At 37.5% G+C, this 121,896-nt stretch overlaps 1 protein-coding gene and 1 long non-coding RNA gene across 3 annotated transcripts; one reads left to right on the top strand and one right to left on the bottom strand.

Annotated features, from left to right (window-relative positions):
- Positions 1 to 235: 235 nt before the first annotated feature.
- Positions 236 to 75,228, top strand: CEP120 (centrosomal protein 120). 2 transcript variants are annotated; one of them, XM_028509269.2, is made up of 21 exons: positions 236 to 424; positions 691 to 768; positions 4,779 to 4,935; positions 6,514 to 6,628; positions 9,071 to 9,212; positions 15,186 to 15,334; positions 28,969 to 29,166; positions 31,009 to 31,236; positions 32,192 to 32,405; positions 34,216 to 34,393; positions 39,197 to 39,346; positions 40,093 to 40,275; positions 42,131 to 42,227; positions 42,330 to 42,482; positions 43,435 to 43,524; positions 43,655 to 43,747; positions 45,009 to 45,170; positions 48,411 to 48,533; positions 54,630 to 54,728; positions 66,134 to 66,279; positions 73,506 to 75,228. In XM_028509269.2, exons 2-21 carry the CDS (start codon positions 720 to 722, stop codon positions 73,738 to 73,740), a joined length of 2,961 nt encoding a protein of 986 aa, XP_028365070.1. In that variant the 5' UTR covers positions 236 to 424; positions 691 to 719; the 3' UTR covers positions 73,741 to 75,228. The 2 variants fall into 2 exon arrangements, with proteins under 2 accessions (XP_028365070.1, XP_028365079.1); XM_028509278.2 differs by having other exon boundaries at positions 688 to 768; positions 73,506 to 74,444.
- Positions 33,286 to 34,163, bottom strand: LOC118499526. The gene is made up of 2 exons (XR_004902022.1): positions 33,878 to 34,163; positions 33,286 to 33,676 (listed from the first exon to the last, which is right to left on the bottom strand). It is a non-coding gene; the product is annotated as an uncharacterized LOC118499526 (long non-coding RNA).
- Positions 75,229 to 121,896: the final 46,668 nt, after the last annotated feature.

The raw sequence follows: 121,896 nt of genomic DNA, 5'->3' as shown, positions 1-121,896 counted from the left end.
GCTAGATTCCTAAAAAATCTCTATTGATCTATTTCCCAGGTTTTGTACAGAGCATAATGCAGAGAATACACTACACTCACACTCTTCAAAAGGGAACTTCTGGTAGCCTTTACCGCAGTAATGCGCCTGCGCAGCTGTTCCCCGCAAATAGCCCGCTTTCCCTCGTCCGGCTAGCAGAGGGCGCTGTGAGGTATTGGTCTAGTCGTCTCTCTCGGGCTGTGGAACCAAGTGTAAAAGGGCAAGCGTCAAAGTGGGCCGAGGGGCGTTCTATCCTCACCTGCCCTGGTCTCTATCACCCTTTGTCCTCCGGCCTCTCCCGGGCACTGGGCCTGCGGGCCTGGTTGCTAGGCGGAAGCTGAGGGCGGCGGCAGCGGCCGCGGCGGCTGCCGGGGCGTTTGAAAAGCGGGTACACAGGCGGCAAAAGGTCCTTAGGCTGCGGGCTTGCCTCTGGTTGCAAACTGGCCGGGTCGGGTGGCGGAGCGGCATTTTTGCCTTGAATCCGGGCAGGGTTAGGAGCTGGGCTGGCGGCCCGGGGTCGGGGAGCCGGGAGCGCTGCGGGCTGCGGCACCCGGCCGCAGAGCTGGGTCCGGGCGTCCGGGGCCAGGAGCGGGCGGTGGGAGCCGTGCTGGCAGCCCCACCGGGGGTCGCAGGCTACCCGAAACTCAGCTGGGGCCCCCTTCCGTCCAGCAGACCCCGCCTGCCAGCCGCAGACCGCAGCCATGGTCTCCAAGTCCGACCCACTGCTCATCGTTGTGTCCATCGTAGAAGGTAAGCGACCCAGGACTGACTTATGCAACTGCTGCTTCCTGATTTTAACGCAGTGATGCGGGACCGAGGCTTTGTGAGCCCTAAGAACCTTGTCATCTTTGCTTTCGTGGTCCCCAAAGACTTGTTCGAAGTTGTACGTGGTGAGGTCTGCTAGGCAATTGATTTAAAAATCTCTCAAGGGAGTATGAACGCTATTAAGGGTAGGTGATATTTAGTGTGACTAGCCGCAGCCCCAGAGACTGTAGGAAAACGATTCCCAGAAGCAGCAGCATGTCGATGACTTTTATATACGAGCTGAGAGTGTGCCTGGAAAGCACGTTCTGTTCAGCGACCTCCTGGTAACAGCATTTCCAAGAATTTTCCTTTGATTCAAATACATGTTTCCTGAGGTTTCAGAGTGTTATGGAGGGCATGCGCTTTGCAAGTCTCGATGGAGGACTTAAAGGTTGTCAAGAGGCCCTAGTGCTACTATGCGTGTCCTGGAGTTTGGTTTATTGACATTTGTTTATTGGAGAGTCATCGAGTGTCAGGCACAGTGTTGGGAATGTCAGAATAAAACAATCCTGGTTCTAAAAATTAAGGATGTAGGATGGACAATGTGTCAACAAACAATTCATCAGGGCAAGAAAGAGGGAATGACCATTTGTAGGGAAGTTGCAAAAGGGGTTCCCCAGAAGAGGTGACACTTATTCGGGTCCTAAGGGATGGTTAGGAATTTGACAGGTGAAAAAAGTAAAGTCAAAGGGACGCAGACAAAGAGAAAGACAAAGAGCACTTAAGGTATGGAAAAGCAAGGCGTGTTCTGTGGTTGCTTAAATTCATTGTGGTTGGAGAGCAGACTGCAGGAGAGTGGAGGGCGTAGGAGTTGACAGGTAAATTGAGGACAGATTATAAAGAACATGCGAGAAGAAGTCATGTTGAGTGGGCCAGAGGCATGACTGGCCTTCCCCCCACCCCTCCGTGGGAGGTATTCTGTGGTGGCTTGGCACTTTTTGCAGGGTGAGGGGGAAGTAAATATTGTAAACCGAATGTTTGAGTTTTGGAACAGTAGAATGGCAAGTGGTAGTGCTTTGGGACAGTTTCAACTGTTAGGTTGCTAATTGTTTAAAAGACCTAGTACTCCTGACTGGTGTAGCTCAGTGGATTGAGTGTGGGTTGCGAACCAAAGGGTCGCCAGTTCGATTCCTAGTGAGGGCACATGCCTGGGTTGTGGGCCAGGTCCCCAGTAGGGGGCATGCAAGAGGCAACCACATATTGATATTTCTCTCCCTCTCTCTCCCCTTCCCCTCTCTCTGAAAATAGATAAAATCTTTTTTTTAAAGGAAAAAATCTAAAAATAAAAAATTTGTTTTAAAAAAATAAGGACATAAGACTAAAATCCCATTATCATGTTGTTAACAAAAGCTTTTGGACTTATCCCATGCTATGAAGAAATGGAAATAGGAGGCGCTTTCTTTCCCTTCAAAGATGTAGGTGTTTGTTTACTTGGGAATATCAAATTAATGTGCAGGACACAGCATGTTGGAATATACTGTATTAAAAATATGTGATGTGGACTATAAACACAGGTTTTGGGGGTGGGTGGGGATGATGGCTGAAGTGCTTAAAATGGTAAGTAAGCTTTAGATAGGGGGATAGAAGGACATCATTCCAGGCGATTGGACAACCCAGGACAATTTGGGCACGAGACGTGGAGAGGTCAGCAGGATGAGCAGGGTAGAGGAAGGTGAATATTTAGGAATATTGTGGTAAGAAATAAGCTTGTATACCTAGAGTGACCAGGCCTTATAGGCTCTTTAAAGAAAATAGTTTAATGTGCAAAATACTAAGGGGGTGGCATATATTCCCATGTAGGATAAAGTTTTTTGCAAGTTTAGTTTGGTAGCAGTGTGAAGGGAGGAGAACCTGGAGTCACGGATGTCAGTTAGGTGTTGTCACAAACGTGTCTAAAATTCTTTTGGCCCTCCCTCCAAATGGTTCCTCCTCTTGTGTTTGCATTTCTCTTCATATTAACCACGCTGTCACCTCAAGTCAAGAACCTGGGGGTCATCCCCTTCCTCTCCATCCCCAACTTCCAAATTATCACCAGGTGTTATTGATTTTATTTTAAAAATGCTAGTAGACACTTCATATAAACTTAAATAAATGAGCTTCCATTGTGAATGCCCTGCTTTGGGACCCTCACTATCCATTTAGTCTATTGTAATAATCTTTTCAGTAATCTTGTTTCATAAATGTTTTCTTCCTTTCTAGAAACTGTACTGTTCACATTACTGTCTGGGGATACTCTTTCTGAAATGCAAATCTCATTTTCTTAAAATCCTTTGGTGCCCTAAAGGATAATGTCTGTACTTCTTAGAATAGCATGTCCTTTCTGGTAGATCGCTTGCATTTCTTCCAGCCTCATCTCCCTTCCCACCACCTAGTTGTGTGTTCCCAGTCCTTCAACTGTACAGTATTGAGCGGCTTGCAATTTCTTGGCTATACTTCTAGAAGTGCCCTTTATGCAAAAGAAAATGATTGGGTTTCTACCATGAGCAGGATATGGGACATGTACTGAATAGTAAGGATAAAAAAAGATGGGATTTCTGTTCTCAAGGTATTCCTCATTTATTGCACTACATTGTAGCCTCTGTCCTCAGGCTTATTGGAGGTTATACTTAATGATAGTCTGAAAATATAGGGGTTTTTTTGACATATGTGAAATTCATTTGGGGAACCTACCGATCTTTTAAAACTGCTGAAAATGAGGTCCAGAGAGAAACCTCTGTGACTGCTAATTGGGAGAACCAGGCCATGTGTAGCAAGATTCCTACTAGGAGATTTCCGTGAGAGCCTCAGGTAAAAACCACAGGTTTGCAGTCAACGTTTTTCTCATCAGTTTAATTCCTAAGTAAGCTTATACCAGGGTGAGTAGCAGCAAAGATGAATGTACTTCACAGTGATTAAAACTCCCCTCACCAAGATCCACCTCTCCAGACCTATAAACAGGTTGACTGTAATATTCTCACTACTTCTGCCTTAGTTCTTTAGCTTTCTGTTTTCAGTGTTTTGTCTCTTTCCATTAGACCTTCATTCTTTGAGGGCAAGTACTCTGTTTTACTTTTTTGTGCACCCCATCATCTGACATAATACCTGTCTCTGACTGTGCCTTCAGTAAACAGTGAAGGAATGGGTAGATAGAATGCTTTAATATTTCTTGCAAATATGAACATTGTCCTTGAGAATAGAATGAATGAACACATGTATTTATTTTTCTTTGGCTAATTTGCAAAATTTTAACTGTGTTAAAAAGAAAATTAATATGCAGGTAAATTTGTTTTTGCTAATATATTTCGTAACTCTCCAGATGACTTTGTTTGTATTACGTGGTAATATCTAAAGTTGGTGTAATCACAGTTTTAACTCCTTATTTCTAAATGTTACTGAAATCATTGTTGCTCAAGGTGTGAACTGAGGATAATAGCATTGACATTACCTATGATCTTGTTAGAAATGTAGGCTCTCGGGCCCACCCTAGAACTACTGAGCCAGTATCTACAGTTTTACAGGGTTTCAGGTGATTCATATACACATTAATGTTTGAGAAGCACTAATTTATAAGTTATAGCTTTCAATTTAATTCATTTTTTTAAAAAATCCTCACCCGAGGATAGTTTATTGATTTTAGAGAGCGAGGAAGTGGAATGGGAGGAGAGAGATAGACAGAAACAGTGATGTGAGAGAAACATTGATCAGTTGCCTCCTGTACATGCCCTAACCAGGGATTGAACCTGCAACCTTTTGGTGTACAGGATGATGTTACAATCCAGCTGCCCAGCTACGGCCGATTCATGGTTTTTATGAACACTGAATTTGAGTGGGTATGTATGTGAACATGTGTTAGGGAGGTAGCTTATGAACTATATGATAAGTCAGCCACTCTTAACATATATCAATTCTTTATATGCTAAATGACATTTGATTTTTGTATACTTCTGTTTAACCTATATAGTCTTTTTTTTTTCCAGGTCGCCACTTCCCCAAGCGTCCAAAGCATGTGCTTGTAGTAGAAGCAAAATTTGATGGAGAACAGTTGGCTACTGATCCTGTGGACCATACTGACCAGCCACAATTTGCCACTGAGTTAGCCTGGGAAATTGACAGAAAAGCACTCCATCAGCACAGGTAACTGTATAGTGTCAATTTGCTCTGTGCTTTTTCAGGCTGTTATAAATACATTCATATATCTCATTAGATTATAGTAATAAAAAGTCATTTAACAAATATTAATGTGCCCAGAAATTTTGAAAGGGCATGGTAACAACAATTCATTTAAAAATCAGATCAACTCTATATAGTAGGTATTTCCCGCATGTTACAGATGAGAAAACTGAAGCCAAAGAGGTGAAATAACTTGTCCTGAGTAGTTAGCTGGACAGTACAGAGGCCAGCTGGATAGTGGTGGAGCTTGAGCAGTCTAGCACCAGAGCCTAAGCTTTTTGCCACTACACCTACCTCTTTTTTGTGGGGGAGCTAATGTATGAGAGACTGGGTATCTGGAAGTGCTGTAATGATGTGTACCCAATATTAAATATGCTTTGGAATTCATTGTGATTTCTATTCATTTATTGTATATTTTATTTGGCTGCCAAGGATATATAGATATGTATTAGAGTAATTATATAAAAGATCTTTGAAATTAATTTTATACTTGATTTTAGACATTTAAACACTTTATTATAAAGCAGACTATGATTCATAGCCTTATTTACTTCATGAACTCTGATGACCAGAAGCACGCAAGAACATTGATACTTTTTATTTTTAAAAGGATCGAGAAGATATTTCCTTCTGGGAAACATATAATCACTTTAGTACTTGCTCTTTCTTACTACTAAATCAAATAAAAATGCAAAGTGAAAAATGAAAGCAAGGAGAAACTTATTTTCTTCTTTTGCTAGATTAGTCCATGGGTTTATTTGTAAGGATATTAAATTTTTAGAGACTATCACAATTTTGTATTTCCTCCCAGTGACTTCCGGAATGTCTGCCTAGACAGAGTTCTAATGTGAGATGTTCATGACCATATTGGTAGTTGTCTGTACAGTTGTGTCACTGCCCAGTGGCACCGCTCTGAGTGTACGGGCTAAGGAAATGACACAGAGCAGTGGAATATGTAAATGATGATTTTGTGCCTTGTGCAGGTTTCGCAGCCCACTAAGTAAAGGCGGTGACAAAATTTAATCAGCTTACTGCAAGAGCTGGTATAGGGGTTCCAGATGCAAAAGAACTCATGGCATACCAGTCACAGCCATGCCTATGGAGCATTGTCATGCATTACGTTACACTGCTAGTTTTAATTGTTTATGATTTTATGGTGTTTAATGCCTTAGTTATTTTGGGCTTTAGGTACAAAAAGAGCTGTAAGTATATGCGTATATTTGCAGTTTTATTTGTGTGACAGAATAAGAAAAACAATTAAAAACAAACCTAAGGAGTAATGGTTGTTTTTACTTTAAAAGAGTTCTATAAATTATACAAGCTTGAAAAACATTGACCTTGATGACGGCATCTTAGAGGAGAGACTAAAATTTTTGACATGTTTCGTATATAAGTAAATAAAATTAATAGTTCTTGCCAGTTGAAGGGTTTTTCAGAAAATACAGAATCTTGATAGTAGTAGGTAGCTTTTTCAAGGGTAATAGAAAGTAAGTTTAATATTAAGCAAAAGCTATTTTACTTTTCACATAAATCATGTTACAGGCTACAACGTACTCCTATCAAACTCCAGTGTTTTGCCTTGGATCCTGTAACTGCAGCCAAGGAAACTATAGGTTACATTCTTCTAGACTTAAGAACTGCTCAAGAAACAAAGCAGGTACTGTACTTTCGATGTTTTTTACTGATTATGTTAAACAGTTTGTTTCTCAATATATAGCAGTCAGACTGATGGAAAGGGTGCGGAATACTAGACCTGATGCACTATGGCAGTTCTTGTGTTTTAGTTTGTGCATTTGATTTAGAACACCCTGACCTTCTAATCATGTCATTGACCTACAACCTGCCTTTCTCAAAGAAACTTCTCTATCATCTCAAACCTACGGTCAGGTTGCTGTTAATCTTGAGCTTAGCATCTGCAACTCCTCAGCTTTGCTTTAAAGGTGGTGTTCTTCCACTGTCCCTTACTTCAGTGAGTGGTCTCCACTCTCCTTCCAGTTTTGCAAGCTAGAAATATAGAAGTCTTTCTTGATACCTCCCTTTTTCTGCCTCTGTAGCCATTTTTTCCAGTTAGGTTTTTCCCTCCTGATCCATCTACTACTCTGCATTTTCCCTGCCACCATTGTTTTTTACCTTGGCTGTCATATTAGCCTTCTACTTGGTTTCCCTGCTCCTTGCTTCTTGCCTTCCATACGTAACAGAGTAAGTGAGCTTATGGAAACACACCTAACTCTATGTAAACAGCAGCCCCCCAACATGCCCCCACTGAGGAGGGGAGCAAGCTTGCAAGGGAGCAAGCTCTGGGTCCTGATTTCAGTGTTAGGGCTTTTTGTTATTGAAAATGTTTCTTGTGCCTTTTTTATTATCATTTAACCTCTTTGTACATTATTGACTTTTAGACATGTTTACATTTAGTTTTTCTTTGTCTTTGTTTTCTCACAGTTTTTAAAAGGAGTACAAATTCATTTTTTTATTTTAAACTTCTCTAGATTTGAATCATAAGTTAGGATTCTGTGAAGAAAAATTTATCTGTTACTAACATTTTTGCTGCTGATAACAATGATATTTGCAAATAAGCCAGTCAGCCTGGCCCAAATTTGGAATCGTTCAAAAGAAACTGAAATTTTAAAATGCTTTAAAAGAGGACTTGTTTATCCCCAGTCCTTGGGTACTCATCACCAGCCTGCCCCTAGGTCCGGAAAAAGGACCTGGGGCCATGCTTGTGTCCCTGATGTTTCCCTCACCCAGCTTCTCTGCTGCAGCTTCTAGTGTCTGGAAGATGCCTTTGCAGTTGCTTTGGTTACAAAGAAGGTAAATCCTCTTGGGAGGAGGATATCCGAGAGGACATCATGCCTCTGAATGCACTTGGCATTTCTTTTTTCCTTGTCTCGTGCTTTAGGGCAGTTTGTCATTGTATTTGTGATTAAAGTTAAGGAGAAATGTTTTAAAATTCCATTAGTTTAGGAAAACCAATTGTTCTGTTTGCCAGCAAAAATATATGAAGTTGGCCAGTAAAGTATTTGAAGTTAAAAGTAATTTGAATTTCTTTAAATAAATGTAAACATAGAAGAATTCAGATTTGCTTGTGACTTATGTCACAAAAAGATAGTTTGCAAGTAGATAAAAATATTTTTTTCAGGCTTGTACTTAAAATTAGAAAATATCTGTCACAAGACATAAAATAACAAATGAATTTTGTCTTAAGAAGTACAACATAAAAGTATCACAACAAGTTATGAAGTTTTAACCTTAAAACATAAACTTGGCTGTGAATTTTTTAAATCTATGGCCTAGTTTATCTTATTTTACTTATCAGACAGAGCTTATCAAACCAAAACAGCTGCTTTTGGTTTTGAACAGTCCAAGCACTGGACTGTGCCTTTGTAGAACAGTGGTCAGAGTAAGGGTGCTGCTCCCAGGTGTTGAAATGGTGCCCTGCCCACCAGTGGTTCCTGCACCGACGGCACCCATGGTCCTGGGCCATGAGACTGTGAAGGCTGGTTTGGGGGCTGGAATTTCTGATGCTACTCTGGGGGGAATATCTGGGTAATTTAGGGTACTTCATTCTGTGAGAAAGATTTTATAGATTAATATCAGTCAAACACTTAGTTCAGAACCCAGAGCTCAACCATTAGACCTTTACTTTAGTATTTTCTTACGGTTTTTATTAATATTAAACTTTTCTTTTCCTTATTTGATATAAGTAGAACAAAGCAGAAATATGCCAGGCAGAATAGGTATAACAGAAAAAGTGAAAAATTAGGGGTCGGGAAATGGAGAATTGGTAGTCTTTTTTTGTTTAAAGAATGAAGGGAGATTGGGGACATGAGCGTAAAGATGGAAAGAAATAAATTGTTTTCTTTAATATATTATCTGTTGAAGCATGGGAATAGCTGCAAGAAAGATACTCTAAACTTACACTTCAGGAGGAAATTCAGTAAGCTTCCTAAGCAGGATTAATTTCTTTTGAGGAAAATGTGGAAAAATTGTTGTAAGAGGAGAAAGTACTGAGAAATTACAGGAGATATATTTAGAACCTTATAGAACATCTCCCTCTACTATTTCCTGTTTACTATGAAGGTATTTTGTTGTTATTCTCTAGGCACCAAAATGGTACCAGTTGCTGAGTAATAAGTATACCAAGTTCAAGTCTGAGATACAGATAAGCATTGCTTTGGAAACAGATTCAAAGGCACCAGCGGACAGTTTTAAAGCAAAGGGAGCTCCTCCTCGAGATGGAAAAGGTTTGTGCATCATCTCCAAGGACATTCTTGGGGAAGTTGCATCTGTGGATCAGAACCTTAGGATGGGTGGTGGGGCATTACAGGAAGGTGTATATAAGTGCAGGAGTGTAAACTGATTTTGCTCTAGTGTATCAGACAAATGTTGTGACATTGTTATACTTGTTGCTCAGCTCTTGTTTACAAAGCTTAGGAAATTAGGAAAGATTTTCTTTTCTTATTTGATACATAGTAGAACAAAGCAGAATTTTGTGGTGTTTTTAAAAATTGCTACTTGGGAAATTTTCTTTCTAGGATGAGTACAGGAATGCCAGTAAATGGTTATGCTCTTCTCTATTAACTGTAGTTTAACAAAATCTTCGTTTATGTTTCTTTCCTTTTTAATAAATAAATTTTATCTTTCAGAGCAGTTTTAGGTCCCCAGAAAAACTGGAAAGTTTAGACTGTTTTCACATAACCCTGTCCTCACACAGATATACCTCCCGCATTGTCAACAATCCTTACCAGAGTGGTCCATTTGCTATAACTGATGGACTTCCATGAACACATTGTTATCACCTAAAGGTCATAGTTCCTGTTAGGGTTCATTCTTTGTGTTGTGCATTCCACAGGTTTTCACAAATGTGCAATGACATATCCATGACTATCATATCCTACAGTATAGTTTCACTGCCCTAAAAATCCTGTGTGCTCTGCTCATGCCTCCCTCCCTGTATAGTTTATTGTCTCCATAGATTTTCCCTTTCTAGAATGTCACATTGTTAATTATACTATATGTAGCCTTTTCAGATTGTCTTCTTTTACACAGTAATACTCACTTAAGGTTCTTCCATATCTTTCCATGCCTTGATAGCTCACTTCTTTTTAGCATTGAATAATATTACATTGTCTGGATGTATCACAGTTTATCCACTCAGAACATCTTGGTTGCTTTCAAGTTTTAACAATTAGGAATAAAGCTGTTATAAATATCCCTGTGCAGGTTTTTGTGTGGACATAACTTTTTATTTCATTTGGGTAAATACCAAGGAGTGTGATTACTGGATGGTTAGAGTATGTTTAGTTTTATGAGAAATTGCCAACCAAACTATTTTCCCAAGAGGATATGCCATTTTGCACTCCCGCCAGCAATGAATGAAAGAGTTCCTATTGCTATATATCCATGTCAGCATTTGGTACCGTCAGTGTTTTGGATATTGGCCGTTGTAATAGATGAGTAGTATCTTGTGCTAATAGCAATTCTGTAATGATATATGGCATTAACATCTTTTCATATGATTACTTGCCCTCTGTATATCTTTCTTGGTGGAGTGTCTGTTCAGGTCTTTTGCCCATTTTAATTGCTTGTTTTGTTATTGTTGAATTTTAAGAGGTTTTTACAATATATTTTGGATAACAGTCCTTTGTCATATGACTTGTCTTCTTCCCAGTATGACTTGTCTTCTCTTTACATTGTCTTCAGTAGAGAAGTTTTTAAAATTTTAATGAAGCCCAGCTCATCAATTCTTTTGTGGCTCATGCCTTTGATATTGTTTCTGAAAAGTCATCCCCATCACCAAAGTCATCTATGTCTATGTTTTTCCTATGTTTTATTTGAAGTCTTGAAGGTTTTTGTATTACACTTAGGTCTATGATCCATTTTAAGTTCATTTTTGTGAAGGCAATGAGGTTTGAGTCTAGATCCTTTTCTTTTTTTACCTGTGGATGTCCATTTGTTCCAGCACCATTTGTTGAAAAACTCTATCTTTGCCTTTTCTCCTTGGTCAAAGATCATTTGACTATCACAGTTTTGATTACCATAGCTTTATAGTACACCTTGAATTTGAGTATGTATCAGTCCAACTTTTGTTGTTCTCTTTCAGTATTAAGTTTGCTATTCTGGGTCTTTTGCTTCTCATATAAACTTAAGATCAGTTTATCAATGTCCACAAATAACTCACTGGGATTCTTACTGATCTTGCATTGACCCTATAGATCACTCTGGGAAGAACTGACATATTGACAATATTGAGTTGTCCTATTTATGAGCCTGGAATATCTCTCCATTTAGTTCTTTGTTGATTTTGTTCATCAGAGTTTTGTGGTTTTCCTTATATAAATCTTGTACATATTTTGTTAGATTTATTCCTAAATATTTGTTTTGGGTGCTGATGTAAATAGTGTTTTTTTTTCCTTAGTTTCAAATTCTACTTGTTCATTACTGATATATACAAAAGCATTTGGCTTTTATATGTTAATCTTGTATCCTGCAGCTTTATAATCACTTACTTTTGGCTCCAGGAGTTCTTTGTTGAGTCTTTCCATAGATGGGTATGTTGTATATAGTCATATCATCTGCACATGAAGACAGTTTTATGCCTTCCTTTCCAGTCTGTATGTCTTTTAGTTCCTTTGCATGTGTTAGTGCATTAGCGAGGATTTCCTGTGTGATATTGAAATTCAGTGGATGGAGGGATTGAGCAAAAAGGAAAAGGACTCATGGACATGGACAAGTGTGGTAATTGCTGAGGGGAGGGGGACATAAGGGGACTAAATGGTAATGGAAAAAATACAATAAAGATTGGGGGAATATACAATAAAGATTTTTTAAAAAGAAAGAAAAGCAGTAGTGAAAGGGGACTTCCTTCCTATTTCCGGATCTTAGTGGGAAAACTTCTCATCACTAAGTATGCTGTTAGCTGTAGATTTTTTGTAGATGTTCTTTGTCAGGTTGAGAAAGTCACTGTTTCTAGTTTGCTGGGAGTGTTTTATCATGAATGAATCTTGGATTTTGTCTCATACTTCTGCCTCTTTTGGTATGAGCATGTGGTTTTTCTTTAACCTGTTAACGCAGATTACATTAATAGGTTTGTGAAATCCCATGTGGTGGTGGTAGTGTATATTTCCTTTTTATACATCATTGTATTCAGTTGGCTAATATTTTGTTGAGGATTTTTACATTTATGTTTATGAGAGTATTAATCTGTTTTGTTTTTTTAGTAATGCCTTTGTCAGGTTTTGATATTATAGTAATGCTGGCCTCATAGAACAAGTTAGGAACTATTCCCTCTGCTTACATTTTTTGAAAAAGATTGTAGACGGTTGGTATATAGTTGACCCTTAAAGTGGTGAGTGGGGGACAGAAATGCTGAACCCCCAGCTGTTGAAAATCCATGTTTAACTTAAGTTGGTCCTCAGCATACTCAGAATCACAACTGTGTATCCAAAATATGGTTAATCCTTGAACAACAGTGATTTAAATCTGTATATAAGTGGTCCTACATAGTTCAAACCTGTGTTGTTCAAGGGTCCACTATAATTTCTTTCTTGAATGTTTGATATGATTCACCAATGAAACATCTGGGTCTGGTGCTTTCTGGTTTGTAAAATTACTGATTCAATTTAATTAAATGACTCAGCCTATTCAGATTGTCTGTTTATTCTTGTGTGAATTTTGGCAGATTGTATCTTACAGAGGAATTGGTGCATTTCACCTAGGTTATCAAGTTTGTGGGCATAGAGTTACTCATAGTATTTTTTGGTTATCCTTTTAATGCCCATGGGATCTGTGGTGTTGTTATCTCTTTCATTTCTGATATTAGTAATTCGTGTCTTCTCTCTTTTGCTCTAAAGCTGGCTAGAAGCTTATTGATTTTATTGATCTTTTCAGTGAACCAGCTTTTGGTTTGATTTTTCTCCATTGATTTCCTATTTTCAGGTTCATTGATTTCTGCTCTAGTTTTTATTATTTCTCTTTTTTGCTTACTTTGAATTTAATTTGTTCTTCTCTGTTTTCCTAAGATGAAAGCTTGGATGATGATGATTGTTTTTTAGCCTTTTAGTATACTTTGTAATATTTTTGTTGAAAGGTGGAAATGATACACTGCATAAAAGGAAAATAGCCCTTTAGTGATGTAGTGGTAATGTTTGGGGGGAGGGGAGACATTCTGTAGTCCCGTAATTAAGTCTCTTTGGGTGATCCTGTGTCCCTGTACTGTTTGTGTGTGTCTGATATTAGACTTAGGTTGTACACCTTTGGCAGGACTGTCACAGAAGTGGTGCTATATTTCTCTCATTGCCATCTTGTCAGGTGACACAGAATTTTGATTTGTTCCATTATTGATGATGGCCACTTTGATTACTTGATTAAGGTGTTGTGTGTCTGTGTTCTCAATTGTAAACTTGCTATTTTTCCTTTGTAATTAGTAAAGGTTTTATGGGTCAGAATTATAAAATTATAAAAATATTTCTTCTTCATTAAACCTTCTGTTTGTTTATATTGTACAAGTGTAGACTTACAGTTTTCTCATTTTATTTAGTGGGTTACAATTTTTACGTATCATATTTGTCCCAGATTTGCACAGTGGGAGCTTCTGTAAGCTTCTTCTGTTTCCTTTTGACTGTCTCCATAATTTTTTTAGTTTTTTCTTGTTTTCTGGCACAAGAAGACGGCCCAGGCTCATCTTATATGTTTCCTGTCTCAGCCCGGGATTCAACCATTTCTTCAAAGAGCACTGTTTCCTTTGAGTAAAGAATGCTATTTAGAAGTCAAGATTCAGGCTCTAGGAGTGCCAGTTGCTATTGGGATGTTGCTGCACTCAGGCCCTTTCAGTGGAAAAAGTTAGAGAATTTGTGCATGTACACACAGAGGAAGTATTACAACTGTACATGCAAACAACTGTAAACCTACTTTTGCTCCACACTACATATACACATGAGTATGTACCTTTGTATCTCTCTTATTTTTCTTTATTATCTCTACATTTATTGAGTAGCATACATTCACCTAGACACCTTCAATCCATCCAATCCTACACAACAAGATTTATCCTAGTTCTTCTCACCTTCCATACTTGTATCTCCCTTTCCTGACAGTGAGAGACCTGTCACAGTTATTTTGATTTCTAAGCTCCCTTGACCTTAAAATTAAATGGCTACCTTTATTCAAGTGCTTAATTGTCAGATACTAAATTAAACAACTTTTCGTTGTTTAATTTTATCTTCTCAACAACACAAAAAACTTTGCAGATAAAATGAGACTGAAGGAGATCGTAGTTTTCCTGTATAATTAGTGAATGGCAGAACTGGGGTTGGAAACTTGGTCTGTGTGACTCTAGTGTCTGTGTTCTGAACCATTATGCAGTTTTTAGTCATGGCTTTAGTGAGCTCATTGCTTTAGGATTAACTCCTGAAGGAGTCAGGAATGATTGCTTGTTGATAGAATATGCATGCATAAAATTTTGATAAGCCCTGAGTTAATACCCTTCAAAAGGTTATACACTAGTCTGTACCTACCAGCATGGAGAGTGTTCACTTTACTTCATTCTTCCTGGTACTGAATATTATCTATTATTTCAGTTGTGTGTGGTTTTGTTTTTTTTTCTTGATCAATTTGAAAAACCCTGTCCCTCTCCATTCTCTTCATATCGAAGCCTATTTGATTATATCAGTTCTCTTCTCAAAATTGTTTTATGGTGTTCTCCTATTCTTAGAAAACTATCCGTTTGTTGTAACATGGCATTGAAGAAGACTCTGGTATGGCCTATGCCTATCCCTCCAGGCTTAGCTCTTCTAGGTCAGTCCCCCCTCTCTGATTCGGCACATCAGTCTGCACGTGCTTTTTCTGCTGCTGAGTCTTTGAACATATTGTTTCTTCTGCCCAGAACACTTTTTACTCCCTCATTGTCTATTCAGTCACTTTTCTATTTTTAGCCAAATTTTGCTTATTTTTCAGTTCCCAGTTTATATTCACTTCCTTTAGAAAACCTGTGATGCCTTTTCTCTGTGGTTAATTAAATTGAAGTTTTAAAAATGTTAGCTTATTTCAAAATATGACTTCATGTACACATAGAAAATGGTGGTTATATATAAAAATCACTGGAAACCTCACTGAGATAGTAAATGTGTCCATGAAAACTGCAAACAAAAAAGTTTAACCAGCTTTCAAAATCTTTTAATGGCAAACTATAACATAGTTTATTTATTTTCTCCATAAAGTCCCTGCCAGCCTATCTGGACTTGACCCCAGGGACATTGTGGCGGTGCTGAATGAGGAAGGAGGCTACCATCAGATCGGACCGGCGGAGTGTTGCACTGACTTCTTCACTCTCTCAGTGACCATCGCGTTTGCCACCCAGCTGGAGCAGGTGAGACTTTCCCTCAGCCTAATGATTCATAAAGAACTTGAAAATTGAACTTTATTTTTTTAAGTCTGCTTTCAGGTTTTAAAAAGATTTGTGAATTGACTTTCTTGTTTTACTTTTTAAAAATGAGGTAGAAAACTATTTTCTTTCATCAGAAAGCATTTTTGCTTTAGGAAAAGAACAAATTGTGATGATCTTGGTAGTAAGAATAAATCCAGCCTCTCAGGATTTAGAAGAAAGACTATCCATAAACATTGTTTCCCATTGTACTGTGTGGCAGTGAGTGTAAGGACTGGTATGAAAGGATTTTTTCAAAGCGTTGAATAACTTCGTGTTGCAGAAATGTGCAGTGTTGGCAGCGCTTTGTCTCAGTCATAGCTTAATAGCTGTTGGGTCTGGTATTTACAAGCTAGCCAGTGAGCCTGCTACTGTTTCTTGCATGGGGACACAGAGGGTCACAGTGGGTTTGCATCACAGCGGAAGAACACAGAGCATGGGGAACACACCACATTTATTGTAAGCAGTCCCGGTCTTTGTTCCAAAGACATGTTACCTTAGCTCAAAGTTACCAGCTACATAGACAGCCCTAGGAAATGGCCTGGGTGAGAGTGGTCAGGGCCTCGCAGTCCTGGCACCGTCAGCAAAACTGTGCAGGGATGAGTGGGGCGCGTGGCAGATTGCCTCTTCCCCAAGATGGCTCATCAGCACAAAATTAGCTGTTGTTCCACCCATTGCCCTTCTGAGGATCAAGCCCAGTTTTTTTTTTTTAATTATGTTGTTCTGTAGCAACATAATTAAAATAAATTAATATTTTCAAAAATAGAGAATATAACTTATGACTAAAATTTTTATGATATTATTTACTTAGAGGTACAAAATTCCCACGTAGTCCAGAGATCACAAGTAAATTGAGTTAGTGAGCACATATTTATCTGACTTGTAAAATTTATCAGGTAAAGATTTTTCTCAGGAAATATGTTTAACTTTGTCACACAATTTATGCCCACTATAAAAGCACTTTTATAAGGACTGTTTTTTGAACTTTACTTTCTCCTAATTTAGTGTTGTCATTTTCTCATTGACATTTTATGTGCTTTTGTCTTTCCCCAAAAATAATTTTTTCCCCAAAAATAATTTTCTTATTTTTCTTCTCTGCTTGTGGATTGTCCCAGCATAATGTGCCACTCAGATTGTGGGGGAAGCCCTGTCCACTATGGTTTCATTAATCATATCAGAACACTAGAACACCAGAACATTACACAAGTCCAGTGCATTTTTATTGTGTTGTGAGGTATCTGCAAAGCATTTTAAATTGCCACTTTATTTTTAATGTTTTTCAACTCCCAAGGGAGGCATAATTGTTAAATATTAACAATCATTTACTGTGTGTTATGTTCTGTGAGGTAGGCATTGTGCCAACTACTTTGCATTTGCTGCCTTTAATCCTACTATGCCTTTAGGGAATTATTATTTTTCATTTTTAAGATGAGGAAACCAAGTCTTAGAAATGTTTTACACCAAATAAATAAATAGCCTACGTATTTCTGGCCAAGTGGTTACTTTTCACATTTTTTAAATTCCCTTATTATGCTCTCTTGCCTCTTATGGGGTTTGCAGTAAGGAGGATTTGAGTTGGAATCTCATTCTCACTCCTTACTGCTTTCTTTAGCTTAGGCAACCCACTTCACCTGTCTGAGGCTTGAATTTTCTGTTATATAGTGGTGATAAAGCCAGTTTGCAAATGTGTATGAGGAATGAGATAATGTAATAACTTAAAGTGCCTAGTATATAGTTTGTATCTATAAATCTATATTTGTGTGTAAAGGCTTGTTGGAGGTAATTGACCTATTGAATCCACACTGTAACTAATAGTTTTTGATAATGCAAGGTGACTTATTGGGACAGATCACTCTGGTTTTGTTTGTGTTTGGTTTTTTTGAAAGCAGATTTGTCTGACAAGCTGTTAACTATCTCTATTAAAAATTAAGGCAAGCCCTGATTAGTGTGGCTTAGTGGGTTGGGTGTCTTCCTAAAAACTGAAAGGTCAGGTTGCCAGTTCAATTCCTGGTCAGGGCACATGCCTGGGTTGCAGGCCAGGCCCCCAGTTGAGGGTGTTTGAGAAGCAGCTCATCCATGTTTGTTTCCCTCTCTTTCTCCCTCCTGTCCCCTCTCTCTGAAAATAAATAAATAAAATCTTTTTAAAAAAATTGAGCCAAATAGGTTCCTCAGAACATTAAACAAAATTATCATATGACCCAGCAGTTTCACTCCTAGGTATATATCAAAAGAATTAAAAACAGATATTTCAAATAAAAATTTGTACATAAATGTTCATAGCAACACCATTCACAATATCCAAAAGATAAAAACAATCCAGGTGTCCATCAATGGATGAATGGATAAACAAAATATACGTATATACAGTAGAATATTATTCAACTATAAAAGGAATTAAGTACTGATACTCGCTACAGCTTGGATAATTGTTGAAAATATGCTCAGTGAAATAAAGAAGCCAGACTTAAAAGGCTATATATTGTATAATTCCATTTATATAAATTATCCACAAAGGGCAAACTCATAGAGGAGAAAAATCAGAGTTGTAGTTTCCAGGGGCTGGGGGAGGGGGAATGGGGAATGGCTGCTTAACAGCTATGGTGTTTCTGCTTGGGGCGATGAAAAATTCCTGAACTAGACAGTGGTGATGGTTGTACAACATTTTGAATAACTGAATGTTAGTGAACTGTACACTTTTTAACAGTTAAAGTGCTAATGTTCTGTTATGTGTGCTTTACAATAATTTTTAAAAACAAAAAATTAACTCCAATAATTTATTCATCCCTGGGTACTGTTTAGTATTTATTTATTTTTTTTTAAAGAAAAAGACCACAGCTTTTTTATCCACTCATCTACTGATGGGTACTTGGGCTATTTCCAGAGCTTAGCTATTGTAAATAATGCTGCTATGAACATAAGGGTGCTGCATATATTCTTTCAAACTGGTGTTTTAGAATTTTTAGGATATAACCTCAGAAGTGGAATTTCTGGGTCAAAGGTAGTTCCATTTTTATTTATTTATTTTTTTTTAAATTTTTCTTTGTTTAGTGTTTAGAGACATGGGAAGGGAGGGAGAAAGAGGCAGAGAAACATCAATGTGAGAAACATTGCCTCTTTTTTTTTGTTTGAGTTTTCTTATGTTTTATTGATTATGCTATTACACTTGTCCCATTTCCCCCACTTTATTCCCCTCCGCCCAGCACACCCCCTCCCACCCTCATTCCCCCTCTTTAGTTCATGTCCATGAGTCATACATATAAGTTCTTTAGCTTGTGCATTTCCTATACTATTCTTAACCTCCCCCTGTCTATCTTCTACCTACCTACCTACCTACTTACCTGCAATAAGAACGCTACTTATTCTCTGCACCTTTTCCTCCTCTCTTCCCACCCACTCCTCCATTGATAATCCTCCATGTGATCCCATTTCCATGTGAACGATTTCTGAAATTCTTTACCTATTCTAGTTGTTTCCTCAGTTTGTTTTTGTTTTTTTAGAGTCAGTTGTTGATAGTTATGTTTGTTGTCATTTTACTGTTCATAGTTTTTATCTTCTTTTTCTTAGATAAGTCCCTTTAACATTTCATATAATAAGGGCTGGGTGATGATGAACTCCTTTAACTTGACCTTATGTGGGAAGCACTTTATCTGCCCTTTCATTCAAAATGATAGCTTTGCTGGATAGAGTAATCTTGAATATAGGTCCTTGCCTTTCATAACTTGGAACACTTCTTTCCAGCCCCTTCTTGCCTGTAAGGTTTCTTTTGAGAAATCAGCTGATAGTCTTATGGGCACTCCTTTGTAGGTAACTCTCTCCTTTTCTCTTGCTGCTTCTCAGATTCTCTCCTTAGTTTTAGTCTTGGGTAATGTAATTATGATGTGCCTTGGTGTGTTCCTCCTTGGGTCCAAGTTCTTTGAGACTCTCTGAGCTTCCTGGACTTCCTAGAAGTCTATTTCCTTCACTAGATTGGGGAAGTTCTCCCTCGTTATTTTTTTCAAATAAGTTTTCGATTTCTTGCTCTTCCTCTTCTCCTTCTGGCACCCCTATGATTCAGATGTTGGAACATTTAAAGTTGTCCCGGGGGTTCCTAAGCCTCTCCTTGTTTTTTTGAATTCTTGTTTCCTCATTCTGTTCTGGTTGAATGTTTATTTCTTCCTTCTGGTCCAAGTTGTTGATTTGAATCCCAGTTTCCTACCTGTTACTGTTGGTTCCCTGTATATTTTCTTTTATTTCCCTTTGTATAGCCTTCGCTTCTTCCTCTATTTTGCATCTGTACTCAACCATGTCTATGAGTATTCTGGTTACCAGTGTTTTCAACTGTGCATCTGATAGGTTGGCTTACTTTTCATCACTTAGTTCTATTTTTGGAGCATTGATCTGTTTCACTTGGGACATATTTTTTTGTCTTAGCACGCCTGTTACGTAGTTAAGGGTGGGGCCTTAGGTATTTGCCAGGGTGGGGCAACCTGCATTGCTGTGTTGTGGCTCTGCCTGTGGGAGAGGGGTCTGAGAGGGAAAAATGCCACTAGCTGGGTTCTCAGATGGCTTTCAGTCACTTCCCCTGCTATGCACAAGCAAATTGCACCCTTCTGGTACTGACTGATTCCCGGGTGGGTGGGTTTGTGTACATTCTAGGACCCTGTGGGTCTCTCCAGTGAACTTTCCTGTGAGTCTGGGACATTGTCCTGCTGCCTCAGCTCCCACAGGTGTTTTCGGTTAGAGGTTTTTGGCTTTGTTTCCCTGTGCTGGAACCCTGGGTTGCTGGGTCTGTCTCGCTTACCAGATGTTACTCCTGGTTTATCTGCACACAAATGTCGGACCACCTGGTCCTCTAGCCACCACCTTGCCTTGAGTCTTCTCTGTCCCTGCTGTCCATCTCCGCCCTTCCTACCAGTCTGGATGAATGTTTTTTGTTTAACTCCTTGGTTGTCAGACTTCTATACAGTTCTGTTTTGTGGTAGTTCTGGTTATTTTTTTGTTTTTAAATGTGTTGCTTTTCTTCTTTTGGTTGTGTGAGGAGGCAAATTGTATCTACTTATGACTCCATCTTGGCCAGAAGTCCCAGTGCTTTATTTTATTTTTTTTGATGTGAGTGCTCGTGCCACAGATTTGTTTACTTTGTGATGCATTGAGCTCTGACCTTACAGTTTATGCACTTTTCTGTGTCTAAATTTTTTAAATACTAATTTATTTTTATATTTCTTTAATTTTTGTTTTTAAATTACAGTTGACATGCAATATTAGATTAGTTTCAGGTATACAGCATGATTAGACATTTATATAACTACAAAATAGGTCTAGTACTCATCTGACACCTTCCATAGTTGTAGTGACTATACCTCCTATGCTATACTTTTCACCCCCGTGACTATTTTTATAACTGCGAATTTATACTTCTGAATCCCTTCACCATTTCACCCATCCCCCGGCCACCCCTCTCCTTTGGCAACCATCATTTTGTTCTGTATATCTATGAATTTGTTTCTGTTTGGCTTGTTTGTTTTTTATATTCCACATATAAGTGAAATCATATGGTGTTTGTCTTTCTTTGACTTATTTCTCTCAGATAATACCCTCTTGGTCTCTCTATGTTGTCGCAAATGGCAAGATTTCATTCTTTTTTTTTTTTTATGGCTGAGTAACATTTCATCATGTTTGTACTACATCTTTGTCCATTCATCTATTGATGGCCACTCAGATTGTTTCCATATCTTAGCTATTGTAAATAATAGCTAAGTGAATATGGGGTGTTTGTATGTTTTTGAATTAGTGTTTTACATTTCTTTGGATAAATACCTAGAAGTGGAATTGCTGGTTCATGTGGTAGTTCTATTTTTAATTTTTTGAGGAACCTCTATACTATTTTCCATAGTGGCTGCACCAATGTACAATCCCACCAGCAGTACACCAGGGTTCTCTTTTCTTCACATCCTTGCTACTCTCGTTTGTTGATTTATTGATGATAGCCATTCTGACAAATACAAGGTGACAACTTACTGTAGTTTTAATTTGCATTTCTGTGATAATTAGTGATGTTGAGCATCTTTTCGTAGGTCTTCTTGGCATCTGTATGTCCTCTTTGGAGAAGTGTCTGTTTAGGTCCTCTGCCCATTTTTTAATTGAATTGTTTGTTATTTTGCTGTTAAGTTGTATGAGTTTCTTATACATTTTAAATATTAAACCCTTATTAGATATATCATTGAAGAATGTGTTCTATTCAGTGGATTGTGTTTTTATTTTGTTGAGGTTTCCTTTGCTGTGTAAAAACTGTTTAGTTTGATGTAGTCCCACTTATTAATATTTTTTTTTGTTTTTCTTGCCCAAGGGACATATTAAAAAAAATATCACTAAGAGTGATGGTAAAGAGTTTACTGCTTATGTTTTCTTCTAGGAATTTTATGGTTTCAGGTATTACATTTAAGTCTTTAATTCATTTTGAGTTTATTCTTGCATATAAGAAAGTGGTCTTAGTTTCATTTTTTTTTTTTGCATGTACATGTCAGTTTTTCCAACACCATTTATTGAAGAGACTGTGTTTACACCATTGTATAGTCTTACCTTGTTTGTCATAGACTAATTGACCATACAGTTATTTCCGAGTTTATTTCTGGGCTCTCTGTTCTGTTCCATTGATCTATATGTCTTTTTTTTTTTTATGCCAGTACCATCCTGTTTTGATTACAGTATAGCCTTTGAGTACAGTTTGGTATCAGGTACCATGATACTTCCAACTTTGTTCTACTTTCTCAGTATTGCTTTGGCTATTAGGGTCTTTTGTGGTTCCATGTTGGTTTTAGGATTATTTGTTTTAGTTCTGTGTAAAATGCTGTTGGCATTTTGATAGAGATTGTGCTGAGTCTGTAGATTGCTTTGGGTAGTATGGACATTTTAACAATGTTAAGTCTTCCTATCCATGAACATAGTATATCCTACTCGTATCGTCAGTTTCTTCAGTGTCTTACAGTTTTCTAAGTATGGGTCGTTTACCTCCTTGGTTAGATTTATTCCCAGGTATTTCATTCTTTTTGAAGCAGTTGTAAATGGAATCATATTTTTTTATTTCTCTTTTTGATAGTTCTTTGTTGGTGCATAAAAATACAACTGATTTCTGAATATTAATTTTGTATACTGCTACTTTGCTCAATTCAATTACTCTAATAGTTTATGCTGGAATCTTAGGGTTCTTTCTAAATATAGTATGCCATCTACAAATAATGACAGTTTTCCTTCTTTTCAATTTGGATGCTTTTCTCTCCCTCCCTCCCTCTCCCTCCCTCCTCCCTCCCCCCCTCTCTCTCATCGCATTGTTATGGCTAGGACTTCTATACTATGTTGAATAAAAAGGGTAAAAATGGACATCCTTATGTTGTTCCTAATCTTAAAGAAAAAGCTTTTAGCTTTTCACCATTGAGTATGATGTTAGGTATGGGTTTGTAACACAGGGCCTTTATTATGTTGAAATATGTTTCCTTATCTTTATTTTGCTGAAAAGGTTTAATTATAAATGGACGATGAATTTTGTCAAATGCTTGTTATGTTCATGTGATTTTTTAGCCTTCATTTTGTGTATGTGATGTATCATATTAATTGATTTGCTGATATTGAACCAACCTTGCATCCTGGGAATAAATTCCACTTGATCATAGTGTATGTTTTTTTTATGGCTTTCTAATATTTTTTTGAGGATTTCTGCATCTGTGTTCACCAGGCTTATAATTTTTCTTTTCTTGTAGTGTTTTTGCCCAGTTTTGGTATAAGGGTAATGTCCTCATAAAATGAGTTTCAGAGTCTTTCCTGCTCTTCAGTTTTTTGCAATAGTTTGAGCAGTATAGGTATTAATTCTTCTTTAAATGTTTGGTAATATTCACCTGTGAAGACATCTGGTCCAGAACTCTTCTTTGTTGGGAGTCTTTTGATAACTGATTTGATTTCATTAGCAGTTACCAATCTGTTCAAATGTTCTATTTCCACATGACTCAGTTTTGGAAGATATGTATTTTTCTATAAATTTATCCATTTCTTCCAGGTTGTCCAATATTTTGGTATACTGTAGTATTTCCTTATAATCCTTTGTGTTTCTGTGCTGTTATTATTTCTTTTTCAGTTCTGATTTTGTAAAAAACTTCAAACGAGGAGATGTTTATTGATTTTAGAGAAGAAGGAGGGGAGGGAGAAACATCGATTGGTTGCCTCCTGTACCAGAGACTGAACCCACAACCTTCTGTTGTACAGAACAACACTCCAGACAACTGAACCATCCAGCTGGGGCCATTTCTGATTTTATTTACTTGGGCTGGCCCTCTCTCTTTTTTTCTGGATGAGTCTAGTGGAAGGTTTATCAATTTTGGTTATCTTTTCAAATAATCAGCTGTTGTTTCATTGATCATTTATGTTTTTAGACTCTGTTTCATTTACTTCTACTCTGATCTTTATTATTTCCTTCCTTGTACTCCTTTTGGATGGTGGCGGTGTTCTTTTTTAGTTTTCTTAAGTATAAGTTTAGGTTGTTTATTTGAGATGTTTCTTGTTTCTTTAGGTAGGCTTATATTGTGGTAAATTTCCCTGTTACACTGCTTTAGCTGTGTCCCATAGATTTTGGGGTCATTCTGTTTTCATTTTTATTCTTCTTGAGATATCTTTTGATTCTTCCTTGATTTCATTATTAACCCATTCAGTGTTTAGTTGCATATTATTTAGCCTATGCATTTGTTTCTCATTCATCTTCTTGTAATTGTTTTCTAGTTTTATGCTATTGTCATCAAAGAAGATGCTTGATAATGATTTTGATCTTCTTAAATTTATTGAGACTTGTTTTGTGGCCTGGCATGTAGTCTGTGCTAAAAAATGTTCCATGCGCACTTGAAAAGTCTGTATATTTTGCTTTTGGGTGAAATTACCTAAAAATACCATTTCAGTCATATGATGGAAGGTCATTTAAGGCCACAGTTTCCTTGTTGATTTTCTGTCTAGTTGATCTATTCATTGATGTCAGTGGGTCTTAAATGTCCCTTAATGTGACTGTATTACTGTTGATCTCTCCCCTTATATTGGCAATATTTGCTTTATATATTTAGGTGCTCCTGTGTTGAGTGTGTAGATATTTACAAGAATTATAGCCTCGTGTTGGAATGATCCATTTATCATTATGAAATACCCTTCTTCATTTCTTCTTACAGCCCTTGTTTTAAAGTGATTTTGTCTGATATAAGTATTGCTATCCCACCTTTTTTTGTTTGTTTCCATTTGCATGAAATATCTTTTCCATTTCTTTCCTGTGGTTCTGTTTTTCTTTCAGTCTGAAGTTGGTAGGCAGCATATATGATTTTATGATTTTATCCATTTGGCCACCCTGTGTCTTTTGATTGAACCCTTTGCTCCTTTTACATTTAATGTAATTATTGATAGGTATGTAATTATTGCCATTTTATTCATGGTTTTCTGACTGTTTTTGTAGTTCTCTGTTCCTTTCTTAGTCTCTTGTATGTTAGTAACTTTCTATAGTGTTGTGTTTGGATTCCTTTCTCTTCATTTTTTTTTTATTTCTGTTACAGATTTTTGGTTTGTGGTTACCATGTGCTTCATATATACTGAGCTATGTTTAACTGTTTGCTTTTATCAATGAAAATATTTTTCCAGTATTTTCTTATTCATGTTTTTGATCTTGTTTTTTCTTAAGTCCCTTTAACATTTCTTATAATAATGGTTTGGTAGCAATGAGCTCCTTTAGCTTTTTCTGGTTTTGGAAACTATTTATACTTTGATTCATAGGCTACTCTACCCTGAAAATCTTGGTTGTAGGGCCTTGTTTTTTATTACTTTGAACATTTATTACTTTGTGCCAATCTCTCTGGCCTGCAAAGTTTCTGTTGAGAACTCAGCTAACTATCTTTTGTATATAATAATTGCTTTTTTCTTGCTACTTCGAAGAAAATTCTCTCTTTGTCTGTAACCATTGGTATTTTAATTATGCGTGTCTTGAAGTGTGCCTATTTGCATTCATCTCATTTGGGACTTGCTGTGCTTCCTGGATTTGTATATCTTTTTCTATCACCAGGTTAGGGAAGTTTTCAATCATTGTTTCTTCAAATAGGTTTTTAAATTTGTTGCTCTTTTTTCTTGTACCCCTTTAATGCAAATGTTGGCTTGCTTGATGTTGTCTCCAAGGTCCCTTAAGCTATCCTAATGTTTTAAATTCTTTTTTCTTTTTGCTGTTCTGATTGGGTGTTTTCTACTACCTTATCTTCCAGAACACTGATTTGATCCTGTTTCACCTAATCTACTATTGATTCCCTCTAAGGTGTTTTTGCATTTTACTTATTGTATTCTTCACATCTGACTGGTTCTGTTTTGTATTCTATATCCATTTTTATGCTTTGTGTCTTTGTTGAAGTTCTCGCTGAGATCATTTAACATCTTTAGAAACAGTGTTTTGAACTCTCTATTTTGTCAATATGCTTGTCTTTATTTTGTTTAGTTCTTTTCCCAGAGTTTTGTTCTGCTTCTTCATTTGTGGTGTGTTTCTTTGTCTCCTCATTTTAGCTGGCTTCCTGTGTTTGTTTCTGTGTATTAGGTAGATATGCTATGTCTCCTAGTCAAGGCAGGGTGGTCTTATATAGTAGGTGTCCTGTGGGGCCCAGCAACGCAGTCTCTCTGGTCATCTGAGCCGGATGCTCCAGGGGTGTCCCTTGTGTGGATGGTGTGTACCTTCCTGTTGCAGTTGAGCCTTGATTGTGGTAGGCATGTCGGTAGATGCGATTGATCCTTATGCTGACTGGCTGTGGCAGTAGCAGATGAGCTGTTGTGCATAGTCTGACTCTTTGTAGCAGGATTTGCTTTAGTGGGACTCTGGTGCATATCAAGTCTGCCCTTTGGGTGTGGTGTTTGTGAAGGTGATTGGGTGGTACTCTGGTTTGCCCTGAAGCCAGCTAGTGGGTGTGTTGGCTCTGAGGCTTCTTATGAAGGGCTCTGGTGCAAGCCAAGTTCAACTTCAGCCTGTACCTGGCCTAAACCCACTTGGTAGGAGCTACAACTTCATCTGCAGTTGGTTACCACCTCTGTTGGGCTTCAAGGTTCCTGGGAGAGGTTATGCTATGAAGTGAGACTGGCTGCCCCTAGTGCTGGGCTTGGGGGCTGCTTAGTAACAGACACTTGTGGAGGTCAGCTGCTGCTTGTTTGGGATTTGTGGACCTTTGAGAGCTTTTAGGAAAGTGCTGTGTGAGCCAAGGCAAGCTGCTGGTGTGGAAAAGCTGTGGAAAGTGGTTTGGGTCAGGCCTGGGAGTAGGGTGGGGCATGGTCTCAGGGAATCACCAGGGAAGGGCAAACGCTGTTAGCCAGGTTGATGCAAAGATTAGATTCGGTATGTGCTGGCTGGGGCATCGGGGAGGGGAAGGCTCTGCAAAGGAACAGTGGTGTCCACCATCACTTAGGTCCTCGAGAGAGCTGCCTGTACCCTTGCCCTGTAGCCCTAGCCCTGAAGCTAGTCATTTTAGTTCCTCCCCACAGATCCCTTAGGATCTTTGAGCTACTGCCACTGTGCTGGAGCTCTAAGCAAGTGAGTTTCTAAGTGAGTTCATGCTTAGGCTTTTTAAAACTTGCAGCACCTAAGTTTTAAGCAACCCACTGTCTTTCTCAGACACAGTTCCCTCTTGTTTTCACTGCCAAGTGTTATGGAGACTTCTCTTCCCAGTACTGGTGTCCTGGGCTTGGGAGCCCAGTGTTAAGGCTGGGACCCCTTGCTCCTCAGTGGGGACTTCTGCAGCAGAGATATTCCTCCTGATTCTAAATTGCCACACTCTGGGTGTGGGACCTGCCTGTTCCACATGTCTGCCCCTCCCACCAGTCTCAACACAGCTTCTTTATATCCTTAGTTATAAGAATTCTGTTCAGTTAGTCTTTGTGTGGTTCTTAATGGTGTTATTCTATAATTTTATATGGTCATGGGAGGAAGTGAGCAAAGGTTTATCTATTCTGCTATCTTGACCACCTATTTTACTTTATACTTTACATAAAAAAATAACTATTGAATATTTACTATGTGCTCAGTACATGAATTAAATTCATTTTAATCTATCTTAATCTAAGTGGTTGTAGCAATTTTATATAAACTATACAAACTCTCTTACAACATTTTTACCTAACATTATATCTCAGATAACTTTCATGTCATTATATCATCATTTAGCAGAGACACTATATGATTACTTAATACGAGGTCTGTCCGGAAATTATCCAGCCACATGCTTTGAAAAATAGAGACATCTGCTGAAGAAGATACAAGAAACATTGCACAGAGGACAGTGGCATCTCAGTGTCCTTCAAAGTAGGCACCCTGGGGCCTCACACAGTTCTCCTAGTTGCCGTCAGCTGCCCAATAGTATTAGTTTGAAATCTCTTCCCTTTCAAAGGTGATTTTAGTTTGGGGAATTCCCTGAAGTGACAGGGCACTACTAAATCTGGGCTGTAAGGGGTCTGAATCACCTGGGTGATTTGATGTTTTCCCAAAAAACTCTGCATGAAACGTGATGCATGAGTTGGTACGTTGTTGTGATAAAGCTGCCAATCACCAGTTGCGCATGGCTGTGGCGTTCTGAATCATCCAAATAGTTTCTGTGGAGTAATGTTCAAGCTTAACACAAAATTTGATGGAGATTTGTTGTTCTACTCACTCAGTCATTTTGAGAACAACAGCCACACAGTACACATTCTCATTTAATGATGTCTATACCCCCACTGACTTTTACAGTGAAGTCGTCATTGTTCATGCATGCATACTCCAGTCCACTCTCATTGGCTGCCAGGTTACATCGATGTCTTACAAACCATTCTCGCTATATTAACCGTGGCTGGAATTTTTCTGGACAGACCTCATATATTTAAGCGATCTCCTGATGATGAACACATCAGTTGTTTATAGTTTATTGTTATTTTTTTAACAATTTTCTAGTAGACATTAAAGGTCTGTTAGAGGCTATTTTATATTTTATGGGACAGGAATCCTATGTGTATGTCATGTGGCCATGAATCCACCAACTTTAATATTACTCCTAGTACAGAAGGCATTCTTCAGCAATTGCTAATTTACAGGTCTCCAAATTTTGGTAGAGTGGATTAAACACTTTTTTATCAAAAGTCGGGACTAAGGTGTTATATTAAATAGCCTGGATTAAGATATGTTAACAACCTTCTCTCATTATGAAGAGGATGGCAGAGGAAGGAGAAGATTTTAGGGTATGTGGAAATAAGGAAAACTCAATTGTAAAACACTTGGCCATTTTCTTCTCGATGAACTTTCATGTATTCGTGGATCAGGTGAATGAAATGTAAACTTTAAATCTATAAAATTATTTTTGTCTCTGTGCTCTTCTCTGCTCCTCTAAGATAAACTTCTAAAAATTAATCAGACTAGCAATTTGAATGTACTTTGGTAGAGATTTAGACATTTTGAGTGATTTTTAAGACTTGAAATTAAAAAATTATTAACATTTTTGCAAATACTTTTGGAGTTCATCAGACATACTGAGCATGTTTAGTGGTTTACAAAGTAATATTCTTTTTTTTTTTCATTATTTTTAAATGTTTAGTTAATTCCGTGTACCATGAAACTTCCAGAAAGACAGCCTGAGTTTTTCTTTTACTATTCTTTGCTGGGAAATGATGTTACAAATGAACCCTTCAATGATTTGATCAACCCAAACTTTGAGCCAGAAAGAGCATCTGTTCGAATACGAAGCAGTGTAGAAATTCTTCGTGTCTACCTGGCTCTTCAGTCTAAACTACAGGTAAGTACTGCAGAAAAAAAAATTTTTTTATTAGAGATGATATTTTTAAGTGTTAGAAAGGTACCCAAACCATTTTACTAGTGGAGGTCATTTTTTTCTGCCACATCCTTTAATTTTTTAGGAATTATCCTGACTTGTAAAGTCATGGCATAATAGTTACTTCAGAATTTTAAGAGATTTACCTCCTTCCTAGTTAATTGTGAAAAGAGATATGTCAATTATCAGTCCTTTATAATAAAACATTATACTTGACACTTAAAGCTTTGAGCACAGGAAAGATTTCATTACTGTTGGTGGAGATAGCTATCAGCACAAAGATCCCACTTTAGAGTTCAGAATTTACACTCCTCGTTACTATTAAGGCAAGAGAGCCCTGACTGGTCAGGCTTAGTTGGTTGGGCATTGCCCACAAAGCAAAGGGTTGCTGGTTTGATTCCCAGTTAGGGTACATGCCTGGGTTGCGGGTTCAGTCCTCATGTCAGGGCACGTGCAAGTGACAACCAACCACTGGATGTTTCTCTTCCTTTCTTTCTCCCTCACTTCCCTGTCTCAAATAAATACATACATACATACATACATACATTTTTTTAAAAAAAGCAAAGAGATAACAACTTTCTAAAACCTGCCCTTGAATGGGAGTTTTTATAAACTAATTTCAAAGTGGACTCTAAAAGTGAACCTTACCTTGTAAAAATTACTGTTCTATTTTTATTACAGTTGCCTTAAATTAACCTAAAAGGGGATAGCCATCTATAGGATGTGATAGTCATTTACTTATAGTGAAGTGATCAGGCTTGTGTTTTGGGTAGGAGGTGAGAAGAGGCATTAAGGAATTTTAGTAGAACTAAATTTTAGAGGTGACTGTGCTAAGTCCAAGATATTTAGAAAGCTGAAGGCTATATGAAATGATAAAATGCAGAGAAAAGCCACATTTAATTTTATTCTATATTTGACATATCAGTTCTTACCTAAAGTACTGACTTGTTTGATGCTCAAGAACATTTAAGTCATAAAAATTCCTTTTCTCCAGCCCATTATAATCATCACACCTGATAACATTAAGACTAAGTTACAGATATTGCTGATGTTAGAACTAAAAATATTTTCATGTTGTGATTGCTTATTGTTTCTGTGAGTGCTAAGTTTGCCATGGCTTCAATACAGTAAGGGAAAAGAATAGTTATATAACATGTACGTACTTGGAATTTCCTTTTCATTTTTGTTGCAAAAGGTGGTAATGTCGAAGTTTTGCTTAGCCATCAGTGATGAACAGTACATTCCATCCCGGGGTATTCTCCTTTACCTTTTTCTGTTAAGCACTTTTTTATAAATAAAGTCTGAAAAGCAAGAAAAGAGAATAAAACACAATTATTTGAGGTTCTTTAATTTCCAAATAAAGCTACTGACTTACTTTTTTAGAGATGTGTTTAAGTTAGGATTGAACTGGAAATAGAAAAAAACTGTTCAAGTATTTGTTTTCTATTTAAATTCATGTATATGATATCATTTGCATATGTAAAATAGCATAGTAAAATATTAAAGTAACCGTAGCTCACCAAAGAGACAGGGAAAAAAAGGGTGTACCATATATTATACAGTACTGAAAGAAAAAATGAAAAAGAAGTGATAGCTTTATTATTGAGCTCTTGGTAAGCATTGTGCCTAAACAACCGTTTTAACAATTGTATCAGAATGTATTACTGAATCACTGCAGGTCAGTAAGATAACCTGCATTATACTTGCCTTCTGTGGAACACAAGTTTGTGTTAAGTTTTATAACTTTTAAAGTTTAGGAGAAAGAAGGAAATATAAAACCCTGTTTTGATTTCCCTTTCATATTAGATCCATCTCTGCTGTGGAGACCAGTCACTTGGAAGTACAGAAATACCCTTGACAGGATTACTGAAAAAGGGTAGTACAGAAATCAACCAGCACCCAGTCACAGTTGAGGGTGCTTTTACCCTTGACCCTCCGAACCGAGCCAAACAAAAGCTTGCACCCATTCCTGTGGAGCTGGCCCCAACTCTGGGAGTGTCTGTGGCTCTGCAGAGAGAAGGCATAGATGCACAGGCAAGTAGTGACCCTCTTTCCCCTACTGCCGCTTCTCCAGTTTCACTCATGATTCTTCACAGAAGTTGAACTTTGAAAGAGTTACCTAGCATGAGAAAGTGTTTATTATGTATTAGTCTTAATTAGTAGCCTACATTACATGATACCTCCTTTCTGAAAAGTGCTATGGCTTTCACTGCTACGGTTTTTAAGTGACTATCCAAAGCTTTTAGGTACAGTCTTCTCATGTGGTAGAAATCATTCCCCCACCCTCAACTCATAGTCAGTGACTGTGGCAGAAAAGGAGCTTCAGCAAAAGAGAACATTTTTTTAGACCTAGTTCCTGGGAATCTTCATGAATGGTTTTTTTGGGGAGTTAACTCAGCTGAGCTAAGATAAGGTTCTTGGTTTATTAGTGCTTTATAGTTCCCATGCTCTCTTTAGGCAACGGAGCTGAACGTACATGGTTTGTTATTCTATATACTATATCCCCAAATCAACTTCAGCATCCCGTTCTTTTAAAGAATTGGTCTTTATATAGCTTATGAATTAAAGATAGAAAAACTGAAGTGAGAGTTTTAGAGATAATATCTATATTTTTTGAGAGTAGGAGACCAGAGGAGTGGAAGAAAATCATACTAGACATTGGTATGTATATTTTTTTTGAGTAGTGTAGGCCTTGGTATGAATAACCATTCCCAGGGATACCTATACCTGACTTCTTTTATCCAATGTTTCCTCTAACCCATTAGGATGCATTTTGGTAGGTAGAGCTGGATATATTTCCTTCTTGTTCATCTTCCTTTTTCTGGTCCTAGATGCTATAAGAAAATTTGCAAATTATGAAGAAAAATAGACTAGGAATATCCAGACTGGGAAAGGAAGCTTATATTTTAAAAAGTCAACGCCAAGTTTTTTGCTTAATTGTGAAGGAAAGTTCTTTGCAAATTATACTTTATTTAAAAATTGTTTTTAGTCTTTAATTGAGTTAAAAACCCAGAATGAACATGAGCCACAGCATTCAAAGAAGAGAGTTTTAACCCCCATAAAGGAGAAACTCACTGAGCCAAAGTCACCAAGTGTGTCCCCTGTTACACCTCACGACCAGTCACCTCCAACCAAAGATGATGCAACAGAAAGCGAAGTGGAAAGCTTACAGTATGATAAGGACCCCAAACCAAATCCAAAGGGTAAGATTATGTTTTTAACAGATTTTTTAGGTACAGCCTTTGCAGCCATCTAATAAATGACTAGGAGTCTTTTCATGGGATCTAAGTAAAAATTGAGTTTTTTAAAGAACCAATAATGTGCAATAGTGTAAAAAAATCATTTTAAAGTAATTGTAATCCATTTAACTTCATTATAGAACTTGCAAAATGGTGAGAACATTTTTCTTTTTACTTTTGTACTAGAAACAGTAGCCTGTTCAAAAGAAATTAAAGAATATAGGAGAAAAAATACAATAAAGATTAAATTTTAAAAAAGAAGAATATACAAGGGTTCCTAGAACACTCACCTAGTGGAGGACAAAAAAAAAAAAACAAAAAAAACACAACGGGATTATCTTCTGGAGGATGGGCCCCTTGTAGTACAGGCTTCCCCACTCGGTGAGTGTTCTAGGAACCTATCTGTATCATTGTATGTACCAGCTGTTGTTGGGAGAGGCTACATTTGGCTTCAGTGAATTTTTTTTTTTTTAATCCTTTCAATGTGTTTGCCCATTTCATTGGGCAACTGCACCTGCCCATACTACACTGAGTGCCCAGTAGTTTTTGATCAAAAATAGCATGACCCTCATGCCCCACCCTCCTCATTCACCCATTCTCATCCTGAGCAACTGTTTTTTGTTTCCCTGGATGAAAAAGTCCTCAGAGAGAAATGTTTTGCTGATTTGGAAGAGGTGAAACAAAAAAATGGCAGAAGCGCTAAAAGGCATCAAAATCAATGAGTTCAAAAATTATTTTGGGCAGTAGAAAAAACATCTTGATTGATGTATTGCATTAAATGGAGAGTACTTTGAGGGTGACTGAAGTTTAAACATGTAAGAATAAATATACGATTTTTTAATAAATAAATCCTGGTTCAGATAGAGTTTTAACTAGTAAGTTCTTGAATATCTTGAATACATTGGAATTTTAAAGGCATTATTGTTTCTTATAGTAAACTCATACTAATCATTTTTTTATCCTAAAAAGAGTCTGTGAATGCATATTTATCTGGCTTTAGAAAGTTTTCCATCCATCACATAACTGGTCTACTGTTATGTTTAGTAGTATAAGTAACTGAAGTAGTGGTAGGTGAGGAGTTAGAAATGTGGGTGCGATTACAGCTTTGTCACTGAGCTGCTGTATGACTGAGACATCTGTGGTCTGTAGCAGGGTTGAACCAGCTGGCTCTGTTTTTTTCAAGTTTTAGCTTTTCATTAGACTATGTCATATGTACTTAAAGTAACCAAAACTACCTTTTTTTTAAAAGATTTTATTTATTTATTTTTAGAGAGGGAAGGGAGGGAGAGAGAGAGAGAGAAACATCAATGTGCGGTTGCTGGGGGTTATAGCCTGCAACCCAGGCATGTACCCTGGCTGGGAATTGAACCTGGGACACTTTGGTTCGCAGCCCACGCTCAATCCACTGAGCTATGCCAGCCAGGGCTCAAAACTACTTTTTAAAAAGTATTGTAATTATACTTGTGCTAAGTCTCAAATATAATCCTTAATGCTAAGTTCTGTTCAGCTGCTTTTTGGAGTCAGGCAGCTGTCACACATAACTGCATCGGTACTGTATGATTTCATTTTTGCAGTACATGCTAAGAGTAAGCTCTTCTTTATACACAGTTCTATAATGGGAATGAAAGCTTGCATAATTTGGGGTGAGTTACTTTTAAGGTGTTTATGCCTCAATTCATATGTTTATAAAACCAAATGGTGAAATTCCTTTGGATAACTTAAGAAAAACTTAGCAAATGAATTATTTAAAGAAACATTTTTACATTTATTTTAGCCATCACTTCTTCTGTACCTGCCTCACTGGCCCAGCCGGCAACTACATCCAATGCTCCAGAAACAGCCTCAGGACAGAAGATTGCTGTTCCAGCAACATCACATCATTTCTGCTTCTCGATAGACTTGAGGAGTGTCCACGACTTGGAAGTTGGGTTTCCAATCAACTGTATATTAAGGTGTGATGTTTTGTTTCAAAGTATTATTTTCTGAGGAGAAATGCCTTTACTCTTTTTGGGAAGTTGCAGAGAGAGATGTCACCAAAGAAGTTACAACACTTAACTGAATTAGTGTACTGAAGGAGGGTAAGGCTGTGGTCTAATGATTTCAAACTTAAGCCAGGCTGGCGTTGGTGAATGGGAGGTAACAGTCTTAACTGTTCCAGTGAAATAATTGTAAGTATTGATAATAATTTATTAGTGGTCCTATTTAAAACATGGCTCTTGAACTCAAAATGTGTTTCTGGAAATGGTGCCACAGGTCAGAATAATGGAAGGTATCTGATTTTTCTGTAAAAACTGTATTATAAGGGGAGGTTATATTCCCAAAACCTACATTTTATAGCTGTGACTCTAAAAACCAACCTTAATATACTGTAAGTGGAATGTGTCCACACTTTCCAATATAAAAAATTGAAATATGTACTTCATTCAGTTAAATGGTTTTATACACTAGTTTATTTTTAGTAATATTTTCATAGACTTTTGTGGTTGAGATAGAAATTAAATATAATACAATAATGTGTTTTAGTTTGGAGTATTTGGTTTCTTCTCATAAATTTCTTTGGAGCAAGCAGCAGCATTTGTACTAAGGTTCTTGGTCTTTATGTGATTGAAGGGAATGAATTTTTCTGTCACCTTGGATTGCCATTCCTGGGGGTGTCAGTGGCTGCACATTGCTTCCTGCTGTTAATTGAAGCATACTTACTTTTCAGATGCATAAATCAACTCACACTTAGGTCTACTTTTTCAATTCTTGGATTTTTTACAAAGTTGCTTCCAAAATCTCCCAAGCTTTAGTGTGAGTAATGGGCAGAATCGAAGGGACCCAGCACAGTGTGATTGTGAATTCACAGGATGGAAGTCTTTCCATCGTAGCTTAAGTCTGCATTTTACCTCATGTTGGGGCTGAGAGTCGTTGCTAAAATGTTTTTACTTGAACATTAAGGCTTATGAGAAAGTTTCCTCATACAACTATAGTTTTCCTTCAGGTTTGTGTAACATCTCTTCAAATTCTTTTTAGAAATAGAATTAGTATTCTTTATCTCAGGTTTTTTTTTTTTTGACGGGGAGTCTTTTCTCCCTCTATCTCTTTATTGAGGTCGCTCTTCTGTTGTTCTAGGGAATTTGATCTTAGAATATCTAAAGAGGATGGTGGCCAGAAGCATAGTAACAGGGATAATCTAAAATTAGATGCCATGAAGGGGAAGCCTTATACAAACCACTTGGAAAGCATTAATATTAGATTTTGTGTTTCCTTTTTGCCATAGAGGTTATTTGTTTAATCATGCAGTGCCTGCAGTATGCCAGAAGTATGCCTGGTATTAGGGGTACATGGGGTACATTAGGGGTACATACACTACACTGTGCGTATTATAAACAGTTCAACCTAGTGAAGGACAGATTCAGAAATAAGTATGTGAGAGAGGCTAGTAGTTCACTTGGCAAAGAAAAGGGGAAAGACTGAAATTTTTAAAAAAGGACTACTGGTTCTGTCTTAGGTTCATTTTAAGTTATTATTAAAAATGCTGGTCATAGCCCTGGCTGGAGTAGCTCAGTGGATTGAGCACGGGCTGGGAACCACAGTGTCCCAGGTTCGATTCCCAGCCAGGGTACATTCCTGGGTTGCAGGCCATAACCCCCAGCAACCGCACATTGATGTTTCTCTCTCTCTCTCTCCCTCTCCCTCCCTCCCTTCCCTCCCTAAAAATAAATAAATAAAATCTTTTAAAAAAAATAAAAGTAAGAAGTTAGTAAAAAAAAATGCTGGCCATTTAATGTTTTCTGTGTGTGTATGTTATCATGCCCTGCTTTGGTATGAAGTTGTGATTTATAAACTATGTGATGGGATTTGTGAGATAACACTGGTATTTTTAAAAGTGTGTGCGTGATTTTTTAATCTCAACAACCTGTAGTGGGGCAGTGAATTTCTAGGGCATGAACTCTGAGATTCCCTGATTTCAATGGGTGTATAAGTATATTGAAAATGAGTGAATGCATAGGATTCTTATGAGGAAAGCAACTTTTATTAGTGGCTTTAAATTTTAGTTTTCATAATGAATAGTAAGTTATAACATGAAATTTAAGTGAGAATTATAATATCTTTGTATTTGGCTTTAAATACAAAAAGAACTTGAAGTCAGACGTTCTTCCATTTTATCTGGTTTGGTTTTTGTGATGAAAGGAAGAAAAAGTGTTATGTCGCTCTTTGATTCACCTGTCATATATCTGAGTTGCTTTCATCCTTGATTCTCTGTTGAAAGACAGGGTACCATAAATGTACCCTTTTGGAGTTGACTAAGGTCTTTTTAGCTCATAAAAGATCAAGACATTATTGTATAAAGGAAGAGAGGTAGAAATTAAATTCAGCAAAATTTCCTTGAGTGTTTACTATGTGGCAGAAACTGCTTATTGGTCCCTGGGAGTTCAAAGATGAAAAAGAGAGGACTGGAACCCTCAAGGAACTGTTTAACAAATGGGAACTCAGTTTTTATTTAGTAAGTTATTTTCATTCCTAACTCTTTGTCTTATGTGGATTGCATCAAAATTACTATCTCTTTCTTATTTGGTATTATTGCCTTCAAGACCCCAGAATCCTCTTTCTTCTACAGAGAATAATTGAAGGATTACCTGTAAAGCAGCTTGGGAGGTAGTATTATACAAATGATGCATTTTCTGTATAATTTCTATAATTTTATATCAACAGAAAATATTTGTATATTTTAAAGTTGGTGAAAAGAGTAAAACCATAATGTATTTTTATCACTTATCTATTTAAAATTCTGTTTGCTCATAACATTCATATTGTACTTCTCTATTATGCTATTACGCTTGTCCCATTTTTTTCTCCCCTTTATTCCCCTCCACCCTGCAGAAAGACTTCCCCCCTCCCACCAGCATTCCCCCACCTTAGTTCTTGTCCATGGGACCTACATATAAGTTCTTTGTTTCCCATACTATTCTTAACCTCCCCCTGTCTATTTTGTACCTATCATTAATGCTCCTGATTCCCTGTACCTTTTCCCCCATTCTTCTCCCCACCCCGCTGATAACCCTCCATGTGATCTCCATTTCTATGATTCTGTTCTTGTTCTAGTTTGCTTAATTTTGGTTTTTGGTGTGTTTTTTGTTTGTTTGTTTGTTTTTAGGTTCAGTTGTTGATAGTTGCAAGTATGTTGTCATTTTACTGTTCATATTTTTGATCTGCTTTATCTTAGATAAGTCCCTTTAACATTTCATATAATAAGGGCTGGGTGACGATGAACTCCTTTAACTTGACCTTCTTTAGGAAGCACTTTATCTGCCCTTCCATTCTAAATGGAAGCTTTGCTGGGTAGAATAATCTTGAATATAGGTCCTTGCCTTTCATGACTTTGAATACTTCTTTCCAGCTCCTTCTTGCCTGCAAGGTCTCTTTTGAGAAATCAGCTGATAGTCTTATGGGCACTCCTTTGTAGGTAACTGCCTCCTTATTCTTAATCTTGGGTCATGTAATTATGATATGCCTTGGTGTGTTCCTCTTTGGGTCCAAGTTCTTTGGGACTCTCTGGGCTTTCCAGACTTCCTGGAAGTCGATTTCCTTCACCAGATTGGGGAAGTTCTCCCACATTATTTTTTCAAATAAGTTTTCAATTTCTTGCTCTACCTCTTCCCCTTCGGGCACTCCTATGACTTGGATGTTGGAATATTTAAAGTTGCCCCGGGGGTTCCTAAGCCTCTCCTCATTTTTTTGAATTCTTGTTTCTTCATTCTGTTCTGGTTGAATGTTTATTTCTTCCTTCTGGTCCAAACCATTGGTTTGAATCCCTGGTTCCTACCCATTACTGTTGGTTCCCTGTATATTTTCCTATATTCCCCTTTGCATAGCTTTCACTTCTTCCTCTGTTTTACATCTGTACCCAACCATTTCTGTGAGCATCCTGATCACCAGTGTTTTGAACTGTGCATCTGATAGGTTGGCTGTCTCTTCATCACTTAGTTCTGTTTTTGGAGCTTAGATCTGTTCTTTCATTTAGGCCATACTTTTTTTGTCTCAGCACATCTGTTTCATAGTAAGGGGTGGAGCCTTAGGTATTTGCCAGTGTCGGGGAAGCCCACATTTCTGCATTGTGGCTCTGTATGTGGGTGAGGGGCCTGAAAGGGAACAGTTCCACTTTCTGGGCTCTCGGTTAGCTTTCAGTCACTTCCCCTGCTACCTAGAAGCAAAATGGGCCCTTCTGGTACAGATTCCCAGGTGGGTGGGTTTGTGTACATTCTAGGATCCTGTGGGTCTCTCCAGCTTACTCTCCTGTGAGGCAGGGAGTTTCTCCTGCTGCCACAACCCCCACAGGTGTTTTCAGTCAGAGATTTTGAGGCTTTATTTCCCCATGCAGGAACCCTGGATTGCTTGGTATGTCATACTTCCTAGTAGTTTCTCCCAGTTTATCTGCACGCAAATCTGGGACCGCCCTGTCCTCCAGCTGCTGCCTTGCCTCAAGTCTTCTCTGCCCCAGCTGCCCATCTCTGTCCTTCCTACCAGTCTGGATGAATGTTTCTTTTTTAACTCCTTGGTTGTCGGACTTCCATACAGTGCTATTTTCTGGCAGTTTGGGTTGTTTTTTGTTTTTAAATTTGTCGTTGTCCTTCTTTTGGTTGTTCAAGGAGGCAAAGTGTTTCTACCCATGCCTCCATCTTGGCCAGAAGTCCCATGTTTTTCCATATTGTAATTTTTTAACAGACTGTAAACTCTGTAAATGCTAAGATTTTGTTTTTCTGAAATTCTAGGTACTCGTATCCATTCTTTGGAAGTGCAGCTCCTATTATGACTAATCCTCCTGTAGAAGTTCGGAAAAACATGGAAGTTTTTCTTCCCCAATCCTACTGTGCATTTGATTTTGCTACTATGCCTCATCAGCTGCAAGATACCTTCTTAAGGTAATGTATATGCTACACTGTGTATATGATACTGTTAATATCTTCTCAAGTCAACTCTTGGAAAGTTTGTCTTATAAAGAAGAGGGAGGGATTCCTGTAGGTTTAAATCCATAGCAGTTTACGCATTTGAGAATCTAGAAACAAATATACTAATAATGTCTGTTTCATGTATCCTTTTACTACAAAGTTTTATGTGGTTATGAAGGCTCTTTTCACATCTTCATATCTTATTTGCCTAAGTTCAGATATTAGAACTTTTTAAAACAGTCTATGAGTAGTAAAGGAACTTTGATAAGTAGTCTTGCCCTTTCCTAATATATGTGGAGATAAGTATGAACTATTTCATTTTTATTACTGATTCACTGAATGACTGTAGTATATTATTTTCTTTTTCCATTTTTATCTATGTAAAATGGAGGTGTTAATTCAGCTACCTTAAATAGATTTGTGAAGAAAAATGAGATCTGTGAAATGTCATTTTACTTTATCATAGTATCAAAATTCAAATTTTTATAATATTTTAAATATTATGAAATAATAGTGGGAATAATAGTGTTTGGAGGCTTTCCTTATTGCAAGGAAAGAGGTGTAGAAGATGTAATGGAATTTTCTGTTACCTATGGAATTGAGCTTTTACATTCCAGGTAACAAATACATCTTTGACTACATTAATGGAACCCAAAGATTTTAGTACAAAAAATTTAGTTCAGAGTTGATAGGTATGAATATGTTTCTCTCTTTCTCAGGATTCCATTGCTGATTGAATTATGGCACAAGGATAAAATGAGTAAAGATTTGCTTCTGGGAATTGCCAGAATCCAGCTTTCTAACATCTTGTCTTCAGAAAAAACTCGTTTTTTAGGTTCTAATGGTGAACAGTGTTGGCGTCAGACTCACAGTGAAAGTGTGCCTATTATCGCAGCACAAGGGTAATGCATTTTGCAAATGGCCTTTTCTTTTTATTCTGATTAACTAGCTACAGCCTTATCTTTTCATAACATTTTTTGTCTGATCTTTCTTTTTTGACCTGTGGGAACTATATCCTGGTTTGTTCTCTAGCTTTCTAGTACCCATTATACCCTCGCAAAGTGAAGAATTTATTCTTATATAATACTGTAATATTTATTCAGGCTGTTGAGTATTTCCCTCCTCTCTGTTTAGCCTGGCAATTTTAAATTCAGGATCTTTTTATTTAGTAATTCAAGGTCAAATTTATCCTGTATTCTTACATAATTTTGCATTGGGCATGACTGTTTTTCTTCTTAAAAAATATTTCAACTTTTACCTCATTGCTGAAGTCTGAGAATGTTACAAATGTTTGCCCTTTAAAAAAATTGTGTTTTGGAAATTCATTGCCAGAGTGAAAAGCTGGAGTTCACATATTTCAGACAAAATGATATATTTGTTGACTGATCTTTAAAACTTAACAGTAGAAATTTAAATTGTTTTGCATTATATATGACATGTCTTTATATTTAAGGCATAGTAAAAAAGTATAAGGAAACCGGACTCAGCAAAAAGCTGAGATCTACAGAGTTTTGTTGAAATTTCTTCCTTTACTCTTGCCCATCAGTAGCCACTTGCAGAGAGTGGTGAGTTAGTAAAACTTTCATTCACTTGGAAGATTGGGAACCAGGTGTTTTAAGAATCAGATACTCTGGGTAACTGAAAATTCTTTTAACTCCTGCTGTTGAAAATCGCTTAAAAATTAGCACTTTTATCATCATATGTAGAATACAATGAAAATAATCAAATCCTTACTATTTGAAGTTATTTTAATGCTGTTTGTTGTGAATATTAACTTTTATTGCCCTGCTGTATAGACTGAGAAGTTTTAGATTTACCTAAGTGAAAACTTCAGATGTGGTAGGGCTTCCGTATACTTTTCAAGTTTCTTCTAAAATCTATGAGATTAGAAGAAAATGTAAAAGTTGATTAAGTTCTAATTGTATGTGATACATTGACTGAAGTTTTGTCTAACCCAGGATTTATGGAATATATTTGATTTAGACTAAGCCATGTTTTTGTTCGTTTGTATTTGCTCAGGTTCTATTTTCCTCTAATATATGTAGTCTTGTTTTTATTTAATGATAAATGCTACATGCAGTTCTATGCTACAGAGAGATACTCATACTGATAAAAATAACATAGTTACTCTACTTCTGGAAATTATCCTGAGTCAGTGCTCATACCTAGCAGAAGATTTATGTACAAGTGTATTCAACCTCAGAAAAGTAAAATAGTAATAATAACAACTTAGAAAATCCTATGTATATTCAAGAATAAAGGAATTAAGTTTATTTACTACATAAATTATTTAGTATATGTTACAGGCATTGAAATTACATTTTAAAATTAATATGTATGACAAAAGAAGATGCTCTTGATATAAATAGGAAAAAAGGACAGAGCCGTAATATGTCTATGTACATACTACATATACCTATAGATAAAACAAAGAGAGGAAAGAAATTTTAGCAGTAATAACTTTGGGGCAGTAAGATTTAACATTTCTCCTGTATTTTATACTTTTTGTTTTTTCAAGTAACCTACAGTATGTCTTTTTTATAGTAAACAGAGGTCTGTACTTACAAGGTGTTTGTGATCAAATAAAGTCACGTATGTGGAAGTTTTTGAAGCTTATAGAAACTGCTGCGGTTTCAGCAGCAAGTGTCAGATGCAGGAAATGTTGTCTATTCAATGCTGTACGTAGCATTGGGAACATAATAGAAAAAATATAAAAATGTTTCCATGAATTTTAATATATTTTTATTTCATTTGTAGGTCAAATAACAGGATAATAAGTCTTTCTTACACAATGACTCTAGAAGATTATGGACTAGTGAAAACACGTGAGATTTTTGTCTCGGATTCATCTCAGGTACCTATCATTGGATGTTGTCAAATCTCTCTTTTAAATGGATCTGATGTGTTATGTGAGTGAGTGTATTTGTTCAATGTGCTTTTTTCATTCCCATGTTAGGGTTTAGCTGCCGTGCAGCAGAAGCCACCTTCTCTTCCTCCTGCACCTTGTCCTTCAGAAATCCAGACAGAGCCTCGGGAAACCCTAGAATACAAAGCAGCACTTGAGCTAGAAATGTGGAAAGAGATGCAAGAAGACATTTTTGAAAATCAGGTTACTTTTTAAATGTTACTTTAAAACTCTTACTTTCTCTGATTAGTAAAGCCTACATGATGAAGGAAAAATGGGCTATGTTCCATGGGTCCCCTGTCTAGTCCCTTTGTATGTCAAGAATACTTTACTCCTAAAGAAAAATTGAGGATAAAATATTCTAAATGTGACAGAGTGGCAGAAATCATTCAGAAGTTTTTCCCTGAACTTTGTCTTAGGCAAAATTAGGACTGAAGGTTAGAGTTCAAAGATTAAGAACATGGAGATTTCTTTAAATTTCAGGTCCTCATTTAGTGTGAGTCTTGGAATCATAAGTCTTTAAACAAGAAAGTTAGAAAACAGAACTTACCATGTACTCTCCTGAATTATATGGGTATTATTAACACTTGCCTCAGGCATCCTTTAAAAAAATAAAATAGCCCTGGCTGGCATAGCTCAGTGGATTAAGCGTGGGCTGCGAACCCAAGTGTTGCAGGTTCGATTCCCAGCCAGGGCACATGCCTGGGTTGCAGGCCACGGCCCCCAGCAACTGCACATTGATGTTTCTCTCTCTCTCTCTTTCTCTACCTTCCCACTCTAAAAAGAAATAAATAAAATCTTAAAAAAAAAACAACCTACAAATACCTTTAAAAATAATAAAATAAAACAGAGCACCTGAAAGAAACATATTAATGATCACTTAATTTTTTTTAATCTTCACCCAAGGACATGCTTATTAATTTTAGAGAGAGTAGAAGGGAGGGAGAGTGAGGGAGAGAGAAACATTGATCTTTGCCTCTTACACACTTCCGACCAGGGACCGAACCCGCAACCTTTTGGTTTACAGGACAATACTCCAACCAACTGAGCCACACCAGCCAGGGCAGTGATCACTTAATTTTTAACTGAAAACAACTGATTTGTTTACTTAAAACATTTAGGTTTTTTCCTGACTTTATTTTTCTTCCTTTTGTAGCTAAAGCAGAAAGAACTGGCTCATATGCAAGCTCTTGCAGAAGAATGGAAGAAAAGGGACCGAGAGAGAGAATCACTAGTGAAGAAAAAGGTAGTTATCTTGTATAGAAATTGAAGGAGGAAAGAAAGAATGTTAATGATAGTGTCTTGTATATATATTTTTGAAATTGTGTGTGTTTTGAGTTTGGGGAAAAGATTTAAGATAATTTATTGTATTTTAGGTGGCAGAATATACTATTCTGGAAGGAAAACTTCAAAAAACCCTAATTGATTTAGAGAAGAGAGAGCAGCAGCTTGCCATTACAGAATCAGAGGTATTGTATTTGTCTATCAAATATCTTTTTTCAAAAAATGATTTTATGTATTTATTTTTAGAAAGAGGGGAAGGGAGGGAGAAGAGGGCGAGAAACATCGATGTGAGAAACATGTGTTGCCTCTTGTAGGTACCCCCACGGGGACCAAACCCACAACCCAGACATGTGTCCTGACTGGGAATACAACCAGTGACCTTTTGCTTTGCTGGACAATGCATAATCAACTAAGTTAAACCGGTCAGGGCCATGTATCAAATATCTTTGTTTCACAGAATCTGTATATATATCAGGTTTATACCATTCATTTTTTTCTTTATATTTATATAAAATATATTTCATAGAAATTGTCTTTTGAATATTATGGGAAAAAACTGCTCTTCAACTGGGTAAAACATGTTTTGTGTTTTAGAATGTAAGGAATAGATAGAAAGTATTTGTTGTTTGAAATGGTTAACTATTATTCAGCCAGTTTGGTGGACTTCTGCAATAGTGGAGATATTTGGCTAACTCTCCCCTTATGTAAAGGAATGGATAGTTGCACTACCTGGAGAAAAGAGAAAATGTAGCACAGGCTCAGGGGTCTAAAATCTAAGTTTGTTTTCAGTAAGAAGTAACTTATCTCTCTTGCCCTTTAAAGGTTGGATTCCAAGAACAGATGAGTAGTAGGCCCAGTTAGCATTTTTGTTAGGTCTTACTAAAATTTATCCTACTTTTAAAAATTATTATAAAAGTCATTTCATAATTAGAATTTCTTATATATTAAAGTTATATGCTCCTTACCTACCCAAATATATTTCTTAAAGTTTTCTCAGCATATCACCCTCACCTTATCTTTATATACTTTCTGGGATGTCTAAATTGATATAGATGTTTAAATTTAAAGTGTATATTTGTTCCTAATACTAAGAGTCTATTTTCTGTGTGATTAGGCAGAAAATAAGTTTTCTAAAAGAAAAAAAGAATCTTTGGTTTATTTGCTTATACATTAAAATGGGTTTATCCAAGTCAGAATTTGAAGTGATTAGGCATTTTGAGTTGAATTTATGCAAGTCATAAATGGATTTTTGTATACACTTTGTATGTTAAAATTAAATGAAAATGTATAATTTCAATATATTTAGAGATTAAGCCTACTGAAAAATATGTGAAAATAAATTTGTAAACATTCTGAACATTGGACTATTTATATAGATATAGAATATTGACTAGTATAACACAGCTTATAATAGGTCAGCCTCTTAAAGGTGCACTTGTTTTTAAGCTTCAAAGAGAAAGAAAGGAACTGAAATCAGAACGTGAACGGAACCTGCAAGAACTTCAGAGCTCTATCCGCAGGGCCAAGGAAGATTGCGTTCACCAAGTAGAACTGGAAAGGTTAAAGATCAAGCAGCTAGAAGAGGATAAACACCGACTTCAGCAGCAGGTTGGATGAAATACCTGTCATCTCTTTACACTTAGAGTTTATTTGCATCTAGAAATGATAGGTATGGTTCACTAAAAAGTTACAAAAACTCAGTAATTTGGACATTTAATATTCATTGCACTGATATTCAAAAACACTTTAAGTTGGATCTTCTTTTCCTAAGTTAAAGCAAAGGATTATATTTTTTTCTTACAGTTATTTGCATGAGATTATGCTACATTTCAGGTAACTCAGTGTAAAATCTTTTTCTGATAAATCTCCTTTTAGCAAACATAAATATGATTCTTGTCACTGGACTGAATTCAACTAAGAACCAAATTTCATGATAGAATTGTCTGTGCTCCTCTTCATTTCCTCACCTTCCACTCACCTCTCAACCCATCCCACTGTGCTTTCAATCCCCAGTGCTCCAGGCAGCCAGTTGTCAAAGAAGCCACCAATGACTCAGTGACTTAAGTTCAGTGGGCACCTTTCATTTCTCATCTTACTCAGAGTTATTGACATCAACACTGTTGTCATTGTTTTTATATATTCTCTTCTCTCAACTTCTCTAACACCACTCTCCTTTTTTGCCTCTGCTTTTCTGGCCACTCTCAGGCTCCTTTGCAGGCTTGTTTTCCTTTAGCCAGTAAATGTTAGACTTCAGGTTCAAGACTTATTTTGTACTCAACAATCTTATTAATGCCCATGGGTACAGAGACAGGCTATACCTCTGGGACTTGCACATTTATTATCCCAGACCTTTCCTTTGCACTCTAGACCCAGCTTTCTAACTGCCTTTTTGACATCTCTGGTTGGATGTGTAAAGGCATTTAAACCCAGCATGATCCTCCCATCCATGCCTGAACTTCCTGTAAGTGTTCTTTATTCCTGTTCTTCCTGTTGTAGCCAGTGATATTTTTGACATTTGGAATCATGACACTCTCCTCTGAAACCTTTCAGTGTCATCTTATTGCTCATAGGATAAAGATTAGAATAATTACCTTGCCTTACAATCTCTGTAGTTTGGAATTAGCCTGTGTCTCTCACCTCATCTCCCACTCTTTCGAGTTTGCCCTACACACCAGCCACACTGGTCTTCCTCGGGTCGCCCAGCATACTGTGCTAGCTTCACAAAATCAGAGGATCGTTGTGTGTGCTATTTACCCAGGAAAATCGTCCTTGACCCCTGCTCCCCTAGTTGTTGTTATGTATTTTCATGGGATGTTCTTCTCTTCTTTTCATTTTCATTAGTGTAATGATTTGATCGGCGTCAGATTGTTAGCTCCATAAAACTATTTCAGTTTTGTATCTGTATGCCTAGAGCCCAGACAGCCTTTATCACATAATTTGGTCTTAATACATATTTGCTAAAAAATGAAAACATCAATCTGTTAAATATTAAGCTTATCTTGAAAAATGTCATTGTGGATTAGGGATGTATGATGAATGCCTCCAAAGTCTTCGGTAAAGTCTGGCATGAAGAATAGTTTTCATAGCAGTTCAGGGTCAATTAAGGTCATACTATTTGGCAGTCATAAATATGAATTTGATTGTTATTGTGGAGATCTCATTTAAAATATGAAAGATAAAGTTAAAAAGGTAGGCAGTTGTGATGGGATTCACCAATGCTTCTCTTCTCCCAATTATCAGGAAGGTTCAGCCATCTAGAACCAGGGGAGTTCTTGAAAAACCCCAGGTCTCGGCCTTGTCCTGGACTGGTGTAATTGGCTAACATCTTTGTAGAAAGAACCTTTGTGGGAAGAACTCGTATTTTAGAAAATTTACCCAGGGAACTCCTAAAACGTAATCTAAAGACCTAGGAAAAAACTGGGGGCTGGGGGGCAGCAGAAGTTCCTGAGATACCCATGTTGCTAAGCCCACAACTGTAAACATTTTACATTTTCTTCATACAACCTTTTTAGGCCCTTCCTTTGAACCAGGTTACGTGTACCATGTGTACAATTCTAACTACATAGGTAGAAGGGACTGATAGACATACTGTTGGCAAAAACTGATGTAGATAAAGTATCTCTGTTTAAATGTATAAAGGCAGTTACCAGAACTCAAAAAAATCAATGTAGTTTATGGACCACTCAGCAAAGGGAAAAGAGCCTAGCCTGCCTGACAGCTTACTGCTTTACCACCGTAATTGGTGATGATAAATCCCTGAACAATAGGAAACAAATACTAAATATTAAGTTTGTTAGGTTTTTTTTAAACAGGTAAGTGAGATAGTTTAGAAAGATTTTTATTCAAATTTAAAAAGAAAAGTTTAGATGTTCAGAGAAGGAAATTTTTGTTATTGGGAATATTTACACGTGTAGTATGGTATTACCTAAAGATGCCTGATAAATTCTAATTAGAATTGTTTATATTTGTTGGCATAAAACAGGAATATATTATTGATAATTTAAGATCTATTTTTACCACAAATTTTCTCAGTATTTCAACTTTAGTTTTCTTACGTCTTAATAGAGAGATAATTGGTTCATCTAATTAATGATGGACAGTTACACTGGTTTATATTTTTGGGAAGCATCTGTAACGGTGCTTATTTACATTTGATTTTTTTTAAAAATCTCAGATTTGAAAAGAATACCTTTATCGAATATTTAATTAAGGTAGTCTACCTCTTCTGAAATTAAGGAAGTATCTTCTGCTCTCTGTTAGCGCACTGTTCTGGGGGATGAAAAGATCAAAATTCTAGTCATGCCTCTGCCACTGACTAGCTCACTAGCCCTTTGACTCTCGGTTTTCTTACCTATAAATATGAAGGGCTTGGGCCAAATAATCTTTAAATTACTTTAAATTGTAGTAATAGTGTTTGAAGTACAAAATTCATATAGTACCCAGCTTTAAGAACAATAAATACTGCATTAAAACTAAACTTGATTTTCATTGATAATAATTGGCTCTATCTATATAATCTTCAACCTTCTTACCTGTAACATCTTAAGTATAAAGTATTAGTATTTTTATAAGGTAACTTTTTCATTTGCCATCTACAATTTAACCAAAATGGTTTCCTGATACTGGTTCCATAAGAAATTTTATACTCTTAAAAAAATTTTGTGTATGGTCAATCAGTTGATTAATTTTTAGGATTACTAGAGATCTTAATTTTTCTCATACATTTATGTTTCTAAATGTTCTACTATGAACATATTTAGAATAAGAAAAAAATTACCATGTTGAATTCTATAATATTAAATTTACATCTGTTTTAAAATGGCTGTAATGCTTTTTTTTTTAATACAGCTTAACGATGCTGAAAATAAGTATAAGATTTTGGAGAAAGAGTTCCATCAGTTTAAGGATCAGCAAAGCAACAAACCAGAAGTCCGTCTACAGTCTGAAATAAACCTTCTCACCTTGGAAAAGGTACCCATGTCAATTTATGGCAACTTAACTAGTCCTAATGATCAATTTGTAATCACACTTGGATATACACTGTAACATTTCACTGAAGTATATCAAATAACACATCAGAGAATTCAAGGCACATGACATTGTCAGTAGCTTATACTAATTAGAGCCCTTGGTTGCAAACAACAGAACTAACTCTAGGAATAAAGGAATTCACAAAATTGTCAAAAAGGCTGAAGAGGCTGTTTCAAAATATGGGCAGGAACCAGGGTGAGCAAGGAAGGCATACTCTATCACAAAACAGTGTACTCAGGATGCTGCTATTGGAGCTGTCACTGGCATGGCACTGGTTCTGGTGTCATACTGTTGAGGCCCCAGTTTTGCAGTAGCCATTGTGAATACTCTCTCTGCATGTTACTACCCTTTAGATTCAGTGTCCCAGGCAGGATCATTTATTTAAATCACAGGCCTGTATGTACTTTGCTCTTAGTTTGGAAGAAGGGATATCCACCCTATTTTGTTTTCTGAGGTTAGATGCCAGATCCTGCCTCTCACTTATACTGGGATTCCCCACAAATAGAATGTTTAGTTAGGTTCTGGGCATTAAAAAAGGTATAATGTGCAACAGACAACCTAAGTTTGACGATATGTGCTCTTACATTGTAGTTTGATAATTTTAGGCATTATTAAAAAGATATAACATATACAGGAAAATAACAGGTAATAAACAGAACACCGTTAGAAGTTTAAGAATGTCATTGCCAGCCATTGCCTGTTTTTTCCCTCTCAGCTTTGTATTGAAGGCTTCTGTGCCCTTTTGTTTCTTTAGATTCAGCCACTAGGGGGCACTAACAGAAGATTGGTGGGATGGGAGTCAATGCTAGAGTAATTTTTTCTTCTGTTTGCTTCTTTTTTTTGCCCTGGTAATAGTTGTATCTTTTTATGGTGCCATGTCCCACAACACATCCCTTCTCCAGCTTCCTTTGGACAATCCTCACTGTGATTCTAGTTTGCTGGACAACCTCAGTTTCTGAGTTCCTGATAGCAAGAACTACTTCCTTTTGTAATCCCTCCTACCCAGAAGAAGTAGGGACTTCCTGCTCTTGCTAATCACTAGGTTACCTCACTATATCCTCTTTGGCATTGCTGCTCTGTCTTTATCTGTATAATGAGATTCTTATATTACATTATATCTGAAAGACCTAGAGTGATTTCTGACTTCCTGGCAGGATGCTGATTGATATAATTGGTTTTTCATTATCCAACAAGGATTTGAACTACTTATGATATCATGCTAAATGCTGTCCTGAATGATACAAAAATGTTCAGAATAGAGTCAAGTAAATAACAAGCTATAAAAAGAGACAAGGGCCCTGGCTGGTGTGACTCAGTGGACTGAGCGCCCGCCTATAAACCAAAGACTTGCTGGTTCGATTCTCAGTCAAGGCACATGCCTGGATTGCAGGCCATGTCCCCAATAGGGGGCACATGAGAGGCAACCACACATTGATGAGTCTCTCCCTTTTTCCCTCCCTCCCCCTCTCTAAAAGTTAATAAATAAAATCTTTTTTTAAAAAAAGGAGACAAGGTACTTACTCAAGTATAGTGAAAGGTAGATATAGTAAGTATCACCTAACTTTCTCTTAGTAAATGCTCTGAATGGAAAGGGAAAACAAAGTCACTTCTGCAATTTACATATTAGGTATAACGAGAAAGTGAAACTGGATATGGAACCCAAGAATAGGTGAAATTTTAAGTAGATACATATGTAAGTGAGGTTATCCCAAAGAGAAGCATTGAGGTTAAAAAGTCTATTGCCTATTTGGAAAATAGCTAGACTAGAATATAGAGTTTAATCAGTATACTCTGATTTCATTTCAAAATGAAAATAAGCCTGGTAAGAGAATGTGGGAAGACCTTTGATGCTAAGTTAAAGAATTTGTATTTCACCTGGAAAGAAAAGTCAGAGATTATAATCAAGTTTATAAGACTGACTTAAAAAATATTAATAGAAATGAATTTTAATGAACTTTTGGGAGAGGTAGAAGTTGTGGAGAATTCTGGTTTTAGGCAGCAGAAAAAGTGGAGAAGTTCACTAAATATGGTTAAAAATGAGAACCTATAGTAGGAAGAGAGAAAAGGGTTAGACATACAGATTTGCTCCCATCGTTTTAATAAACTACAATAGCAGCCTTAGAAGTAGATAAAATTGTTCAAGGAGTGTTTAGGAAGGACAACTGAAAATAAAACTTAGTGGGAAAGTTCAGCTTCACAGACAAAAAATGTAAGAGTTAGGGAAGAAAGCTAAGAAGATCTGGAGAAATAGTAAATGCAGTCCAGTGTGGTGCCCAAAAGAAGAGTTTTAAGAAAGAAAAAAATATTAATGGAGAGTCAAGAATGGTTGAGGAAAGGTCATGTGTTTGACAGTTAAGTCACTGCCTTTTAATAAGCCAGATTGCAGAGGGTAAAGAAAATTTGGCATCGAAAAGAAAACAAGAGATTGAGCACAGAAGTTACTCTTTGAAAGAAGAAACATCAAGAGGCAAAAAGCGTGAATGTATGGAAAGCTTGGAGATGGAAGGAAGCATGATGAAAACCTTCTGAGCTGAGGAGGGTATTAATTGGTTCCTTCCCGTGTTTCTGAACTCATTAAATATTTCTGCAGCCCATTAATTGCCATGTCTTTGGTTCCTCTTTTTACCCCCACATCTATTTAATTGACTAGTCTTGTTGATTATGCTTCTTATATACCTAGACAGTCTCTTCATTTCTCTGTTTTTGATCTTTTCCTCATTTCTCTACCAATGAACTTAAATCCATCTAGCCATTTCCCACCCTTATTTTGAAAAGCCAAATATTAAAGTATTTCTTTGTCTATAAATATGAATACTGTGGTACTTACCAGAGTTTTGAACCACTCAGACAGTATCTCATCAAGTCTCACAAGCTCTGTTAAGTGAGTGTCAAAGAATATTTCCATTTTATCTTGGGAAATTTAGAGACTAATTATCTCAAAATTAGAGCAGAAGCTTTATCTTATTCATCTTTTCTGAATTACTCTAGAACTAGATAATATTTACTATAGAAATTTTAAGTGATTTTTAAAATTCCTTCTTTTAACTATACTTCTACCAAAAGGGTAAAAATCATTAAAACTAAGCATTAAAAATATAAAGAGCACCATGAATTTGAAAGAGAGATGGAAAAAAATGCATAATTGGATAACCTCTATATCAGACCTAATGATTTCATTCAGCATGTTTAAGTGCCTAGTAAAGCAAAACGTCTTAGCTCTTCTGAATATTCTTTGTAAATATTTTTGGAGCCAGAAGAGGGCAGAATCTTATTTCTTAAGTAGTAACAAAGACAAAAAAAAAGAGCATGAAAAAGAAGGCATGAATGAAGAAGTATCTGATTAAGTCTAATTTCTGGTTATGTCTGATTAAGAGCTTTTTACTTTTGTGATTACCCATTCTCTTCAACAGAACACAGATTTTCCCATTTTCACTGAGATTGTCTAAAAAGAAATTAACATTAGTTTTATCAAATATAATTCTTGATTCCCTTTATTATGTAAGAAGTGGATAATAGTTTGATTTGCTTTTAGCTAGGAAGTGTCTTTCAGATTGCTTAAAAATGGGACTTTCAAAAAATAAAATAAGGAAAGCATTATAATTAATTAGGACATACATAGGTTGATTATGTATTTAAGAATATTTGATGAGTATCTACTGTGTGTTCCCCCCTTAGGGCAAAGGGGGAAAGCGAGAGAAGAGAGTTTGTAGTGTAACTGGGGAAATGGCTCACAGACCCTTAAATGACTATATAATCAAATACCAGGGAATGTAATAGAAACCCTTTGCAGTTCAGAAAGGAGAAGTCATTTGGTGTTCAGAATATAATAATTTTAAGACAGCTTGAAGTATTGAAGTAATGTTTGAGCTGAATATGAAGTTTTAAGTGAGCAGAGAAGAAAAAGAAAGCATTGACAGACGCAGGAGGCAATTTGGGCGAAGAGAAAGGGGTGTGTAGAGGACACCACCTGGTGGTTGGAGTAGAGGGTTTCCTGTTGAGGCATATCAAGAAAGCAGGTTGAGCAAAATACAATGGGAATTGTATTTTGGAGTGCCTTGAAACCTAGCAGAAGAGTTTAGGCCCAATGCTATAAGCAAGAAGTGGCTATTGCAGATTATTTAGTAGAGAATGAATTGATCTAATAGTGATTTGCAAAATTTGTAGATAGGTAGATTTGAGGCTGAGGAAATGTGAGAAGATGAGAAGAGCCTGAGCTAAGGAAAGGGCATTAGGAATATAAAATACTAAAACTGGAAATACTTCAACAGAGAAGTCTATGGACATATCAGTGCAAATGCTTCCCAAGCCTCAAATCTACTCACAGTAAGGGCTCTTAACTCCAGGTCTTTGGTTGTGTGCATTTTTCTGGGACTTGGGTCCATATATTTCTTTGGAATTCTAGAGGCATCTGTGTCCTTAAAAAAAAAAAGTTAGTAATAATTGATTTGGCAAAAGGAATAAATTAGAAAAATGAGGTTTATGTCTCAGATTTACTAGCTACAATTTTTTATTTAAGAAGGAAATATGTATTGACTATACATGTGTTTGAAATTAGTGTGAATAACTATGCAGATGTGAATTATTTTGATAGTCATGGCAAAACCAATGTAACCCACCTAGACAGTGTTTTCTGATGGAGTCAGCCCATTGGCTGTATGTAGTCCCTCTAGGTTCATCCCTGTCCTAACTCTTATCCTTGGGCTCATCAGGATACTAGACTTCCTCTGAGACTACTTTTTTATCTCATACCAATTTTTTAAAAGATTTTCCTTATTCCTCTGACATATGTCCTAGTGTTAAATTTCCAAGTAGTATGTATAAATCTTTGGGTATAAGTGAAAATCACCTTGGATAATCTCAGGGTATTCCATTTAAGACGTATGAATCTAGTTATAAAATGTCAACATATTTAAATCCAAGCACTAGGAATTTGTAAAGCAGAAGAGACCTTGACTCAGCAAAGTCGTATATTACTGCAGAGAATGTTCTGGTGTTTTGTGAAAGGGATTTGGCAATCTGCTTTTCCTTTCATTTTATTTTCATATGAGTTTTCTGAAGTTTGAATTTTTGTGTAGCATCTTCAGTTTTATTTTCCGGCAAAACAGGAGGAATTGTGTGTATGGGAAAAAGTTGATTTCATATAAAAAAATTGGACCAGTTTAGAGTAACGGTATTTTACTGTAATTCAGGCACATTATTACATTATCACTTAAATAGTAAAACTGTCTGTTGGCTACATGAATTTGTTTGGTACTTGGGTTGAAACATTGAGAAGAGTACATTCCAGAACAGAGCCAAGTTGGCTTCCGTTCATGCACAACAGATTGCCTGCTGCAAGTATAAATAGCCTTATTTTTTTTAATTGAATCACTTTCATGTTTTTCTTTATATATTTGAGGAAAAATAGAAAATAAAAGTTAGCTGATTGTTATTAGGAGCATTATTTGTCTTTCACTTGGGTTTATTTTAACATTCTTAAAATACTTTTAACTTTGTGCTCTTTCTTAGTAAACTGCTTTCAGATTAAACATTTCACTGTTTTCGGCATTCTATTTATGATTTTTCGCCAAAATGTAGTTATAAAAGAATCTGCTAGCTTTCCTTGTTGTAAGACAAAATTCCACATAATGAAAGGCCTCCAAAAGGAATAATTTGGTTCTAAGATTTAGAATGCCAACTAAATTGGAATGCTAACATATAGAACTGCTTTTTGTTAAAAAAAAAGTGCATTTTTCACCCATGATCTTTATGTAATATACATGTTTTAAATACATTTACAGTAACTATCTGAAGGTTAAGACTAATTCAGTTCCTTTTAGTATAGGCTGTTAGGCAGTAAAAATACGACTATATTTTAAACAAGAAAATGTTCATGTGCCATAATATTTATAGTAAATTATATAACAGTTTTAGATGATGTCGTATGTTACACTATATAAACTCTTTTCTTAAGCCAGACTCTTTGTATATATTATCTTTCAGTGATTGTACTCAGTGGTATAGTGTTTCACTTGATATGATTTTAATCACTGTTAGGTTGAACTTGAAAGAAAGTTGGAATCCGCAACTAAGTCTAAACTACATTATAAGCAACAATGGGGACGAGCTTTGAAAGAACTTGCCAGACTTAAACAGGTATGTAGTTTATAGCTGATGATGGATTATTCTTTTTATGCCTTTTCCTCTTGATTCTCTACAAGTTTGCATATTTGGCAATACCTGTTATGTTCAGAAGTCTGCATTTGAATCACCAGTGCTATTTTTGAGATTTGAATATCCATTGCTATTTTTTTGTTGTTGTTATATATAAGATCCTCCTTTTGTAAATTAAACACTGAAACTTCAAACTTTTAGGTCCTTTTCTGTAATTGCCAACTGTTCTCTTTCCCAGAAGAAGTTGGATAATTTCTTTTACTGTACTTAATAAAACTACCATTCTTTTCTTCAGTCTTAATTTCTTTCTATTGGGAATATCTTTGAGGGGAGAAACTTAAGGATAAATTAAAAAATTTAACATGTCCTCAAACTTAAGAACATATTTTAAATGCTATTCCTAAGAAGACACACTAACTTATTCAATTAAGGAAGGAATCACAGGGAATTTTTGCATAATTCTAAAAGAGTTTAAAAGTGATAGTTTACTGAATTCTACATTTTTTCCCTTCTGCTGATAACACATGGATCAATAGTGGTTAGCTTATTCTAAGTTTTGCTTTTCTTTTGATATGTCAGTTTTATTCTAAATGAAATTTGGTACATAGAGTCTTCTCAGATTTGAATTTTTCTTAATGTGTCTCCATAACCGTCAGATGCTATTAAGCATCTTTATGGTATTGCACTAAATGCTGACCACCTTCATAAAGGAGTATGTACTAGACTGCATGAGAATAAATAAGGCAAATTATGCTAACATAGCTTGTAGATAGTTGAGATTGTAAGTATAAAATAATGTAGTAGTCCTGTGTTAATCATAGGGGATATATTCCAAGATCCCTGGTGGGTGCCTGAAACCACAGATAGTACTGAGCCCTATATATACTGTTTCTTCCCTATATATGCATATGTATGATAAAGTTTAATTTATAAATTAGGCACAGTAAGAGATGAACAGCAATAACTAAAAACAGAATAGTTGTAACAATATACTGTAATAAGAGTTATTTGTTTCTATCTCAAAATATTTTATTGTATTCACTGTGCAATGATGTGAGATGATGCAGTGAAATGATATGTGATGGGGTGAAGTGTGATGACATAGCCAGTGTGATGCAGCATTAGGATTACTTGAATACAGGACGGAGATACCACAACTGACCTGATAACTGAGAGGGCTACTAAGTGACTGCCGAGTGGGTAGTGTGTACAGCGTGGCTATGTTCCACCAAGGGATGATTCGCTCCTGGGTGGGGTGGAGTGGGGCTGCGTGATTATTTCATCACACTACTAAGAATGGTGTGCAGTTATTTAGAACTTATGAATTGTTTCTCTGTGGAATTTTCCATTTAATATTTTTGGATCTTGACCGTGTGTAACTGAAAACCACTGAAAACAAAACCGCAGAGAGGGGGACCACTGTATTAACAATAGCAAATATTTTATATATGTTCACAGAGCTGAAGACAGATGAGTGAATAATCATATTTTGTACTGAGGGTCTCCTATATTCAAGGTACTGCCCTAGGTTTATAAATTATAAGTAAAACAAGTCTGTCCCCCAGGGAGCTTACAACTTAGTACTAGGGAAGAAAGCTATAAATACAACATTTACTACCTAATTGTAGTAGCCCTGAAAAGAGCCATACAGAGTACATTGATGTAATAGGACTTAGGAAAGGTGGCATAGAAGAGGCAGTGTTTGAGATGGACCTCTTTACTTCTGCAGCTTGGCAATTTAACTTCTCTATTATTCTCTTTTATATGTTGAAATTTTCCCTCACAGATTGTTCTGAGAATTAAATAAGTGGATTTAAAAGCATTTAATAGTGTTTGTATATAGTACGTGCTCAATAAGTGGTAATTGTCAAAAAAGGGAGATGAGCCGTAAAGCTATTGTGTAGTGTTCTTGGTTTCAGTCAGCGGGCACCCAGTTTAGATGGTAGCTTTAGATATTGATGAACAGAACAAATGTTGGAAGTACTTATGACTCACTGTTCAAAGAAATGATAGGCATCAACAATTTTAAGTCTAGAGAACAAGAGAATATTGTTTTATAGTAACAGCAATAGGGGAGTAGAGTAGAATATAGTCCGAATAATAATACTTTATATTGGGATGATAGTTTTAATAGATTTTCTGTAAAAACTGTACAGAGGGGAAAAAAACAGATGTAAGGGCTAAATGTTCACATCTGTGTCGGTAGGTATGCTCCCTAAAGTTGGTGTATAAAGAGATGAGAGTGCGTTGAGTCTAAAGAAACTTCTGTAGTTAATTGCATTTTTTTCATTTTTTTCCATTCATTCAGCAAGTGCTTATTGAGAAGGCTCTGAGTACTTGCTGAATGAATGGGAAAAAAATGAACAATTGCATCTTGGCATCATGGTAGATGCTCTTGATACAGCAGTTTTCTCCCCTGGGGAACCCCAAGTTCATCTAATATTTAACAATCATATCACAAGGCAGTGAGCAATGCAAATGAAAATATGAGGAAAACAAGAAGACAATGGGTTATCATTGTATTTTGTCACTCAAAGCTAGGGGAGAAATGTTTCAAATATCATTATTGTATTTGAAATCATTTAAAATTTCCAAACAGTACAAGGGGAAGAAATGGAAGATAGTTCCTATCATTGAAAAACTAGCAGCGTGAAGGCAAAGAGGCTAATACAGTGATAATTAATTATAAGGCAGGGGCATCAAATTCATTTTCACCGGGGACCACATCAGCCTCGAGGTTGCCTTCAAAGGGCTGAGTGCAATTTTAGGACTATATAAGTGTAACTACTCCTTAACTAGGGACAAGGAGCTCAGTGCTGTCGCCAGGTAGAGACAAGGTGGAGGGCCAGAATCAGTCCGTAGGCCTTGTGTTTGCCACCTGTGTTATAAGGCATTACCAAAATTAGTTATGAAAAGATGGGCGTGTGTTAGTTGCTGATTAGGGCATTTCTTTTGGAGAAATGAGTAATAATTATTGAAAGAGATAATGTCATCGTAGTGTCATGTTTCTTATTAAGAAATATCCACACAAAAGCTTTTTACTTTGAGTAAACTGGTTGTTATGTTCATATGTGTAAATTGACAGATGACATTGTTTTCATTGAGATAATTCTAAAAATACAAGTAAATAAACAATGTCCTGAGTGGAATCTTCCAAGTTAGTGACTCTGTCAGTGTTACATTGAGATACTGAAGTAGTCTCCTTCAAAAGGAGACCCACCCAATTACCCCTTACAAACATGCATCCTTATACACTTACTGTCATCTTTATCTTTACATTTGATCCATGATTTTCTGTTTACTCTCCCTTTGTATGTATTTTTTACCCTCTTGCCTAAAAACCATTGACAAAGCAATTTTAGCTATTTTTTCTTAATAATAGAGTCACAAAAGTCCAAAGGCCTCCTTTCTTTTGAGTTATTGTAAGAGTATTAAGAAGAAAACAATGTTAAATTACTGATTCAACTGTAAACTACTATGTCATGAAAGAAAACCGTTTCTTTTTATGAATGCAGTGATCTTAATTACAGACCAATTCTATTCCTTATCCCACAAATGTTCTGCTTGAGAAACAACACTGTAAACAGATTAGAAGTCCAATAGGAACCATTGATGTTCTATAGACCACATTTGAGGCACACTTTAAGAAGAAATGTAACAGACATTGGGATTACCAAAGTGAATCGTGCTCTGCCACTAACTGTCCTTGAAAGATTAAAATTAATAACTTTATCAAATAGGCACAATTTATATGTGTGAAAGTTACTCCGATTTTTTTACAGAAATGTTTTATTAAAAACACTGTGTTTGAATATAAAGTTGGAATTGTCTGCTTTTGTTCAGAGAATTGTTTGTGCAACATTTTGTTTAAATTGGATTAGTACCATGTTAATTTTACATTGCCTCTGGTGAACAGCCACGGGACTATAATCTCTGCCAGTAATTTGTCACAGCAGAATCCTCTGGAGGGCCATACAAAACATTTGTGTAGTACAGATTAGACAGCAAAAGTCATATCTTAGATTGTTAATAAATGTTAATGACAAAACCCAGCTGGTAAAGCTTGGAAATAAGATCTAATGCTTGGTGCCTATTGCCAAAAGAATGTTTAAACAGAGATTTCCATTACTCAAAGGTGAACTAGTACAGTCAATCTGTGAATTAAAAAATCATAACCTTCTAATTATTTAAAAACAACCTTTCAGATTCACAAACATAAAAGTCTCTGTTTCCAAGTTGTAAACTTTGGGTTTTTGGGGGGTGGGCGGTTGGTAACTGGGTAGGCAATAGCTATAAAATATTAATAAGTATCACATAAAATGGGCCCTAATTAGAAAACAAGGAAATGATACCCAAACATTCTGGATTTGGTATCTTTGATATATATACTGTGTAGCACTGACTTTATGAAGTTCTAGCTATGATACATTTTAGGGGTAATTTAGTTTCCTTCTCCTCCCCCCCCATCTCCATGAAAATATACTATGGAAATATTTTTAAACCAAAACAAATACTTGAATTCAATTGTACTACAAATATTCAAGTTAAGGTGATCACTTTAATCCTTGTGTTGAGGAGTAAGAACTAAGATTTTGGGTAGAATGTGGGTCCCTTACCATATTTGTGCACAGTAGATCTGTTTAAAACTAAGCTGATATATTTAGTTAAAACAACACAGACTTCATTGGCTGACATCAGCACTATCTTGTCCAGCCTCCTGCTTATCCACTCAGAGTAATTAATTTGATTAATTTATAAGTAATTTAGCCAGGGATAGGATGTAAATCTTTGTTTAAGAAAACAGTTGGAGGTCCAAGTCTTGGTTAAAAACTGTGTCTTGAAAGCATCCAGGCCCTCCTACTGACTTGTCAGCTCTGGGTTATTTTCAGAAAACTTTACTTGAGTTCCTTAGTTTAGTTGTAAGCTTTTTTCCCACAGACATACATGATATGTGTGAGTGGGAGAGTACATAGTGGCCACTTTTTAGCCGCTGTTTAGTCTAGTGTATGTATGTTTACATCTCCTCTCTGGATTTATAGGCAGCCAAGGCAAAATAAAGATTATACTCTCTTGATTGAGGAGTCTTTAACCCAGAGCACCTGGCAACAGAAAGGATTTCTTTCACTAACCTCTACTTTTTGTGTGTACATGTGTGATGATTATTAATGCTGGATTCTTGATTAAAAATTCAAGGCTTTCTTTATATGCTTTAGAACTAAAATGTTTCAAGTTTTATAATGTTAAAATTTTATAAAGTAACCTAAAATGATCAACTTTTTATTTTTTTCTGCTTGCAAATTTACTTGCTCAGTGGTAAAAAAAAAAGGTAGCACCAGTAACCTAATCTCCTCCTCAGGCAGATATAACAATTTGGTGTACTTTTCCTTTTTTTAAAAAATAATTTTTTAATGAAACATATTGTACACTCCAAAGAAGAAAAAAGATTCTTATACACCACAACCCCCACCTCCTAGGTTAAGAAACAAAGCGTTATCAATGCTTGAGAAGTCCTCTGTGTCTTCTCAACTGTATCCTCTCCAGAGGTAATTACTTTCCTGAATTTGGTATTTACTATTCCTTTGCTTTTCTTTATCATTTTATATTTAAAATGTTGATAAACCACACTGTTTCCTTTTGTGTGTTTTAAAACTTTATATACATGAGATCATTCTTTGAATTATTCTTTTGTGACCACCTTATGTGACTCAGAATTATTTGAGATTTAGCTATTTTGATGCTACCTCTAGTTAATTTTTATTACTTTATAAAACTTAAACATATGAATATACCACTATTTATCCAGTCTTCTCTGAGTAGACATATTTTTTCTAAGTTTTTTTTTTAATTTATGGATTTGAGAGAGAGAGAAACATTGATTTGTTGCTCACTTATTTACACATTCATTGGTTGATTCTTGCGTGCACCCTGACTGGGGATAGAACCTACAACCTTGACGTATTGGGATGATGGTCTAACCAAATGAGCTACCTGGCCAGGGCCCCCAGTTTTCTTTTAATAAGACAACACAATCTACATGTAAGAGAGGTATAAAAGTTTCTCTAGTGTTTATATCTAAAAGTGGAATTTTTCTTAGTAGGGATTGCTCATTTTTTTCTCTTCACAAAATATTGTCAAATTACTTTCTAAAGTGGCTGCGCAAATCTGCAGCTCCTGTGTGCAGTTCCTGCTGTGTGGTATGTAGTAGTCATTCTTCACACCACGTGCAATGGCAATTGAGATGTGTTAACTTTTTCCAGTTTAGCGGGTATTAAATAGTATCATGTTGTAGCTTGAATGTTTGTTTCCCTGATCGACTTTGAGCATTGTCTCATATGTTTATTAGCCACTTACATGTCCTTATTGTGGAATGGCTTTTTAGGTCTTTTGCTCAAAAAAAAAGTAAATCAATAGGTAATTAGTATTTTGGAGTCACCAGATACAGAGTTTGAAATAACTACTAATACTGTGTTCTAGAAAGTAGGTGATGGCAAGGAAATGTAATGATGAAGTGGAATCTTTTGAGTCATATAGAAATGCTGGAACTGAAAAGTATTGTGAGTGAAATAGAAGACTTAAGAGCAGATTAAGCATAGCAGAAGCAAGGATGTGTGAAGTCAGTAAAAAGTATCCAAACTAAAGCAAGAGAAGGGGGAAAAAAGATGGAAAATAGCAGCAAAGACCATAAACAACATATGGGATAGAGTATATGAGACTGACTACCTTTTGTGTAACTGCAGACCCCTGTCTTACTCCATTTGGGCTGCTATAACAAAATACCACAGACTCCGTGGCTTATAAACAACAGAAATCTGTTTCTCACTATTGTGGAGGCTTAAAGTCTAAGATCAGGGTGCGTACACCTTGTCAGGTTCTGTGTCTGGTGAGGGTCTGCTTTTCAGTTCATAAATGGCTATCTTTTTACTGTGTCTTTACAGGGCAGAGGGGCTAGGGAGCTTTGTAAGACCTCTTTTATAAGGGTATTAACCTCATTCATAAAGACTTGCCTCCATGACCTAGTCACTTTCCAAAGGCCCTGTCCCCTGACACCATCACATTAGGGATTAGGTTTCAACATAAGAATTTTGGGAGGATGCAAACATTCAACCTATAGCAACCTCCTGGAGAAAATAGAAAGTGCAGGGAGGAAGCAATATCTGAAGAAATACTGGATGAGAATTCTATAAAAGTGAAAAAGATATCAAGTCATAGATTCAAGGATATCTACTAACTCTCAGCAGGAAAAATACAAAGTAAACCACATCTAGATGCATCATAGAAAAATTGTCAAAAAGCAAAGAAAATCTTAAAAAGCTCTAGGGGTGGAGGGAGACATCACCTTCATAGGAGCAGCAATAAGACTGACTGATGGCTTTTCAGCAGACGTGAAGGAGTCCATAAGACAATGGAATAAAATATCTAAAGTACTGAAAGAAAATAACTACCAACTTAAAGTTCTGTACCCAGTGATAACGTCCATAAATGGAATTGACGTAAGACTTTCAGACAAGTGAAATTAGAAAATATTTTGAACTTAAAAGTAATGTAAATGCAACATATCAAGACATGAGACTTAGCCCTGGGTGGCGTAGCTCAGTGGATTGAGTGCGGGCTGTGAACCACAGTGTCGCAGGTTCGATTCCCAGTCAGGGTACATGCCTGGGTTGCAGGCCATGACCCCCAGCAACCGCACGTTGATGTTTCTCTGTCTCTCTCTCTCTCTCTATCTCCCTCTCTTCCCTCTCTAAAAATAAATAAATAAAATCTTTAAAATAAATAAAAAAGACATGAGACTTAATAAAAGCTGTTCTCAGGAGAAAATTTATAACCTCGAGTGCCCTTAGAAAATAAGAAAAGCATAAAATCTATTCTCTTACCACTTTCAAACAGTCAGTAAAAGAACAAGACATTAAGGAAATTAGAAGCAAAAGAAATAATCCAGATGAGTAAAACTTAATGAAACAGGAGGAAAATATACAACAAAGTAAAGTAAAAAGTTGTTTTTTGAAAGGAACCTCCTCCGTGGCAATGAGTATTCAAAGACAAAAAGAAAAAAAACACTAGGTCCTAATACCAGGAATAAAAAGTGGGGTGGGGCTGCACATTCCACAGACATGTACAGAGATAAGAGAGTGGTATGAAAATTTTCATGTGGTTTTAAGAAATAGAACTTACAAAACTGACACAAGAAGAAACAAAATATAAGTAGTTATATAGTTATTAGAGAAATTGCATCCGTAGTGAAAAACCTTCACACAAAGAAGTCTTCAGAACCAGAAGAATTCACACTTGAATTTTAGTAAACATTTTAGAAATAACACTAAATTTATACAATTGTTTTTGGAAGCTAGGAAGAGGGAACACCTCTTACTTTTTTTAAATGAGACCAGCATAGTCTTGATCCTAAAATCTGATAAGGATATTATAAGAACAAAATAAATTGGCCAGTCTCATGAACTGTAAGATATAAAACTTACAAGTATCACAGTCAGGTTTATTTATTAAACAAAGGCAAAGTTGGGTATTTACCACATAAAGGGGCAAAGATTAAGTGATCATATAAAAATGCAGAAAAAGAATTGCTCCATAATAAGTCTTATCAAACTCAGAATGGAAGGAAAATTTCTTAATCTAATAAAGGATATTTACATAAGAACAATCTTTCTTAAGGAAAGTTTTTTCCTGAGGTCAGGCATAAGAGAAAGATGCCCTCTATCACCATTTATCAACATTGTACTAAAGGTTCTAGCCAGTGTAATAGGCCAAAAGAAAGGGTGGATCAGTCACAAAGGAAAAAGCAAAACTGTCACTATTTACAGATGACACTATTATATGCTTAAAAAACCAAAAAGTGTCTGCAGGTGACCTACCAGAATTAATGACTTAGTAAGTTTGTGGGAAACAAAGTCAGTATATAAAGAGTAATTTAAGTTCTCTATACTAGATACAACTAGAGAAGGGAAATTTTCAAACTCTACCATGTAAAACAGTACCTAAAAACACTAGGAGCACATTCAAAGGAAGATATTACTCTTAGTACATAGAGAAGGATAAAATATTACAGAAAACCTAAATAATGGGACAGGTACACCATGTTCACTGATTAAAGAATCAATGTTTTTGGCCAGATTGATCTGTAGATTCAGCATAATCAAATCCCAGCAGTACTTTTTTTTCCAGCCCTAGAAACTGAAATTTATATGAAAATACAGGGGTTAAGAATAACTAAGAAAATTTTGAAGAACAGCCAAAGGTTGAAGACTTTTTCAGATATCAAGAGTTATTATCACAAGACTTAAACAGTAACTAAGAAAGTGTACTTTTAATGGAAGGATCCAGACAATCAGTCAGAAGGTCCAGAAACAAACCTATACATACAGTGGGCAGAGGTGACAGGACTGGTGATAACTGCTAAGCAGTGTGTGGTGGGGTGGGGGGTGGTGTTTTACAGTAAGTATTGCTAGGTCTATTAGAGCTCTTATATGGGGAGAATTCAATTGTATATGAATTACTGATCTAAATGAACCTTCAAGAGGGTAACAAAGGAGTATTTTTAAGACTGAGGCAAAAACTTTCTTAAATTGGACATAGAAGCACTAGCCAAAAAAAGTTTAAAAAGCCCGACAGGTAAATTTGGGCTATATTAAAAATAAGTCAAAAATACCATTATGGCAGTAAAAAGGCAAGACAGAATAGTGGGAAATATCTGGAATTTAAGTAAGTGACGAAGGACTTACCCAGTATATAGGTGGGTCAAAAGTAGGTTTACCATTTATATAAAAAATACAATTAATAAATAATATGAAAAACTTTCCCATACAACTATAAACCTCTTTTTGCCCCTCCCTGTATATAAAGAACGACAAACATCAATAAAGAAAGATGGATAGCCAAATAGAGCCAAGTATCAAGTAATTGAACAGGAACTTTGTAAAAGGAGATAAATGAATGCCATTAAAAATATTAAAACATGTTCAGCCTCATTAGTCTTTGAAAAAATGCAAAATAAAGTCACAATGAGAAACTATTACATAATCTGTAAGAACAGCCTAAATGAAAAAAAAAAATGACATTACCAAATGTTTGCAGGAACATTGAACACAGCAGTGCTCGCCTGGAAGTACAAATTTGCACTACCACTTGGAAAACTGATGATATTTACTACTACTGAAATTCTCATACCCTTATCACCCAGCAGTTTGAATCATAGGTACATAACCAATAGAAACGCATACAAATATGGACCAAAGGATGTGTACAATATGTTCATATTAGCTTTATAATACAAAACTGGAAACTAACCCAAATGTCCCTCAGTGGTGGAATGAATAAATTGTATATTTCCAATGGAATGCCAAATAGGAACTTGAATCATCAATTACACATAATAATAAATTTGAAAATGATGTTAAGTGAAAGAAGCCAGCTATAAAGTAGTATATACTGTCCAATTGCATTTATATAAAGTTCAAAGCAGTCAAAACTTAATCATGATGTTAGGAAGTAGGGTAGTAGTTATGTTTGGGGGAGGATGGAAACACAGGGGCATCTAGGGTTCTGAGCATTTTTTGTTTCTTGGTCTGGATGGTGGTCGAGTGGTTCATTTTGTGAAGTTTTATCAAAGTGTACACTTGTGATTTGGCAGTTTTCTGTTACTCAATAAATGTGTGTTTGTTTTAAAGATGTATTCAGGATGACACATACCTATTGGTCTAGCTCTTTTATTTTGAGGTTCTGTCCTAAAGAAAGAAAAGCACCTAGCTCTAAAAAAATATGTAGAAACATTTGTGTGTGACATTAGACAACAGGGTGTTTATTTACAGCATTGCTCATAGTAACGAAAGTCTGTTATTGAGAGAGTGGTTGGAGAAAAGCATGGAATATGCATTCTGTGGAATGTTACACATGTATTTTAAAGACACTTCGTCATGTGCGTAGGTTTTTGTATGAGCCTGGAGTAAAGAGTGGAAAGGCGTATTGTTATCTGAGATGGGAGTAGAATTAGTGACAGTGTAGGGACAATTACTGAATGTTTCTGGGTTCATTTTTGTGTAATTAACCATTTCTTAGATGCTGCTCTTGCCATTGATCGTTGGGGCAATTTATTGTGTTGTCATCAGACTCTCTCTTCCCTTCAACTTCTGTTATCTTATGCCATTAAGCTAACCTCAGTTACAGAGTGGACCATGAAAGATTATGGTTTATAACAAGAGGAGAAATAATGGAAAGAGTTTTAAAAGAGAACCTGCTCATTTCTAGATAATATGCAAATCATAGAATTGGTAGTGCATGGCTGTATGCCGGATACTGTCAAACAGGATTAAAATCACGAAAGTTACATGAAATATATTTATTTTCTAACATTAAGGATCTGGCTTATTTCTTTCCAGCGGGAGCAAGAAAGTCAAATGGCTCGCCTTAAAAAGCAGCAAGAAGAATTGGAACAGATGAGACTACGTTACCTGGCTTCTGAGGAAAAAGATACAGTAAAAACTGAGCGACAAGAATTGTTGGATATAAGAAACGAATTGAACAGGTATAGTAACTAGAACATTACATTTCTTTTTCATACAAAACAGACGTTCCAATAGGACAACCTCTTATACTTTTTTTTTTTTAATCTTCACCTGAGGATATGCCCAGAAAGAGAGGAAGGGAGACTGAGAAACATCAGTTGGCTGCCTCCCATACGCGCCCTGACTGGGGATTGAACCTGTAGCCTTTTTGGTGCGTGGGACAACACTCCAGCTGAGCCCACAGCCAGGGTTAGGACAACCTTTTAATTGGTCATTGGTCTGGGGAAAGTATGTCAGGTCTTTCAAGAATAAAGCAGATCATATACTATAAAATATAGCTGATTTGTAAAGTCACGCAAAAGAACATTATTACACTCAAAATTTTTTATCATGAATGTAGCTGTCATAAATCTATTTAGCTTTTTCATTTCCATTCATAGCATTAGTATCTTAAAATTTATATTTGTGTAACTACAGGATTATTGCTACTGTTTCAAGATAATTGTATTGAATTTTTAATTATAAAAAATATAAGAAATTTCTAATTTAATTACAATAATAATGTAAATAATAGCTTTTATTTATTGAACCCTAATCATGTGCCAAGAGCTATTTTAAATGCCTCACATGCCTGTTTTCTTTTTTTTTTTATCTTCAAGGCAAGTTTTTGAGGAAGCTATTATCCCCATTTTAGAGATTAGGAAACCAAGAATTAAAGATATTTAAGTACCCTTTCCAAGGTCACACAGCTAGTAACTCATTGAAGCCAGAGTTCAGACCTGATTCCAAAAGTCATATTTTTAACTCCTCTGCTACACAGGGCTTCTCTGTAGTGTCACGTTCATCTTAGTTGCAATTTCAGCAGCATTTCATGTTAGAAAAGTCATCTTTAGGAAGTAGCTTAAGAACAAATTTGGAGTTGAGTTTTAGGGAAGACTTTTTAACTTAGTTTATCAAGAAATACTATTTCTGTTTTAGTAAAGCATACTGTCTTAGCTTGGGGTGCCATAAAGTACCATACCATGGATGGGTGGCTTAAACAATAGCAATTTATTGTCTCTCAATCCTGGAGGGTAGGGTTCAAGATCACTTGTCAGCATGGTAGGTTTCTGGTGAGGACTCTATTCCTGACTGGCAAACAGCTGCTTTCCCACTGTCCTCACATGGTGGGAAGGGGGCGAGCAGGCTCCCTGGTGTACCTCTGTGCAGTGGCACTGATCCCATTTAGAGGTCCCCATCCTCACAATCTCATCTAAACTTAATCATCTCCAAAAAGACACAGACCATCACATTGGAGAATAGAGCTTCAGCATATTAATGTGAGGAGATGCAGTTCAGTTCATTTGACAAAATATCCCATGTATAACATCTCCATGTGTGAGCTGGGAAAACTCAGTCACTATATTAGGTGGGTTCAGAGCTGAATTAAGTAAGTACATTTAGGATATTCATGTATAAATATCAATTGGAAAAGGTCATGGTCTACGGTGCTATACTATAAGGCTCAATTCATGCTATTTTTTTTATTCAGCAAATGTTTATATGACATCCACTGTGTTGTAGACTTGGAAGATGTAACAAATTAATTATAATATGATCCTTGCCTTTCAAAATTTTGCTATCATATAGTCATGCATTGCTTAATGACAGGGATACATTCTGAGAAATACATTGTTAGGTGATTTTATCATTATGTGAACATCACAAAGAACACTTACACAAACCTAGATGGTAGAGCCTACTACACACCAGTGCTATAGGGTATAGCCTATTGTTCCTGGGCTGCAAGCCTGCATAGCACGTTCCTGACAAAACAATGACAGATTAAATCAAACACAAGAGAAAATGACGCAGTCAAGAAATGCAATAAATAGATGTATAAGGCTGCTGCCTGCACGAGTTTATAGAAAACTGTAAATAGAAAGAGTACACTCTAAAATAAAGATAAAAAAATACAGTATAATAAAAACATAAATCGGTGAGATAGGCACTTATTATCACTATCGGGTATTATATACTGTACATAGTTATGTGCACTACACTTTTATATGGTGGACGGTGCGCTGGTTGCTTACACCGATGTTACAGACACGCTACTCACTGCATTCTGACCTTAGCATGGCCACCACGTCACTCGGCAATGTGTGACTATAGCACTTTTCTGGTTTCAGTTTAGCAAATGTTTATTAAGCCTCTGTTGTTTGCTAAGTGCTGTTTTAGTGGCTTAAATGAAGATAACCATTTTCTCTATCAAATTCATAGGTCATACAAACTTGAATGTTATCTTTAATAGCTTAATAAATTAGGATTCAGAGAGAACTGAATCCGACAAAATTAAATATTATAGTCAAAAGCAGAATGAGTCCTCTGTATAAATAAGAAAAATCTTTTTTATTATAACCCTTTAACTTCTTAAATTTTACTACATTTTATTGATTGTGCTATTATGTCCTGATATTTTCCCCTTAGCCCCTCTCTACTAAGCACCCCTCACTCCTTAGGCATTCCTGCCACCATTGTTCCTGTCCATGAGTCGTATGTGTAAGTTCTTTGGCTACTCCATGCTATACTTTACATCCCCATGGCTATTCTGTGACTGCCTATTTCTACTTCTTAATCCCTCACCTCTTCACCCATTCCCCTACAACCCCTCCCATCTGGCAGCCATCAAAACACTCTGTATCCATGATTCTGTCTCTGTTCTTCTTGTTTGCTTAGTTTTTTAGTTTCAATTGTTGATAGATATGTATTTTTGCCATTTTATTGTTCTTAAAATCGATGATCATCTGTTTCTTAAATAAGTTCCTTTAACATTTCATATAATAATGGTTTAGTGATCATCAACTACTTTAGTTTTTTGTCTGGGAAGCTCTTTATCTGCCCTTTGATTCTGAGTGATATCTTTGCTAGGTAGAACAGTCTTGGCTGTAGTTCTCTGCTTTTCATGACTTGGAATATTTCTTGCCAATCCCTTCTAGCCTGAAAGTTTCTTTTGAGAAATTAGCTAATAGTCTTAGGGGAACTCCCCTATAAGCAACTTCTTTTCTCTTTCTGCTTTTAAGATTCCCTCTTTATCTTTAACCTTTGGTGTTTTATTTGTTTTTTAAAAATATATTTTATTGATTATGCTGTTACATTTGTCCCATTTGTTTTCTGCCCTGCACCCCCCTCCTACCCCTTAGTTCATGTCCATGGGTTGTACATATAAGTACTTTTGCTTCTCCATTTTCTTAACCTCCTCTTATATCTATTTTGTACCTACCAATAGTTAGGTACAAAAGTTATGCTTCTTATTTCTTGTACCTTTTCCCCCATTCTCCCCCCACTCCGATAACCCTCCATGTCATCTCCATTTCTGTGATTCTGTTCCTGTTTTAGTTTGCTTAGTAGTTTGGGTTTTTTTTTTTATAACCTTTGACATTTTAATTAAGATGTGTCTTAGAGTGGGTCTCTTTGTATCCATCTTGTTTGGGACTCTCTGTACTTCTTGGACTTGTATATCTATTTCCTTCACCAAATTAGGGAAGTTTTCTTTCATTATTTTTTCAAAGAGATTTCCAGTGTCTTGCTCTTTCTCTTTCCCTTCTAGCTAGCACCTGTGATGCGAATGTTGGACCTCTTGAAGTTGTCCCAGAGGTTGCATACCCTATCATTTTTGGGGATTCTTTTTTCTCCTTGTTGTTCTGGTGGGTTGTTTTTTGCTTTCTTATGTTCCAAATCATTGATTTGATTCTCAGCTTCCTCTGCTCTACTGATGTTTCCCTGTAAATTGTTCTTTATTTCAATTACCAAACCCTTCATTTCTGACTGGGTCTTTTTTATGCTGCTGAGGTCCTCACTAAGGTCTTTGAGCTCTTTATAACCATTGTTTTGAACTCTGCATCTGATAGATTGTTTATCTACATTTCATTTAGCTCTTTCTCTGGAGTTTTGATGTGTTCTTTCACTTGAGTAATGTTTGTCTCCTCGTTTTGGCAGCCTCCCTGTGTTTGTTCCTACGTATTAGGTAGAGCTGCTTTGACTCTGTGTCTCAGTAGTGTGGCCTAACATAGTAGGTGTCCTGTAGCACAGCCTCCCCATCACCCAAGCCAGGTACTTGTGGTGCGCCCTTTGTGTGGGCAACGTACACACTTCTCTTGTAGTTGAGCCTTGGTTACTATGGGCAGATAATGGAAGGGATTTACCCAAACCATTCAGCTGCAAGGATTGGCTGTGACCACGTACTACCAACCTCCACCTTCCAGGCAGGGGCAGGGTGGTGGTGCTCTGACATGGTTTCTAGCTTTCCACTGGGTGTACTGGCCCTGGGGTTTCCTGGGTGGTACAGACCAAGGTCAGCCCCCACCTGTGTTTTGCCAAGGGCTGCCCTGCTTGACCTATAAAGCAATCTAAATGACTGCTACTTGTGCTGGGATTGGAGATTCCTGAATCTAGGCTGGCTGCTGCTATTACCAGGCCTGCGGCTCACTGAGGCTAGCTGTGACTTGTTTGAGAGGATTTAGGAAGTTGTGCAGCATGACCCAAGACCCCATTAATATGGAAAAACAGCTTGGGTAAGCTTATAAGAAGGCAAGTCAAATAGTATTAGCCAGGTTGATAGTCTCGGATAAGGTCCACCTTTTAGGTTCTGTAGCTTTGTGGCGCAAAGGTTTAAAAAAGTCACAATGGCCTTTGCTCACCTTGATGCCAGACACTCCAGTGTCTCCCAGTATGCCACTGGTGTCTTACAGCTGCTACCCTGCTGTTGGAGCTCAGAGGGAGTGAGTCTGAGTAGGTGAGTCCATTGTGGGTTCTTTAAGAGGAACTGCTTGGGGCTCCAGCAGTTTCTTTCACTGATTCAATCCTCACTGGTTTTTGCAGCCAGAAGTTGTAGGGACTTACCTTCCTGGCACTGAAACCCTGGGCTGGGGGGCCTGGTGTGGGGCTGGGACTCCTCGCTCCTGAGATCTCTCCCAAATTTTTATCTACCACACATGAGTGTGGGAGCAGCCTGTTCCACATCTGCACCCCTGCTACCAGTCTGAATGGATGTGGTTTCTTTAATTTTCTAGTTGTCAGACTTCTATTCAACCCGATTTCTGACAGTTCTGAATGATGGTTGTTCCATATTTTAGTTGTAATTTTGATGTGGTTGTGTGAAGAGGTGAGCCATGTCTGCCTATGGCACCATCTTGACCGGAAGGCCTAAGAAAAATTTAAGTGATAGACATATTTAAAAAACAGTTCACATAAGGAAGCCTTGGAGGATTTAAGTGGCCATTAATTAATTAACAGTGTGACATGGCTGCCAAAAGCCAGTAGAGTTAGGGATATTCATAAAAGTAGTGTTCAGTACTCAGCACCTCTAGGGTGTTCTTAACCAAGTGCAATGCACTTGGCTAAGGGAAATCAGCTACCTAGAGAGCTTCCAATGGAGTGTGACCAAGAAGTTTTTTTTTTTCTTGTATTTTTTCCCATTACCATTTAGTCCCCTTTGCCCCCTCTGCCCTGCAATCACCACACTGTTGTGTTGAAGTGGTTCTAAGATTAAGGGATATTGAACTTGAAGAGAACTCTTGGGCAGAGTATGTAATAGATAGCTGCCTTTACGTATCTGGAAGGTTCTGATATTAAAAAGAAGTAAAGTAGTAGGTTACCCTCTTGAGCAGAATCACAGCTAGATATTAGAAAGCATAAAGGCATACTAAGTTCAGTATGAGAAGGTACTTTGTAGATCTTCAACAGAAGTTCTACAAAATAGTAGCTTCCTAGTGACAGGAAGTGTATGAATGGAGTCCAGACACAGTGTTTGTCAGGGAAGTGAAGTTTCCTTTGATATGATTATGGGCTTCATTAACTACAGGGTTCTAAGATCCTATAGTTACCACAATTGATGATTTGCATTTCAGTAAAGCTTTGGTAGAGATGAGCAATCAGGTGTGTGAAAGGTTTGTCCTTTATGTATAAACAGATGAATGAGGAAATGGTTGAACTTTTTGGTACATAATTTGTTGTATGTCATTAATTTGCCTAAATTACCTCTTCCTCCAAAAGAGCCATAAGAATTAGGACAGGGGAAACAACTATTCAGAAATCTTCCCTTATGCATGCACGTGAATTGCTCAAATGGATACCAGTATCCCATTAACCACTTGGTTTCCACCCCAGTCCCAAAGCACAGTGCCTCTCTGTTTAGGCTTTTTGTTTTTTCCCCGAAAACAGATGGAGATATTTGGTGTCCTTGAACAGTGTTCTTCACTTCTCAATGTTTTTGTGAATCAGTTGAAGTTTCAGAGGGTCATGTGAACAAATGAAGCTGTGTTCTACCAACAGATCCACACCCTCTCTGGGGCCCGTCCTCTTGTCCGTCAGAGCAGGACTCGCTTCGCAGTGGCTCTTCCTCTTGCCCACTGCACGTGTAAACTCAGGAGTGAGTTTGGTTCTCATTGGCTCACTTGCTGCGAACACCATCTAGAAGCAGGGGTTTCGATGCAACTACTTTATCCTGCTTATAAAGACAAACTTGGGAGTATTTGCAAATTAAAACATTTTTGTAGCCAGTTACATAAAGTTACATTTTAATTGTACATTCTAAATTAAATTAAAACATACTCCTTGTCCGCGCTTGCCTTTACTGTCATTTAGTAAGCACGTTCTTCCTTCTCAAGACAGTTTGATTAACGATACCCTGTTAGAAATACCCAAACCCCAGGCTGGCACCTGCTCTCCTTTCTTACTTGAAGAATCCATACAAAGTCTTAACATGTACATTTATAGAATTTCACTTTCTATGAATCATTAGTGAAATAAACTTCATAACAGTAAGGACTTTTCTTCTTGATTCATTAGTGAAAAAAGTAGTATACAGCACTGCATATATAATATTACTTTTTTAGAAAAATATGTATTAATAAAATATGTATACATGTACATTTTTAATTGAAAAGCAATACAGAAAATTATTATTTAGATTGATCTTTGGATGAGATCTTTGGATAAGATAACTATTTTATTTTTTACACACTTCCAAAATTTCTACAGTTTTCATGTACTTTATAATTAGAAAAACAAGTATTGTTTTTAAAACTGTTTTTGTAAGTGTGCTAACTCCGACCTGCCAAGTGTAACACTGGTTTTTGTTTTCTTCCTGAAAATACTACTAAACACGTATTTTACCATTAAATCATTTTGTTTTAAATGGCGTTGTTAAGAAAATCAAAACAATATTTGTTGCTTGCTAGAGTGGTGTTTGTTCTTGACTTCTCAGGTTAAGGCAACAAGAACAAAAACAGTACCAGGATTCCAAAGAGATTGCAAGTGGAAAAGTGGATGGTCCACATGGCAATGCATTGGAAGGAGGTTTGGATGATTATTTGACTCGCCTAATAGAAGAAAGGGATACTTTGATGAGGACGGGTGTGTATAATCACGAGGACCGAATAATAAGTGAACTTGACCGACAGATCAGAGAGGTTTTGGCAAAAAACAGTACCAGTAATTAATAACATTTGGAAAATCTTTATAGACTCCAGGTCCAAATTTTAATTTCATTGTAAAACCCTCAAATGAAGGTAAAATGGATGTTTTAAGATGCAATTTTCAATTTTTATAAGCAAAATTTTATATGCTATTGTATAGTATTTATTTGATTTTATTTACTTTATGCTACCTCCTATTCTGGTTTCATTTGTAATTGCATTTTATATACTCATTTTAAATGACTCTTCCATGTTTTTCATAATTTATAATTTCATGGCTAACTTTCAAAACAGCTTTTCACTAAATTTGTTCTAGGAGAAATAACTGCAGCAATTTCCAGTTATGTAACTTTTCAAGTTGAGCCAAAAGAGTATGTTGTATTTTGAACATGTTGTGTCTTTGTTATTTGAATATAGATCTTAATTATTTAGACCAACTGTAAATGTAACCCATTTTATTTACCTCATTTTAAACATCTTGTTTAAAGCATTTACAAGTGGCAAGCTTGAGAACAGAAAGCAGGACCAGTGCAGAGAAGCCATATGATAATATTGAGAGACAAATCAGTCATTTATTTAAATAGTTAATGCAGATTAAACTTGTTTCAAGAACTATTTAATTTTCAAATTTTCAATTTGCTCTTAACTATTAAGAATATGAAGTAATAGCTTAATAAGGTCCTTGCCAGCCTCCTGCCCGAGATCGCATCGTTTTCTTTTGTTAATTCTGTACTAGAACATGGAGACAGACACTTACAGGCTTTAGCTGAGAAAATAAACATTTTTTTCTCCCCCTAATTTTAATCAATCTTTTTTTAAAGTACATGAGATTAAATCATTGGGTTTAAGTGCCATGTCTGTATAAACTTAAGAATTCCTTTACATCATATTCTTCATAGCCAAGATTTATTACAAAATTTACAGATTTGGTGAGTCTTTAATATCTAGTTTGAAATTTGATGCCCAAACAATTAATTTAAGTATGTACTTTAGGAAATTATACATATATATGTTACTGATAACTTCTATAAAAGCAGAACAGGCTATTTGGTAACACCAAATTAATTTTTTGTTGCTTTCCTAGGAGGTACATATCTTATTTGGGAGATTAAAATCCCTATATGCATTATTTTTTTTCTTTATTAACAAAGTATTAATCTAAAAACAACCCAGCAGTAAATAACAGAAATTACTGAATGAGAGAATAATGAACGTGAATCATAGCAGGAATCTGAAATATTAATTATGGCTAGGCATTTTCTCTCATTGATTTTTGTGCCACATCAATGGAACCAAGTATTCTTTTTGTTCCGGAAGGTCCCCGGTGAAACGTGGTGACCGTGCCTTCAGTCACAGTGTGTGCTGTGTGTGACTGATCTCAGACACTAGAGGGGGCCTCAGATTTAAACATAGGAAAAGGGCTTTTCTAAAATGGTTGTGTGGTTTATTTTGCCTTCTGTAAAACTATCTTTTGGCTACATATTTTAAGAAATAAAATCATAACTGTATGCATGTTTGAGTTCCTGAGCAGTGTTACTGTGTTCTAAACCGAGTGAGCAAGTGCCTGACCCTTCCCGCATCAAGCTACTTTGTGTCTAGTTCCTAAGGGCTTACATTGCCAATGCTTTCTACGTGTCTTAAAACTGGAAGAGTGAAATTTTAACACCTCTTTGTAGTCCTTTAGCAACAGCCATTTCATTTGTATGTGGCATTTAGCATATTTATATTGATTGCTTTAAAGTTATTGCCAATCTCTGGGAATTGAGTATGACCACAGTAGATGAATGAATTGAGCAAATGACTGGTGAGTGAATAAATTTCCTCATTACTACATATAACAGCAGACCTTTCATCACTATTTTAATGTGAAATAAATTTCACCTTCAAAATGTTTGTGATTTGTTCACATGGAGAAAGTCATTTCCACGTCTAAGGTTGGCACTTGCTGCATGGGAGGGGTGCACCGTGTCTCCCAGGTATGTGTGGTGCCAAGTTTCTCTACAGGTATATCCCAGGTACATTTCTTTCTAGAGCCGGGTTCCTGTTGCAGATGTGGGACTTTGGGTATGACTAAGGGATGTGTGGGGGCACTGCACAAACATCATGAAAGTAGGTCCTGTAGTGTGATCAGATGGCTTTCTTGTCTGCTTGCTGCTCTGTCCAGATACTGCCCAGCATAAATCTGAGTCCTCAGATCTTTCCAATACATACTGCTCGTCCTCAGCCACCTCAGAAGGGGCTGGCCTCGTTTCTGCAGTGTAAGAAGGGTCCTCTGGTAGTGTGTGTGCACTTTTAAAATTTGGCTTCTCACTACTCTTATGTCCAGGTTGACTGAATACCTAACTTGATTTTTTTTTTTTATAAAGTCATATAGCACAAATAAAACTCACCATTTTAAAATATACAATTCAGTGGTTTTTAGCATATTCTACAGTATGCAACCATCACTACTAATTCTCGAACATTATCGTCATCCCCAAAAGAAACCCCATACCCATTAGCTTTGATGCCCCAGTCTTCCTGCCGCCCCCTCCCCCATCCCTTAACAACTGCTAACCGCCTTTCTGTCCCTGTTGATTTGCTTATTCTGGACATTTCATATACATAAAATCCCAAATGTAAAATTGGAAATGTTAGAAAACCTGAAGTATTTTTCCATGATGAGTTTCTGTGGTATACAAAATTTAATCAGATATTGAACTAAATGACGGATGCGGAAGGCTGACATAGGGTAAAACATTTGTCCGTCAGTTAAGAACATAGCTCACCTGTTCTACTGTCTGGTACCTATTAAAGCAGTGACCAAAAATAATAGTGAACGGTAGAGAATGTTCTGCTGTAACATCTCTGAGCAACCCTGTGAAGTTGGAAATGGATTATTGACAAGGCCTATATCATGCCATTAGTATCTTACCAAAATGGTCCTCTTTCCCACAAGTTTTATAGAATTTGGAGCTAATGAGAAGCATAGTCACCCAGAACATAAGGCCCCTGAGGACAGAGGTCAGGGTCTATCTTACTTCCTGCTCTATGCCAGGACTAAAATAGTGCCTGCCACGTGTAGACACTCAGTATTGGCTGTATTCAGAAAGAAATGAACAAAAGATTTGTGTATTGTCTGGATTATGGGTAGTGGAAATAATTCTTCAGCATTGTGAATATATTTAATGCCATTGAATTAGTCACTTAAAATGGTTAAAATTTTGTTTTTTATATATATTTTTTTATCCACAATTTTTTTTGAAGTTGGCTTCAAATTCTGCCTCATTTGCCTACCCAATGTTTTTATGTTTCTGAAAGTTTCTGCACACGAAGTTGCCTGTCAATTCATCCTTGAAGATACGCTCTCCCCAGCCCTTGACATAGCAGAGATGTCATATGTTTGCAGCATCTTTGTTAATAAAAAATGAGTGAAAATTAGCCTGTCTTCTAAAAGTAAATTGGAGGATCCTTAAAACATGGCTTGCAATGCCTTCAGGTTTATAAAAGGTTTTGTTATCCTTTCAAAAAAGAGTAACAAGATTTTTTAAAACCACTGGTTGTTTAATTTAGCAAATACTCCAAACCATGGACAAATTAGAATTTTCACAATGAATTACTAGTTCCCTAAAATAGGCTTAGTGTCTGTCTGTTGGCTATAGTCTTATTGTTGGCTGGTGGTCTTATTAACTGATAAAATGATTTGTATGGGAATGTTGAATAAAGTCTGGTTGAGTAATTTTTAATATGTTATGACTTGAAAATTTAAATCCATCTTTTGATATCTGTGTCTTGGCAACTGCGACACAGGCTTTGGAGCCCAGACTTCTCCCCATGCACTTTCCTGCCACCTGCCCTAGAGCACAATCGAATGACACTTCTCCCTGGCCCACGGGCCCTGTGCTTCCGTGCCTCAGACAGAGACGTAACCCATCTGCCTTGGTGTAAATGGAGAAATACAGAATTGTTGAAGCACCTACATTTTTCACAGAAACCAAAAGAGCTACAGTGCTCACTGATTGCGTTATATAACCTCTATTTGGCATCAGATTAGAATCCACTATTGTTAGGAATGTAACTGTAGGAAAGCTGCTATATACTTAAATCTCATTTTATTTGCTTCTCTGGGGGGTTGTCTTTGTGTTTTCATTAGAAATGTTTTTACAGATGTAGACTCTTCAGATACAAAGTTGCTGAAGTGGAGACTCAGAAGTTTAGCTTTCAAATTGAAGGGGGTAGAAATTAAGATTAATTTATAGATAAATAATTTACTGGCTCTGATACGTTAATGTGCGGTAATCCCTGGAGGCTTTTAAAGATGTAGTCATTATATTCTTAAGGTTTCTAGGAATGTTAAGTCTGTCATTCATAATAGGAAAGAACTAAAATAGGGCCCATTTATAATTTCTTCTTGGAAACATTTCATCCACAAATTCATAGACAAATATTTTTTCTTCTCCAAATAACTTATCTAATAGTAGGACAGCACAGCCCTTTCCTTGATTAACGTGTTAACTAGTCAAAAGCACAGAGATACGTTGGATGAGTGCTGAATTTTCCTCGGTATTTTAGAGTAAAACTCAGCTGGAGCAAATGAAGTGTTGTTACTGCAAGATCCTACTTGGACATCATTGTAAATTTTAGTGAATGCCAACCCAATAGTGAGGGAGTCAGTGCCTCACAGGCTTGCAATTTATCATTCCACTCTTTAGCAAATTCTCGTATTAGTGAACAGACTGAGCAGGATTAGGCATTAAAGAACTGGTTTCACTTCTATGCCTTCTTTCTGTAATCTGAAAAATGGAAAAAGATGAGGTTACTAAAATTTTCAGGTTCTTTGAGAGAAATTCTGAATTTCAAGCAAGACTTACTTCATTCCTTGAGTTCAGTTCAGAATGTATGAGTTCATTCCGAAAGTGCTGCCTTCAAGGTGGTATGTCAGATAGTGAGTGCGAGGCATTAGTACCCAGGACGTGTCATTGTCACCCTGTTTAGGTTGGATGAGATAGTGTAGCAGATTCTCAGGTTCACCTGATCATTGCCTGGGGGAAGGAAATTTCAATCCCTGAGTTCGCTTCATTGTTGGCAGATGAGATTAATGGCCTCTTCTTGGTTTCTACAGAAGTTTTTCAGGTAACTAACTGAAATTTTTAAAATTTGCACAAAGCAAATAAAGGTACCAAATAGGAAATACTTTTATAAATAGTCTTCAGAAGTAATTTAGCTCACAGTCCTTTTCCACCAATGAGAAACTGTGTTTGCCAGCCCACATGTGGCCCGCCATCTCTTCCTCAGTTATTAACGCATACTTCTTTCTCACCTCCCATGAATGGGTGATTACCTGGAACAGATGACATCCAAAATTTGTTTTTAAAAGATTCTTTAGAAAATCCACAAAGAAAAAAAAAAGAGAAAGAAAGAAAAAGAATGGCGAGAAGAGCTCACACGCCCATTTCCTTTGCTCTGCCTCCTTCTTACGAAGGTCTGTGCAGTGGTCAGGTCATTCCCCTGTTTCTGCTATTACTGTTTTGCCTCTTCTGTTACCACTTGAGCCTTAGTGTTACTGTGTGGAACTATGTGAACTGTCTCTGATTCCAGCAGGACACACACAGGAGAGGAAGCTGTCAGCCTGGGATGTTCTGGCATGAATCCAAACTCTAAATGTGCATATTTAGCAGTTCCCAGTGGTGTGCCTTTCTACTAAACGAAGGAGATGAAATAAATTAAGGAATTCATCATACACACACACACTGTAATGGAGCTGGACATTTCTATCACCTCGTGATGTCACAGTGTAACACAGCAGGGTATTCACGTTTGCGGTGATGTGCTGTGAACCTACTGCACCACCAGCCATGTGCAGTGCAGCACACACTGTTACATGCAGTTCATAATACTTGAGAATGGTAATAACTGACTACGCTACCCACTCATATGTTTCTTATACTATACTTTTATTGCCATAGAGTGTACTCTTTCTACCTGTAAAGAAAAGTTTGGTTAAAACAGTATGTGCCATGTTGTGCTGGAAGCACCCTCACACATCTGGTGTTTACCTTGTCTCTTGACTGTGTCGTTTTCTCGTGTGCTTGACTTTATCTTGTGTTGTTTTATGCAGTAACTTGCTATGCGGGCTGGTAGCCGGGGAGCAGCAGGCTGAAATACCGTGCAGCCTGGTGTCAGCAGGCGCTACCATCTCGGGATGTGTGATTGCGCTCTGTTACGTTCACACAACGATGAAATCACCCAGCAGCGCGTCTCAGAACATATCCCGTCAGCAGTGGAACATAACTGCATACACATACATACACCAACTATGTTCAAGTACTTTGTTTAGTATAAAATTATACATATTTCTATATAAAGTATTAATATTGTTATTATGATCTGTTGGAGACAGATTATAACCTCCTGGGTTATTAGTGAACAGAACAGTGTAGGACAGAGCGGGCCCCCAACCTGTTTTGTCAGCAAAGAACAGAACAGCATCTCTACATTTTCCTTCTCCTCGTCCTTCGACTAGACTCATTATTCTACCTATCGATTCTGTAATGCAGAATAAACAAAAAAGTTCCCAATCTCAGCATTATGAATAAAAGCTCTAATGTATGTTAATTATTTTATGTTAAAAGAGACTTTCTCAGATTCAGAGTTTTTGGATACTAAATTTGCTATTAAAAGTATTAAAATATGTTTGAACCAGAGGAACAACTTACATCATAAACTACATTAGATGAGCTGCCAGCCCCACTGAAACTTGAGGGAAACATGAGGAAAATGAAGAAAGCAATCTACCTACAAGCCTGTGCTCCACAAAGATGGCTAGTAAAGTTGGGTGTGATTGAGTGTGTAGGCAAACCTGTCTGCAATGGCCTCAAAACCCCTAGGGTCCAAAACATTCTGAATAAAGTGGCAATGACCAATTTTGGGTTAAAGTAATAACAGTGGTCAGATGAGAAAAGGTATTTGTCAAAATCCAACATCCGTTTCTAGAGAAACACTCCCAACAATTTGAGAATAGAAAGGAACTTCCTCAATGTACCCAAGAACAGCTCAGAAAAAAGACAAAAAACTCTGCATCTGACATACTTAATAGTAAAAAAGTCAATGCTTTCCCGGCAGGGGTGTCCAGCCTTTTGGCATCTCTGGGCCCCACTGGAAGAAGAGTTGTCTTGGCCACACATTAAATACACAAGCACTAATGAAAACAAAAAAATATCATGCTTTAAGTAAATTTACGACTTAGTGTTGAGCCACATTCATAGCCATGCTGGGCCACTTGTGGCCCGTGGGCCATGGGTTGGACACCTCTGCGAGAAATCAAGAACGACACAATATGTACTGTCTCTACTCGGTATTGTATGGGAGGTTCATAGCCAGTGAAATAAGGCAGAAAAGAACAGGAGAGTGGAATAGGAGATACCTGTGTCCTCCCAGAAAACAAGTAGACAGCTATGCATGCATGAAAAGAGCCCTGGGAGGAGTGAAAAGTACAATTAAGAACCTACAGCAACACTGGCAAGGCGATGGCATATAACCACACAGAAAGGATCTCTGGGGACATCAGCAAAGCTGAGGCTTCTAGAAATAGCTAGGAACAAAAAAGAATTATCAGCCATGAGGTGAACACAATCCCCGTGGCCTGCTGGGGACGGGGGGACCCTGGCAAAGACTGAGGACCTCAACAGCCCCCATGGCAGCCACAGACTACACTGTCTGTAGTGTTCACTGGTATGGCCCCCAGTGTCCTTCACAGAAGACACTGGCAGCTCTCACCTCTGAGGTAACCAATAGTCGTCACCACCCTGGATGCCTCAGACAGGATGTGCTTCCTGCCAGAAGGAGCTGTTGGTTCAGCACCCTGGGACCACGGCTGCTGCTGCTCCCTACAAAACCCACACAGGCCCCAGAGCCCCAGCTGCTCCACATGCACCCACACCTCAGGGCCTGGCTGTGTAGCTGTTCTGCCTGTACCCACATCTAAGATACCAGAGCCGGTGCCACTAAGGGCTAGGCGGAGCCCCAGCCTCCAGACCCCAGACCCCTGAGCTACTAGCACTCTACAAACACCCATGTCTAGATCTGGACTCCATGGTCACTTGATGGCACCTGTGCATCAGACATAATGCCACTTCCACCACCATGGCATCCATGAGCCAGACCTGAAGCCAAGAGGGACTCCCTCAGCCATGACACCCCAAGTGGGAGGAAACAATCAGTTAAGCGATCACCTGCCGGCAGTGCCCGCAGAACGCTGTGGATGGCTCGTCAACACGCGAGAAAAACACACAGAGACAACCAAATCCTGTGGGGAAGTAGGAACCGAATAGCCACCCTCCCTGGTGGAGAGAGTGCCCGTTCCCCCTCTGGAGAAGCTTTTTATTGGTTTCGTTTGCATAGGAATTCAGGTAAAGCTCATTAAACATTGCCGGGAAGTAAGGATCAAACAATAGATAGCAAGGAAGTCTGAGGGCCTATTTTGAGTCAGGGTCAAAGAGCTGTAAAAAACTTTAAGGAACAAACTTACTTCTTCCTTGGACCCTTATCATTCAACTGAGAGCATTCTAAACAAAGCAGGTTTCACAGGATTTTACATATTCTCTCTTAGGCCTGATCACCCAGGGAACCTGCCCTTTCCAGCACAGAGCTGTACCACCCTGTCATTGTTTCAGGTTTAGGTGGAGCAAGGGAACTAAGGCAGCCAAGGGATAAGGAAATTTTCTCCCAGATGATGAAGACCCAGCGGAGGAGCAAGGGTCCATCACCCCCTTTTGCTGTAGCCCCAAAAGTCCTTTCTTGGGGGCCTCCCATGTGATCATGCCTGTCTTAGGTCATTCCCCCCTTGGGGAATCTTACCCGTCATTGGCTAACCGACCAAGCATTGGGGTTCAGTTATGAATGAAGCAGCAGAAGCAGCACTCCAGCCAGGGAGATAAGCTTTTGTCTCCTTGCTGGCTTATGGTCCAAGGCCACTCCCTCAGCCTTAGCTTTGGCGGGGGTTACAGCTTCTGATACCAGTCAGGTCGGTCCCCAACAGATCAGAAGGGTGCCAGTGGCTTTCACCACCAAAGACCCCAATAGGCCTCACCTACCATCTTGACCCATAGTCTTGGCCACTGAAATTCGAGCAAATCTTTGCGAATACTGACATCAGCTGACAGAGCTACAAGGAGACTGTGCCACAGGGATGTCCCCAGAACCACCACACCCCTCAGCTAGCACCCTTGAAGCCACCCATAATAAATGTTTTCCCCACACAAGCCAGTCTGTGATGTCTGGAAGAGATGATTGCTCCATCAAAAGCACAGACATCAACACAAGGCTACAAGTAACGTTAAAAAAAAAAAAAAGCCCCAAACATGACACCATCAAAGAAACTAATTTTCCAGTAACTGACATCAAAGAAATCAAGAATCATTAAAGCACAGAGGATTCAAAATAATTGTTTTAAGGAAGCAGTGAGGTGCAAGAGAACACAGACAGACAACTCAATAAAAATCAGAAAAACAATACAAGTACATGAACAAAATAAGTTCAACAGAGAGAAATCATTTAAAAAATCACACAGTATAAGGGACTATAAGGTAATGTAAAACTATAAAATCTTTTTAAACAATAATTTAAAACAAATTTTAATACAAGATTTTTTTTAAAAAAATTTAGAAAGGAACCACACATATTCTGGAGTTTAAGATTATAGTAATAGAAATGAAAAATTGCAATAGAGAGCATCAATAACAGATTTGACCATACAGAAAAGTGAATGTGAATTTCAGGTAGGTCACTGTAAATTAATCTGTCAGTGGAGAAAAAAGAATGAAAAAGAGTAAATAAAGCCTATGTGAATTATGGCACACCAGCAAGTGAAACAAAATTTGCAATCCTGGGGCCCAGAAAAAGAAGAGAGAGAGGCGGGAGGCTTATTTGAAGAAATAATAGCTGTAATCTTCCCAAATCTGGGAAGATATATGGGCAGCTAGGTACATGATGCTCAGAGGTCCCCATACAGATTCAACCCAAAGAGGATTTCACCAAAACATGTAATAGAAACTTCAAAAATCAAAGAGAATTTTGAAAATAGAAAAAAAAGAAATAATCTCCTAAGTGGAACACCGCCCCCATCCCACCACCATAAAGCTAAAAGCAGATTGCTCAGCAGAAACCTTGCAGGCCATGAGAAAGTGGAATAATAGTATACTCAAAGTGCTGAAAGAAAAACCCTGCCAACCAAGAATATTTATCTAGCAAAGTCGTCCTTCAGAAATGAAGGAGAGAACCTTCCCAGGCAAACAAAAGCTGAGGGAGTTCATTGTAACTACAGTGCCTTACAAGAAATGTAAGGGACTTCCTCAAACTGAAATAAGGGGCACTGATTAGTAACATAAGAACATATTAGAGCACAGGTGGCAAATACATGGCCCGAGGGCTGAATCCGGCTCTCCACCTTGTTTTCCCAGCCTGGCACTTTGTTTCTACCCGGTGGCGGTGCCGAGCTCCTTGCCCTTAGTTAAGGAGTAGTTACATTTATACAGTCCTAAGATTACATTCAGCCCTTTGAAGGCAACCGCGAGGCTAATGTGGCCCCTGGTGAAAATGAGTTTGACCTCCTGGTATTAAAGTATAAACCTCGTCGATAAAGATAAATACATAATCAAATTTAAAACATTCTAATACTGTAATGGTAGTGTGTAAATCACAACTCTAGCATAAAGGTTAAAAGGCAAAAGTATTAAAAATAATTATAGCTGCAGCAGTTCATTGGTGGAAACACAATATAAAAAGATATAAACTGTGATATCAAAAACATAAAATAGGAGTAAAAAGGTAGCGTTTCTGTATGTAAATAATCAAGTGATTATAGACTTACAACTGTAAGATGTTTTATGTAGGACTCATCATAACCACAAAGCAAAACCTTACAGCAGGCACACAATAGATACAGAGAAAGGAATCGGGGATACCCCTACTGAAAATCATCCATCTCACACAAACACACACACACACACACACACACACACACACACGAAGACAGCAAGAGGGAAACAAAGGAAAAGAGACCTATAAAATAGCCAGAACACAATTAATAAGATAGCAATAGTAAGTCTTACCTATTGATAAATATGTTAAAGGTAAATGGATTAAATTTTCCATTCAAAAGACACAAAATGACTGAATGGATATGAAAACAAGACCCAACTATATGCTGCTTTCAAAAGACTCATTACAGCTTTAAGGACACACACAGGCTGATAATGAAAGGATAGAAGATAATTCCATTCAAATGCAAAGCAAGAGAGACAGGGGTAGCCATACCTGTATCAGACAAACAGATCAGACAAACACACTTTAAGGCAAGTGCTGCAACAAGAGACAAAGCAGATCATTGTATAACAATACAGGGGTCAGCTGATCAAGAGGATGTAACAGTGGAAAATATATGCACTCAACATTAGTGTACATAAGTGTATTAAGCAAATATTAACAGACCTGAAGGTGGAAATACATAGCAATGCAGTAACAGAAGGGGACTTCAATACTCCACTTTCAACAATGGATAGATCACCCAGACAGAATATTAACACGGAAACATTGCACTTGATTGGCACCTTAGAACGAGTGGACCTCGCAGCTATAGACATTGCATTCAACAGCTGCTGAATACACAGTCTTCTCAAGTGTATGAGTAATCTTCTGCAGGATGTCACATGTCAGGTCACAAAACAAGTCTTAACAAATTTATAAAAGTCTGAAATCATACCAGGCATCTTTTCTGACCCCAATGGTATGAAACTAGAAATCAATATCAGGAGGAAAGCTGGAAATTTTACAAATATGTGGAAATTAACACGCTCCTGAACAACCAATGTGTCAAAGAAGACATAAAAAATAAAAAGAGAAATAAAAAATATCATGAGACAAATGAAAATGGAAATTCAACATGCCAAAACTTATGGTATGCAGCAAACGTACATCAGAGGGGGAAAATAGTGTGGAAAAAAACCCATTTAAAATAAATAACCTAACTTACTAAAAAAATTAGAAAAATAAGAACAAAGTAGCCCAAAGTTAGCAGAAATCAGAAAATAATGAACACAGCAGAAATAAGTGTAATAGAGGCTAAAAGGACAATAGAAAAGATCAGTGAAACCAAGAGCTGGTTTTTGAAAAAATAAAATTGACCAACCTTTAAGTAGACTTAGAAAAAAAAAGAGAAAACACAAAATCAAAAATGAAAAAGAAGACATTACAATGGATATTAACTGATGCAAAGGACCATAAGAGACTATTATGAACAAATACATGCCAACAAATTGGACAACCTTGAAAAAACGAGTACATTTCTAGAAAGATACAACCTTCTAATACTGAATCAGGAAGAAATAGAAAGTCTGGATAGACCGATTCCTACTAAGGGAGATTGATTTAGTAACTGAACCCCCCGCCCCCCACCAAAAAAAAAAAAAAAAAGTCCAAGCCAATCAAAGTCCACATGATTTTACTAGTGAATTCTACCAAACATTTAAAGATTTAACACTAATTCCTTTTAAACTCTTCCAAAAAATTAAGAAGGCAACTCTTCCAAACACATTGTATGAGTGCAGCATCATCCTGACAGCAAAGACAGACAAGGGCACTACAAGAAAACTAGAGACCAATGTCCCTGATGAACATAGATGCAAAAATCCTCAACAAGACACTGGCAAACCAAGTGAACAGCACATTAAAAAGATCATACACCAAGATCAAGTGGGATTTAGCCCCTGAATGCAAGGATAGTACAACAAATACAAGTCAATAAATGTGATATTCCACATTAACAGAACGAAGGATAAAAACCATATGATCATCTCAATAGATGAATGGATAAAGAAAATGGGCTTCATGTATATAACGGGATATTATTCAGCCATAGGAAGGACAAACACTGTGCATCGCTTTGTGAGATCATTAAAAAAAATGAACTTAAAGAATCAAAGCATAGAAGTGATTGCCATGGGGTGGGGGATGGAGGGAAACGCTGGTCAACGGGCACAAAATGTCAGTTATAAGATGAACACATTCTGGGGGTCTAACACACAGCCCGGTGACTACACTTAACATTGTCGTGCACTTGAAAGTGTAGATCTTAAGCATTCGCACCACACACCCCCCACGCGGTAACTCTGTGAAGTCATGTGTGTGAATGACTGTGGCGATCATTTCGCAGTGTCTGTCCCCGTCATGTCAGTGTGCTGCCCACTTTGGATATACTCAGTGTGATCAGGTACACCTCGGTGCAGTGGGAAAACAGCCAGATAAAGAAATTCAGGGCATGCGGATTGTAAAGGTAGGAGTAAAACTATCTTTGTTCACAGATGACATAATTGATTACCTAAAGAATCCAATGGAACCTACAAAAATGCTACTAGAACAAATAAGTGCATTTGGCAAGATTGCAGAATACGAGGTAAATATCAATATGTAAAAGATGTGAAAATCAGCTGTAGCATTTCTACATACTAGCAAAAAACAACCCCAATAGCAAAAAATATGCAACATTAGGAATAAATGTGATAAAATGTGGACTATCTATGCATTTAAAAATCTAAAACTTTTCTGATAAACCTAAGTAGAGAGATGCCATATTCACAAGTCAGAAGAGTCCATTTTGTTAAGCGTCATTTCTGCCCAAATTAACGCATAGATCCAATGTGATCCCTATCAAAGTGCCACCAAGTTTTTTTTTTGGTAGAAATTGAAAAACTGGTTCTAAAATTTATATTGAAATGCAAAGGGCCTAGAATATCCACAACACCTTTTAAAAAACAAATTTGGAAAAGCAACACTACCTGATTTCGAGATTTATAAAGGCAGAGTAACACTGACCGCACCTGTGTGAACAGCTGATTTCCAGCTAGAATGCAAAGGCAATTCAGTGAACAAAGGGTCGATTCTCTTTTTGACAAACAAATCTGGAAAAACTAGATGTCTATAAGCAAAAAATAAACTTTGATCCATACTTCTCACCATATACAAAAGTTAAAATTTTTCATAGAGCTAAATGTAAAATCTAAAACTGTAAAACATCTAGAAGCAAATATAGGAGAAAACCTTGTGATGTGTGGTTAGAAAAAAGACTCTTACATATAACATGAAAAGCACTGTTCATAAAATAATAGAACTTTATCAAAATTAAAAACACTTCTCTTCAAAGATACAAATTAGAGAATGAAATAAAGGATGCCATAACGTGGGAGAAAATACTTGCAAATCATATCAGACACAGAATTTGTATCCAGAATATATAAACTCTTGCATTCAATAGTAAGAAAACAAACCACTCAGTTTTTAGAAATGTAAAATATTTGAAAAAATATCTCACTATGAAAGATATCTGGTTATCCAATGAGTGCATGGAAAGATGCTCAACATCAGTAGTCATTAGAAAAATGCACAATAAGAAAGACACCACAACACTTGTGCTCTGTTGTGGGAACATAAAATAGGTAGTCATGATGGCAAATGATATGACACCCCCTAAAAAATGAGAACTAGATTTACCCTATTGTGTCAACCAGGGGCTCCAGAGAAATAGAACTAGCGGCGTTCTTCAGGGAAACAGAAGAAGAACAGATTTATCCTGAGGATTGGCTCAGGTGCTCCTGGAGGTGAACAAGTCACACCACCGGCTGTCTGCAAGCTGGAGGCCTGGGATGAAACAGTTCTGGAGACCGTCAGCGGTGGGATCACACAGCGCTGTGCACACACGTCATGCTACTCGCCTGGACACTGAGGAGTGGTTAAAATGGTGAGCTGATGGTAAGTTTTATGTTATGTTACAAGTTTTTTAAATTTTAAAGCAGAATTGCAGACCTCACTGAACTTGCTAAATCTGTTTGCATTTTAAAAATATCACCTGATGTTTTGTACATATATTAAAATTTGAGTGGCACAGGATTAGAGAAGCATCCCACACTTTCAAAAGTATTTGGAAGTTTATGGCAAAGTTAAATATCTATGTGTGTTAATATACATATACATTTTCTATAAATATATATGATACATTCATATCTCCTATAAGTATATATGATATACATATCTGTGCCTCATAAATATATGATATACATATATATCTCCCATAAACATATATGATATATCTTCTATAAATATATGTGATATACATAGATCTCCTATAAGTATATATGATATACATATCTCCATCTCATAAGTACATATGATAATGCATCTATATCTCCTATAAATATATATGGTTTCGTGTGTGTGTGTGTATCTCCTATGACTCGGGGTTTCACTTGCAGGCATCTTTTTGAGAAAACTGAACGCAGGTGGCCACAAAAAGACTTGCACTAGTTGCTCCCTTTAGCTTTACTCATAATAGCCAATGATTAGACATAACACACACCCATCAAAAGAAGAATGGATAAACTGAATCTTCACACAACAAAATTCCACCAAATAATACTCAAAAGAAAAAGAAAGAACTGCTGACATATGTAGCAACACAGATGAATTTTAGAAACATGATTAGAGTGAAAGAAGCCAGCCATTGTAGGTACGGAGCCCGTTTGTGTGAAGTACCAGGACAGGCCAAACTAAGCCACGATGACAGAAGTCAGAGCAGCGTTTACTTGTTGTTTCTGGGGAGGGCAGTGGACGCTCCCCCAAAACATGCCACAGGGAGCTTTCATGGGGTGATCGGAATGTCTTTGTCTTGATCTAAGTGGTGGCCACATGGGTGGATACTTATGTAAAAATATATTCATACAATTCACACACTGCAATGTGTATTCCATGGCAGTGGGATTCTTAATATTTGTATCATTATTAATGCTTGTGGATCTTACTATATACAAATTATATCTTAATGAAGTACCATAAAATAAGTAAAATTAGCATTTTAAACAGAATTTTTAATAATCTAATATAACTGAAAAGTTCTGTCATCTTTCCAGGATGTAATTAAATACAGGAGAAATTTCACAAAGCAAAAGTGAGTGAAGAAAAGTAAAATGGATTCATGCTTATACTTAGGCAGTACAGACAGGTCAATAAACCAGCTACAGCTTCATTACGTGACATTCAGTTACACACACAATGGTGCTGTAAGTTGCTCAAGGAAGGAACATACATCTGTAATAAAAGTTTTTTTTTTTAAAGAACAGGAATTTGAACAATGTAAACACTTAGGAAAATGGTCAGAAGGGGAAAAGGAAGGGGGTGGTCAATGGGATTAAGAGGAATACCAAAAAGGTCTTCAACTTTACTTTTTCTTAAAAGGCAAAGATTTTTTAAAATGTTAATACTTGTTAAATCTAGGTTGCATCTGAGTGTTTATTATGCATTTATCCTGTAGTCATTGTTTAAAATATTTCATGTTAAAAGACAAAATGTTACAGCTTTTCATATATTAACAGAAAATTATCTCAAAAATTTACTGTAAGCAATCATAACTTTGTAGCTTGTTTGCATCAGTGTTATTAAATAGCTTAATTGGGTGTTTGTGAATAGAAAAATTCTAGATAAATAACCAAGAAACTGTTATAAAGGTCACTATATAACCTTTAGTAATAACTAAATATTTCCTTTCAGTGTTGTTTATTAATAAATAATGTAATTAAATGTATAGTTTAAGTGATGTGATCTTTTAAGGTATTCACAGGTTTGAAATGCTACAAAATGATACAGCTTCCTAGAAAGGATTTTATTCTGAGGTCTGAAAGCATAATTTTGACATCACACATGTTTTGACTTTGAACATTTATTAAAATTACATGAAGAAAAAAGCATAATATTATCTTGTTACTTTAATCAGCATTATGCCTGTATTACCTGTCAATTTTAACGTTACTGAATATGAATACATAGGCATTTTGTTGCCATTGCACTGAATATTGTAAGTTATTCACCTTGGTATCAGAAAAATCTTAAAATAGTGGAAAATATATATTAATTTGATTAGATATTTCACATAAGTTATTACAAATATCCTGTTTCTATAATAACGTATTTAACATTCTGTTCTTGGTTACATTTAAAAATACTTAAATTATCCTATTTTTAGAACTACTTTCAGGTAGGCTTACATTCTGATGTGGAATGCTCCACACACTAACCGTATATCAATCAAAAGCCCTTAATTTAGGTTTATTCACTATTTAAACTCTGATGACCTCTTATTCAATTTAACATTTTGTACCAGGCAACTGAGTAAATAGGGTGAGAGACAGAAGACCAAGATATGGGTCCCACCCTACAGGGGGCTGCAGTCTAAACAGACCCGTGCCCCGGTGGCTCCTGACAAGGCCTAGTACAGGGTCAATGCTCCACAGAGCATTCTGGACTGTCATAATGCTGCTCCAAGCACGGGAACATTTGAGAGTAGAAGGTTACAGAAGAGGAAGCATTTAAGTAGGACATGAAAGATGAAAAACTAAAGAACACTTATATTAATTATTCCCTTCAAAATTACTGTTCTTTTCTGGGAAATGCTCAGAAGTTATTGTTTTTAATGCGCTTGTTGAAATTATTCTCCTTTTCCACATAGAGAAATGCCACTTTGGGGTAAATACACGCACTACCAAAAATGAAGTTAGTTTTAACGGAGGGTTAAAGAATCATATCTGTTAATGATACATTTAGTATCATATAATTTTTATTTTGTGTCTTATCAAGAGATACCTGATATTGAAAAGTCCAAACTATATAACCCATTCTCTAAAAGATGGACTGGCTGAAGGAACATCTATGATATTTCATATTCAATATGTGCAGTAAAGTATCAGATGGCCCAGATCTTTAAAGATAATTTAAAATACAGCATATTAGTTGCTGAAAAGGTCAGAGATGGTCATATAACTGCAGTAATAACAACAACGTGATAATACTTTGAGGTTTGAATCAAATCAATTCTCAAAGAGAAACCCCCAGACTTGCACAGTGAAGCTCAGGGGAAGCCCTGATGGCCGAATTAGAAGTCATGGTTTTACATCCCAGCTCTGCCACTTAATCTCTTAGCACTTCTGCTTTATCAGCCGTCCAGATTGTGGTAACCTGGGCGTGCCTCTGTCAAAGGGCTGTGCTGTAAGCATCGACTGCTGGGTGAATGTGCTTTATACAATACAAGTCATTATCAAATGTGGTTGTTACTCGTCAGGTGCAACTTAAACCAGCTCAAGTTTTCCAAGCATGTCTTGTAGAAGTTAGAGACACCACATGATATATCCAATAAGGCCTTTCCCACCTGTCCTTATCATTACTATCGCACTGAATTTTGCTAAGAAAAAAGCTGAGGAGTCCTCTGCACACAATCAGCTACCTGTGTGACCACGGGAGTTTCCTCCGACTCCACTAAGCCTCTGGTTGCTCATCTGAAAAGGAGGGATCACAGTGGCTCTTCCCCCTAGAGCTCTGGGAGGAGTAAATAAAGCACCACCTGTGAAGAGGTCGTTACAATGCCTTACACGTGGTAAGTTCCCACTTAAAGGCAGCTCTTGCCATTTTTATGTTTTACAGTCTGAGAGCAATGAGACAGTCCTCACTGATGCATTATGTCAGCCCTAATGGGGACACCAATGTACCAGAGTTTGTGAGTCTAGTCTGCACAACTCCTAAGGAACTATGGAAAGGTGTTTTGAAATTCAGGGTCATATTTAAAGAGTTTTTTCTGGAATTATGGATTTAGATGTTTTTCTACCATGTATCATAAAACTTTTTAAATTATATGTATTTATTTCCTCTCCTTGAAACAATTCTTTTCCTTTTTAAATCCTTCAGTTTCCTATGTCCAAGTATGTCAGCACTTGGAATGTCATATGCTTTTACATATGGTTTGAAGAAGTCTTCAAATTAGTCCTGACAGAATAACAGAATAAAGAGAAAAAGGCCTATGAAAGGTTAACCAAGCCATAACTATTCCAAGACAAATAATGTTGGTTCACTAAATGTCATACCTTAGGCCAAAATAATTCCCACCAGAGAAAAAGAGCTTAAAAAAAAAAAGACGACTCAGGGTGCTAAAGGTCTTCTGAAACATAAAGGTGAAGGAAGAATCCCTTGAGGAAAGGACTGATAGATTTAATTTCTCCAAGTAAAAATACAGCATAAATAAAACTAAAATGAAAGCAAGAAATTAGAAAAAATATTTGCAACACACATGACAGATTTATGTCTTTATTATAAAAAGAAATAATAAGAATTGTGTGCAAGGATGTATGTGAATTTTATAACAGTAATAAATTAGACAATTCAATTTATGGAATGACCAAAAGTGAATAGCAAATGCTTATTACAAAATTAGGTTCTGAATTAATATTTTAAAAATAGCATATTCATGAGTGGATCAAAAAACTGTGGTACATTTACACAATGCAATACTATGCAGCAGAAGAAAAGAAGGAACTCCTACCTTTCGCAACGACATGGATGGAACTGGAGAGCATTATGCTAAGTAAAATAAGCCAGGTGGTGAAAGACAAATACCATATGATCTCACCTATACAAGGAATCTAATCAACAAAATAAACTAACAAGCATAATAGAACCAGAGACATGGAAACATGGAACAGACTGACAGCGACCAGAGGAGAAGGGAGAGGGATAATGGTGGAAAGAAGGGGAAGAGACTAGTCAAAGGGCCTGTATGAATGACCCATGGACGTGGACAATAGTGTGGGGATTGACTGTGGGAGCTGGGGGTGGGTTGGGCGAAGGCAGCAAAGGGGGAAAAATCGCAACAACTAATAAAATAACAATAAAAATGTTTTAAAAAGTGACAGAGCAAATATAATCAAATGTTAAGAGTTGTTAATTGTAAAAAAATAGCATTCAAAATATACTTATAAATTAAATACTTAGAAAATGTTCACTTCTAATTAAGTGGAAATTATAATGCATGAAAATTATAACACGTTAAACAGTATGTTTAATATGATGCAAACATTAAGTGTATATTTTGACAAAATATTATTAACTCTGAAAGATGTAATTATAGGTATTTAAATTTTTCTTTTGCTTTCCTGTTTTAAAATTTCAAAAATGTATAGATTTTAACCCAAATCTTAACAAATGTTATTTTAAGAACAATAAAAACAGATTAAAAGTAAATGAGGACTAGGAAAATTACTGCAACATTTTGGTGCAGTAATGGTGCTGCCTCATCTTTTCTGAGCTAAATTTCACCTTCACCTTACTATTTGCAATACTCACCACAATGTTATATCAAAGGATTTCTACCACAGAAAACATAAGTGGAATTGATATAAATGTCCAACCACAGGGTTAAATAAAATCATACTCATAAGAATGATGTGCATCTATTAAACTAGCATGTCTAAAAGAAAAATGTTAATATCAAAGCAAATTGCATAGTAGTCTTTTTTAAATGATCCCAATTACATCTTTGTTCGAATATCACTTTTTAAATAAGGCCTTTTCTGACCACTCCATTTAAAATGGCAGTCCTGACCCATCCATATGCTGCCTACAGATGCTCACTACTGATGAAACGACACACAGAGTGTGAAAGAACAAAAGGGAAGGGATGGAAGAAGATATTCCATGCAAATGAGAACCAAAAGAAAGCTGGGGTAGCTATACATAGATCAGAAAAAGCAGGCTTTAAAAGGAAATCTGTAATAAGAGACAAAGAAGAGCATTGCATAGTGATGAAGAGGTCAATCCAGGAAGAAGATATAACATTTGTAAGTATTTATGCACTCAACATAGGAGCACCTAAATATTTAAGCCAGTATTAATGGACTTGCAGAAAGAAACAGATAACAGTACAATAAGAGTAGTGGATTTACATACCCCATTTACATCTAGCAGAGGTGTCCAACCTACAGCCCATGGGCTGCACACAGCCCAGGATGGCTATGAATGTGGCCCAATAGAAAATCATAAATTTACTTAAAACCTTTTTTTTTGCTCATCAGTTTTTGTTAGTGTTTGTGTATTTAACGTGTGGCCCAAGACAACTCTTCTTCTTCCAGTGTGGCCCAGAGATGCCAAAAGGTTGGACACCCCTGAAGGTAATCAGTAAGGAATCACTGGCCTTAACACATCATAAGAGATTGACTTAACAGATATATATAGAACATTCCATCCCAAGTCAACATTATACACATTCTACTCAAGCATACATGAAACATTCTCCAGGATAGATCAGATCATAGGTTAGGCCACAAAACAAGTCTTAATAAACTTAAGTAGATTAAAATCATAGCAAGCATCTTTTCTGACTATAATGGTATAATACTAAAATCACTTACAAGAAGCAAAGCAGAAAATATGTGGAGATCAAACAATACCCCACTTACTAAACATGGGTCAAAGATTCAACACAATTCCTATCAAGATTCCAATGATGCAAGTCACAGAACTAGAACAAATATTTCAAAATTTTTTATAGAACCACAAAAGGCCCCACATAGAAACAGCAATCCTGAGAAAGAAGAACAAAGTTGGAGGATTTGTGCTCACTAATATGAAACTATACTATAAGGCCATAGTAGCCAAAACAACATGGTACTGGCATAAAAACAGACACACAGATCAATGGAACAGAATAGAGAGCCCACAAATAAACCCACACCTTTATAATTAATTAATATTTGACAGAGAAGGCAAGCACATACAATGGACTAAAGATAGTTTATTTAATAAATGGTGTTAGGAAAAATGGATAGATACATAAAGAAAAATGAAACTAGACAACCTTTTTACTCCACACACAAGAATAAATCAAATTGGATTAAACACTTAAATGTTAGATCCAAAACCATAAAAATCAGAATAAAACATAGGCAGCAAAATCTCAGACATTTCTTGTAGCAATATTTTATCGGATATATCTCCCCAGGCAAGGGTAACAAAAGAGAAAATGAGCAAGTGAAACTACATCAAACTAAAAAGGTTTTGGACAGCAAAAGAAAACATCAAAACAAAAAGACAACCCACAGAAAGGGGGAACAAATTCACAGTACATCTGATAAGGGGTTAATATCCAAAATTTATGAAGTAGTTACAAAACTCAATACCACAAAAACAAACATCACAATTAAAAAATTGGCAAAGGACCTGAATAGACACTTCTCCAAAGAGGACATACAGATGGCCAACAGACGTATGAAAAGATGCTCAATAATCATCAGAGAGATGTAAATTCAAACCACAATGAGATACCATCTCACACCTGTCAGAATGGCTATGTCAATAAATCAACAAACAACAAGGGCTGGCAAGGATGTGGAGAAAGAGGAACACTTTTGCACTGTTGGTAAGAATGCAGATTGGTGCAGCTACTATGGAAAGCAGTATGGAGATACCTCAAAAAATTAAAAATGGATCTGCCTTTTGACCCAGCAACCCCACTTCTGAGAATATACCCGAAGGAACCCAAAACACTAATTCAAAAGAACATAAGCACCCCTATGTTCATTGAAGCATATTTACAATCACCAAGATATGGAAGGAGCCCAAGTGTCCATCAGTAGATGAGTGGATAAAACAACTATGGGACACTTACACAGTAGAAACTACTCTAACATTAAGAAAAAATATTACCCTTTACAACAGTATGGATGGACTCGGAGAACTTTATGCTAAGTGAAATAAGCCAGTCAGAGAAAGATGAATACCATATTGTTTCACTCACATGTGGAATCTAATAAACAAACTGAACTAACCAGCAAAATAAAGACAGACTCACAGATGGAGAGCAGGATGACAGCTAAGGGAGTGGAGGTTAGAGGGTGGAGGGATCGAGCAGAAAGAAAAAAGGACTCGTGGACATGGACAACAGTGTGGTGATTGCTGAGGGGAGGGGGTATAAGGGGTCTAAATGGTAATGGGAAAAATACAGTAAGTGTTTTTTTAGTTGAAAAAATTAAAAAATACCTTGAGACAAATCAAAATTGAAATACAAAAGATAATTTATGGAATGCAATGAAAGCAGTTCTAAGAAGTAAGCTCAGAGCTGTAATGCCTACATAAAGAAACAAGGAAAATCTCAAATGAACAAACCTGCATTTACACCTCAAGGAACTGGAAAAGAACAAATGAAGCCCAATGTTAGTAAAAGGAAGGAAATGAAAATCAGAATAGAAATAAATGAAATAGAGACTATAAAGATGATGGCAAAGTTCAATGAAACTATGAGCTGTTTTTTGAAAAGATAAAAAAAATTAACATGCCTTTAGCTAGACTCACCAAGAAAAGAGAGAGAGGTCCCAAATAAAATCAGAAATGAAAGAAGAAATGTTACAACTGATACCACAGAAATACAAAGGACCTTAAGAAACTACTATGAATAAATAAACATTGACAAATTTGACAACATAGAAGTGGACAAGTTCTTAGAAACATATCTTACCAAGGCTAAATCATGAAGACAAAGAAAATCTGGACAGATCAATTACTAGTAAGAAGATTGAACTGGTAATCAAAAAATTCCCAAAAACCAAATGTCCAGGACCAGATAGCTTCACTGGTGAACCCTGGCAACATTCAAAGAATTAATATCAACCATTCTGAAACTCTTCCAAAAATAAGAGAACACTTCCAAACTCATTTTATGACACCAGCATTACCCTGATACCAAACTAGACAGGGATGGTACCCCCCACCCCCACACACACATTACAGGTCAATATCCTTGATGAACATAGAAGTAAAACTCCTCAACAAAATATTAGCAGAACAAATTCAACAGTGCATTAAAAGGATCATAGACCACAATCAAGTGTGATTTATTTCAAGAATGCAAGTTTAACATTTGTAAATCCATCGTTGTAATACAGCACAGTAGCAAAAACAAAGGATAAAAATTAAACAATCATTTCAGATGCAGAAAAAGTACTTGACAAAATTCAACATTTTTTCCTGATAAAACCTCTAAACAAAGTGGATATAGAAGAAACATAAATGATAATCCCACAGCTAATATCATACTTAATGGCAAAAAGTTGAAAGCCTTTTCTCTAAGACCAGGAACCAGACAACAATGTCCACTCTTGCCACTTTTATTCAACATAGTATTGAAAGTCCTCTCCAGAGTGATTAGGCAAGAAAAGAAATAAGCAGCATCCAAAGCAGAAAGGAATGAGTAAAACTGTCACTATTGCAGGGTACATATTATTGATAGGAAACCCTAAGGACTCCACAAAAGAACTTTTAGAGCTAATAAACAAATTCAGTAAAGTCGCTGGATACAAAATCAATATATAGAAAGGTGCAGTATTTCTATACATTAAAAATGAACCATCAGAAATAGAAATTAACAAAACAATTTATGACCACATAAAAAAAATAAATAAAATGCCTAGGAATAAATTTAGCCCAGGAGGTGAAGGGCCAGTACACTGAAAACTATAAGACATTAATGAAAGAAATGGAAGAAGACAGATATAAACAGAAAGATATTCCATGCTCATGGATTGGAAGAATCGATATTGTTAAAATGTCTATATAGTACCCAAAGCAATCTACAGATTTAATGCAATACCATCAAAATATCAAAGGATATTTCTGTTCCCATGGAAACAGAAAAAAAATCCTAAAATTTTTATGATCTACAAACAACTCCAAAACGATCTTAAGAAAGAAAAATAAAGATAGAAGCACTGTGCTCCCTGATTTCAAACTATATCACAAAGTCCTGCTAGTGAAAACAGTAGGGAATTAGCATAAAAACAGACACATAGATCAATGGAACAGAAGAGAGCTCAGAAATAAGCCCATGCATATATGGGTTTATTATTGTGTAAATTAATTTACAACAAAGGAGTCAAGAATGCGCAGTGGGGTAAAGACAGCCTCTTCAATAAATAGTGTTTGGGAAAACTGAACAGCCACAGTTAATATTTTGTTGAGGAGTTTTACTTCTATGTTCATCAAGGATATTGATGCAAAAGAATCAAACTGGACCAGTTTCTTATACCATACATAAAAATTAACTCAAAATGGTTTAAAGAAATGCCTATAAAGAGCTGCAAACTAGAAGAAAATATAGGAGTACTTTTTTGATACAGGTCTTTTTTGATACAGGTCTTAGAAACGGATTTAAAAAAAATTTAACTCCAAAAGCAAAGGCAACAAAAGTAAAAATAAACAAGGGGTACTATAACAGACTAAAAACTTCTGCATAGCAAAGAAAATCATCAGTGAAATGAAAAGACAACCTACTGAATGGGGCTAATATCCAAAATATATTAAAAACTCACACAACTCAATAGCAAAAAAAAAAAATCCTAAATAATCTGATGAAAAAATGGGTTGACAATCTAAATACACATTTTTCCAAAGAAGGTATGCTAATGGCCAATGGGTACATGATAAGATGTCCAACATTGCTAATCATCAGGGAAATGCAAATCAAACAACAATGAGGTATCACCTCACACCTATTAGAATGGCTATTTTCAAAAAGACAGGAAGTAGGTGTTGGGGAAGATGTGGAGAAAAGGAAACCCTTGCAGACTGTTGGTAACCATGTAAATTGGCACAACTGCTGTAGAAAACATGGAGGTTTCACAAAAAAATGAAAAATAAAACTACCATAGGTCCCAGCAATCCTACTTCCAAGTATTCATCCCAAGAAAATGAAAACATTAACTCAAAAAGATGTATGCATCCTATGTTCTCTGCAGCATTATTTACAACTTAGGTTGCATAAACAACCTAAGAGGCCATCGACAGATGAATGGATAGCAAAAATGTGGCATATATATACAATGTAATATTATTCAGCCATAAAAAAATGAAATCTTGCCATTTGCAACAACATGGATCATCCCTTGAGGGCACTGTGCTAAGTAAAATAACTCAGAGAAAGACAAATACCATATGATCTCACTTACATGTAGGATCTAAAAAATAAAATAAAATTCCAACTCACACAGGGAGCAGATGGGTGTTTGCAGGATGCAAGGGTTTGGGGGTGGGCAAAATAAATGAAAAGGGTGAAAAAGTACAAACTTCCAGTTATAAAATAAATAAGGCACGAGGGTACAATGTACACTATGGTGACTAGTTAATAATAGTGTATTGGGTATTTGAAAGTCGCTAAGAGAGTAATTCTTAAAAGTTCTCATAAGGAAAAAAATTTGCAGTTGTACATGGAGATGATGTGAACTAGACTTATTATGATCATTTCACAATATGCAAATTAGATATTATATTGTACACTTGAAATTAATGTTTCATATTAGTTATACCTCAATAAAATTGTTTTTAAAAGATTTTACTTATTTATTTTTAGAGAGGGAAGGCGGGGGAGAGAGAGAGAGAGAGAGAGAGAGAGAGAAACATCAATGTGCAGTTGCTAGGGGTTATGGCCTGCACCCCAGGCATGTACCCTGGCTGGGAATTGAACCTGCGACACTTTGGTTCACAGCCCGCACTCAATCCACTGAGCTACGCCAGCCAGGGCTCAATAAAATTTTTAAAGAATAAAATAAAGGAGTTCACTGACAAAATAAAATTATTTCTTTACCCTGTTTTTTTTAATTGCAATTCCTTCTACTCTGTCCCAGCATCAACCACCTTACTCAAATGCACCATCTTTTCCATAAACTTAACACCTTCTACCATACTGCATAATTTTGCTTATGATGTTTGGTTATTATCTGTTTCTCTATAGAATGATTTTTGGAACATAATGAGAATTTGTTGTATGAATAAATGATTGTATATGGGTGGATACATTAAATAAAAGAGAAAAAAATCGCTAAAATACAAACTATTATTCTTTTAAGATGGTAGGATTATGGGTGATAATTATTATTTTCTTCTTTATATGTCCCTAGATCATAAATATTTTATGCAATGAACATGGTTAACTTTTATAATAATGAAAATCTATGTATACATATGTATGTTTAAAAGAATTTAAAAAATTTTTAAAAGATTTTACTTATTTATTTTTAGAGGAGGGAAGGGAGGGAGAAAGAGAAGGAGAGAAAAATCAATGTGTGGTTGCCTCTCACATGCCCCCTTACTGGGGACCTGGCCTACAACCCAGGCATGTGCCCTGACTGGGAATCAAACCAGTGACCCTTTGGTTCATAGGCCAGCACTCAATCCACTGAGCCACTCAATCTTTATACACCAGCCGGGTCTAAAAAGAATATTAAACTGGATTTCTTAGGTATATCTTTACCCCTGAATCATTTTAGGCATTCTACATTTTCAAAACCTCCTGTGGAAATGATTTTACAGTCTTTCTCATCAACCTGTGTCAGGGTTTAACATCTCAGAGAATGAAGAACTATCTCTATCTGATTTCATTCAGCTTGCCAAAGGCAAGGTTAAATGGTGCCTGTGGGTCTACTGTCAGGCAGTTGGGCTTGTGCTGAAGGCAAGAAAAAATAAGAGGAAGACATTTTTTACAGTGATGGAATAATGACAATGAAAAGTAAGATAAGTAGGAGAGAGAGAATGGGAGAGGAAGTGACAATTACAAGTGGCAAACATTTATCGACCCACTTTTATGTGCTAACACCTGATGGGTGTCATGCTGAGTGCTACAGTTTGCCTGAAGGTGATTGTAACAGAGTCCCTGCCTTGAAGGAGTTTATAACATAGCAGGGGAGCTTGCAGTCTAATGTTTACGCCCAGTCTCCTCTCATAACCTCAGCAGGCATTTTTTAACTATAGGCATTAAGGGGGCCACTGCTGGGTTGTGTGCCGGACAGTAATCACACTGTTTGGATGTTGGAAAAGGTGTTTGACTACTTTTAGTTACTCTCCTATGGACTATTCCTGTATACATTATCTGCAGCTTTATTTTATTGGATGGCGTCTTAAAAAAATTTTTTTTTACTTATTGATTTTAAAGACAGCAAGGAAGAAGGACCAAAGGAACACAGAGACTGGGGAGGCAGGAGGAGAGAGGGAGAGAAAGGGAGAGGAGAGAGAAGATGGGGGAAGGGGGAAGAGAGAGAGAGAAACATCAATTTTGTTGTTCTACTTATTTTTTTATTCTTTTCATTTTATTTTAATCATTGTTCAAGTACAGTTTTCTGACCTTTATTCCCATTCCAGCCCACCCACCCATCCCTCCCCACCTCCCTCCCGTTACACCACCCCCCTTCCAGTTTTGTCCATGTGTCCTTCATATTTGTTCCTGTAAACCCTTCCCATTCTCCCCTGAAATTCCCTCTTGTTCCACTTATTTACATACTCATTGGTTGATTCTTGTATGTGCCCTGACCTGGGATGAAACCCACAACGTGGTGCATGGGGATGATGCTCTAACCGACTGAGATACCCAGGCAAGGTGATGGGGTCTTTTCGTCTCATGTTAATCCTTGACTAGTTTCTCCTGAGCACAATTATGACACATGCTTGGAAGATTTCAAAATAAGAGTGGATTAGGTGAAAGATAAACATGTAAATCTGGAATGGGAAAGAGAAGCTCGTTATGATTCTAGAGCCAAGCAAATAATTTGCAGGTTTGTTGTCTGAGGTGTTTGGTCCCAGGGTGTTTCTCCTTCTTGCCAGGAAATAGAGAACTGTTCACAACGTTGCTGTAAAGTAAAGCCTGCTTGCTTTCTGCGAGACAATTAAAAACTAAGCTGGTTATTGTCAGTTATAGAATGATTTTGAGAATAACCATTGATAGTTTTCTTCAGAAGAACCCAGATTTCTTTGATGTTACCTATTTTCTAGGCCTTCGCACCTTCCTGAAGCTGCGTGGCCCTCTCCTAACATCAGCATTACCAGCTGTGTCTGAGTTCTGTCCGTTCTCACAGTGACTGTGTCTTGGTTCTGATTTTGATTGTACTTTGCTTTTACATCCAGATAAAATACGTTTCTCCAGGCGCCAGTGTTACTAGTCACTGATGATCTGCCTGCACTGTCGCCCATGTGCCCTGTCCTTTCTGCTGGGCTGCACATGCCCTCCTCGTGAGATTTTGTTCCTGCTCGGGGGTCTTGAGCCTCTGTGGTGGCTGAAATGGGAACTGGAGCCAGAAGACTTGGGTTCTGGTCCCAGACTTACTGCTTCCGTTCTGTGGTCTGGGTTAAATTATTTAAGTCTTTAAACCTACCCTTGTTGTAAGCATTAAACACAAGAGCAAATATGAGAATGTTTCGCAAACTGAAATTGGAAATATAAAGACACTCTGTTTCACTTTTTGGGGTCGGGGGTAGTTTCTTGAATCTCCCTTTGCTCCTTCCCATCAAAGGGCATTTTCTTCATTTAAAGTACTTCTCTAGAAAAGGGAACCTCGTGCACTGTTGGTGGGAATTTCAACTGGCGCAGCCGCTGTGGAAAACAGTATGGAAATTCCTCAAAAAATTAAAACAGAACTACCATATGATTCAGCAATCCCGATTTAGGGTATTTATCTGAAGGAGTTCAAAACACTCATTTGAAAAGACATAAGCACCCCTATGTTCATTGCAGCATTACAGCATTATTTACAATCACCAAGACATGGAAGCGACATAAGTGTCCATCAATAGGTGAATGAATAAAGAAGATGTGGTACATATATTCAATGGAATATTACTCAGCCATTAAAAAGAGTGAAATCTTCCCATTTGCAACAACACAAATGGAGCTGGAGGGTGTTATGCAAATGAAGCAAGTCAGAGGAAGACAACTACCATATAATTTCTTTTAGATGTGCAATTAAAAATAAAGCAAAATAAATGAACTAACAAAACAGGAACAAACTCATAAATTCAGAGAACATTTTGACAATTGCCAGGTGGAAGGGAAGTTGGGGAACTAACTGGGTGAAAAAGGGGTGAAATTAACATGTACAAGTTGCCAGTTATAAAAACAGTCACAGGGATGTAAAGTACAGCATAGGGAATATAGTCAATAATATTGTAATAACTATGTATAGTACCAGGTGGTACTAGACTTCATCGGGTTGATTACTTTGGAAGTTATATAAATGTCTAATCACCATGTTGTACTCCTAAAACTAAAATCATATTGTACATCAACTGTAATTTAAAAATTTTTTTAAATAAAAAAATAAATGAAAATATTCCTCTAGTCCTTTTTCACCTAGTTGATGCATGCTCTGCCTTCAGATGTCTTCCTAACCATCTCTATCCAAGGAAGCCTCCCTGACCTCTTATGTGGGCAATTTCCTTTTAAAATATGCTTAGTAGCACCATGAGCCTTTTCTCCTTAGCTCTCAGAATAGGTACAATTTTCCACTGATCCACAGGATTGTTTGATTATTGAAAGTCATTGTAGCTCAGGAAGCAGACAGCATGGATTCCGATCGTGGCTGACACTTACCAGCTGTGTGGCACCAGGCAATGCAGTGAATCCATCTCTGGGCCTGAGATTCTGCACCTATAAATGACAGATACGTGCAAAGCCTACCACATGGGACGGTGGTGAGAATGAAATGTCGGTACATATACAGCGCATCCACCATGAGCATGGAGGCTCCATCAAGAGCTTTTTTCAAGTGCCTTGTCTTTCAAGTACAAACACAGGCCCTGCTTTAGAATAAGAGCTTCCTAAAGATCTGTTGAATGTAATAATACATATTCCACTTAATGGATCTAAAGTCTAACTTTCTTCCCATCTTAAAACATTGGGATCATTTCTATTCCACTATCCATGTTCCATTGAGTCATGTAAATGTGAAAAAGCAAAGGGCTTAAAAACAAACCTTTGGAAAGATAATTTCCCTTAAGTTGCAGGGAAATCACTGGAAACTATATCTGTATACACCATGGACTTCCATTCAGTTGGGTACTGCCTAGTTAGTTATTTGTGCTACCTAAAAATATAATCGTAAACATGAATCAGAATAGAAAGAACTCCGCTATGCATTTTTGGATAATAGAATAAGACTCAGGGGGATCTGAGAAGTTTGCTGAGGGCTTCTGGGAAAGGTTTCTCTCCCTAATTACTATTACTATAATAATAACTAATAAACACTTTTTCTGCCTTGATGTTGTGTTGGTGAATGCAATGCCTAGAGCCCTAACAACCTTCTTGGGATTTCAGGGTAAAATCCAACATACTGAACATATTAGAGCAGAAAGATGCAAAGAAGCCGGGCTTCTGATGACAGCTCTAACTGTAGCACTCACCTTCCAGATGTGTGAGAAAATAAACGTGCTTGTTGCTAATGACCATTAGTGGATTATTCTGTTATAAGCAGTGAAAACTCTGTGATACGTTAGGGTCCCTTGGCCATCGCACTGCAAGACCAAACATCAACGAAGCAACTTATTCTCAAAAGGGGCCCACATGAACCGGTGAAATCTTTAAAAGAGGGCGCTAATTTAGCCTGTGGGAGTAAGGAATCGCAGGCTCCCCCATTTCAGCTCTGGCATCAACTGGTGAAGTGAATGGCACTGCACAAGTCACATAATCTCCTCTGTGTGCAACTTCATTGCCTATAAACTAAGGGATTTGCATTGAGAAAGCATGATGGTCCATTTCATCAGCATCCTCCGATTCTGTGTTTATGGCAGTGTCAAGAGCTGAGTCACCCCCCAGGAAGCACACTGACTCAGAGATAAGGATGGAGGAGGTTTATGAGGAAGTGCTCTTGGGATCCTCACTGTGGAGGGGGTGGGACAGCTGCAGAACTGGCCAGAGGGAGAAAAAGAGCTGCAATGCAATCTCATTGGAAGCTGATGCTGGGAAGTTGGAGTGAGGAAGCAGGCCTTCTTACTCCACATTAGGGAGTCCCTGGAGAGGCCTTTAGCAAGAGTGTGCAACCTCGGGTGGAGTGTCTCTCTCTAGCAAAGACAACTTATGTAAGGGGCTGGGGGCCAGGGCCTCTCTGTGGAGAGCACTTCCAGCAACCATAGAATCTGCTTTTGCTTCTGAAGGTGACCTGAACAGTGCACCACAACATCAAAGTTTACCTGTGTTAACAACATAAGATTGATCTCTTTCTATTTTCATCACTGAATAAAAAAGAAATTGAGCAAAAACATTTCCAAACCTTCCTCAAAGTAGAGAGAAGCGTATCATGAACTCCCATCCACCCATCCCCCAGTCTCAGGGATGACATTCTATCATTCTGGTGTCATGCATTCCCCACCTCTGTGCTTCTCCCTCTGCTGGGCTATTTTAAAACAAACTCAAAATATTATAATAATCACTTATGGTTTATTTAACTCAACATAACATAGGGTGTCCACATGTGGCTCTAATCTTCAGAAGCTTTCATTTATTAAACTATTTTAAATCACAAGATCAACACATAGTCTCCCCCTGCCCCTAGCTTTATGAGTTCATTTCAAGGGCTTCTCCTACAGCCCTGAAGAGACACCCTCAGGCCCAGAATTCTCATCCGCTCCCCACCCCCACCTCTTTCACCCTGCAGTAGACAACCAAGAAGAGCTAGACTGGGAGCACTGGGTCCCAGGGTCCCACTACCAGCCAAGCCGATTAAGTGTCCCCAGTGAGTAGTATGTTTTGCCACCAGTGTTGACATGAACAATGGCAAGTTGTGAAGCATTACTTGGTAAATGATGACTTTTGGTTCCCAAGGTCAGTAGATCCCAGTTTAAAAATAGTGTTTGTTTTAGCTATGCCCTCACTTTTCAAAAATTCTTCCACGTAATGGCCCCATTCAATCATTCTCGTTTCCAAACAACCATGTCCACTGACACTTCTCGAGTGGAGGGTCTCAGTCCCATTGCCATAAAAGGGATCCCAGACCAAAAGGGATCCCCAACAAAATGAACGTCGGATTCCTCTGAAAAGTGAACTAGAAGGTGCCGAAAAGCAGACACTAGGAAAAAGTTCAAACTGAAAGCATCTCCTGAACTACATGTTATCTCAGGAATTCACATGAGGGATCTGCTACTTACTTTGTTTTCCAGAATATGTAGCTTTAACCCGGCATTGTTTTGTCCCTTGTGGGAAGCCTGACTGCAAAGCCAAATAAATTTTTTTGCATTCTTAAGTGATAGTTGAGAAGCTTGAAGGCCTGAGATACTGCCCCACACCGCATCTTTATCCAGGAGCATTGCAATTGGTCATTTATGGAGCACATCCTGTTCTGTGGGCAGAGCACAGGGCGTGCACATCGAGCAGGGCACATGAGGACCTGCAGCCTGTCCTAAAAGGCTCATGGTTCAGTTATGAGGAAAAGCCAGGGAGGTGTGGCAGTCGAATAAGAATAGTTAGTTGGAAGCACACACATAAACAGACTATCATATATGTGAATACAAAATCTGGAAACTTCTTTATGGCAAAAGGCATTTAGGAACCTGGTGAGAATATTATATGTCCATACATCACTTTTGCGAAGTCCAAGAAATTGAGTCTTTTTCTCATGCTGCTTAAAAGTTGTTCAAATAATGAATTGAAAGCTTAACATTCAAAAGGTGTGAAATATACCAGGGGAGTGAAACACCAACCTTACATGGCACTCCCAGGATGCTCGTGAAAGTTTTTTATTTGGAGGCACATGTTTCAAGGCCACAAAGTGGACTATAGTTTTAATAACTCTTCCAAGATCCAGTACTCCTGAGACTGGGTAAAGACTGCTGACATTATTTTGCTTCTAAGAAATAAAGACTTGGAACTTTAGATGGAAAAGTTCTAAGAAAAATATTAGCAGACCAAACCCAATAATATAAGATATATAACACGATCAAGTTGAAGGTTTTTTCTAGGTTGCAAGGTTAATTTAACATTAGAAAATCAATTACAGAAGTTCATCACAGTAATAGAGAAACCATGTGATTTTAAGAAATAAGACAAAGTTGCCTGCTATTATTAATTCTATTAAATCTTTGTTCAGTAGAGAAAACACAAGAAAAATACATAAAAGGTATAAAAAATTAGAAAGTAACAGAACTATCCATAGGTACAGATAAAACCATTGTGTCAAGAAAAAGAATTGACAAAGAATTACAAGTTGCTGGATAAACAATCAATGTACAAAAATCAACTGCATTCCTGTACTCTAGCACTAAATAGTTAAATATGTAAATTTTAAAAAGATGTCATTAATATATCATTAAAGGTGTACAGAGCCTAGTAATAAATTTAAGAAAAGATGAATAAAATTGCTATGAAAAAACTTACAAAGTTTTTTGAAATACAATAGAGAAAGCTTATCACATTATACACCATGTTCCTAAGTGGAAAAGTTTGCCACAGAGGTGCTGGTGTCCCCTGATGGGTGTTTAGATTCAATACGATTCCAGTGTAAATCCTCAACACTTTTTTCCTATAAAACTGCCAAGCTAATTCTAATATTTATACAGAAAATCAAGGAGTCAAGGAGGAACTTAATAGATACCACCATTTACAATAAAGATACAATGATTGATTCAGGATGATATTGATTTAGGGGTAGATAAATTGACCAAAGGAACGGAAGAGAGCCCAGAAAACACACACACACACACACACACACACATACACACACACACAGTTAATGATACTAACCACGGCATTTCAGAAACGGTTCAATAAACCATGCTGAGACAATTGGATACCCGTATTATAAAACAACTGGGTCTGTACATTATGCCACATATGAAAATAAATTCCAGGTAAAGACTTAAATGTACAATGTAAAATTATAAAACTCTTAGAAGACGCCAAAGGCTAACTTTATAACTGAGTATCAGGGGAGGGTTTCTTAAATAACACACAAAATACTCCACAAATTATATAGACAAAGATTGATCAGTTAAACCACATTAAAACTGAGAATCTCAGTTCATCAAAATTTACCATTAAGACAATGAAAGTACATGCCAATATCTTTAAAGGAAGATATTTGCAAAGTCTATAACTAACGAGGAGAAATGGGCGATGGAAAACAGGCCCTTTGCAGGAGAGGAAATCCAGATGGCCAAGGAAAAGATGTGTAACCTCATCAGTAATTGGAGAGATGCAAGTACTGGGTTGGCCAAAAAGTCTGTTTAGTTTTTTCTGTAAAATAAAAGACACGTTTTTCATTTTCACCAATAACTTTATTGATTTGGATATTTTGAGCATGTCGGCTATCTCCTGCTATTGGCTTTTAGTAGTTATAGGCCAGGGGTGCTGCTAAACATCTTCCAATGTAGAAGACAGCCCCGCAGCAAAGAATTATTTGGCCAAAACATCAATAGTACCAAGAAACTTCGCAAACCACCTTTGACATGTTCCATCAGTCACAGTACCTTCTCCACACACAACATAAATTTTTTTAGTGTTTTAGTTGCATTTTTACCTTTCTTGTAATAATAAAGCATAATATGCTAAAAATGTTGCATATTTTCTTCCATCTTCAATATTAAAATGGCTTCACAAAAATTCCCCAATTGTGATATTATTTTAATGCATGCTGATATAACAGCTGTCACAATACAATCTAAAAAATTGTTTTGAATGAAGTTATAGACAGCTAAGCACTACTAGAACCATCATACAGAAAAAAACCTAATTTTTGGCCAACTCAATACAAACTCCCAATAATGATCTATCTTGTTACCACTAAATTAGCTTGAAAAAAACCCCACAATATCCAATATGTGAAGATGTGTACAATTTTTATATATGCTGCTAGTGAGAGAGTATATCTGTATATCCAGTATGAAAAACAGTTCGGCATTATCAGTAAGTAAAGAATCACATACTTTGTACGACTGTATAGGTAATTTCCCTTCCAGTGACCCAGTAATTGCATTCCCAGCTCTCTCCCCTATGCCTAGAGAACTCGGAGTGACGACCAGGAGAAATGTATAAAAACATCCACAGTGGCACTACCTGTGACAGAAGAAACTGGAAATAGGACAAACGTCCTCCAGCAATAGACAGGATAAACACAGGAGTGAACACGAACAAATTATATTGTGCTACAATGCAGCAAAATGGATGACTTTTAGAAACATAATAGTACTTCAAAACAAGCCATAAAGAATACATATAATAGGATTCTATATACATTAAGTTGAAAAATACACAGAAATCCAAAGAATACATTTTTGCAGGAGGAAACACACTGAGACAGTTCGGGGCTGCTAACTGGAACGTCGGGATGGGCACACACTGGGGTGTACAGAGGAGTTCAAGGTCTTGTTCAGGACACAGTTATGTTCTTTACTTACACCAAGTATTCATCGTATTGTTTTCTTTACACCCTATGTATATTTTAAATGTTCTTTTGTATCAACTTAATAGTCTACACATTTTTATAAAGGGAAATACCTATGTACATAAATCTTTACGTGGATTAAGTCTAATTTTTGTTTTTTAAGAGAATACTTTCCTATAGAAATCATCTCCTGACATCAATATTAGAATTAAAAAAACACATCCGTATTATTCCAATAAACATGACAGAAAACCATCAAAGGGGAACTTGGGGCAGAGGAGGAGAGAGAATAAAGTAGCCAGCCACCCACAAGAAGCCAGCAGTCCCTCTTGGAAAGCCAGCCAGCGAGACACACATCCCCCAGCCACCAGTGCCTTCATTGGTGATAAGGCGGTAAATTCTCTTCCCCAGCCTGGAGTTCAGAGTAAACAGTCAGAGTCTGAGGGACCACAGACAGAGAAACGGCTTGGCTCTGGCTACTTGTCCTCTGGCGGGAATGCTTACTATCAACTGTTGAATCACAAAATGCAAACTTTTCACATCTTCCCTGGGCAGTGCGCCCCTGCGGTGTGGAGACCATCGGGTGCAGGGAGAGGGCAGGAGGGAGGGGTGGGGGGACAATATTCCAGTGTGGCCTTGGGTCCTGGGGTCTAGGCAGGGCTGCAGCTCAGGATCAGGCTGCAATGGCTCCATTCCAGCTCAGCAGGCCTGGCTGCCCAGCCTGGACTACACTTCATTTTAGGCTCTGAGACTAGCTACACGCACCTTCCTGCTCCCACATTTAACTGGCCTCGGAGAATGAAAACATGGAGATTATTCCAGAGCTGCTCCAGAACTTCCAGTTGGGGAATGAAAAAGAAAGACAGTGGGCATGAAGCTGATGGATACTTCCTTCTATGTCAATGGGGAGATTAAAGCACATCTTGCAGTTCATTTGGGTGCCTTATGATCCATCACTGAAAATGAAACGCGCCACCCACACCACCGTGCACGCAAGGAAAACGATGTGCAGCTTGGGGGAGAGCAGGCCGCTGGGCTGGCCAGAGCCAGCCGGAGACTGCTCAGATAGCAGCTGGCAGTAACAGCCCAGCCTGTCAGCTACAGCACTTAAAGCTGATGGATATATATTATTTTTGTTTGGGAAAAAAAATCCATTCTACTATTAATGACTCCTGGAGTGTTAGCTCAACTATTTTCTTTCATATTAAAATAAAAGATGGTTTAGAAAGGTTTCTCATGGCTTCTCAGTAACTTAGGCCAGTATACATGTTTTAAATCAACTTTGAGGTATAAATTACATACAATAAAATGCACTCATGTTAAGTGTACGGTTTTATAAATTTGATTTGTGCAACTACTACAATTAAGATGGAGAACATTTCCAGCACCCCCAAAAGTTCCCCTGCTCCTTCCAGGTCCATCGTCCCCATTCTCTCTGTCCCTGGCCTCAGGCAATCTCTGATCTGCTGTCACTGTGCATTAGTTTTGTACGCTAAGGTATTTCTAATAAATAAAATCAGTCAATGTATTTTAAATTCAAGGATTTCTCCATTCTATAAACTGCTGTTTTCCCAGATGTTTCTCTCGGTTCTCACACTCAAAGTGGCAAGACTTCATTCTGCCTTGCTTTCCCCTGCTGGTTGTTCCAGCTCTAGTGCATGGGCCCCTGAAGGCAGCACTCCTGGTCTGGTTTTAAACAAAAGGACCAGAAAAGTTAAAGATTTCTAACTTAAAGTGAAAAGATGACTCATAGTGATATTTAAAAAAAAGACAACAGCACCCCATCACATCTGTTCCACAGGAGTTAACTGGACAAGTTGCCCCACACCAAAGCCATGGCTGACTGCAAGCATCCACCTCTGGGGGAGCGTGACAAGACCTATTTGCAATATCCACAAAGAAAACAAAGGAGAAAATGTGGATGGGTCAATCAATTACAAAATAGTGAAAAATAAAAAGCTGCCAATTGGAATTACCTATGAAAATTTCCTTTCTGTGCTGTCACTGGTCTGGAGACTGGGGGTGGACACGGAAGAAGGTGGTTTCTCTCTCTGCTTTTGTAAAACACCTTCTGAGGGTTTTGGAGTAATTTAAATGCATTCCACTGACTGCCAGCGCTGCCCAGTCCAGGTAGTACAGAAGTCTCTCCACACTGGGGTTCCTTATATTCACAGGAACACCTTCCTAGGTACAAAGATCCTTAGGAACTCAGGAATGGACTTGTCTCCTAGCGCTATTTTCACCTTTTTCCTCTATCTTTCAGGCCATTAGCTTTGGGGCCTCTGAGAGGCTGAAGTCACAAGATGGGAGAGCTTCAACCCACCACGGCAGAAAAGGAGAATGCAGACTGTTTTGCTCCCTTCTGTTTTTGTTGCTCACCTATCTATTTTAATGGCAATTAAACTCTAGTGCCCTCACTTATCTCTACTGGCTAATGTTTTTAACTCCACCAGTCCCAAAGGGAATAATCCCAAATCTCAAGCCTGTGCTGTATTAAAGACCCTCGAATGCTTAATCAGAGCACACAGAGGATTTGGTTTGTATATACAGCAAATCTCGTGTCTTTTATGTTCGGAGAGCAGGACTAAAAGAAGAAAAGACGATAAATCATTTCAAGAAACAGCATAACCAAAATGTTGTATGTTTATTTAAAGCTTCATATAATCATTTGTCTAGCGCTACAGCCCAGCTTCAGAAAGTAAGCTGCCATAATGAGGTTTGGAGACAAGCAGTGTCCTAGAGCCAAAAGACGTGTGGCCTCCTCCCCAGACCGGCTTACAGGGAAAACGGTAAGCTCTTAAGCAGAACCAAAGCATCCAAGAGGGTAGTGCCACAGTTAACACGAAGCTATGATTTTTTAAACAGTTTTTTGTTAAGGTATTGGGTTACACAAAAATCTAAGAAGGTTTTAAACAGAGTAAAAGGATGTGACTTTTTTTGGTCTGACTTGAAGTGAAAAATCCAAGTTGATGTCATCCTTAAGTATGCTTCCAACAAAAAGAAAAATAACAGTATGAGTGGGTGGTGAGGTGGGGGGATTTGGTTGCCTGGGAATGCACTTCCACTCTGTTTGGAGAATTTACAAAGTCGGAGGATGTGCTCAGATTTAGAGCTAGGGCAGGCTCTGGCTTCAGGCTGCCTGGGTTGGAATTCTGACTCTGCCGCCCCTCAGCTGAAGAGCTTGGGCAATACCCCTGTTTCCCTCAGTGCCCTCCTCTGTACAATGGACTGATAAAAAGGACGGGCCTCAGAGGGCTGTTGCAAAGGTTAACCACATCTGTGGAGTGCTTAAATAGTGTCTGGCCCCTAATGAATAAGAGTTGGCTTTTTGGAACATAGAACGAAACAAACCTCGGTCACAGTTTCACTAGAAGGCTGTGCTGGGCAGGGACTGACAAGGAGTGGCCTGAAGGCCAGGTTTCCTGGAGGGAAGGAGGGAAATTATTCTCAAATTGCTTCAAATATGAAGGGTAAATACAACTCCGTGCCAGCATTGCCTCAGAACTATGACATATAAATCCAGAATAAATGCTTATTTCATGAGTTTGCATTGCCTTTTAAGGTGAGTGTTCTTTTCTCCTTAGTTTAGAGCCCCGTGGAACCAGCTAGGACAGTATGAGTTTTCTCAAGGTGCTGTGGGTTGTCGTGATGGTGCCACACACACCATCTGCACTCCCACAGAAAGCCCAGTTTCTTTAGCAGATTGGACACTGCCAACACCCATGAGCTCAAAGTCTGCCCTACAGCAATATCTGAAAAGCTGTGTTAATTTTCTCATAATAACCTGCTGATGGCCAATGTGCTAGATTTTTTTTCCTCGTGGATTCATTTGATTGTGAAGGGTGTGGGTGGGGAACCCTGGGGAACTTTCAACTCTATAATAACCAAATAAAGAAGTTAGTGGGTGATGAGGAGTAGTTTTATTATGTAGACACTGATGCATAGCAATCTCTGTGCTCATACATTTCATAGATACTGAGACATTTCCATAGGAAGGGACCATAGTTTATCAGTACTTAGGAGAACTGAGTCTTGGGAAGGAAATAGATCTGCAGAATATATAATAGGACCTCAGAAAATTCTTAAAATTCTGCAGCTTGTAAGAATATTAATAAAATTTTCAATGTAACCTAAAGGGGAGGTGCTGTTTCATCAAGCTCACAACCAGCAAATGCAGCCCTTCCGCATCGGAAAGGTCAGGGTTTGTAATGCTCTGCTATGGCACCTGCAGGTAACGGACTCCTTCTCTTATTTTTCCCAGCTACGGTCAGTGTATATGTATATGATGGTGCATGTCTTTTTTAAAAGTGTATGTATGTATGTATGTATGTATTTTTAGAGCGGGGAAGGGAGGGAGAAAGAAAGGGAGAGAAACATCAATGTGTGGTTGCCTCTTACACACCCCCTATTGGAGAAGCTGGCCCACAACCCAGGCATGTGCCCTGATGTGGAATTGAACCAGCAACCCTTTAGTACACAGGCCAGCACTCAGTCCACTGAGCCATACCAGCCAGGGTGATGGTGCATTTCTTGTCCAGAAAAATAAGGACTCATTTTGAAAAAACCATGTTCTTCAGTTGAGATCAGTGTGTTATTAATGATAAATATAATCATTTAATCCAGAACTTTCAAACTGTTTTTAAGACACTTAAGCAGTAAGATAATGTGCCTGGTGCCTTGGTTTTTCCAATTTCCTTTAATTTGCTTGAGTGTAAAGGTAAAGTTTTCTTACAAAAACCCTATCAACATTTATATTTATGTTAAAAAGTATCAAGGAAGCAAAGTTGTTAAGCCTCTACCTTTCTGAGGTTTATAATCCATATGCAGAGATAAGATATAACCATGTATTTGCTGGAGAAATTCACTTCCCAGGGAGAGAGTTGGTGGGAGAGAGAAGGTAGGACTTTGCTTGAAGGATGGGAAGGCAGGAGGGCATAAGAGCCAGAGGTGTGGTTCAAGACTGTCCATTCGTTCACCCAGCTAATATTTATTGAGCTTCTACTACATGCCAGGCACCGTGCTCGGTTATGATGTTCTGGGTGAGCAGGCTGGGTGCACCGGCCCAGTTGTCACCTCTGAGAACTATTAAAAACAACAGGCTCAAAATGGAGTCACTTAGCTAAACCCCAGGTCACCAAATGGGGATGTAATTACAGCTTCAGCTCTCCCAGGAATGGAATTATAAACCAGTCAATTAGGAATCACCTGATCAGCACTAGTCAGGTAATCTACCTGAGGGACCTTGCCAGTTCCTGGAGGAAGGTAACCTTGTAATAACCAACCAGCCCTCTCCCCTCATGTGACTCCCTTGTCCTGCTCCACCTGCCTATTAACGTCCTTCATTTTGTACAGCTCCTTTCTGTCTGCTATATGGCACGCTTCCAATTGATTTTCGCTCAACTAAAACTCTTAGTTTATAATGTGCTTCAGTTTCTCTTTTAATGCAGCTTACAAAGAAAAACTTTTTCAAGAGAAATAAATATTTTTATTTTTGTTAACTGACTTCTTTAAAGTACTTTAGCGGTGCCAAGTAGGGGGCATTGCTGGTTCATTTTCTCTCTTCTCCCCCCCGCCCCTCCCATTTCCAGTCCCTGTCCTCACCGGGGAACGCAGGTCCCCATGCATTCTTTACCTTTTTCTCAGATACAATTGGATACATTCACATAAAAGATGAAGAAGACCAAAGGGTTGTCTCCCTCAGGAGATGTATTTTAACGGGAGATGAGTAGTAGTGAATGGTGTAATTCCAGGTATCAGCAAGACTGTCCAGGAGGCGATTTCAGTGTGAGGGTGTGGTGGCCAGGGTTACGGAGAGCCTTCCTCTCCCCTCACCCCTGCGGTCACAACCCCAGGCAAATCCACCTACAAGTGCTGATTTATCAAAGATCTAACATTTCTTTAAAATTGCTTGAGTCTTTTCAAGAACCAACTAATTTTTCTGCCTCAATGTGTTTCTCAGAAGTCACTTAGGTGAATAAAATTATAAGAATGAAAATCTTCCAGCAGCTTTTACTTTGTTCATGTACCCTGTAAGATCTTGTCATTGATTTCTTAGTCCTTGTTTCTTTGAGCATTTTAATGTATTATCTTTTTATTGGTGGACAATTTTTAAATTAAAAAATATCAGTAAAAGATACTTTTAAATATTTTCACCAAGTAAGGGCAGTGCTAGAATTATCTTTGCTGGAGATTCTGAAGAGGAGGGTAGGGAAGGTACAAATCTCAATGTGCAGAACAATGTGGTGATGGATGTAGGGCTCTTGGTTAAGCTGCCCTCAAATCTACTTAAGTTTTACCACTTAATAAACTGTGTGGCTTTGGACAAGTTCTTCAACCTCTTTTAGCAGCAGCTTTCTCATTTGTAAAACAAGGATAATCATAGCATGTCTCTTAGTAGACTGGCACAAGAATTTGATGAACAGAAGCACTGAGGAAGGGTGCACTGACTATCAGCTAGTACTCATTCTTTTGTCTAGCAGGTATATTTACTGCCTACTATGTACCAGGAATTGTTTTAGGTGTAGGGGTATAGCAATGGAAAAGTAACTGATCTCGTGAATAGTGTGTTCTAGTTGGAGTTTACTAGCAATAATTACAGAAATATACAACATGTCAGATGGAACTAAGTGCTATAAAAAAAAAAAGCCAGGGCAGGAGAGAGAATAGGAGTTGGCTGGGAGCAGGAGTTATTGCAAAGAGGATGCCAGGGTAGGTCTCTCTGATATTTAAGCAGAAACCAGCCTGAAGGGAAGTAGTGAGCCATGTTGATATCTGAAAGAAAACTGAAAGAGGCTGAGGTTGGTATCACAGAATGTGAGTCTAAGAGTCCCAGAACTTGCTTTCTCTTTGCCAGGTCCACTTCTGAGCTGGTCTGTGTCATTTGGCCTGCCTGCTCTCTTCACTGCTCTTTAGTTTCCTCACTCATGAAATGCAGACACTTTAATGTGTTTCCTTGGAACTGTTGGGAGCACTTGAGAGATAGAATCTGGGGTGAGCTTGCAGGAATGAGCCCCAAAGTCAAACCACAGAGCTATGCCTGTGCTATGAGGAGGTGGCTGCATAGAGACTGAGGGGCTTCCACCACCATTGCTGGCTCTAGACCCAATCTACACCTGTAGAAATCTGTGCCAGCAACAGACTGTCCTGCATCAGGTGCCTTGCTAAGCTAGGTACACACCTCTTGATGAGAGTCACTTTTCTCTGACCCTGAACCTAGAAACCTCTGGGTCATTTTGAAACCCAAGCAGCCTGCATAAAAGCAGGTGTTTTGAGTTCCAAGATGCCTGAGAACAGACTTGGACATGTTCTTCAAACATGAGCAAACTCTTGCTGGAAAGAGTTGATAGATGTAGGTTAATCATGTCAAATCATTGCACAATGATAAAAACTATGATATCCAGTCTATCTGTAATCCAAATTTGATGCCAGTAATAGCTTTCAAGTAAACTCGTTATTGGTCCAAATCATAAGTATATGTCAAAGTTGGTGTCAGCATCTACTATTATGCCAAGTATTAGTATGTTTAAGTGAGGGGGATGGAGTTTCTCTTAGCCAGGAGCATTATTCATTGAGTCAGCCTTTGATTTTTTTCCTATGAACCAAAGCTACACCTCCTGCAGCACAACCCAAGTTCTCAGGGCTGTCTTGAAGAAGAACTTTACAATCATGCAATAGAGTCAGCAGAAAGTTGTTAGGGTCCAGAACAGATGGGGCTGGAGCAAGGATCTCTGAAAGAGTTCCTTGAGAGTTCCTGAAAGAGTTCAAGAATCATGAAAGAGTATGTAAGTATGTTATGCACAGTGGTCCTTTCCGCTAGTGTCTATGGCCTAATCAATATCCTGCAATCTAGCATTATTCACAATAACCAAGATATGCAAACAGCCTAAGTGTCCTTCAATGGGTAATTGGATAAAGAAGATGTGGTACATATATACAGTGGAATATTATTGAGGCATAAAAAAGAATGAAATATTTCCATGTTTGATAATCTGAATGGATCTTGAGAGTATCAAGCCAAGTGAAATAAGTCAGATGTGAAGGGACAATAATGATATGCTTTCACTAACATGTGGGATATAAAACAGAAAGCAACAAATGAATAAATAAAACAAACTCATAGACATGAACAACAGTATGGTGGCTACCAGAAGAGAACATGGGTGGGAGGAGGTAGAAGAGGGTAAAGGGGGTCAACTATATGGTGATGGGAAGTGATGTAACTTTGCATGGTCAGCACACAATGCAATATACAGATGATGTATTACAGAAATGTACATCTGAAACTTTATATTTTTAAAGATTTTATTTATTTACTTTTAGAGAGAGGGGAAGGAAAAAGAGAGGGTGAGATACATCAATGTGTGGTTGCCTTTCACACATCCCCTACTGGGGACCTGGCCTACAACCCAGGCATGTGCCCTGACTGAGAATTGAACCAGTGACCCTTTGGTTCACAGGCCAGCACTCAATCCACTGAGTCACACCAGCCAGGGCTGAAACTTATTAACCAATGGTACTCAATAAATTTTATAAAAAATATGATGCAGTCTGTCCAGGTTAGTAGTTCCTCCTCTTGGGAAGAGATGAAGAGGAGAAAGGCAGAGAAGGAAAGAGCAAGAGGTATCTTGAAATAAAGAGAGAGGACTTTGAACTCTGCCCTGTTGCTACCACGGTGTGGCAAGCCCTGGTTAAAAGAAACATTGCATATATCACTGCCCTCCTGGAATTATCCAGGTCCTTCAAGAGTAGCAGCCCAATGCAAGATGATGGATGAGTCATTGTCACATTGTAAGCTAAGAGCACAAGTGTACCATAACTTCCCACATGACATTTCACCTTTTTTTAAAAAGATCTCACCTGAGGATATGTTTACTGATTTAAAAGAGAGAGGGAGAGAGAGATGGATTGATGTGAGAGAGAAACATCAATCAGTTGCCTTTCCTATGCACCCAGACCAGGGATCGAACCTGCAACCCTTTCGTGTTATGGGACAACACTCCAGCCAACTGAGCCACCCAGGGCTGGTGGTTTTTCTTTGACTGCAACTCCCTTCCCTTACTCTTGGCTCAGAATGCTTCCTCTCCTGAAGCCCTCCCCTCCCTAAGTAAGCCACCTGCTCTCCCATTAGGTTTCTTCAGATGTAGGTCACATTTCTCTTACATCCTGATCATTCATATGATTATTAGTTCCATGCCTGTCCTACTACTGGATCCTGGGGCCCCAGAGGGGCGAACCTGTTCCAGGGTGAGAGGTCTTTGGTGCCAGGTATGCACTACAGGCGTACTTTGGCAATATTATGAGTTTGGTACCAAACTACTATAATAAAGTAAGTATCACAATAAAGTGAGTGGTAAGTGAGTTTGCTGGCAGACAGATTTGCCGTCTTTAGTAAAACAAAAACAAAAACAAAACAAAACAAAACAAAAAAAAAAACCACAGTATCTGTGAAGTGAAATAAAGCAAAGCAAAATAAAACAAGGTATGCCTGTACAGTTTTCAACCCTCCCTCCAGCCTCTGAGATGCATTTGACAGCTAACGGGCGGTGGTGCTCAGATTGACACCCATGTCCTTCCGGCTCCGCGTCAGGAACCTGTGATCCCCACGCTATGCCTGTCATGCCATAGCATGTTAGTACATCCACTGTCAATTCCTTAACCCAAAAGGGTGAGTGAGGAGCTTGGTCAACTAGTAGGGAAAATGACTGCCAGGTCCCAGCACCCAGGGGTTCCCATACTTGGTCTGGGTGTAGGATGCATTACACTGTTAAATGAAGGGCCAAACAAAGAGGCAGACAGTCTCTATGCCAGGGAGTGCAACCTTTTGGTGTCTCTGGGCCACCCTGGAGGAAGGGTTGTCTTGGGCTACAAATTAAATACACAAACACTAGTGAAAACTGATGATCAAAACAGGTTTTAAGTAGATTGACGATTTCGTGTCGGGCCATATTCATGGCTATAGCAGTTCCCATCGGCTGCAGCTTGGACACCCCTGCGGGAATCCTGGGCCACGGCACTGACAATCACGTAGATTCCAGGGGCCTGGAAACGGGAAGCATCTCCTCCAGCAGCTGCATGTCCTCGTCACCCTGATGGATGGCATGCAGGGCCCTGAAAACTTCATCTGTGCGCACAATTTTTTTTTCCTCTACATTACTTGTGCTTGCTGGGATCCTTTTTGTAGAGGTCACCTCCATAGTGAGGCTTCCCCAGAGCACGGGAGCTTGAGGGTTAATAAAAGCACTCAGTGACTCTTTCAAATTTGTAAATACAATTTTTTTCTGGACCATTTTATCAAAACTTCATAGCTGGGACTTTGCGTTTTCTTGAATGGCTTTTACACTTTGTTTGAAAATGTCTTTCCACACACAGTGTAATGGAAAAAAAAATCCACACAAATAAGAAGTCCTGCTGGCAGGTTCCTTAACAGCTCTAAGATTATAAAGCCAAGAGCTCATTCTCCTATCTTTAAAAATGACCAGGCCCTGTGGGCCCCTGGTATTGTTTTTGCAGTTCTATTAATAGACTTCCTCCACTGTGCCCTGCGATGTATAGGACATGGCATGTTTTATGGAAACACTAACACAGACTATTTTGGAAGTTTCTTTTTCTTTCTTCCAGACTTGACATTATATGTGTGATCAGAAGTAATCATAATTTATCCTTTTTTTCTTGGGCAGAGGGGAGGTCAGCTACTTGTTTGAGTTTCTCCAAGTGGGGAATGTCAGTGTAGAGAAAGGTCTATTTGTGAGTTAAAATCCTTTGAAACCAGAACACGTTTGATACTTAAAAACTGTTCCAAAAGTCTGTTTGGTTTCCCTCTTCAAAGTGGTCGAATGCAAGCTGAAAGCGATTCAGATGAAAACCCCACTGCTGTCTGTCATCTCCCGGGCTTGACAAACACCGCCGGAGCGGAGCACCACCGGCTCGGCTCCGCAGCGCCGCTGACAACCGTCAGTCCAGCCCGCCGTCCAAGGAATTAATCTAATTAGTTTATTTTTCTAAAAAGGAATTTATACACATAGCTAACGATTCAAAAAGCATAAAAGGTCTATAATTTAAAGCAAATCTATCTTTTACCCTAGCTTCTTGGTTCTCCAATTTCCTAGTTTACGTATTCTTACAATAATAGTCCATGCGTATAATAAACACTGTATTACATATATGATAGCCTACTCTATACACACTTTTAAATCTTGCTTTCTTCACTGCACAATATAGTTTGGAGATGGTGTCTTGTTAGCACACATAACTCTACAGAAATATATAGATACATAGGTACCACAGCGTTTCTTTAGAATGAGGAAGTAAATCACAAGGTACACATTTTTTAAAGCTGCTGAATACCACTAACATGGCAAAATTCACAAAAATAAAATATTTGTATCAGCTCACCATCTAACATGCCTCTCTAATACTGTTTTTCAATTACAGTTTACATTGAATATTTTGAATTAGTTTCAGGTGTACAGCACAGTGCTGAGACAATCATAGAGACTGCTCAGTAGTCCACGATGCATTTACCAAATTCCCTTTTGATAGACATGGAGGTGATTCCCAGTCTTCTGCTCCAGTAAACAGAGCTTCCCTGAAGCCCAGGTCCCTGGGAGGGGGAGACGGGCTTCTGGAATCGTGGAGCAAAGCACCACAAACAGGGCAGCCGTGGGAGAGGAAGCCCCCAAAAGACGAAGGCTGGACAGCGGGCGCACTTCTGTTCGGAGGCTTCCTGTTTACAGCTATGCAGCCACTACACCAGCATGGTTTTAAGATAAAGGAGAAAAATAAAATAATTTGACTCTTTATGACCTCAAACGTGTGTGGTGGCTCTTCCCACAGTCAGGAAGCCCCTTCCAGGACAGATTTTAGTGAAAATGGTGAGCTTTGCATATTCTTTCTTTCTCTCATTTTGTTTTCCTTTATTTGGTGTTTGATATGCCAAATCACAGTTTCTGCTAGTTAAAATTTTATGTATTGTTCAGAGTATTTCAAATAAAAAATAAATCACTGATTTCTTCCAGCATTTTTAAATTCAAAAGTATACTCCAATAAAATAACCTTAAAATACTGAATGTCTAAATATAGTTATCAAATTACAGAAAATGCCGGGAAGAAAGGATCAAGTTAAACTACCCCATGAAGTAATCAGCTAGTCGGAATATGAGGT

The sequence above is a fragment of the Phyllostomus discolor genome, chromosome 3 (assembly GCF_004126475.2).
Source record: "Phyllostomus discolor isolate MPI-MPIP mPhyDis1 chromosome 3, mPhyDis1.pri.v3, whole genome shotgun sequence".
NCBI classification, from domain to species: Eukaryota; Metazoa; Chordata; class Mammalia; order Chiroptera; family Phyllostomidae; genus Phyllostomus; species Phyllostomus discolor.
The sequence above is the reverse complement of the archived record's forward strand: the minus strand, read 5'-3'. Positions and strand labels throughout refer to the sequence as shown.

Bases quoted from the DNA above. Each gene is read 5' to 3' on its own strand.
- CEP120 (XM_028509269.2), top strand. From the start codon at position 720: ATGGTCTCCAAGTCCGACCCACTGCTCATCGTTGTGTCCATCGTAGAA. The intron at 31,237-32,191 runs GCAAGTAGTGAC...AATTGTTTTTAG, and splicing joins GAGAAGGCATAGATGCACAG to TCTTTAATTGAGTTAAAAAC. The intron at 45,171-48,410 runs GTTGGATGAAAT...TTTTTAATACAG, and splicing joins AACACCGACTTCAGCAGCAG to CTTAACGATGCTGAAAATAA.